This window comes from Canis aureus, chromosome 32 (genome assembly GCF_053574225.1).
Source record: "Canis aureus isolate CA01 chromosome 32, VMU_Caureus_v.1.0, whole genome shotgun sequence".
In the NCBI taxonomy this organism is placed as follows: Eukaryota; Metazoa; Chordata; class Mammalia; order Carnivora; family Canidae; genus Canis; species Canis aureus.
The window spans coordinates 21096709-21215729 of NC_135642.1; the positions used below are offsets into that span (position 1 = coordinate 21096709).

General features: G+C 37.5%; 2 protein-coding genes and 1 non-coding gene across 4 annotated transcripts; 2 read left to right on the top strand and 1 right to left on the bottom strand.

The window, feature by feature from the left end:
- The first annotated feature begins 3475 nt into the window (after positions 1–3475).
- Positions 3476–69715, top strand: USP8 (ubiquitin specific peptidase 8). Of its 2 annotated transcripts, XM_077881068.1 has the most exons (20): positions 3476–3634; positions 20300–20468; positions 23392–23536; positions 28202–28287; positions 29744–29906; positions 32340–32382; positions 35029–35173; positions 38950–39112; positions 42655–42799; positions 43096–43319; positions 56621–57199; positions 59540–59626; positions 60612–60689; positions 61081–61343; positions 63154–63366; positions 63773–63983; positions 65257–65493; positions 66113–66255; positions 68545–68677; positions 68831–69715. In XM_077881068.1, exons 2-20 carry the CDS (start codon positions 20365–20367, stop codon positions 69014–69016), a joined length of 3348 nt encoding a protein of 1115 aa, XP_077737194.1. In that variant the 5' UTR covers positions 3476–3634; positions 20300–20364; the 3' UTR covers positions 69017–69715. The 2 variants fall into 2 exon arrangements, with proteins under 2 accessions (XP_077737194.1, XP_077737195.1); XM_077881069.1 differs by lacking the exon at positions 56621–57199.
- Positions 69716–70766: 1051 nt separating this feature from the next.
- Positions 70767–115998, bottom strand: USP50 (ubiquitin specific peptidase 50). Its single transcript, XM_077881071.1, has 7 exons — positions 115774–115998; positions 114390–114584; positions 113916–114111; positions 111095–111304; positions 109874–110016; positions 105527–105659; positions 70767–71026 (listed from the first exon to the last, which is right to left on the bottom strand). The coding sequence occupies exons 1-7, from the start codon at positions 115824–115826 to the stop codon at positions 70835–70837; spliced, it is 1122 nt and encodes a 373-aa protein (XP_077737197.1). The 5' UTR covers positions 115827–115998; the 3' UTR covers positions 70767–70834.
- Positions 79241–79342, top strand: LOC144303708 (U6 spliceosomal RNA). Its single transcript, XR_013370684.1, has one exon. It is a non-coding gene; the product is annotated as a U6 spliceosomal RNA (small nuclear RNA).
- Positions 115999–119021: the final 3023 nt, after the last annotated feature.

The window sequence follows — 119021 nt, forward strand, 5'->3', positions numbered from 1 at the left end:
ACCGAGGTGGCAGGAAGTCAGGATCCTTCTTCCAGAACATTTCCCAAAGTGCATCCAGGTGTGCCAGCCCAGGCACAGCTCTCCATGAGTTGGTGAGTGGTTGAGGGATCCTGTGCATTTGGTTAGCTCTGAGTCTGTAAATTTTTGTTTGGGGCCTGTACTCTGTGTGTGTGTGTGTGTGTGTGTGTGTTTTAAAGATTTTATTTATTTATGCATGAGAGACTCAGAGAGAGACAGGCAAAGACACAGGCAGAGGGAGAAGCAGGCTCCATGCAGGGAGCCTGATGTGGGACTCAATCCCAGGACTCCAGGATCGTCCTGGACGAAGGGACGTGCTCAACAGCTGAGCCACCCAGGCATCGCTGTACTGTGTGTTTTTTTGTGATTATTCAGGCCACATGTTGTTTGATAATGCCAAAGTTTGAAAAATACTGTGTATGTATTATATATTTACCTATGATTTGGAGGAAGTAAACAGGCTATCAGAAATCATACCCTTACTCCCATAAATGACTTATATTAGATAGTTCGGAATCATATGAATGAAATAAGTTGCATATAAATGAATACATTGCAGAAATATTTTTGAAAGTTTTACTTAAAGAAATATGTACTTTAAATTAGGTGTTTCCTTAAGCTAAAACTATTAAGTTGCTTTCTGGAAAAATGCAGAAAAGACTTAAGCATATGTGTTGATTCTATGATCTTGATTCAATACATTTATAGCGCAACAGTTCCTGTGTCTATTGAATAAGATTTTGCTTTTGCCAATTAATGTTAGCATGACAAAATTGCAGAGACAATTCTTAAGAAGTTTAAGTAACTCTTTGATGACCTCTGTCAAGTAGGTGAACATTTTGTGATAGTGTCAACAGACTGAAAACGATCTTTTGTTGAGATAAAACCACACATGTCACCATTTGTAGTATTGTGTTCGGAGTACTACATCTGTAAGGAAAATCTAATGTTCTATAGAAATGTTATTTATCAGAAAGATCTTCCCTGACTATCCCATCAAAACTACCACTGTCTTTGCTGGTCCTTTACCCTTGACATGGTATATATGTATTTGCTTATTATGTCTCTTCCACTAGAATGTTAAGTCAGCTCTGTGTTGAGGAGGAATTTTATATCCCAAGTCCAAAACAATGTTTGGCATAGAACATGCATTCAGTAAATACTTGTTGAATGGATGGAAGGTGAACCAGGTTCAGTAAATTTTGGACTACTGCTTATTCTGGATGGCAAAGAAATTAACGCTATGACCAAATACAAGCCATCCCTTCTAAACAACTAGTGACTCATTACTTAGATTCTGGGTAGCATAGATACTGTTGCTTGGTTTGTTACAACAGAAATGTGAAAAAGAGCTAGGGTTTATGATTCAATTCAATAAACAGTTTCATCAAGCTAACTCTGCTCCATAAGCACCCTCATCTGCTAATACTGAAAAGTCCAAAGCCCATCCCCTGGTTTCTGTGACTTTCCTAGAAAAGTTTTGTTTTTTCCTGCTTTCATCACCGTAGTTCAGTTTTGGAATCATCTTCTCATCTTGTGCCTGGTTTTTCTTCTGCACCTGTTGAATCACATGTGGAACTTCTCCTTCATTTTGAAGAAAAACTCAAGCAAATTTGACTGACACTTTAAGGAAGTGGGGGAAATTTCACTTATGGGGGGAACTAGAGCAGTTAGAGTAACAAAAATAACTTTAGGTGAATGTTAAAGAGTCCTATTTATCAATCTCTTTCTGCTACTCCACCATAAGAGTCCTCTTTCTTTCTTTCTTTTCTTTCTTTCTTTCTTTCTTTCTTTCTTTCTTTCTTTCTTTCTTTTCTTTCTTTCTCTTTCTTTCTTTCTTTCTTTCTTTCTTTCTTTCTTTCTTCTTTCTTTCTTTCTTTCTTTCTTTCTTTCTTTCTTTCTTTCTTTCTTTCTTTCTTTTTTCTTCTTTCTTTTTTAAGGTTTTATTTGACAGAGAGAGCACAAGGGGGGGGGGGGAGAAGGGAGGCAGAGGGAGAGGAAGCAGACTCCTCTCAGAGCAAGGAGCCTAGTGAGGGGTTCCATCCCAGGACCCTGGGATTATGACCTGAGCCGAAGCTTAACTGACTGACCCACCCAGGTGCCCCAAGAGACTCTTTTCATTGGTTATTTCATTCTTATGGTTTCTCTTTTCCTGTCACCTCACATTCCTGGTGTCCTCCCTCTGAGATGGCCTTCAGAGAACTTCACATTCTTCTCCCTGTCTTTGGTTCCTACTCCCAGACTCAGCTCTGGATTGGTGTTTTTGTTTGCTTGTTAATACTTAAATTCATCAAGGTGCTCAGCAGAAAAAAAGCAAAACACACAATAAATTCCAACAACCAACTTCCTTTCCTAAGATCCATTTTCAAAAGAGATGCAATTGTTTTAGTTACGAAAAATGTGCTAAGGCTAGCTAGTTCTAGGGAATACAGTGCACTTCATGTTAGACCAGCCTGAAGTCTTTGGAGAAAACAGTGGACAGCTTAGGTGTAAAAGAGCTACCATATTTTTGCTGGTATTCCATTGTAATAGAAAGGAAATTAACATTCATTAAAGGATTGCTATATGTGGAGCACTATATTTCTTCCTTACAAATTTATTGAACCCCGGGATCCCTGGGTGGCGCTGCGGTTTGGCGCCTGCCTTTGGCCCAGGGCACGATCCTGGAGACCCGGGATCGAATCCCACATCGGGCTCCCGGTGCATGGAGCCTGCTTCTCTCTCTGCCTGTGTGTCTGCCTCTCTCTCTCTCTGTCTGTGACTTAAATAAATAAATAATAAATAAAATATTAAAAAAAAAAACAAATTTATTGAACCCCTAACATACACCTTGACTTGAAGGCACTTACTAGACCTCCCCCTCTTGTTTTCCCACCCATGAGACACCTGGACTGTCCCTGGGGACTTAGTGACCAACGGCCAGCGACTCCACCCACGCAACTTTACATAGAATTGGAACATCCACTCACTTTTCTCTGGGAGAGTACAAAGATCACCTTGTGAGAAAGTTCAGACCTCTTGTGTTTGAAAGACCGGGCCTTTAACTGCTGTTAAACGTGTGTACGTATAATGTGTTTTAGGACCGTGTTCCTTCTTTGACCAGAGGCGAGCTTCGGAGGACGGTAAACTTTCAGCCAGAATTTGAGGGGATCCCAATCCCTTTTCTAGTCCCAAATCTCCAATCTGAAGAGTAAAATACGTAGGAAGAGGCACAGAAGCTGCTTCCTCCTCGGCAAAGGCCCGGATTCGAGCAACAGCACGCTGGCGGAACAAGGCCGGACAGATGCTGGGGACGCGGGCGGGCGGGCGGGCTCGCTCGCGGAAGCTCAATCTAGCCTGGGCCCGCCCTCGCCGCCCACCCCAAACACCCTCCTGAGCGCTCCCACCTCCCTAGCTCGAGCAGGACTGCGGAAGAGGAAGCAGTCACCGGCGCGCGCGCACAGCCCCTCCCCTCCGTGACGTCGAAGACGCGACGCGTCGCAACGCAGTGCAAACTGGGAAAAAGGGATGAGCTGGGCTGGTTTCCGTCGGACTAGCGAAGGCGAATTCTTCGAGTTGCTGGAAGATGGGCCTTTGGAGGGGAGGCCGGCGTTAGTCAAGCGCTCCCGGCGCCACGGTGAGTGTGGGTCTGGGTCCTGGCCTTTGTTTCTCGGGAAGCCGTCTGCATTGAGACCCCTTTCCTTTCACAAGCTGCTGGTCACCCGGGAGACAGTCCTGTCCGCGGATAGGGGCGGGACAACCCTGAACATGGAATCGGCTTTCAGAGGAAGGGCCCAACCTCGAGTCCTTCCCGCTGCCTGCCTAGGGTTGTCCACGGAGTTTCGTGCAGTTTTTTTCAGGGTTTCCGGTCTTAGAAAGTGGCACTGACCATTCCTCCTTCTTCTACGACACTTAGACCCGACTTTGACCTCCTTCCTCTGGCCTCCGTTTTCTAAATTTCTGCTACCGAGCTACAATCCCAGGCCTTTAATACAACCCCTCAGAGTGTTTCCCAGCCCCTTTTCCGTCCCAGTCAAACTTAGTTTTAGAGAAGTCCGAGTATGAGATTAAAGAACCTATACGCTCATCAATTAAAACCATGACTTCCCCAAATAGAAGCTTTAATTTGCTAAAAATGTGACCTCTCCTAGAGCTGTGGGAAAAGTTAATTTCACCTCCACTCCACCTTGGAAATATCAGCACCCAATCGCAGTGATGTTCACTTATACATAAAGCTGCAGACTACACTTTAGGGTTTAATTCTTTCTCCAGTTCATTCTGTGACCTTGAAGCAAGTCATTTAATCACTAACAAAATATTTAGCTGAAGGAATTTAATATTTGTTAAGCACCCCGAGGGGTTCAGATGAAAGGAATGTTACTGTTTCTGAATCAAGCAGTTTTAGTTTGGTATATCTTCTTGTGCAGCCATTACAGATGTCAAGTGGTAGTAGTTAAGGAACTGTACCAAATCTAGGCTTGCTCTGCCGCTTTGCTATGTAAGCAGATTTTGCATTTCAACAGATTCTGCTTAAGGTTCATTGTTGAATGTCTTTCCTGATGGATTTGGATAATTTGTCATGACTTTACAGTACTGGGCCATTTTATCTGAAAGGTGGTGTAGGTTGTGCTATGCCTTTATCCTATTGCTGTGACTGCCTTGAAATGTGTATTCATTTTCTTGTGACACACTGGGTGCATCTTTAAAATTAGATAGTAAGAACACTCTAATAGTAAAAAAACAAAAAACAAAAAAAAAAACACTTGTTATTAATCACATAAATATGCATTCATTGCACAAAAGTATGTAGGATTGTATCGTATTCTTTGAGAACAACTAACAAAAACATTTTAAAGATGTCTTTCTAGCATTTATCTTTATTTACTTGACCTTTGTTAATTATTATGGCTATTTGTTTATTAATATGAACACTTTGGGAAAGATCATGAATGCCTTTTGTAAAGTAAGACAGTTGGAAAATAAAAACAGCACATCATATTTTTTCCATAGAATGTCTAGCATTATATTTTCATTTTGAATTTTTCTACATGAAGATAGTTATTTTTGTAGAGATTAAAGAAAAAATATGCCCATCAAGTATGAGTTGCTAATAAAGTTGGATATACTTAAGGAAAATTTTTTTTTTAAAGATTCTATTTATTTATTCATGAAAGACACACAGAGAGAGACACAGGCAGAGATACAGGCAGAGGGAGAAGCAGGCTCCATGCAAGGAGCCCGATGTGGGACTCGATCCGGGGTCTCCAGGATCACACCTCGGGCTGCAGGCGGCGCTAAACCTCTGCGCCACCGGGGCTGCCCCAGGAAACATTTTTTTAAAAAAAATTTTGGTTATTGTCCCTATTACCTATTGCTATATAACAAATCACTCTTAAAAAGTAGCTACAAGCTATTATGCTTTGTCTTTTATATTTCTCTGGGCTAACTGGAATCAGTTGGTTGGGCCTCACTTAGAGTTTCATGCATTTGTGGTTAGATAGGTAGCTAGGGTTGGAGTCATCTGAAAGCTTAACTGAGCTGGATTTTCAAGATGGCTCATTTGCATGGATCGCAGTTGATGTTGGCTGGGAGTGTAGCTGGGGATGTTATGTGGAGCACCTGCTCATGGCCTCTTCATGGGGCTTGGACTTCTCATAGGATGAATTTGAGTTTCAAGAGCAAGTATTTGAAGAGACAGAGTGGAAGCTCTCTCTTTTGCTTGGACCCAGAAAATTGGCACGGGATTACTTCCAATATTTTCTATTAGAGCAGTCAGAGGCCTCTGCCCCACCAGATGATAGTTCTTTTTGGAGAGAAGAACATCAAAGAATTTTTGGCCATCTTTAAACTACTGTAATTTTATTGATAAAGTTGTATTTATAATGTTTGGATTTAATAGTAGATGCAGAATAAGGTACACTTCTGATTTCTTTAACCGTAATACTTTGTATCTTCATAGCGCATTATACTTTTTAAAGAGCATTTTTCTCTGTGGGCTTCTTCATTTGATACCTGTGAGAACTCTGCAGAAGCAGACAAATTGTTCCCATTTTGCAGATGAAAGTAAACTGAAGAGTGGCAGTGGTGGTGTCCAGGATTTAAGGAATTTGCCCAAAGTCATGTGATAATAAATGGAGAATGAGACTAAGTCCTGCAATGCTTTCATAATATAAAGCTTAAGAATACAAATAATGATGTGAATCTGCATGTCTTTCTAATATAGTGAAATGAAATTGTTACACATTGTAATACCAATTACAAAACAAATTAAATAGTTCTTTAAAAAGTTATGGGTCTAGGGGCACCTGGGTAGCTTGTTTGGTTAAGTGTCTGCCTTTAGCTCAGGTCTTGATCTGAGGGTCCTGGGATCAAGCCCCAGAGCCAGCTCTCTGCTCAGCAAGGAGTCTGCTTCTACCTCTCTCTCAAATAAATAAATAAAATCTTAAAAAAAAAAAAAAAAAAAAAAAAAAGGTTATCGGCCTAAGAATCTTGAAGGTTTTATTTTAATTTTCCAGTTACAGAATTTTAAAAATGATAATGATTTCTCATAACTTTGATATATTGGAAATTATATGACTTAAAAGGTTGATTTCAGTTAGAACCTAATTGTCATCTTCATACTGTTTCACTACTTCTAGTAATATATTTTTATCCATTTTTTATGTCCATGGATTTCTGTCTAGACTGCTTGTTAGAATTTACCCAAGGAGCTTTCAAAAAAATACCTGTGTGCAAGTCCCATTCTGTGAGATTCTGGTTTAATTATTTAGAAGTGGGTTCTGGGCATCAGTATTTTGTAGTTCTGTAGCTGATACTAATGTATGGCTAGGAATGAGAACCATGTCTTTTTTTTTTTTTTTTCCTTATGTACTGTGTTCTGGCTCCTTACTCATCTATTTTGCATATGCTTAAAAAATTGAGACAAAGAGGGAGAGAATATATGAAATGGATTAAGGTTATAAATGTTAAGTAGACACCTATTATGGAAAAGTTACCCTTCTTTTTTTTTCCTTGGAATAGTCTTAATAAAAGCTATAGATTTTGGCATAGTTTGTTAGTACCTATATGATGGTACTTTGCTTTGTATTAACATTGTGTATTTATCCTACATCTTAAGAGGTAGAAACTTCGTTAGGAAGTATATTCCTTTTTCTTCTTTTCTCTTTTCTTTTCTTTTTTAAAGTAGGCTCCACACCCAGCATGGAACCCCACACACACAGGGCTTGAAATCACAACCCTGAGATCAAGACCTGAGCTGAGGGGAATCCCTGGGTGGCTCAGCGGTTTAGTGCCTGCCTTTGGCCCAGGGCGTGGTCCTGGAGTCCCCAGGATCAAGCCCCACATCAGGCTCCCTGCATGGAGCCTGCTTCTCCCTCTGCCTGTGTCTCTGCCTCTCTCACTCTCTCTCTCTCTCTCTGTCTCTCGTGAATAAATAAATAAAATCTTAAAAAAAAAAAAAAAAGACCTGAGCTGAGATCAAATGATACACTTTACTGACTGAGCCACCTGGGTGCCCCAGAAGGTATATTCTTTATATTCCCTATAGCTCTTGACACTGTATCTTGAATAGATATAGGTACTCTAAATGAAGAAGATAGTTTATAAGGTCAATCTTCAAAACTAGGACTAGTTGTTTTACTTCTCTTTTTTTAAAAAAACATTATAAGAACTTTTTAAAATTCTTTGAAGTTTTCTATGATTTCTGTGATAATTGCACTTTCTTAGTTTTTCTTCAGTCTGTTTCTTTTCTCTTTTGGGAACATTCCCCTTCATCTTCCACCCCACCAAGCCCTTCAAGTGTCTTGTCAATTGTAGAGAAATGATATCATTTCCTTGTTGATCCATTCTCTTGGTTTTAGTTACTAGTATAAATAATGTCTGTGTTTTAAAAACTATTATAGAAGTTTTAAGGCATACATAAAAGTCAAAAAAATCAGATGGTTTTAAATCATATCCTGGATAATATATCATTTAAGAAAAAAATATATCATTTAAGTGTCAGTACTTTGTTACCTCCCAAAACAATAGGGATTATCAAAATTAACATTAATGTCTCAATAGTTGATTTAATATTTGTTTGATCTCTCTTTGGACCTAATCTCTAATTACATATTTACATTTCTATCAGGGCATCTTTAGATGTTGCTTTTTTTGCATACATATTCAAAATTTCCTATAAATCAGTGATTCTTATTCGGGAGTAATTTTACCCACCAGGGGACATTTTCAGCAATGTCTGGAGACATTTTGTTGTCACAGCTTGAGGGAGATGAATACTACTGGCATCTAGTGAGTAGAGACCAGGGATGCTGCTAAATATTAGCTACAATGCACAGGGCAGCCTCCTACAACAAAGTTTTATCTGGTTCAAAATAGGAGTAGTGCTCAGGTTGAGGAATGCTGCTGTAAACTGATCAGTTTTTTAAACTACAGTATTTTTTGTTGTTGTTGATAGCACCACCAATCTTTGTATACTGTGTACACAAGAGAAAATTTTGTTTCAGGTGATCTGTCACAAAAGAATATTTCTGCCTTTTTGTGTTCTCTTTTGCAACGGTCTGCTAATTATTCTTATCCAGAGTATTCCTTGTTGCTATTTCTTTCAAATCCATCTTGCATATCCCCACTTTGACCTGCCTGGAGATACCATTTTTCCCTTCAAGAACTGGCTTATTGCCTGCTGAATAAAATATAAACAATTCTTGATGGCTTCAAAGGTCTTCCATAATAGGACTCCATCTCCCTACCTAATAATATAGTTTGTTGTTAGCCAAGAGTTATTAAGTGTTTACTGTAAGGACTGAGGTAGGTGCTAGGGATCTAGCATGTCAGAGTATTGACATGTAAAGAAAATATGTATGTACTTGTAATCCCTTGATCTAATTGATTATTTCCCTGTACTGATGGTCTCCAACTTAAAATGGTTTGACCTAGGATTTTTCAATTTTATAATGTTGTTAGAATGATAATGTTGTTAAAATGAAGTACAGTAGAAACTGTACTAAAGATTTTGAATTTTGATCTTTTCCCAGGCAGCAATATGTGTTACTATATTCTCTTGTGATGCTGGGCAGTGGCAGTGAGCAACAGTGCCCAGTCAGCTTGTGATGGTGAGAGTAAACAACTGATACAATTCCAATATTGTCTTTCAGTTTCAGTATTTAATAAAGTGCATGAGATGTTTAACACTTTATTATAAAATAGGCTTTGTGATGATTTTGCCCAACTATTGGCTAATGAAGTGCTTTGAGCATGTTTAAGTTAGGCTAGACTAAGCTACGATGTTTATTAGATTGGGTGTATTACATGTATTTTTGACTGAGCAGTATTTTCAACTTCTGATGGACTTATTGAGACATAACCCCCATCATAAATTGAGAAGGATTTGTAATCCCTGTAATATTCCTTATTTTTCTCATTGTCTTCTCATACTACTTCATTTTGTGTCATTGCTCTTACTGATTTCCTTTTCTGGAATGCCCTCCTTTCTCACTTAATCATAGCTAAATCTTATCCTTTGGGATAGTTTCTGTCTGCCTCATCATGTCATCATGAGCACTTCATACTTATGAGGTATGAGGGTCTTAAAATCTAGTTATAATTGTCATTTGGTCAAAATACTATATTTTATGTATAGTAATGACATAGATTACACATACTATACAATTGAGACCAAGAAATGGACTCCCCAAAACTGGGGCAATTAAAGATGGAAGAAGTGGAACTTAAGTTGATCTTTGAAGGAAGAGAGATCAAAAAGAGTGTGCACTGTAGGCTGGAAAAAGCTACATCGAATTTTCTCCTCCTTTTGACTTCGCAGTGACTGGAGTCACATATTAACATACAGTATAGCAATTAATTGTTGGCTTATTATTTAAGAAGTATTAGTTTGATCTTCGTAACTAAACTAAGAGATTTGGGTCAGAAACCCTGTGGTATCTCTTTATCCCCTATAGCAGTGTCACTCAAAGTAGCTAGTCTATGTTATAGGTTCGAAGCTTGAACCAGAGTATAAGTCAGTGGACTGCTTTCTTCTCAGAGAAAGTCTTGCTACTATAAAAAGTTCATCTTAACTGATTTACCTCTGTCATAAATTTCTTATTTTATCACACACTGGTAACAATTCCCCAACTATCACTGGTCTGTGGACCACACTTGAAGTAGCATTGCTCTGCAGAACTTTTATACTTTTTTAGTTGTAACCTATAGTAAAAACTACATTTTACATTTCAACCCAGTGATATATGCATACACATACACAACCAAAAACTAAAGTTTCATGAAACAATATTTAATCTTGCTATATGTGGCATGCTCTGATATTTTCTCTTCCTTTTTTTTTTTTTTTCTGTGACCTTTTCATGGATTTGAAAACACTGCCCTCAGGGCACTTGGGTGGCTCAGTCAGTTAAGCACGCAACTCTTGATTTCAGCTCAGGTCATGATCCTCAGGGTGGTGGGATTGAGCCCCACATTGGCTCTGTGCTCAGTGGAGAGTCAGCTTGGGATGCTCTCTCTTCCTCTCTATCTGCCCCTCCTTCCCTCTCTCTCTCTCCTCTCTCTCAAATAAATAAATCTTAAAACAACAACAACAAAAAACACTGCTCTCACAGTTATTAGCTCAATGCTAGACATGTAGATGCTCAGAAAATACCAGAAGTTTTAGCAGTGACTAATTCTTGAAAGGGTCAAGCCTTCTTAATACTTAAGGATTACTTTAAAACACATCATGAATACTTACTTGTCTGTGGCATTTAAACTAGAATGATTATAGAACAGATTATATGAAATGTAAGGTAGTCAGAAGATATAATGAGTGCTGTTGCTCTCTGAAGGGCACAAGTGGAGTGAGATGATAGATTTCCAACAGAGACAAACTTTGCTTTCCTTTCAGCATTGCCAAGGACCTAGGCAGTGTCTGGTGTGAAGCCCTAGTTAAGATATCAGGACCAGTTTGAATGATAACAGACCTCAGTCTTCACCTTTTTACTTTTTAGTCTTCACTCCATGGAAGACTATCTATCTCTACTCTTTCTCTTTGGAAGAATCAGAAGGATGTCATAAAGAGAATGGGGGAATACTATGCCATCCCCCCCATTGTTAACTTATTGTCAATACTGTCTAGATTTCACTTCTGGAGCATTGCTGTGTCACTAAAGCTTAAGTATTTCATCTTATCAGATTTACACATCTTAAGAAAATTAATTTCTTAGAAGAACTTTAATTTTTCTCACCTATACTTTTTTTGTGTTATTTATTTTAACTTACAATCCTTTTTGAAGCATGACATAGTTTAATAGGTTATATGTTATATTTAGTGCTAGATCTAAACAAGTAGATTCTACAAATTGAGTTCTGTACTTATTGAACATTCTTTTATAAGTATCAGTGGGATTATTGTAACAACAAAAAACTGCTGCTGCTCTTTTCCTTGTTTTTACTGTTGTAGCCAAAATAAATTGTGAATTCATTCAGTCATACTGGCCTTAATTTATTTTATGTCAGTCTCTTGAGATCTCTTAAAAGGCTATATGCAGGGGATCCCTGGGTGGCGCAGCGGTTTGGCGCCTGCCTTTGGCCCAGGGCGCGATCCTAGAGACCCGGGATCAAATCCCACGTCGGGCTCCCGGTGCATGGAGCCTGTTTCTCTCTCTGCCTGTGTCTCTGCCTCTCTCTCTCTCTCTCTCTCTCTCTGTGACTATCATAAATAAATAAAAATTTTTAAAAAAACCTTAAAAAAAAAGGCTATATGCAGCAGAATGACTTCTCAAGAATTTAACACATTAAATTTCACATAGATTTAAATTGCATGTATATCCTTCTTTGCTTTCTCATTTGATTAGGGAAAAATACTCTTTACACTGTACTTTGACTTCTGCAGAAATCTGTGATTGTAGAAGCTGAAATGGCAATTAAGGCAATGCTGTAAGTATTTTTAACACTAAGCATCTTATTTGACAGTAACTTCTATAATTTTGTGAATGAAAATGAAAACAACTGTGGTACTTTGATGACATTATCAGAGAAAATTTTATTTATTTCAGCTAGTCTCAGAATTACATAAGGACAGAGGTGCCTGGCTCGCTCAAGTCAGTAGAACATGCTGCTCTGGATATCGGGTTGTCAGATTGAGCCTCACACTGGATATAGAGATTACTTAAGAATAAAATCTTAGGGGCATCCGGGTGGCTCAGTCAGTTGAATATCCAACTCTTGATTTTGGCTTAGGTCACAATCTCAGCTGTGAGATCAAGCCCTGGTTGGGGTCCATGCTCAGCGTGGAGTCTGCTTGTCCCCCCCCCCCCGCCCCCCGCGTCCCCCACTCCCCTGCTCGTGTGTGCGCTCGCTTGCTCGCTCTCTCTCAAATAAATAAATAAATATATTTTTAAAAAATAAATAAAAATAAAATCTTAAAAAATCCACTAATGTTAGAAAAATTAACTTTTAAAAAGGATAGTCTTTCAGAAACCGTCAATATAAACTTTGTCATGATAATCATCCCTGTACTTTCCCTCCATGTGTCTAATCGTTAGCTAAGTCCTCTACCTTTCAGCGTCTCTTGTGTCTGCCTCCTCCATTCCATCTCTTCTGTCCTAGTTCTGACCTTCATCATCTTTCCTTAGGATCATTATCATAGATTGCTGGTGTCTTCTTTATCTCTTAAAGTCTAACTCTGTAGTGTTGTCAGTTTGGATCATATAACCCTCTTCAGAACCTTATGGCTCTCTATTACCTTTAGAAAACAAAGTAACTGCTTTATTGTGACATTCAAGGCCTTCTACTTTTTGTTCCCAGGCTATTTTTTCAATCTTTTCTGTCTAGTAGATCCTTGTTTTTTGTCTGTATTGCCTAGTTCCCAAAGATGTTCTTTACTTTCTTTTTTTCCCCCTCATACAGTACCTCTTCTCTATCAAAAGCCTTCTATCAAGATTAACATAAATGCTGTCTTTTCCAAGAACCCTCTGGTCATATTTAATCTTCCTTAATTTTTCTTATTGTACATTATTTGTAACTCTTTATAGTTGGCTACCTTACTGTGTTTTATTACCACTGCTTACAACTTTTTCTTTCACAGTAGTTTTTTTTAACTTTTTGGGTAAGGGGATCACATCTAATCTTTGAGTTCCTGGAAACACAATGTCTTTTATACAGCAGGGTATATGTGAATGTTTGAATTTAACCTTGAGATAGCTAATAGTTTACTATTTTAAGTTACCTAGGTAGCATATGTAGTTTTTAAATGACCTGTTTTCCAAAGATCCAAGCTTTAAAGGTAATCATGAGATATAGATTCACCTGAACATATATATTCTAGACCTTCATTTTAGGAGGTTAAAATCAATAGCTTTCTTTTCCCAGCTGATAAATTTTTCTTTTCCCAGCCGATAAAAATGACATAAATTGTCATGAATCAACAAAATAGACTCTGAATTTTGAACATATATCCTTTGGTTAGACCAATAGCACTTGTGACCCAAATGAAGGGTAGAATTGGAAAAACAGATACTATCTGACTGGTACCTGGCTAATCTACCTAATTCTGGCTTTAGTCCCTTTCTTAGTACACTTGGTAGTATCCCCATCAAAAAGTGGTTGGGCTTTTGGGGAATTACATTTCAAGAGGTAGCCTGAACCAGGAGCAAATGTTGGCTTTCGATCAATGAAGTAAGCTTCAGATCTTGCTGAACTAGTTGAGGGCAGAAGAGTCAAAAGTAGCTCTTGTAACTGTTAATCTTACTGTCTTCTGGCCCTCATTAATAGTCCCAACTCCAGTGTCCCCTGCCTCTACCACATATCTCCTTAAACACCTTCCCAAAGAGTTAGTTTCTTGACCTTACTGTGCTTTACCTTAGTATGTATTTCTCCTCAACTGTTGCTTCTTCTATTCCAGTAGAAATCATGTTCCTGGAGCAACATCCCAATGTATCTCAACATTCTCTTTTTTATTGCCAGGTTGTTGTTTTTTTTAAGTTGTTTGCAGTATGTTTACAATTCTTTATTCCTTAGTGCTCTGCTCTTGGTTCCATTTATATCACTGTACGGAAGCTGTCTGTATTCAAGAAGTTTTATGTATGAGGCTCTTCCAATATTCCACATATATTTTAAATTTTTTTTAATTTTTATTTTTCTTAAAGATTTTATTTATTTATCAGAGAAAGAGAAAGCACAGGCAGGGGGAGGAGTAGAGGGAGAAGTAGGCACCCCACTGAGCTGGGAGTCTGATTCAGGGCCCCATCCCAGGATCCTGGGACCATGACCCAAGCTGAAGCCAGTATAGTTAATAGTTTTCTTTAAAATTTTTATGAAGGGACGCCTGGGTAGCTCAGCGGTTGAGCATCTGCTTTTAGCTTAGGGCGTGATCCCAGGATCCAGTCGAGTCCCACATCAGGCTCCCTGTATGGAGCCTACTTCTCCCTCTTCTCCCTCTGACTATGTCTCTGCCTCTCTGTGTGTGTGTCTCTCATGAATACATAAAAATCTTTAAAAAAATAAAATTTTTATGAAATACGTTAAGTATGTTACTTATATTCTTTTATATGTTAGAAAGCAGTATAATAAAATGATTACCATGTGATCACCTTTGAAAATGCCACCCAACTTGAGGATTAAAACCTTACTGATATCCCTAAAGCTCCTTGCATGTGCCTCCTGATTACATCTTCTGGCTCCCCAGAAATAGAATTTTATGTTTATCATTTTCTATCTGTCTTTATAGGTTTACCTCATTTGTATCCTTAGGGAACTGTTCATTTTAGTTTGTTTTTAAACTTTATACAACTGGTGTTATATGTATTCCTGCTTTTTCACTCAGAGTTGGGGGGAATAGGCAGGGAGTGAGAATGTGGTAGGTATGGAATGAGAGGTGGTCTGTGGTTAAACTGTTTATCCTGAGAGTCAAAGACCATGTCTTATAAACCCATTATATCTTTAACACATAGTGTAGTGTTTTTTGCAAGTTAAGATACTCAGATGATGCTCTTGTTTCTATAATTGTGAGGAAGTCCAATGGATTCCTGTTATACTCTTTACTTAGTGGGTGCTTTTAGCTGGTTTGGAGATGAATTGTTGATGAATTAGTTATCTAACTAGAAGGACATATTTAACATTTGTTGATCCTTTTGGGAGTGATGGTGTGATCCAGAAGTTTTTTTCCTTTGCTATCACTATTAGCTTTAGACACAGAACACAGAGTGGAGGGAAAAGTGTAGAAGGTATTTATATATGAGATCACTGTCTCTAAACGCATAGATATGCAACTGCTAAATAAAGTGGTTAAACGTAGTTTGTAGATACATAGAGCAACTATAGATGGAAAAAATTGAATGTTAACTAAATGTAACATTTAGAGAAAAATAGCTAGGTTTGGTGACTAAGACAGTGAGTTAATTTCATGGAGTTAGAAGGGATGAGTTTCAAGAAATCACAAAGTATTCGTATTTAATACAAAACGTGACTTGAATCAAAGCAAATCAGAGCACCTTTCAATTTTCACAAAAGTGAACAGATGCCTTTTCTCCATAAGTTGTACCTTGCTCAGCTTTTCAGGATTAGATATTTATTGATGACCATTCATCTAATAAAAGTGTACTAGTAAAATCAAGAGCATTAAGATAGTGAAGTGATAGGGGAAAAAAGTGATAATTTCTTAAACACATTAACGTAACTACAGGCATACCTTGGAGGCATTATGAGTTCAGTTCCAGACCACTGCACTAAAATGTATCACAAGAAAAAGAATCAAATGAATTGTTTTGTTTCCTGGTGCATATAAAAGTTATGCTTATTATGCTGTACTATAAGACCTAACCAAAATGGATCTCAGTAATATGCCTGATAGAGAATTTAAAGTAATGGTCACAGAGATACTCACTGGATTTGGACATCAGTGAGACCCTTAACAAAGAAAGAAAAGAACCAATCAGATACCAATAACACAATAAATGAATTAAAAATACGCTTGACGGAATAAGTAGCAGGATAGATTAAACAGAGGATGAATTAATGACCTGGAAGCAGAGTAATGGAAAATAAGCTGAGCAAAATAGAGGAAAGAAAATTTTGTAAATTGAGAATAGTCTTAGGAACTCCTTGACTCCATCAAGTGTAATAACATTCATGTTATAGGGATCCGAGAAGAAGAAGAGACAGGGGACAGAAAAATTTATTTGAAGAAATATTGGCTGGAAACTTCCCTAACTTAGGGAAGAAGACAGATATTCACATTTAGGAGGCACAGAGATTCTCCCCCAAAAATTCAATGCAAGGAGATCCACACCAAGACACATGGTAATTAAAATGACAAAACGTAGTAATAAAAGAAAATTTTAAATCATCAAAGAAGAGAATAAAGGAAAACCCCATAAAGCTATCAGCATATTTTGCGGCAGAAACTTTGCAGCTCAGGAGAGAGTGGTAGGATACAGTCAAAGTGCTGAAAAGAAAAATCTGTAGCCAAGAATACTCTATCCATCAAGACTACCATTCAGACAAGAAGGAACAATAAAGACTTTCTCAGATGATCAAAACTGAAAGGAGTTCATGACTACTAAACTAGCCCTACAAGAAATAAAGGGAACTCATTGAGTGGAAAACAAAAGACCGTGAAAGTATGAAAAGTAAACACAAAAGCAGTAAAAATAAATATTTCTGTAAAAATCAGTTAAGGGATTCATAAAATATAAAAATATGTAAAATGTAACACCATATACCTAAAATATGGGATAGAAGAGGAGTAAAGAATAGGTTCAAACTTAAGCGATCATCAACTTGATATGGACTGCTATGCAGAAGATGGCATATATAAACCTAATGGTAACCAAAAATCAAAAACCAGTAATAGATATGCAAAGAACAAAGAAAAAGGAACTCAAGTATATCACTAAAGAAAGCCAACAAACCATGAAAGAGAGCAAGAAAAGAAAGGATAAGAGAAAAATCTATAAAAATTAACCATAAAATAAGTAACAAAATGGCAGTAAATACATATCTATAATTACATTGAATGTAAATGAAGCAAACACTCCAATAAAGACATAGGTGGCAGATTAGATTAAAAAACAAGACCTGGGATGCCTGGGTGGCTCAGTGGTTGAGCGTCTGCCTTTGGCTCGGGGCGTGATCCTCAGTCCGGGGATCGAGTCCCGCATCAGGCTCCCTGAAAGGAGCCCGCTTCTCCCTCTGCCTGTGTCTCTGCCTCTCTCTGTTTCTCATGAATAAAAAACAAAACAAAACAAAACAAAACAAGACCTTTCTATATGCTGCCTATAGGAGACTCATTTCAGACTGAAAGAGGTTAAAGTGAGGGATGGAGAAACATTTACCATGCAAATGGAATGCCAAAAGAAAGCCAGGGCAGCAATTCTTTATGTTGGACAAAAAGCAGATTTTAAGACAAGTCTATAACAGAGACAAAGACATTAAATAATCACAAAGGGGACTATCTGACAAGAAGATAAAACAATTGTAAATATGCACCCAACAAGGAGCTCCCAAATACATAAAACAGTTAATAGCAAGCATAAAGGAAATAATCAATACTAATACAATAACAGTAGGGGACTTTAATACCCCATTTACATAGGCGGACAGATCATCCAAGCAAAATCAACAAGAAAACCGCTTTATTTTACTTTTTTTTTTAACTGTTTAAGTAATTTCTACACCCAGCTTGGGTATAGAAAACTCATGACCCCGAGATCAAGAATCACATCCTCTTCCAACTGAGCCAGCCAGGCACCCTGGAAACAGTAGCTTTAAATGACCACTGGACCAGATCGATTTACCAGATGTATTCAGAACATTCCATCCTAGAACATCAGGCTACACATTCTCCACAATAGATCACATATTAGGCCACAAAGCAAGTCTCAACAAATTCAAGATCAAAATCATACCATGCATATTTTCTGACAACACTGTGAAATTAGAAACCAATCACAAAAATCTGGAAAGAGCACAAATATATGGAGGTTAAATAATATGCTACTGAATAATCAGTGAATCATCCAAGAAATCAAAGAAGAAATCAGAAATTACATGGAGACAAATGAAAATGAAAACACAATGGTCTAAAATCTTTGAGATGCAGCAAAAGCAGTTCAAAGGGGAAGTGTTTCGCAATACAGGGCTACTAAAAAAAAAAAGAGAGGACCCAAATACACAAAAATTACAAATGAAAGAGGAGAAATAACAACCATCACCACAGAAATACCAACAGTTGTAGAGAATATTATAAAAAATTATATGCCAACAAATTAGACAACTTAGATAAATTCCTAGAAGTATATAACTTATCAAAACTAAAGCAAGAAGACCAATTACCAACAAGGAAATTGAGTCAGTGATCAAAAACTCCCAACAAACAGAAGTCCAGGACCAGACGACTTCGTAGGTGAATTCTGTCAAACATTTAAGGAAAAATTAATACCATTCTTCTCAAACTATTCCAAAAAATAGAAGAGAAAGAAAAACTTCAAAATTTATTCTGTGAAACCAGTATCACCCTGATACCAAAAACAGATAAAGACATAAAAAAAAAAGAGAACTACAGGCCAGTATCTCTGATGAACATAGATGCAAAAATCCTAAACAAAATACTGGCAAACCAAATCCAACAACACATTAAAAAAAAAATCATACACCACAATCAGATGGATTTATTCCCAGGATGCAAGGGTGGTTCATTATTCCAATCCATCAACATGATACATTACATCAGTAAGAAAAAATAGAAAACATTTGATCATTTCAATAGACATAGAAAAAGCATTTGAAAAAGTACAACATCCATTCTTAATGCTCTCAACGGAGTAGGTTTAGAGGAAACATACTTCAACATAATAAAGGCCATCTATGGAACACCCACAGGACAAAGATGTCCACTCTCACCACTTTTATTCAACATAATATTGGAAGTCTAGCCACAGAAGTTAGACAACAAAATAAATTATTTAAGACATTCTAATTGGTAAGGAAGAAGTAAAACTTTCTCTATTTGCAGATAACATGATACTATATATAGAATACACTAAAGATTTTACTCGTATGTGGAATTTAAGACATGAAGGGGAAAAAAGAGACAAACCAAGAAACACACTTTTAGCTATAGAAAATAAGCTGATGGTTACTATGGGGAGGTGGTGGAATGGGTGAAATATGTAATATGGAGTAAAGAGTACATTTATCAGAAAGAGCACTAATGTATAGAATTGTTAATCGTTATATTGTACACCTGAAACTAATATAACACTATGTTAGCTAAACTGGAATCAAAGTTGAAAAATTAAATGAAAGTACCTTATTTCTAAAAAATATTGACCATGACCTGAGCTTTTAGCAAGTCATTCATAATCATTAATCAGAGATCACTATAACAAATATAGTAAACAAGTTTAAAATATTGTGAGCTTTATCAAAATGTAACACAGAGACAAGAAGTAAGCAAATGTTGGAAAATGACACCGAGAGACTTTGTGCACTGTTGCTACAAGTCTTCAGTTTATTAAAAATGCAGTATCTTGCAAAGAACCGTAAAATGGAACACAATAAAATGAGGTATGCCTATATTTATTTGAATTGTAATTAGTTCTTCAAAGCAGGAGACAATGGTATAAATTTAATTGAGTTCCTCTAAAGTTTTCATTTGTGACACTTAATGATTTTGCCAGGACTCCTCATTGATGTCTGCTCCTGATCTGCCCTATGTGCATTCCTGCACATGTACACAGCTTAATTGATACATACTCAGCTTTTCTTCCTCTTCTTTATTTTGTTTACTACTTTCTCCATCTTCTTAGAACTTAGCAGAGCATAAGAGGAACAAAGGATGTAATGAAGCATCAAAGAACTTTTTAGAGTAAACCAAACTACTTGGGTATATTCTGTTCATATATCTCTGGCTCCATGTAAAGTGGCCCTGCCTACTCCCCATCCTCCACCAACTTGTTTCTTTTTATTAACTGGTATTATCAATGAGAAAGGGAAATATTTCTTAATGAAACTTCTGTTTGTGATCTATATATTAATGCAGATTTACCAGTAGAAAATGTAAAAGCTCTTACTCTGTTAATTCCTTTAACAAGAAAGATTCTTAATACTTAAGGCGAAGTGATAAAATAATTCATTTAGTTAAATGAATATTTGAAAAAAATAATTGATACCCTGAATATCTTGAATTTCCAAAATGAATACGTAAGATAACTTAAAATTAACTCTTTTAACAAAGGATATGGTGTAGAACTTTTATGTTTTTTACTGTTCACTTATTTTGTTGTTAATTGAAATTATGTTCATTTTGTTTCAGAAAAGAACTACTTTTAATAAGGTACACCATCCATTGTCAAAGTGGAAAAGTAAAGATTATTCATCATGCCTGCTGTGGCTTCAGTTCCTAAAGAACTCTACCTCAGTTCTTCACTAAAAGACCTCAATAAGAAGACAGAAGTTAAACCAGAGAAAATAAGCACAAAGAAGTATGTATTCTTTGCTAGTTTCACTGAATCATAAGTTTTTAGTTCATTCCCATATTAAATGAGTTAGATAAGTAGTCAGTTTGAAGTTTATTTGAAAAATGGCATCATCACAAGTATAAAGTAAGACCTCCTTAGAGAAATTCTTTTTTTTTTCCTTAGAGAAATTCTTAACCATATATATATGTTCTGCTAATATACATATTTTCTGTTCTCCAGACAGTATATCCGATTATAAGTTTAAGAGGTAAAGGCAGGGGTTCTACAGAAATTATTTAGCCACAGTTAATGTCTTTTTATAAAATTGTATAGATACACTTATTTAAAGATCCTTTTTATTCTTGTATATTTCACATGTAAGATATGACCCTAGCATAGTCTTTCTTTGATTGAAAGAGGAGAAACATTTTTTTGTCTAATACTTAGCAAAGTATTAATTTGTGCCAATTTGACATGAACTTTCAATCTAGAGATTTATGTATTTTTATTTTTGAAGACATGGTCCATCTGCCTGCTGAGTAAGGTAGAGGCTAGAGATGATATGTTACTAGTAATGACTACAAGATCCGTCCTGAGCTAAAATATAATAGTGAGAAATCTAGGTATTTTGGTATTTACTGGAAGTAATTTTGCTAAAAACGAGGTATTAGTAAAATTGTTAACTTGTTGATAGTTCTATCTCTGTTAAGGGACAAAAGGCAATAGCAGAACTTTTCCTCTGAATTAATTTTGACTGACAAAGAAGATTTGGAGAAAAACAAGTAAATACATTATGAATAAGGTTGGAAATAAGGGTTTCAGAAAGAAAGGTGGATTTAGCCAGCCATGGCTTGGGTCAGGCAGATTTTAGAAATCAGAGAAAAGAGGTATTCCTTGATTCCTCCATAAATGGGAGGCTCTAAAAAACAATATGTATGATCCCAAATGAACCTGTGAAGAGGCATCTAAAGAGACCTATGAATGCACAGGGACATCTTTATGAGTCATTTTCTAAAGGAAATAGAAAGTGGAAAGAAAGAAAACAAAACATCAGGGATGAAGAGGAGACAATAGTAGGAACTTTAAAGAAGGTCAGAAAAGAAAATCCCAAAATGAACTGATATTTCTAACCATTACAAGTAGGCAAAATGGGCTGTTAGAAAAGAGATCTTTTTCAGGGACAGAAAGAATGAGAAGCATTGGCCTACTTCTTGAGCTAAATTGGTAATACTGATGGGATAACAGAGAAAGCAGCTCTGTTTAACTCCTGTTGGTAGGGTGCTTGGGTGGCTCAGTCCATTAAGTGTCTGACTCTTGATTTTGGCTCAAGTTGTGATCTCAGAGTCGTGAGATTGAGCCCTGTGTTGGACCCCACAAGGAGTTGGCTCCCCCTATGGAGCCTGCTTTAAGACTCTCTCGCTCTCTCCCTCTCCTGCTTTCCACTCCCACCTTCTCAAACACGCTCTCTAAAAATAAATAAAAATCTAAGAATAAAAACTTTTGTTGAATGACTTTTAAATAGGAAGCAATGGGAAATATAAATTATTATTTTATTTAAAATAAGTTATTGATAAAGCACATTATATATAAGCACTGGTACTATAGCCAAGTTGCTAAAACTTTAGTCTTCAGTGATTGAATTCCTTTTGCAGAAATGCCTATTTTATTAATTTGATTTTTAAAGACTGTTAGGCAGGCAAATGACTTTAGAATGAATGCCACAGCTTCTTCAAATATTTTACCAAAGTGGAATTTTAAGATGACTTATTTTTAGGCTTTCAGTCTCATTTTTGGGGTGCCTGGGTGGCTCAGTTGGTTAAACATCTGCCTTTGGCTTGGGTCATGATCCCAGGGTCCTGGGATTGATCCCTGCATTGGGCTCCCCACTTGGTGGGAAGCTTCCTTCTCACTCTCCCTCTACCTACTTGTGCACTCTCTGTCAAATAATAAATAATAAAATCTTAAAAAAAAAATCTCTCTTCCTTTCAGGACCAGTGAATCAGAGTACAGTTTGGTCATTTTGTAGAAAACTTTAACCAAGTAAAAAGATCAAATTCCTTTCCCTTTCCCTGTCCCTTGTTTTTTGGATTTTTAGGTGGGGAGATTTTTACAACATAGTAAGGGGTGAGGAGATTTGAAAAGTATTTTAACATTAAAATAATAAAGATTTTTAGCTCCCCTACTTCAGTATAAATGGTATGGAGTTATGATTTTTAATGGTAGACTATGAAAGGGGCGCCTGGATGGCTCATGTGGTTAAACATCTGCCTTTGGCTCAGGTCATGATCTCAGGGTCCTAGGATTGAGCCCCCAGTCGGGCTCCCTCCTCAGTGAGGAATTGACTGCTCCCTCTCTCTCTCTGCCCTTTCCCGCTGCTCATTTTCTCTCTCTCTCAAATAAATAAATCTTTTTTTAAAAAAAATCATACAGTATAACTATTATATGGCTGCCCAAGGACCACTTGTCTCAGGATTATGCATCATAGCAAATCTTTTAAAACTGGGCTCAATGCATTTTAACTGTTTGTTTTTGTTTTTAAAGATTTTATTTTATTTACTCATGAGAGATACAGAGCGAGAGAGAGAGAGGCAGACACAGGCAGAAGGAGAAGCAGGCTCCATGCAGGGAGCCCGACATGAGACTCGATCCCGGGTCTCCAGGATCACGCTGTGGGTTGCAGGCGGCACTAAACCGCTGCGCCACCGAGGCTGCCCACGTTTTGAACAGTTTGATGTTATATAAACAACTATTCGGAAGCAGGAGTATTTATTTGTAGGCTAGGGGAATTTGCAGGTGCATCCAGATGCGTATCTAACTTTGTATCGGTTACAAAGTAATGCGAATCTAAATTATGAAATTCATGTTACCAAGATTCTCTGTAGACCTTAAACATGATTTCCCTCCACCATGTGTCAAGTATTTTAATTATTTTTTTCTCTAATTAAAGTTATGTACAGAGTGCCCTGAAGATTTTCAAGACAGCAGAAGAAAGCAGATTAGATCGTGATGAGGAAAGGGCCTACGTACTATATATGAAATATGTGACCGTTTATAATCTTATCAAAAAAAGGCCTGATTTCAAGCAACAGCAGGTACCTTTTATTTTTGCATTTTTATTTTCTAAGTTAATTTTGCATAGTAGAGCTATTGATTTTCTCTAAAAGTTTTAACTACTACTGAAATTTAGATCACATTATGCAGCATCAAGTTCAAACTCTTATGTGGATAGAAAAAGCAAACTAAACATTTAGTTTATTTGTAAATGTATATATGTGCATACAACCACACTATCTACATATACCTAATTTGCCTTTAATTAGTACAAGTTTATAGCAATGTACAGATGCCTAAATTTTCTGTTACAATAAATAATTGCCAAGTCAAGTGGAAGGATTCAGTTTACTCATGCATTAAATTAGAAAAATTTGACTGCAGTCATACTTTCTCAGGATTCAAGATTTAGTCACCTATTTTGTGTATGTGTTTGTTTTTATTACGGTTTATTTGAGTGTAGTTGACATGCAGTGTTACATTAGTTTCAGGTATACAATATACGGATTAGACAGATTTATAGACTGTGCTCTGCTCACCATAATGTAGCTACCATCTGTCACCGTACAACATTATTATAATATCATTGGCTGCATTCCCTATGCTATGCCTTTAATTCCTGTAACTTATCCATTCTGTAACTGGAAGCCTATCTCCCACCTTCCTTTACCCATTTTCTCCATCCCCAACCGCCCCCCACCCGGACCACCATCAGTTCTTTGTGTTTACAGGTATGATTCTATTTTTTGTTTGTTTATTCATTTGGGGGTTTTTTTGTTTTTGTTTTTTAGATTCTATATGTGAGTGAAATCATACAGTATTTGCCTTTCTCATCTGACTTATTTCATTTAGCATAATACCCTATAGGTCCATCCATGTTGTCACATTACACAATCTTATCTTTTTTATAGCTGTGTAATACCGTGTGTGTGTGTGTTCATGTGTACACACTCCCATCTTCCTGTTTCATTTGTCAGTCTCAGGTTAGTCAGTCACTTGTTTTTATGTGACAGGTTTTATATTTGAGTGACATTGTAACCACGTTAAAGACTTCAGTTAATACTGATTGCTTCTATTATTATTATTATTATTACTACTACTACTTTTCCTTTTAATCCTTTGAGCAGGTTCCTTTCCTCCACTTTGCTGAAGCCATGGAGAGGGAGGGAAGGTGGGAGAGCTGTAAATGGATAAAGAGAACTAATGACTAGGGTAGGTGTTGCTAGAGAAAATGGTTGCATTTCAGTTGCAGTAGAAATAGGCAAAAGAAGAACATAGCAAGTAGGTTAAAGAAATTGGAGGAATATTGTGTTGGTGGTTCTGTCTTTACTTAGGAGCAATCTTGCTACCAGACAATAGTACCAGAATACTGCTTATAGGTTTCCTACCTGGTTGAGAAGCCTTTTTCTTTTTTTAAAGATTTTTTATTTATTCATGAGACAGAGAGAGAGCCAGAGGGAGAAGCAGGCTCCATGCAGAGAGCCCTATGTGGGATTCGATCCCAAGTCCCCAGGATCATGCCCTGGCTGAAGGCGGCGCTAAACCGCTAAGCCACCCAGGCTGTCCCAAGAAGCCATTCTTGAATTAATATTGAGGGGTTTTTTGTTGTTCCCTGGTGAACAGTTGACTTACAGAAATGAAAAATGTTCTTTTATTCTTTGAAATAACTTTTTTTTTCAGAGTAATGTGACCAAATGATTTCTTTTGGTTGTTAAGGGATGACTTTAATGTTTTACTTAATAATGATAAATCACTGCTGGAATTTCCTCTCACCAGCAAAGTTATGTTAATAATAGTCACAGGGATTTAGATCTAGCTTTGAAAAGGTGACCTTTGCATTTGGAGGTTCATCCTCCTGACCACAGAGGACTAGATTGGTCGTATACTTAGAACATTCTTGGGCATACCTATCTGTAGATACAAAGACCTGCCAAATTCAAACAAGCTTCTGCATGCTTTGATGGTTTTTATAGTATCTATTAAAGTGGAATTGCTTTAAAAAGAAGTGCAAAGTGTTTAGTAAATATTTTTGAAAGATTTGCAGCTTTGAATAATTCACTAGTTTTGATGTATGCTGTTTATGGTGGTAGGGGCAATTTTTTATGTATTTACTTTTTGCTGTATTTTTCTAGTTAGTAGTTTTTTTCCTTTGAGAAGATTGAGAATGTCTTTGTAGCTACTTTTTTTTTTAAACTTAAGATTAGGAATGAAGTTTAATCGATAAGAATTTTTTTCCATTTCCACAGAGTATCTATTGCATTTCCAAAGGGAGTAGTTGAAAGTTGCAGGAGTTGGTCAGCTTAGGAAGCTCCGTGCAAAGGCTCAGGTAACTCAGGCTGTTACTTCATACACTCAAGTTGTTTATTTGCTCTGTCTAGGGTACACTTCTGCTTCTACCTTAGAATTTTTTGTTTTGTTTTGTTTTGTTTTATTTAGCCCAACATCTCCAGTGCACTTCAAGTTTGTAAAGTGTTAAATTTACTAACTAGATATTATTTAAGGCAGAATATAATGTCAGATAGGGGCAGAATGTAATGCCACCAGTCTTCTTCAGAAACTTGTATCTTTCACTCCTGTTTTACTTGAGGGAATATTTAAGATTTAGATAAAATGTTAATTTAGCAAGCTCACTACTAAAGGACACATTATATTTCTTACTCATTGAAAAATCAGTTTATAATTTTTTCAGGATTATCTGAAAAGGGAGAGGAAGGCAAATAATAATGAAAATACTAGTGTAGCAAAGTCCTGGTAAAATTAGAATTACATTTTCAAATCTGTATGGCATACATGATCACTCATCCTAATTATTATTGGTAAGCCTTCTTATTTGTGAAATCTTAATACTTATTTGAATTTTTATGTTTAGAAATAAGAAAGTTCTACTTGGGTAAACTTGAGAAACATTTTTGGTTGTGTAAGAATTGGATGTTATTTTTCTATTCTGCCAATTGTCAGTACTTTTGAAAATATTAATTGTGCTCCTTTAAGAACAAAGAGATAATATTGACAAGAAACCTCACTAATATTAGGGGAGTGTCTTCTAAGTTTGTAACAGCAATGCCTAAATGCCAAACAGTTTTTTCAGGATTTAAACAGGGTTAAGCTGAGCTTACAGGCCAGCTTTTTAATAAGTTCATGTCAAAAAAATTAATAAAACAAGTCATGGTACTTTTTGCTTTTGTGTTTTATTTTTATGAGAGAAATCTTACAATAGTGATTAAATTTTGTTTTCTATTAAAAGCATATTGCATCAAAAGTCTAGACATTGTGGCAACTGAAGTTTTCAGTTGATACAATTTTGAAAAAACTGTATACTTTTATTGAAATTACATAGTGAAGAGCCTTTTAATATATTTAGTCTTTATTTAGAATAATAAGCCTAATCAAAACATGATGCACTTTTATTTACTTAAGTATTCTCTACACCCAACATGGGGCTCAAACTCAAGACCCTGACCTTTAGAACAAGAGTTGCACACTCTACCAACTGAGCCAGCCAGGCGCCACAAAACATGATCTTCTTTTAAGCTAGATAAAATAGCTGTTGTCAAAAGATTTACCCTACCAGCATCTAGTGACTGCATCTCAGAGAGCCAAAGATGGATAACTGGCTTCTTGGCTTTTTTATTATTAAATCATTTGTGATAAACTGTGCTACTAAGCTCTATTTCAGAGTCACACTGTCTGGTTGTACCCAATTTGATAATTAGATCCAAAAATCAGGTAGCTGGGTCTCACTGTGTTACTGTCATGTCAAACCAATCTTGACTTGAAAATATCTTTGATTGCAGGATCTAATGAATGACCTCTTAGAGAAATGATTTTTTTTAACTTTATTATGCTTTGTTAGTAAGTTATGTGCCAAACCTTTTAGGTTTTTATTAAGATTACATTATTAATTATTTATTTCTACCATTTGACTTTTACTCAAAGTTTCCTCAAGTGTGAAACTTGTTAAATGTCAAAAAAGTTTTGACTCCAGTTGAGAGGAGGTCACTATTATAAGATAAAGGTGGAGGCAAAAATATCTCAGTTTAAAACAAGTAAAACAAAATAAATCCCATGCTGTAGGTCAATATACAATTTGTTTTATGGCTTCTGAGACTAGAGAAAAAAAACTGAGTAACATACTTAAAATAGGAAAGTATATTTTGCTCCTAAAAGCTTTGCTTTTGGGCACTTATTCATAAATAGCAGGAATACGATTTATACTTCTTTTTTTTTTTTTTTCAATTTTTTTATTTATTTATGATAGTCACAGAGAGAGAGAGAGAGAGAGAGAGGCAGAGACATAGGCAGAGGGAGAAGCAGGCTCCATGCACCGGGAGCCTGATGTGGGATTCGATCCCGGGTCTCCAGGATCGCGCCCTGGGCCAAAGGCAGGCGCCAAACCGCTGCGCCACCCAGGGATCCCCGATTTATACTTCTTAAAGCTGTCTTCCAATTATCAAAATTATTACCTTTTGCGGTTTTTTTTGTTTGTTTTTACAAACTAATGGTATGAAGAGATACTTTTGAAACATTTGGAGAATAAGTTGTGTGTTTATGTAGGATAAAAGTTTAAAAAAATACTTCATTCAATCATAATAATGTTTTCATCCAACCTTTCCTTTACATAGCACCATGATTTTAATGTTTTTAGCAATAGTGCTGTGTACAATGGCCAGTACTAAAAGTATGGGATGATTTTCTTGTAATTTTAGGACTACTTTCATTCAATACTTGGACTCGCAAACATCAAAAAAGCTATTGAAGAAGCTGAAAGACTCTCTGAAAGCCTTAAACTCAGGTACAGACTTTATTATAAAATCTTTAAAAGAACATAAATTTAGAAAATAAAAATAGTATTTAGAACTTAATCTGACCATGCATATGAATCCCAATTCCTAGAAATAAATCTTATGTTAACTGGAGCAGAGAAATTAGAATCTTTTGCCATACTACCTTTACTATGTTCATGTGTTACCATTCATATTTTTTACTGAAAATCTAAAAGTATTTAGAATGACAGATTAAGGTAAACATTCATGCAGTAGATTGGAGCTCAGATCCAGTTTTTTCTAACTCTCTGACAGGATTCTTCATAAAAAATATAATTCCTTATTTACCCCAGGTTGTAAGGTGCTCTGGACATTGGTATTATGGGAATGAAGTATTTACTATTAGTTTAGGACTGACTACTTTGCAGTAGTTATGTGTGTTTAAAAACAGACCTAATTCTAATATTTACTGTGACTGACTTACCAGGTTTATGAAGTAATTAGATATTTAAAACAGTATGCTTCAATTTTTAGTTATTAGTCATTCCTTAACGAAATGAAAGGGAACGTTTTTCTTTTTCTTTTTTTTAAATTTATTTATTCATGAGAATACACAGAGAGGAGAGAGAGAGAGAGGCAGAGACACAGGCTCCATGCAGGGAGCCCGACGTGGGACTCGATCCCAGGTCTCCAGGATCACACCCTGGGCTGAAGGTGGCGCTAAACCACTGAGCCACCCAGGCTGCCCAGGGAACATTTTTCTAAATGATTTTTCGTGCTTAGATCAATGAATTATATACATCATAGTCTTTACTTAGAAATTGTTTGACTTAATGTATTCCCTTTATCCCTGAGAAATTACTAATCTTGGGACTGGAATATGTTAAGGTGGTTGATACAATTTAGAATCACCATTCTCTTTCTCCTTTAGCCAGTTAATCACCTAAGTAAAAAAGAATTTCTCCTAATCTTTGGGTTACCACATTATTGATGTTTCTCTTGGATTTCCTAGTTTTTCCCTACTTGTACTATTACCAAAGATATCCCTTTATCTTCTAAGTATTAAGGCCGTTTTCTCACTTATTTGTTATCTTTAATTTTTTTATATTCTGAATTACTTTGTAAGTAGATGAGTCTTTAGAATTAATTTCAAGAGTATAAATCCTTTGAAAGAGAAATTGCAGCAGATTTGAATTATTAAAAGGTTGAAATTAGTGGGAGGGTAAGAACAAAAAGCAGTAAATAGCTTTAACCTGAGAGCATAGTGTTTCTTCAAGATTTTGGGTAATTTGAAATCTACATAGGGTGAATTTATAAGTTGTGGTTTGTAATAGAACACCAGCAGAGTCAAGTATCAGTGGGAGGGACAAAGTATGCTGCCATAAAATACCCCAAGGTAGGGAGACTAATTTTATGGAACTGGAACTCCTTGACTTTTCATGATCATAAGCCAAGGAACACATCTTGACTTCTTTTGTCAACTAGATATGAAGAAGCCGAAGTTCGGAAAAAACTTGAAGAAAAGGACAGACAGGAGGAAGAACAGCTGCAGAAACAGAAAAGGCAAGAAGCAGGAAGAGAGGATGGTGGCACATCAACTAAAAGTTCCTTGGAAAATGTAATGGATTCCAGAGACAAAACCCAAAAGGTATTTCAAATTTATTCTGTGAAGTAAAAGACTGGTTCTTTTTTTCAGGTGATTTGCCTAAGGCGAGTGACATAACCACTACAACACACTTTTAGGCCACAAGGGTAAAATTTAATGTGTTTTTATTAGAAATTGAATTAAATATTCTAGCTTCATTTGATTCCAGGTTCTTTTGAAGCTTCTACAGAACTCTATTCTGTGTGTTATTTGTTTTTTTGCAGTCATTATATACTTGATTAGAGCAGTAGAAAGAGCATTTCAGTGTGACTCAGTATATGTGAGTTCTGGTCCCATGTCAAGTCATGCTTAACCATTCTAGGACTTCGTTTCCTCATTGCCAAGTGAAGATCTTGAAATAGGTGATCGTTAAGGTCTCTTCTTTCTAATAAATGTAATTTACATAGAAAAAGACTTGGTATATTACTTATTTGGTATACAACCTTATCTGTTTCCAGGGTCTCATACTGTCCCCTTTGCTTTTTCTTCCTTTCTGCCCCTTTCCCTTTCCTCTTCCTCTTTTGTTCCATTTTATTCAGTGACTACTTAGTAATCAATCTAGTGACAGCATTTGTTTGCCAAGAACTGTCAGTGACTCAATCTGTACCTGCCAGCTACCCCTGTATCTCCTTCCCTTTACCTTCTGAGAAACCATTCTTCTTAAAATATAATTTCTTTCTTTTCTTGTGTGTGTTTTTCCTAAAATATAATTTCTTATGCGCTTTTGAAATTCATGGAAAGATTTCTGCTTTACTTTTTCTTAAGGATCTTGTATCTTTCAGCTATCATTTGTATGTGAATCACCGTTGGTTTCGTTAAGAAATAGTTGTTCGGGGCAGCCCCATGGCTCAGCAGTTTAGCACCACCTTCAGTCCAGGGTGTGATCCTGGAGACCCAGGATCGAGTCCCACACAAGGCTCCCTGCATGGAGCCTGCTTCTCCTTCTGCCTGTGTCTCTGCCTCTCTCTCTGTCTCTCATGAATAAATAAATAAAATCTTTAAAAAAAAAAAAGAAAAGAAAAATAGTTGTTCTATTACTTGTGACATTGTAGACACTATGTAAAAAGAAGTAAGGAAGTATGGCTTGTTGATTTTAGGAACTCATAAGATAAATAACACTGCCTTAGGAGATATTCTTTTGTAGGTCAAGTGGTTGATGCAGATAAATAACAAGATTTCAAATAACATAAGAAAGGGAGTTGTAAATCTTGCCTTTCCAACAGGAGAGCCAACTCCTTTTTATTATTTTTACTTTGTTTAGCCTTTTTATACTGAAAAGGGAATACTATTAGACACATTACCTAGTTGCCAATAATCAACTAACATTTGTCAACATTCTGTATCTGCACCTCTCCCCTTTTGCTGGATTATTTCATAGTAAGTTCCAGATGACATATCATTTTACTCCTAAATATTTCAGTGTGCATCTCAAAGAAAAGGGACATTTTTGTAATAATGACAATGCTGTTTTTTTACCTCACAAAATTAACTGTAATTCCCTGATATAATCTAATACCTAGTCTTTATTCACATTTACCCACTGTCTTATGATGATAGTTTAGAGTTGATTTGTTTGAATTAGGATCCAGACAAGATCCACTCAAAGTCTTCTGATTGGTATGTCTCTTAAATTACGTCTCTGTAGTAGTCTCTGCTTGAGTCCCCCCCCCTTTCATTTTTTTTATTTCGTGAATTTGACTTTTTGATATGGATCAGTTCTGTGAAATGAACCAGCTACATTCTGGTTTTAACTGATTGTTTCCTCCTTGTGTCATTTAATCTCTACTTCTATCTTCCATATTTCTTGGAAGTTCAGCCTAGAAGCTTCATAGGATTCAGGTTCAGTTTTTGCTTTTGGCAAGAATGCTTCATAGGTGATACTGTGCACTTCATACTGTATTATATAAGCAGGCATATAATATACATTTCTTTTTTAATTTTAGTGATGCTAAAATTGATCACTAGGCTCAAGTGGGTCCTCTGTAAAATGAATTAGTACCTTGGAATCATGTGGTCTTGGTTAGAAAAATACAAATTTGTAAAACTTTGATTACTTTATTTTTCTTTAATAATGTAATACAGAACTCTGAAATGAATAACTAGAATTTTTATTTTATTATAAGAAATATTGTCATTAAATTAAATATTAAGTTTCTATAACAGTCTGCTTTTATATTCTATTTAGCCTTTAACTGAAGAAAATTTCAAGGAAACATTACATGATTCTGATTTGCTGCTAGTTATTTCAGCTGTTTTTTGCTGCCAGATAACCTGATGCAGCCATGACTGTCCCGTCTGTATTTTAATAAAATGCCAGTATTCCACACACTTCATTTTCTAGGCTTTCAGTTTCGATGAAGTAATAGAGTTGAACTTTCTGTTTCTATGAATATGTTTACTTCTATTAAAGTTGAAACTTTTTTTTCTATGAAATAGATAAATGGTGAAAAGAGTGAAAAAAATGAGACCACAGAGAAAGGTAAGCGTGTACAGAAAGAGAGTCCTTTCGGGTTATTGAGATCTTCTTTTAATCAGAATAAGCTTCAGATTTTACATTGTGTTTAGTTTGTATGTAAGCTTTATCATTTTTTTAAGTCTGTACAATTATATTGAAAATGTGTTTATATTCTACGTATATCATGGGGAATATTTATGGTAATATGTAATTAAAAACATCAAAGCCACAGTTTATACTTTTCAGGTTATTTGTTTTTTCCCCCAAGATGTAGTTTATCATAGCAGTTAAGAGCACAGACTCTCTGAAGTCACACTGCCTGGATTTTGAATACTGGCTTCTCCTTTGAATTTCCATGTGATTTTAAGCATGTTACCTACCCTCTCTACCTTAACTTCCCCATCTGTAAAGTGAGGATAATAGTAGTATCTATTTTATAGATTTATTGTAAGTATTGAATAAGTTAACATATGTGAAACTGTTAGTAACTTTATAGAAGTAAACTTTATAAAAGGATTCATGTATTAGGTATTACAACTTATGATTCTAGTTTGTAGACCTAATTTTTTTTAACAGTCTTCTCCACTTCCCTCAAAAAAATCTAAACCAGGGGAATCCCTGGGTGGCTCAGCGGTTTGGTGTCTGCCTTTGGCCCAGGGCGTGGTCCTGGAGTCCTGGGATCGAGTCCCACGTCAGGCTCCCTGCATGGAGCTTGCTTCTCCCTCTGCCTGTGTCTCTGCCTCTCTCTCTCTGTGTCTCTCATGAATAAATAAATAAAATCTTAAAAAAAAAATCTAAACCAGTAATTTGGATGTTAATACGTAGATGGTATTGGTATTCTAGTCACAAATAGTGACCTAAACAGAAAGACTCAGACAGTTGCATAAGTTTTCCTCTCTCAGAAAAGGTTCAACTTAGGGGCACCTGGGTGGCTCTGTAGTTGAAGGTCTGCCTTTGGCTCAGGTCATAATCCTGGGGTCCTAGGATCAAGACCCACCTCAGGCTTCCTATAGGGAGCCTGCCTCTCCCTCTGCCTATGTCTCTGCCTCTCTCTCTGTGTCTCTCATGAGTAAATAAATAAGATCTTAAAAAAGGGGGGGTTCAACTTAAATATTAATTTTATGTAACACTAAAATAAATTCTCTATTTAAAATACTTCTGTATAGGGATGCCTACGTGGCTCAGCAGTTGAGCATCTGCCTTTGGCTCAAGGCGTGATCCCAGAGTCCCCGGATCGAGTCACACATTGGGCTCCCTACATGGAGCCTGCTTCTCCCTCTGTCCATGTCTCTGCCTCTCTCTCTCTGTCTCTCATGAATAAATAAATAAAATCTTTAAAATAAATAAACAGACCAACTACTGTACAACAGGGGCGTCTGGGTAGCTCAGTCAGTTGAGTGTCCGACTCTTGATTTTGGCTCAGGGTTATGAGATTGAGCCCCGTGTTGGGCTCTGTGCTCAGCAGGGCATCTGCTTGAGATTCTGTCTTTCACTTTTCCTCTGCTCCTCCCCACCAAATAATAAATCGTTAAAAAATAAAATATTACTATACAGAAATTTTAAATATAATATAGTAAAATACCTTCATAAAAGTTAACAATTCATTCCAAGATTTGTTTTTATCTATGTTTTTTGTATCTCATCCTGCTTAGGTATTACTTTTCTAAGTGTTTTTTTCCCAACTTAGACAGTTTTGTCATCAAAATGATCTTGATGGTTAGAGAGGGAAGTAGGATGGTTATTAGGTGGGTATTTTAGCTTAGGAGATGCTGTGATTACGTTCTTCTCACATCTCACTCCCAAAATAGTTCTTTACATTTTAAGCTCCCTTGTAGTAACTTTTTATTTTTTTTAAATAGTTTCTTGTTTATTTATCTTTAAAGTTTTTATTATTGAAATATAGTTGACCTTGTGCTTTTTAATCTTCCATTTCAAGTGGTAGAAGCTGGAAGAAGATAGCAGCTAACAAATATTTATTTTGGCTAAATATTAAACGGCTAGAAAGTAAACATTTTAGGCTTGGGGGCAAGGGGTGCTGTCGTTCTTGCTATCACAGCAAAAAAACAGCCATAGACAACATGTAAACACATTTGTGTAGCTGTGTTCCAGTAAAAACAGGTAGCCATAGTTTGTCAACCCTTGATAAGAACACAAATAACAAGCTTTTGGTTTATTCTCTAGGAATACTTGAAAATCTAAATGTTTTTCAAATTTATCCCTCATAAGACCACCTCAGAGATTTTTTTGAAAAGAATTTAGGACTTGTCGAGAATTTTTGAACCATAGATGTTTCTTCTGATTGACTTTTGTCAAATGATTTAATTATTAAAAAGAGAGTAACAGTATTTTCATGAGATACATATATTAATTTCCTTTACTTTGTACCAACAACAGAGCCAGCACCAGATGTGGTTGTAACCTCGAGCATGTTTTCGTATTTAAGCCTTCAGAAACAACATTGAATAGTTTCTTGATAAATGTCAAAAACACAAATTATTTTTAATGTTAGTTTAAAAAATAATAAGTAGTATGATGGGATAGCAGGTATATGACACCTAGTACACTTCAGTCTTCTAGAGAAGAAATGATTAATGTCCTGTGTTTACTGATATGACAGCATGCAAAACTAGGTGTTTCTTAATTGCTTATATTGTCTCTTTTGATTCCAAGGGACAATCACAGCAAAGGAGCTGTATACAATGATGATGGATGAAAACATCAGCTTGATTATAATGGATGCACGAAGAATGCAGGATTATCAGGATTCTCATATTTCAAATTCTCTCTGTGTTCCTGAAGAAGCCATCAGTCCAGGGTGGGTCATTGTGTATTTAGATAAAATGGTAAACTGTGGACAGTAGTAAATGTTATTAACATCCAAACTACGTATGATAGAGTCAGTTGTTTTCCTCCTGTTGCTCCTTAATGGCACACTTTATCCTTTGTCTGAAGGGTAGTGTAAAGGACACTCTGGTTTGGCTGTTTTCTTCTGTTTGTATCATTTGTGGTCTTAAAAGAGAAACGATGCTGCCTTTGTGTGCCTTCTCTCTTGAGGTTTTGGTTGACTGATTTCTTATTTTCTGTTTATGAGCTTATGAAGCATATGCACCAAATTGACTAAAATTGTGAACTAATTGAATTGCTTTTTCTTTTGAAATGCCCCATGTTATTATCTGTGTTAAAAGAGTACACAGATACTTTTGGAAAAAAAAAAAAAAAGTAGCCGAGTGATTCAGTAAGTGGATAGACTCTAAAGTCAGGCTATATTCAGATCGTAACTGTCTCTTATCAACTACATTGCTTCTGCCTGTGACCTCGCCTGTCTAAGACTATGTTTCTTATCTGCAAAACAGGGGTAGTAATATTACCTGTTTTAGAAGTTTTAAGAAGTTTAAGTGAGAAATTTCATGCACACACACTTAGCACAGTGCCTAGTACTAATAAGGACTTCCTAAAAAGATTTTTCTTTTTCTGATAAGGCTTTAGACTATAAAATAATTTAAAGTTACTTGCATGGATATATTCTGTATTAAAAACTATCATAATAATAACAGAGCTAAAACTCCATATCCAGAGCCATTTTTACTGTTTTGAGTGTTATATAAATTATATAACCTCTTTGGGTCTTAGTTTATGGATTGGATTAGTTAAAATCTATTATCTATCATTTTAAGACCTAACTTAAACAACATTGAGAAGATACACGTTTAAATTAGATAATAAAATTTGCATAGTTTTTGGCATATTGTTGATGCTTGACAAATGTTTGACCTAAAGAATAGGGCGCTTTGTAAATACGCTGTTTAAAAGCAAAACTGGAGTGTTTAGTCTAATCAAGTAGGTGGGAATATATTCCAGGATTTGAAAAGACAGAACTGTAATTAATTAATCTTTCGATGGTCTAATCTGTAGTAACAGAAAGCTGGTGGTTTTTGTTGAGCTTAAGTGTTTCCCAAAATATGAGAAATTTGACTACTATGAAACTCATGATGAGTTTAGGTTGAAGATTAAGGAACAATGAACTATATGCCAAGAAAATTATTCCCCTTTAATTTTTGTTTCAGTTTTTCAGGAGGAGTTGTAGGAAGTCTCAGTTTGGTGCTAGCATTCCTCTTTAATATTTGCTAATCTCCTTCCTTAGAGAAAGAGCTAGCTGATTATAATTATTCTTTCATTGTTTTTTTTTTAACATTTTAAAACAGTATGGTACACATACAAAAGCACCCCTTTCCTAAGTATTTAGCCCTGTGAATTTTCAAAAACTGAATGTACCCATTTTGCTAACATTGAGACCAGAAATAGAGTATTACCATCACTCCAAAAGCCCTTCCTACACCCTTTGTTAGTTACTACTACTCCTCCCACCAAAGGGAACACTCAACTTCTAACAGAATAGATTTATTTTTGTCTGTTTTTATATTTTATATAAAAAGAAATACACAATCTGTAGTCTTTTGTGTCTGGCTGCTGCTTTTTTTTTTTTTTTTTTTTTTTTAAGATTTTATTTATTTAATTCATAAGAGACACAGAGAGAGAGAGAGAGGCAGAGACACAGGCAGAGGGAGAAGCAGGCTCCCCACAAGGAGCCTGATGTGGGACTTGACCTGGACTCTAGGATCATGTCCTGAGCCAAAGGCAGACACTCAACCGCTGAGCCACCTAGGCGTCTCGTGTCTAGCTTCTTGTACTCAACTTTGGGTTTGTGAGAGTCATCTATATTGTGTATAGTTGTGGCTCATTTATTCCCATTGCTATATGCTGATTATTGTGTGAATATAGCATAATTTAATTATCTATTTTTATGACTTGTTAGATACAATGCTGTTTTTCCACAGTTATAGGAATATAATTTTCCTATTAAATTTAAATAAAGGGTCACTTTAAGTAATTAAATTAATAATTAAGTTAAAATATTAAATAGGCAAAGTAGAGCAAAATTGCACTAGCTTGTGAAGATGATACACAAAAGACTGAAGTTTGGTATGTATTGGTTAATACTATTATTTTCTAAAGTGTTTTAATAGAATACTAATCTTGAGTTTTTAGACAAAGAGTATTTAGGCAAATATATATTCCCAGAGTCAGAAATAGTCCTTAAGAATATGACATTTCAATATTTTCCATTCTTTGTTGACCAAACATCCTTTTGATCACTGTCTATCAGGTAAGAATATTATGAGACAGGATTATATATTTTTTCTTTATTTCCAAGAAGATATAGTAGCCAACATTGTTATATAGGAACAAGGTTTCTTTTAAATAATCTAAACCATTTTGTCTTATGAATATTGAGTGCACCGGTCTTAACTTGCCAGTAGCATTACATGCTCCTTGCCAGCAAGCATTAAGATGCTTATGTGCTTTACTAGGAATAATAAGGAGTTCCTTACCTGGAGGAGTCTGTATTATTTATTCAGTCATTCAGTAGATAATTTACTGAGCACTCATTTACCATGGGCTGGATTGCTATGGTTAACAGGGAGGTGAGGTAGTAAAACTTGATATGTATGCCTACTGTTAATAAGTGCTGTGGACATGGGTGTGTCAAGTGTGTACACTGGGTATAGGTATTAAAATTTTAATCCAGAAAGGCTTCACAGAGAAGTTATAACTGAGCAGATCTTGAGGGGATAAGGGAAATGAGTGATGCGGTTATCTGAGGGAAAAGAATTCCAGAAAGAAGGACAACAGAAGCAGAGGCCCCTAGGCTGGAGTATACCTTGATAACCAGGAACTATGAGGGAACCCAGTGGCTTGCGTGGAGTGGAAGAAGGGGGCAAGTAGTTAGTGATGAGTAGTTGATATACTAGGATTGGAAGGAAGGCCCATGCTGTAGGTCCATTCTAAGGATTTTAGGTAAGAACTTTTAACTTTTATGTGAGCAAAAGAGGACATGAACAGCATGCTTTAATATAGAGCTGATATTATTCACAGTTAAGAGGCAGCACAGCAAAGCAGCTAAGAGCAAGGACATGAACCAGATGGCCTGAGTTTGAATTTTGACTTCACTTAGCAGCTGTAATCTTGGGCAGGTTACTTAACATCTTTGTGCCTCAGTTTCTCCATTTGTAAAATGAAGATAGTAATGCCTACTTCATAAGATTTATTGTGAGGATTCAGTGAGATTCTATGAGAACAAAGCATTTAGAAGAGTACCTGGCACATAATTAGTGCTCTGTGTGTTAAATAAATGTTTTGGCATTTGTCTAACAATTATATAGGTGTAAGAGAGCTGAAATATAAATAATGTTTCTCAAGCAATTCCCCCAGTTATATATGGCTGAGTGAGGTGCTCAGATGACTTCCTCTGTTTTCACTTTTGGCTCTTTTTGTGAAGGGTCAGAATTGAGTCTATTTCTTTTAGTTTCTAATGGTGACTAAAATATATCCCAGTGTTATACAAAGGTGATGTTGTTAAACATTATGGGATATTTAATATCCTGAAATAATAGTTTGACCTTAGGACAAGATGTTTCTTAAAGTTTGCTATGGTGTGATACAGACTAGAAGAAAACTCATTGTCTTATATTAGTATATTAGGACCTCTTGTCTACCTCTGCCCCAATACAAAATATTAATAATACATTTCAGAGTCACTGCTAGTTGGATTGAAGCAAAACTCCCAGATGATTCTAAAGACACATGGAAGAAGAGGGGGAGTGTGGAATATGTGGTACTTCTTGACTGGTTTAGTTCTACAAAAGATTTACAACTTGGAACAACTCTACGGAGTCTGAAAGATGCACTTTTCAAGGTTAGCAAGTTTCCTTGTTAGTTTACTATAATTGTAAGCCTTCTTTGGTTGTTAGAAAGGTGTATTGAATAGCTATTTATCTTAAGGATAAAATCCATCACCTTTGGTTGTAGATTTTTTTTTTTATTCAAACCCAAAAGACTATACTAAATGACCAACTAACAATAAACTGATCTATATAAAGGAGAATTAGAATTTACAGGAACATAAATTATCTGAAAAAAGCATTTTTTTTGTTTTAAGAATAGACTGTGAAACATAAAAGCAAAGGAAGAAGTCACTAAGTAGAAAAAGCTTGATAGATTTGACTTGATAAAATAAAAATTTTAAGTGTGAAAAAATACTATAGGATTAGAACACAGAAGACAAACAGGAAAATATTTGCAACAAATATGGCAGTGCAGTTGGTCTTTGAACAATGTAGGGGTTTGGAGTGCTGACACCCTGCCACAACTTTTAACTTCTTGCAACTTTTACTACTAATAGCCTACTGTTGGCTAGAAGCCTTACTGATAAGATAAACAGTTGATTAACACGTATTTTCTATATTACATGTATTATAAATTGTATTCTTACAGTAAAGTAAGCTAGAGAAAAGAAAATGTTAATCATAAGGACAAGAAATACATTTATAGTACTGTACATATATTTATTATACATAAACTTACCCACCCATATAGGTGGATGGGCAGTGTCAGACAAGGATTGTGGCAACAGTGGGTCTGTTCCTGGGATGGCGATGTTCTACAGCCTAGTGTCCTCTGCTCAACAGTGGCAGCTTCTGGGTAGGCCTGCAGGTAGCAACAGCACTCTGGAGCACAGTACCATTGCCCTGTGTGCCTAGAGGTGTACCACCAGCCTGTGGCTTTGGGCAACTACTGCTACATATGTGTGTTCTGGCTTCCAGGAGCTACTAGAGGGAGCGATCTGCCCCTGACTGGGGCGGGGGGCGGGGGGGGTCCTAGACCCAAGGAGGCTGAAGGCACAGAGTGGGGAATGCTAGAGATGCTGGGCTTCCTGGGCAGCCTCTGGGTGCATTCCTCCATTTCAGCCCAGCCTCCTGCCCAGCAGCCCAGGGCATTCAACCTAACCACTCTGTTGGCACACAGTGACCTGTAGCCCTGTCCAGTTTGGAGCAGCTGGGGATTGTTGAGGGCTGCTGACAGCCTCAGCAGATTTGCCCAGGTACTCAGTGGGCCACAGGCACTACCTCTACACCAATTGCTTTCAATATGGTTCTGTGGAGACTGGGATGGGCAGTTATAAATAAATGCCTGTGGCTTTTGCTGTCGACTCAAAGAGAAAAAAGTGTGTAAGTAGACTTGCGTAATTCAAACCCATGTTGCTCAACAGTCAACTATAGTTTAGAACACCTAAAATATGAAGAGCTTTTGCAAATAAGAAAATTATTTAAGATAAAATAGTAAAATAAGTAGTGAACACAGACCTGAGCAAGTGACAGAACATAAGAATTATCATCTTTACTAGTAGAAATGCAAATTGAAATGATCACTGTTTTGTTAATTAAATTAACAAAGGTAAAAAATAACACTCAGTTTAATTTGCTAAATTATTAAACTGATAGCACTGAATGCTGGTAAGATTAAACTTAATGTGCTAGTAGGAAGGTCAGTTGATGGAACATTACCCTTCAGGAGGGCAATGATAAAGCCTTAAGACAATTCATGCTTTAAAATAGGGAATCTAGAAATATACCCAAGTATAGATTGATATATGAAACTGCTAATATTCAACTAGTTTTGACCTATAAAAGGGCAGTTTCATAAAGTACAACCTAAGATACATGGAACCTTAGTGTATGATAAAGATGACATAATAAATCAGTGTAGAAAAGATCAATTGAAATGAATGGTTTGGAGACAACTGGCTAACCACTAAGAAAGGGGACCCCTACCTTACTTCTTAGATCACAATATATTCTTTTTTTTTTTTTTTTTAAGATTTTATTTATTTATTTATGACAGACACAGAGAGGGAGGCACAGACACAGGCAGAGGGAGAGGCAGGCTCCTTGCAGGGATACCAATGCAGGACTCAATCCCGGACCCCAGGATCAGGCCCTGAGCCGAAGGCAGACACTCAATCACTGAGCCACTCAGGCACCCCATCTTAGATCACAATATATTCTAAATCGGTCAATGATATAAATATGTCAATTGAAACAGGAAATACTAGCAAAAGCACTTGTAGGTGGTTTTTTTCTTATGTTGATCCTAAATCAAGATACTGTAAAGGAAAATCTATATATTTGATTCTGTTAAAATCCCATAAATAAAGTAAATTAGGAAAAATAGCTTTAGCATATATGACAAAGAGCTGTTTTTCTTAATACTCAGAGTACCTTCACTCTTTACTAAGAAAATAGCAAACTCTGCCAAAAAAGGACAAGGGATTGGTGATTAATTAGGTCCTAGAATATTAATGGTTAATAAACATACTAACAGATGTGCAGCTTCACTAATAAAAGCTAATTAAAACATATCATTTTATGTATACCAGTTGGTAAAAATTACAAAGATTTATCATAGGCATTCTCATTCACTGTTGGCAAGTGTATAAACTGGTATTTTCTTTTTGAAGGGCAATTTGGCAGCATCTACCAAACTTTTTATCCAGCAGTTTTAGTTCTAGCAAATTACTCTAAAGAAATACACAGATTTATATTTTTAAAGATCATTTAAAGATTAGCAATATATATTAAAAATCTTAAAATGTTCATGTGCCTTGGCTCAGCAATTCCACTTCTGGGGATTTTCCCTAATAGAATTGATTGGGTGTGTGCATATATAAGGATCTAAAGTGCTTATCTCAGCATCATTTATAATTAAATGGGAAAAATAACCATAAGTATTACAGTGATTGATTCAGTTTAGGAGTGGTGTGTGTGTATGTATGTTTAAAATAGAATATTATCTGGTCATTACAAATGGTGATACAACTTTTAATAAAAGAAGTTCATATAAGAGAAAAGCAGCAGTGTAGAAGTTCTACTGTTTTATAAAAATAAAAATTTAAGAGTATAAATCTGCATAGAAAACTCTAAGAATGAGGCCTAAAATGTTGAAGTTGTATCTCTGGGTGGTCAGATGATGGATGATTTTTATTGTAAAAGTTCATATAAACTTCTTTTCCAAGGATCATGAATTATTTGTGTTGTAAAAACTCGATCTATCCATTTTTTTATTTAATGCTGAATTTTTAATTCAGCTCTCATTTTTTATCATTTGAATCTTTTTTTTTTTTTTTTTTTTTAAGATTTTATTTATTCATAGAGACACAGCTAGAGAGAGAGACAGAGACACAGGCAGTGGGAGAAGCAGGCTCCATGCAGGGAGCCCGATGTGGGACTCGATCCCGGGGTCTCCAGGATCATACCCTGGGCTGCAGGCGGCGCTAAACCGCTGCGCCACTGGGGCTGCCCTCATTTGAATCTTTTAAGAGCAGTTTTAAAATTCAGTTTTATGTTTTTAGCTGTGAAGAGACCGCTGACATATTAAAAATACTATTTCCTTTTTTTATAGTGGGAAAGTAAAACTGTCCTGCGCAATGAGCCTTTGGTTTTAGCAGGAGGCTATGAAAACTGGCTCCTTTGTTACCCCCAGTATACTACAAATGCTAAAGTCACTCCACCCCCACGAGGCAAGAATGAAGAGGTGTCTATCTCATGTATGTATGTGAAAATTTTTGTTTAAAATTGCCTTGGTAAAATGAACTTTAAATTATTAATGTTCTTGGTTGTATGTGTACTTGTCCTGTTGGATAGCAGATTGTTTTCAGGCATAAAAAATACAAGATGTCCATCCATAGCTTGGAAGTTAATATTTTTAATTCTTTAAGATTGTTGTGGTTGTCACCTCATTTACTTTATATTGAACTATCACATGTAACATGCATGACATATATAAGTACTATTGATGGGGTTTGCTGTTCTTTCAAAAATATTATTCTTTTGGGGATTTTAGTGGATTTTACTTATCCTTCACTGGAAGAATCAGTTCCTTCTAAACCTACTGCCCAGATGCCACTTCCTTCTGTAGAAATAAATGAAAATATAGAATTGATAAATGATCAAGATGAGAGAGTGGCACCACTGAACATATCAACTCCAGTGGAACCAATTGCTGCTTCTAAATCTGATGTTTTACCTATAATTCAACCAGTGCCTGTTGTAAAGAATGTTCCACAGGTATGTTCTTTATTTCTTTTAACTTTATTATTTCTCTTTTTTTAATATTATATTAAATGCATAGTATACAAATGAAGTTTTATATATAACCTTTTATATTTAAGAAAGGAAAATACCAATGAAGAGAATTTATGTGTTTTGGTGTCTTTTGGCTATAAAAGTTTTTCATTTTATATTTCAGTCCTGTTACCAAAGCAGTATTAGAATAAATAATTCAAAAGATTTCAAAGCCAATTAGCAGTCTATTTACTACAGGCAGTACCAGCAAAAGATTGTAGACATGAACATATTCTGGGTTTTCTTGTATTATAATTTAACCTATAGTATTTTCCCAAATAGTTTGGCGTGAAGATGATAGTTACATGATGTCAATATTTTGTTTTCAAAATAATACTGTAGTTCCATTTACCTGGAATTTGACATATAAATAACATGCATGGTTTTCGTCGTTGTTATTTCTTTTGTTATTATTGAAGTATAGTTGCCATACAATATATTAGTTTCAGACGTACAAAATAGTGATTAGACATTTATATACATTATGAAATCATCACCATACGTCTAGATACCATCTGTCATCAAAAAGTTATTACAATATTGACTATATTTTCTGTACTATATATCCCTGTGACTTATTTCTTAACTATAAGTTTGTACTTCTTAATCCCCTTCACCCATTTCACCCAGCCTCCCCAAACTCCTCCCCACTGGGCAACCACCAGTTTGTTCTCTTATTTATGGGTCTGTTGCTCTTCGGTTTTGTTTATCTTGCCCCCTTTTTTTTTAATCTTGCTTTTTAGATTACATGTATAAGTGAAATCATACAGTATCTGTCTTTCTCTGACTTCACTTATCATAATACACATAATACATAATGGTCTTGCCATGTACTACAAATGGTAAGATTTTATTTTTTTTATGGATGCCTAATATATATATATCACATGTTCTTTATCCATTCATCTATTGATAAACACAAGTTTCCATAATTAACATGGGATGCATATATCTTTTTGAATTAGTGTTTTCATTTTCTTCAGATGAATAGAAATATCAGAAGTGGAATTGCTAGATCATATGGTAGATCCTCATTTTTTGAGGATCAGTTTCTGTACTATTTTCTCTTGTGGCTACATTAATTTACATTCCAAACAAGAGTGTACCAGGATTCCTTTTTTCATCACATCCTCACCAACACTTACTATTTCTGCTCTTTTTGATTTTACCCATTCTGACAGGTATAAAGTGATACTTGGGGCACCTGAGTAGCTCAGCTGGTTAAGCCTCCAGCTCTTGGTTTTGGCTCAGGTCGTGATCTCAGGGTCATGGGATTGAGCCCCACATTGGGCTCCACACTCAGTGCGGAGTCAACTTAAGATTCTCCCCTCTACCCTTGCACACCCCATGTTCACTTTCTCTCTCAAGATTTATTTATTTAATAAATCTTTTTAGAAAAAAGTGATACCTCATTGTGGTTTTAATTTGCATTTGTTGAGCATCTTTCATGTGTTTCTTGGCTACTGTATGTCTTCTTTGGAAAATTCTCTATTTGAGTTCTCTGCCCATTTTTAAATCAGATTGTTTGGGTTTTTTAGTGTTGAGTTGAAGGAATTCTTTATATATTTTGGATATTAACTCATTATCAGATATGTCATTTGCAAATATATACTCCCATTCAGTAGGATGCCTTTTCACTTTGTTGATGGTTTCCTTCACTGTGCAAAAGATTTTTAGTGTGATGAATGAGTCCTGTTTGTTTATTTTTGCCTTTGTTGCCCTTGGCTGAGGAGACAGATAAAAATATATTGATAGAATCAGTGTCTCAAGAATTTAGTACCTGTATTTTTAGTTTTATGGCTTTAGGTCTTACCTCTAGATCTTTAATCCATTTTGAGGTTTGTTTTTTTTTTTTTTTTTTCTTTTTTTGGATAGATATAAGAAAATGTGGTCCAGTTTCATTCTTTTGCCTGTTGCTGTTAAGTCTTCCTAACACCATTTATTGAAGACACTGTCTTGGTTTTCAGTACTGGTACCATACTGTTTCAATTACTATTAGCTTTGTAGTATATCATGAAATCTGGAACTGCAACACTCCAGTTTTGTTCTTCTTTTCAGGATTATTTTGGCTATTGGGGATCTTTATGTGGTTCCATACAAATTTTAGGATTTTTTGTTGCAGCTCTGTGAAAAACGGTATTAGTATTTCAATGGGGATTGCATTAAATCTGTAGATTGCTGTGGGTAGCATTGACATTTTAACAATATTAATTCTTACCATCCACGAACATGATATATCTTTCCAGTTATCTCATTTTCAGTTTCTTTCAGCAGTGCCTTAAAAGTTTTTACAGAGTATAGGATTTTATTCATAAATATTTTATTCTTTTTGAGGCAGCTGAAAACAGAATGGTTTCTTAATTTCTCTTTGTTACATTTTATTATTAGTGTATAGAAGAGAACAAATTGTGGTATAATGATTTTGTATCCTGCAACTTTACTGAATCAATTTATTAGTTCCAATAGGTTTTCTGGTGGAGTATAGGGTTTTCTAAATATAGTGTCAGTGTGATCTATAGATAGTACCAGTTTCACTTCTTTACAAATTTGGACACCTCTATTTCTTTTTCCTAACTGATTGCTGTGCTATGTTGAATAAAAGTAGCAAGAGTGAGCATCCTTCTCACTCTTAAGAGGAAAATATTTTAGCATTTCACTATTGAGATGTTAGGTGTGGGTTTGTCATATACTTCCTTATTATGTTGAGGTATGTTTGCTGTATACTCAGTCTGTTGAGAGTTTTTAGCATAAATGAATAATACATCTTTTCAGATGCTTATTCTGCATCTACTGAGTTGCTCATATGGTTTTTATTCTTCATTTGTTAATTGATATGCCAATATTGAACCATCCTTGAATCCCTGGAATAAATCCCTTTTGATTGTGGTGCATGATCCTTTTAATGTATTGTTGAATTCAGCTTGCTAATACTTTGTTGAAGAGTCTTACAACTCAGTTCATCAGGGCTGTTGGCCAGTAGTTTTCTTTTTTGTAGTGTCTTTGTCTGCTGTTGGTATGAGGGTAATGCTGGCCTTGTACAATGAATTTGGAAGCATAACTTCCTCTTTATAAATTTCTTGTAATAATTTGAGAAGAATAGGTATTAACTCTTCTTTGGTAGAAGTCACATGTGAAGCCTTCTGTTCCTAGACTTATGGTTGTTGGGAGTTACTGATGACTGACTCAGTTTCATTACTAGTACAGGTGTACAACAGAGATAATTGTGGGTTAAGTTCCAGACCACCACAGTAAAGCAAATATCATGATAAAGCAAGTCCAGTGAATTTTTTGGTTTGGTTTTCTAGTGCACGTAAAAGTTATCTTTACAATGTATTGTAGTCTGGTAAATATGCAATAAATAGCATTATGACTAAAAAAAAAAAAACAATGTACATCTCTTAATTAAGAAATAGGTCACTGCTAGGCACCTGAGTGGTTCAGTTGATTAAGCATCTGCCCTTGGATCAGGTCATGATCTCAGGGTCCTGAGATCAAGTTCCACATTGGGCTCCCTGCTCAATGTCAAGTCTGCTTCTCTTTCTACACCTCCCCCCTGCTTGTGATCTCTTTCTCTTTTATGTTCTCTCTCAAATAAATAAGTAAAATCTTTTTTAAAAATACTGCTAAAAAATGCTAGCTATCATTTGAGATTTCAGCAACATGTATTCTTTTTGCTGATGGAGGGAGGGTCTTGCCTCAATGTTGGCTGTTGATTGATAAGGGGCAGTTGCTAAAGTTTGGGATAGCTGTGGAAATTTCTTAAAATAAAACAACTGTGAAATTTGCTGTATCTGTTAACTCTTTCTTTCACAAATTATTCCTTTGCAGTATGCAGTACTATTTGATAGCATTTTCCCCACAGTAAAACTGCTTTCAAAATTGGAGTCCATCCTCTCAAGCCCTGCCACTCCTTTATCAACTAAGTTTATTTTATATTCTAAATCCTTTGTTGTCATTTCAGCAATATTTACAGCATCTTCACTAGTAGATTCCATTTCAGGAAACCACATTCTTCATTCATCCAAAAGAAGCTACTGTTCATCCATTCAGGTTTTTCATGAGATAGCAGAAATTTAGTCATATCTTCAGGTTCTCCTTGTAATTCTAGTTCTCTTGCTATTTCTACCACATTTCAGGTAGTCTACCACAAGACTACCAGTCTTGAACTCCTCATAGTCATCCATGATTCTTGGAATCAGCTTCTTCCAAATTCCTTTTAATGTTGACATTTTGACATCTTTCTAGGAATTACTAATGTCCTTAATTTAATGTGGAATGGTGTAGCCTTTCCAGGTTTTCAGTAGACCTTGCCTACATCCACTGTAGGAATCACTACTATCTATGCAGTTCTAGCCTCACCAAATGAATTTCTTAATTAAGACTTGAAAGTTATCATGACTTCTTGATCAGTGCGCTGCAGAATGGATTTTATGTTAACAGGCATGAAAACATTAATCTTTTTATAATCTCAATCAGAACTCTTGGGTTACCAGGTACATTGTCAATGAGCAGGAATTTTTTAAAAGGAGTCTCTTCTGAAGAGTAGGTCTTTTTGTGTGCTTAAAATATTCAGTAGGGATCCCTGGGTGGGGCAGCGGTTTAGCGCCTGCCTTTGGCCCAGGGCGCGATCCTGGAGACCCAGGATCGAATCCCACGTCGGGCTCCTGGTGCATGGAGCCTGCTTCTCCCTCTGCCTGTGTCTCTGCCTCTCTCTCTCTGTGACTATCATAAATAAATAAATAAAAATTAAAATTAAAAATTAAAATATTCAGTAAACCATGGTGTAAACAGATGTGCTGTCATCCACACTTTGTTGTTCCATTGATAGAGCACAGGCAGAGTAGATGTAGCATAATTCCTAATGCCCCTAGGATTTTCAGAATGGTCAGTGAGCACTAGATTTAACCGAAAGTCACCAGCTGCATTAGCCTCTAAAGAGAGTCAACCTGTCCTCTGAAGTCTTGAAGCTAGACATTCACTTCTCTTCTCCAGCTATCAAAGTCCTAGACAACCTCTTGTCCAATATAAGACTGTTTCATATATATTAATTATCTTAGCTAAATCTCGTAGATAACTTGCTGGAGCTTTTACATCAGCACCTGCTGCTTCACCTTGAACTTTTATGTTAGGCATCTGCTTTCCTTAAACCTCATGACCTAAGCTTTGCTGAAATCAATTTTTTTTTTTTTCACCCAGCTTCTTCACCTCTTTCAGCCTTCATAGAGCTGAAGAAAGTCAAGGCCTTACTCTGGATTAGGCTTTGGTTTGTGGGAATGTGGTTGATTTGTCCCTCTATCCAGACCATTACAACTTTCTTTTCTTTTTTTTTTTTTTTTTTAAATATTTTATTTATTTATTCATAATAGTCACACAGAGAGAGACAGAGAGGCAGAGACACAGGCAGAGGGAGAAGCAGGCTCCATGCAGGGAGCCCAACGTGGGATTCGATCCCGGGTCTCCAGGATCACGCCCCGGGCCAAAGGCAGGTGCCAAACCGCTGCGCCACCCAGGGATCCCCCATTACAACTTTCTTATATAAGCATTCAGGCTGTTTCACTTTCTTATTCTTGTGTTCACTGGAATAACACTTAAAATATTTTTCAAGAATTTCTTTGTATTTTCAGTTTGGTTTTTTGACACAAGGCCTAGCTTTTGGCCTATCTCGGCTTTTGACATGCTTTCCTCATTAAGTTTAATTGTTTCTAGCTTTTGATTTAAATTGCTAGATGTCAGGGTACCTGGGTGGCTCAGTCAGTTAAGCATCTGTCTGACTCTTGATTTTGGCTCAGGTCATAATCTCAGGATTGTAAGATCAAGCCCCACATCAGGTTTCACACTCAGGATGGCGTCTGGTTGGGATTCTCTTTCTCCCTCTTCCTCTGCCCCTCTCCCTGCCTCTTTCCCCTTCATGCTTTCTCTCTAAAATTAAAAAGAATATATATATATATATTCACAAAAAATCAAAGTGATGACTTTTCCTTTCACTTGAACACTTAAGAAATCATTGCAGGGTTTTTCACTTATCTAATTTCAATATCGTGTCTTGTGGAATAAAGAGGCCCAAGGACAGGGAGAGAGACTGGGGAACACCTGGTCCATGGAGCAATCAGAATATATGCAGTAGTTTTTAAATCATATGGATGTGCTTCATGGCACTGGAAAAAAAGTAACATTAAAGATCATTGATCATAAATTACCATGACATAAAGTAACAATAAAATGTTTGAAATATTGTGAGAATTACAAAAATGTAACACAGACATGGAGTAAATGCTATTGGAGGAATGACACTAATAGACCTACTTGACTCAGGGTTGCCAAAACCTTTAGTTTTTAAAAAACATAATGTCTGTGAAGTGCAGTAAAACAAAGTATGCCTGTAATCAGTCTATTCAGATTTTCTGTTGTTCCTGATTGGAAGATTATATTTTTTCAAAGAATTTACCCATTTTTCCTAGTCCAGTGAGTGTGTTGGCATGTAATTTTTTACAATCTTCTATAATCTTTTGTATTTCTGTGATATCAGTTGATATTTCTTCTCCTTTATTGCTGATTTTGAGTCCACTTTGGTTTTCTTGATGAGCTTGGCTAAGGATTTATCAGTTTTGTTCATCTCTTCAAAGAACCAGCTCTTGATTTCATCGATCTTTTCTATTTTACTATTTCATTTATTTCTGCTCTATTTTATTCCCTTTCTTCTGCTATTTTTGGGCTTTGTTCTCTTTCTTGTGTATTTAGGTACAAAGTTAGAGTTTTCTATTTGAGATTTTTTCTTGTTTCTTGAGGTAGGCATATATTTCCATAGACTTACCTCTTAGAACTATTTTTGCTGTATCCCAAAGATTTGAACCATCGTGTTTTCATATTCATTTGTTTCTGTGAATTTTTTAATTTCCTTGAACCATTTGCTCTGTTTGTTTTCTTTCCTAATTTTTTCTTGTAATTCTAGTTTCATACTGTTATGGTTGGGAAAGATGCTTGATACGATTTCAGTCATCTTAAATGTATTGAGACTTGTTTTGTGGCCTAACATGTGATCAGTCCTGGAGAAGGTTTCATGTGCACTTGAAAAGAATATATTCTGCGATTTGGACATGGAATGTACTGTGTATGTCTGTTAGATTAATGTGGTCTAATGTGTCCTTCAAAGCTACTGTTTCCCTCGTTTATTTTCTGTTCTGGATGATCTGTCCATTGATGTAATAAGTATGGTGTTAAAATCCCTTGCAATTATTGTATTAAGATCAATTTCTTTCTTTATATCTGTTAATATTTGCTTTATATATTTAAGTGCTCCTAAGTTGGGTGCATAGATATTTATAATTGTTACATCTCCTTACTGGATTGATCTATCATCATAGAATGACCCTCTTTGTTTTAAAAAATATTTTGCTTGATAAAAATGTTGCTACCCCAGGTTTTGGGGTTCTTGTGTGTTTTGCTTCCATTTGCATGGACTTTCTTTTTCCATCCTTTCGCTTTTAGTCTGTTACGTGTCTTTAGGTCTGAAGTCTCTTGTAGGCAGCGTATTAGATGGGCCTTATTCTTTTATCCATTCTGCCACCCTGTGCATTTTGATTATAGCACTTAGTTCACTTACATTCAAACTGATTATTGTACTTACTGTACAGTATGTACTTACTGCCATTTTGTTAATTTCTTCTGATTGTTTTTGTAGCTCTTTTCTGTTCCTTTTTTCTTCTCTTGCTCTCTTCCCTTGTGATTTGGTGACTTTCTCTAATGTTTTATTTAGATTCCTTTCTCTTTATTTTTTCTTGTATCTACTACAGGGTTTTGGGTTTTGGTAGCATTAGGTTCATATATAACATCTTACATATGTATATAAACACACACACACAACCAATATATATTAGGTTGATGGTCACTTAACTACAAACACATTAAAACCAGGGCATTTTAATCCATCCCACCCATATTTTATATTCCTACTCCCCCCCCCCTGTTTAAGATATTTATTTTGGGTGAGAAGAGAGCATATGCTAGAGTGGGAGGAGGGGCAGAGGGAGGAAATCTTCAGGCAGACTCCCTGTTGAGTATGAAGCTCAGTCTCACCACCCTTGAGATCACAAGCTGAGTTGAAACCAAGAAACTGAGCCATCAAGGTGCTCCTCCACATTTTATATTTCTGACATACTTTATATGTTTTATTTTTATAATTCTTTATTAAAAGTATACTTGATTTTATTACTTTTGTCATAATCTCCATGGTAGCTTTAGAATTTATTCCCTACCTTTACTATGTTTGATTTTACCCAGTGAGTTTTGTTTTGTTTTGTTTAATTTTACTTCTAGTTATGGCCTTTTCTATTTAGAGTTCATTTAACCTTTCTTGTGTGGCTGGTTTAGTGATGGTGAACTCCTTTAACTTTTGTTTGTCTGGGAAACTCTTTATCTCATATTTAATTCTGAATGATAACCTTGCCAAGTAGAGTATTCTTGGTTTTAGGCTTTTCCTTTCAGCTGTTGAATACATTATGACAGTCCTTTCTGGCCCGCAAAGTTTCTGCTGAAAAATCAGCTGATAGCCTTAGAGAGTTTCCCTAATAGGTAACTTTTTGTGTCTCTCTTGCTTTAAAAATTCTCTATCTTTAATCTTTGACATGTTAATTATTATATCTTGATGTAGATCTCTTTGTTTCATTTTGTTTTGGGTTCTCTGCTTCCTAAACCTGGATTATCTGCTTTCTTCTCTAGGTTAGGAAGATTTCAGTTATATTTTTTCAAATAAGTTTTCTGCCCTTTTCTCTTTCCCTTTACCTTCTGATAGCCCTGTAATGCAAATATTAGTACACTTGATATTGTCCCAATCATCCCTTAAACTGCCCTCTTTTAAGTTTTTTTTGTTGTTTAACTTGAGTGATTTCTACCACTCTGTCTTCCAGATCACTGATCTGTTTTTCTGCATTTTTTAATCTGTTTTTGATTCCTTCTAGTGAATTTTTCATTTCAGTTACTTTCATTCTTCAGCTCTGATTGGTTCTGTTTTATATTTTCTACTTGTTAAAGTTCTACTTGTTTATTAAAGTTCTTAGTGCATTCATCCATTTCTTCTGATTTTGGTGAATATCATTATGAACATTACTTTGAACTCTTTTATCAGGTAGATTGCTTATCTCTGGTTCTTTTTCTGAGGTTTTATCTTGTTTTTGTTTTGAACATATAGCTCTGTCTCCTCACTTTGCTTGACTCTCTGTGTTTTTCTGTTAGGTAGGTCAACTGCATCTCCCGGTCTTGAAGGAGTGGCCTCAGGTAGAAGATGCCCTATGGGCCCAGATGTGCAGTCTCCCCCTAGTCACTAGAACCAGGCACTCCAGGGGTATCCTCTCTGTGGGCTGTGTGTGCCCCTCTGATGTGGCTAGGTTGAGACTGCTGCAGGAATACTTAGTGAGCAGGACTGGTCTCTTGTGGGTGGCTGAGAGGCCCAATCACAGCTGTTTTGGGCATGCTGCTGAGTAGAACTGACACCTCTCCCACGCCAGTAGGAGTTGCTTTAGGGGACTACTGTCTTTGGCTGCCTACCAGGTGTGGATGAGCAGGAACTGCTTTGGATGGGCACCTACCAGTGTATGCACATTGGGCAGGGCTGATCCATAGAAGAATACAAGTAGGATGAACGGTGGTAGCAGGGCATATGGAAAGAGTGTTAGAGTGGTGCCTGTAAGCACTTCCATTCTTGGAGGGAGTCCCTATAGATCCATGCCCCTACTGCACATACCCTAAAATTAGTTAATATATTTCCTTCATGTATGGCCCAGGTGCTTTTCAAACTCTTAGCTTTCTGTTTGGTCTGGGAACAAGTGAATCTGTGGCCTGGCACTTTTAAGAGCAGAGTCTCAGTGTTCTCTGGCCCTTGTGCTATCCTGGAGATAAGCCCCATTGATTTTCATAGCCAGATGTTATAGTGGCTCATCTTTCCTGTACAGATCCCTTGGGTAAGGGTGCCTAATGTAGGGTGTAAACCCCTCCTCAGGGAGGACCTCCACATTTGTGATTATTCCTACCATTTGTATACTGCCGTAACAGGTGTGTAGGTGTTGACTGCCTCTGCCTGCCCCTCTTACCTTTCTGAATGTGGCTTTTAATTTATATTTTTAGTTGTGGAAGAGCTGTTTTGCTAGTATTCGGGTCATTCTCAGAGAGTTTGTCTATATTTATTTATTTTTTTTTTAATTTTTATTTATTTATGATAGAGAGAGAGAGAGGCAGAGACACAGGCAGAGGGAGAAGCAGGCTCCATGCACCGGGAGCCCGATGTGGGATTCGATCCCGGGTCTCCAGGATCGCGCCCTGGGCCAAAGGCAGGCGCCAAACCGCTGCGCCACCCAGGGATCCCGAGTTTGTCTATATTTAGTTGTATTTTTGGTGTGTCTGTGGAAGGAGGTGAGCTCAGGATCTTCCTACTCCACCATCTTGATCCCTGCTCCAACAGTCACATTTTAACAATAATTATTTAAATGATTTTAAATAACCAGTGTGTCACTATAAAAATGCAGCTTTTTTCCCCTCTGCATTTTACTCAAAAGAAGGTAAACTCATTCTCCCCTATGAATTTTCCAATAAGATTTTTTTTATAGCATTCACTTTTAAATTTCTTTTCAGGGGGATCCCTGGGTGGCTCAGTGGTTTTAGCGTCGCCTTCAGCCCCAGGGCACAATCCTGGAGTCCGGGGATCGAGTCCCACATCGGGCTCCCTGCGTGGAGCCTGCTTCTCCTTCTGCCTGTATGTCTGCCTCTCTCTCTCTGTCTCTCTGTCTCTCATGAATAAATAAATAAAATCTTTAAAAAAAAATAAATTTTTTTCAGATGTATTTCAACAGTATTTCACATTTGAAGTGGATTCCATTTGATTTGTGCAACAGGCTATGAATAGAAAACTTTTTGTCGTGAAATGAGATAGTTCATTTTTTCATTTTTTTAAAGGTCTTCTGCTTTTAATATTTCAGACTAAATCTTCAGATAAATAAATCTTTTTTAAAAAGTAAAAACAAAAAAAGCAAATCTCAAGACTAAACAGTATTTGTTTGGGCAACTCTTCTAAAAACATGAATTTAAGAAATTGAAAAAAGAGCTTATGTTATTGCACTTCCTTTAAACTTGATCAGCATGTTATTTGAACCATAATCCTCCTGTGACTTTCTGAGATATGTGCAAATTTACCTAATATATTTTGAGGTTTTTCTATGTGAAAGACAACATAAATGTTTATAAATATGATTAAGCTATGGATTCTATCTGATGTTTAGAAGGAGAGACTTCTACAAAGACAGCAAAAATATAAGGCAGAATGTCATAATTGCTCAAGTAGTCACTGGAGCACAGAGCAAGGAAAGAACTTTTGACTGAGGGTATCAGGTCTTCATGGAAAAGGCAGTATTTTTATCTGGGCTGCTATAAGAGTACAATAGGATTTGAGGATTAAAGAGACAAGTAGAAGATTTTGTGACTAAAGGAACAAAGCATGCTCTGGAACCAGTGAGTAGTTTTGACATGCTTAGACACAGCTCTCTGTTGGAGACAGACAAATGTGATAGTAGATAAGATTGGAAGATGGACAAGAGTCATCAAGAGATATGCTATCAAATTGGAATTTTATCCTGTAGGCACAAGGAAACTTGCAGAATTTTAAAGTTGAAAGTAACATGATAATAGTTATGCTTTTAAAATGAGAGTGAAATAGATTGAGTTAAAATGTATATGGAAATATTTATTTTGGTTCCTGTCCACTTTTTATTATCCTTATCCTCATAGTGGTTCTTCCCACTTCATTCTCAAATGTAGAAAAGAAGAGGAGGAAATAGATTTTTAAAGAGGCAAAAAGAGAAATGAGGAACAAAGGAATGATTTCACTATATTCTTCACTATATTGCAGTCTGTACAATATGTTTTATAAGAACACCATGCAGGTTGTTACTGGCAGATATTCTTATAAATTTTTATACTTGTTTCAGTAAATTGCATTTTCAAAAAAATGATCTTAGGATCACTTCTAACAATTTTATAGGGTTAGTATGCTATTAAAGTGAGATAATAAACATTTAACTCATTAATTTAGGAATTCAGATGGTTTTTTACCTAACTTGTAATTAGTAACTTACCTAAGTTATGAAAGTTGTTATGGAATATTTTATTCATTCCCTTGGCAACATATTTATTTGCTCTGTGTCAGACACAGTCTTTACCCTCCTGGAGCTTTTATGCTAAGAGGGAAGAAAGATTTTAAACAAGTAATTATAATATTTATTAAGATCCCAATAATATTATGAGGGAAAAGAAGAGGGTATTAAGAGACCATACATTAGGGGACTGGGCTATTTTGGGGATTTCGGAAATCTTTCCTAAGGGAGAGATATTTCAGCCATGACCTAAAGTTGTAATAGTCATTATCTAGATGAATAGCTGGTACAAAGGCCTGAGTTGGGAAGGAGCATGCATCTTTGAAGAATTAAAAAGGCAGAGGTAGGCGTGGGAATGTGATATACTTGATGTATAGAGTGGTCTATGAGATTAGAGAAATAGGTAGAAGTGGGACCACACAGGGCCATCCTATGCATGGTAAAGATTTTAGATGTAAACTGAGTACAGTGAGTAGCTGTTTACATTCATGAGGAACATAGTCATATTTCTTTTAAAATGATTACTCTGGCTACAGTGTGGAGATTAGAAGGGAGGTAAGAAAAGAGGTGGGACAACTAATTGGAAACAATGTAGAGAGTATGTTGGCATGGACTTGTTTGGTGGACAGGTAGAGGAAGAAAATCATCAGACTGCATAAGGGCAGGCGGAGGACATAAACTCAATTTTCTGGTATGAGCTACGATTTGGATAGGGGTTACATCATGAGATAAGGACCATGTTTGTAGGGGAATTATTACGTAATCAGTTTTGACCATGTTAGATTGGTGGTGTGTATGTGAGACACTGACATGCAGATGTTGAGTAAGCAATTGGATATGTGGAAATGGAACTTAAATCTAGGTATGGCCAGGTTTTATGTTTTAGATGAACTCTTCCATGTACAGAACATATCATGGTGTATTGAAAGTATGGAATCAAGAAGAAGTAAGTACCAGGTGCCTTATGAGAAATCTTGACAGACACAGATATTCTGGCATATGTTGCCTCCATAAAGTGACTATTCTTTCAGAACAACTTGATTTCAAGAACTGAGGTTACATTCCTGGACTTTGACAAAAAGAGGTTTTGCTCTGTTTTTGTTGATGTAGATTGATCGTACTAAAAAACCAGCAGTCAAATTGCCTGAAGATAAAATAAAATCTGAAAATAAAGATCACGAGCAACAGTCTCCTCAGGATGGAAAAGTAGTTCCTGATCGTTCCACAAAGCCAGTATTTCCCCCTCCGACTGCCATGTTAACAGATGAAGAAAAGGCTCGTATTCATGCAGAAACTGCTCTTCTAATGGAGAAAAACAAACAAGAAAAAGAACTTCGAGAAAGGCAGCAAGAAGAACAGAAAGAGAAACTGAGGAGAGAAGAACAAGAACAAAAAGCCAGAAAGAAACAAGAAGCTGAAGAAAATGAAATCACTGAGAAGCAACAGAAAGCAAAAGAAGAAATGGAAAAGAGAGAAAGTGAACAGGTTAAGAAAGAAGATAAAGAAACTTCAAAGAGGAGCAGAGAAATAACAGGAGTAAAAAGACAAAGTAAAAGTGAACATGAAACTACTGATGCCAAGAAATCTGCAGAAGATAGGGGCAAAAGGTGTCCCACCCCAGAACTGCAGAAGAAAGCAGTGGGAGATGTGCCCCATGCCTCTGTGGCAGGAGATGCAAATTCAGGCAAGGTGAGCAGAAACAAACAGTACAAACTGCCAAGTAAGTGAAATAAATTGTGTTATAAAAAGATGACACCAGTGGCATTCCACAAATAGGACAGATCTTTTAAGTAATTTTCTAGTGGGCGATTTGTACTGATCCATCTACATTTGCTCTTCTACTCTCCTTTGGTTGACTGGGAGTAGGGTTGCTTTTTTTTTGTCTATGAAATGCAGTATTTTTTAGCAATTGAGGTAACTACACTCTTCATTTTTATATGTGCTGTATGTTCATCAGAAGATTTGAGTGAAATACAATCTTCCTCTCAATGTGGAGGATTTAGGTGCCAAATACGTATATGATAGAGCTTCTGTCTACTTAAAATATGTCCAAAATCAATGACATCTAAATGGTCCAACATTTATCTTTGTGTATAGTGGTTTTTGTGGTCACGTCTATTGTCAGTTTGTTTGCTGCTTCATCTAATCAATAATATTGACAATGATCCCATTAATGTTGCCTTTTTCTACCCTTGGTTATTTCCCAAAATTCATTCCCCTAATTTTGGGGAACATTTTTTTGTTCTTTAACCTAATAATAACATATATGTTTTTTATTTTGTTTCCTGTATTATACAATTAACAATGCCTTTCCCTTTAAAATAGCAAGAACAGTTATAGCTTCTGTTTATAGTTCTGAAGCAGCAGTTCAGGCATAAACCAATATTAACAATTCATATTAATGGTGTACTTATCTGGGGAACACTTACCTAGTTAACCTTAACTATCAAAAATATAGCCCTTTGGGCACCTGGGTGGCTCAGTTGGTTGAGCAGCCAACTCTTGGTTTTGGCCCAGGTCATGATCTCAGGGTCATTAGATTGAGCCCCTGTGTTAGGCTCTGCACTGGGCATGGAGCCTATATAAGATCCTCTCTCCCTCTGCCCCTCCGCCACCCCATTCACATGCATGCTCTTTCATAAAAAATGTATAGATCACAAACAAAAACCTTCCAAACACCTAAAGTTAGGGAAATGAAGCCCATGTACTAAATGTTCTCACTTTATTCATGGGAGGCTCAGAATTGAGCTATTACAATTTAATTATTGTCCATTGAGTAGCTGTTATACACCAAGTATTTTTCCTGTATTACTTTATACTTCTAATGATAAGGTCATGAGGTATTCAATTCAGAAATAAAGTTGAAACTTAGAAGTTAAGTAATTAGCCTCAGGGCCTATGTGCAGTAAGATTCCAAAGCCACTTCCTTTCTATCTTGGTTCACTTAGGGGCAGGCAGTCGTAAGAAGTAAAAGCATTTATGCCAGATAGCCCTACAAATCTAAATAGCCCTGTGATTATCACATTAGTTTTTGATGTTACTTATTATATATAACACATTGAAAAAATTGTGTGTGTGTGTATATATATGTATATATATGTGTGTGTATGTATATATATATGTATATATATACATACACACACACACACACACACGGTATGCTTTTAAAAGTAGGCAAAATATTGGGCAGCCCAGGCGGCTCAGTGGTTTGGCGCCGACTTCAGCCCAGGGCCTGATCCTGCAGTCCCGGGATGGAGTCCTGTGTCGCACTCCCTGCATGGAGCCTGCTTCTCCCTCTGCCTGTGTCTCTGCCTGCCTATCTCTTTCTCTCTCTCTCTCTCTCTCTCTCTCTCTCAAATAAATAATTAAGATCTTTAAAAAATAAATAACAGTAGTCAAAAATACATAATTTATTCTGGAATAAAATTTATTAAAATTATCACAAATATTTAGAAGTTTTTACTTTAGTTATTTTTAAAATAAACTATAAAATCAAAGTGAATTCTTTGAAGGCACCTATGATAGGTTCCAAGAGGATATAAAATGGATTTTGTACTTTTGAATATTTTTCTGTATGAATATCTTATAATCTCTCCATTCTCTTCAGTATGTTCATTTTAGGAGAACATGACCACTTTGAAGGCAACCAAATCATGTGAAATTAAAATAAAAGAACAGTGTTCCAAAGAGGTCATGGTGAATATACACTGATGACCAGCAACTTATAGTTGGCCTTGTATCATGAGTCAGTGCTTCCCTATCCACCATGATATGCACACTCCCCACCATTGATCATCAGTTTCTTTTCTTTTTTATCTTTAGTGTTAGGAAATCCCACAGGGGCTCTATCACCTTTAGCTAAAAATATCTACTTTGACAGTAAAACTAAATAAACTCTTCAGGTCTTTTTTTTTTTTCTTTTATATTTTCAGTCTGATGGATTTACTTGTATTAGCTAGTGATTGATAGGCAAGTTCATATTGGAGGACAGTTAAAGTTTTCATTTCTGAAATTTTAATAATTTTACAGCCTGTTAAGATTAAAGGACAACCAGAAAGTGGAATTCTAAAGACTGGAACTTTTAGAGAGAATACAGAAGACCTCGAAAGAAATAAAGTAAGTAGTAGTAGTTCATTGGGTTGGGGGAAACACATGGTTTATAATCACATGGTTGTCTTTACTGTATTTTCATCCTCCATCTGAAAATCTACTTTCTGAAGAAATCTTTCCTTTCATAGCTGGTTTTTTGTTTTTACATGATTGATCCATTTATATGCTAAAAAGGAATAGATGTTTGTCTTCCTATTTAAAGTGTAATAATATATTCTACTCATTTTATGAAATTAGAAAATATCTAGGTCTTACTACATGATCCAGCAGTTCTACTTCTAGGTATATACCCAAAAGAATTGAAAGCAGTTCATAGCAGTGTTATTTGCAATAGCCAAATAGCCAAAAGATAGAAGCAACCCAAATATCCATCCACAGATGAATTATATAAACAGATGTGACATATACATACAATGGTATATTCAGCCTTTTTAAAAATTTAGGAAGTCACCCAGGTGTCCTCACTAGTATAATTTTTTGAGATTCATCCATGTTGTAACATGTATCAGTAGTTATTCTTTTATATTTACTGAATAGTATTCCCTTGTGTGAATATACCACATACATTTTATTCATTCACCAGATAATGAATATTTGGATTGCTTCTGCTTCTTTTGGGCTATTATCAATAATGTTGCTGTGAACATTTGCAAACAAGTCCTTGTGTGGAAATATGTTTTCATTTCTTTTGGGTGAAATTGTCTTTGTGTTTTTATTTTTTTAAAAGAAACTTTAAAAACTGCCATCATTGTGGGCTTGTATGTACACATATTCCTTTTCTCTTTGCTGCAGTATTTGGACTTTGAGACCACATACAGTTCTTAATTTTTAAAGTTGATTTTAAAACTATTAAAGGAAAAAAAATAAAATAAAAATAAAAATATTAAAGGGCAGCCAACACAAGGCTTTTTGGTTTTTTGGACAAGTAGCTTAAGTTTGTATATGGCAAAATTTAACCTTTTTTTGTTGTTTTGTTTTGTTTTTAATCTAGGCTAGAGAACCTTTAACAAGAGCACGAAGTGAAGAAATGGGGAGGATCGTACCAGGACTGCCTTCTGGGTGGGCCAAGGTAAAACTCAAAATAAGCACATAAATAAATAACATGTGTTCTTTTCTAAAAAGCTTTTTTTTGTTGTTGTTTATTCTGCATCTTCTCTAATGCAGAGTCAATTCTGTTTCTTCATTATGGAGGACATAGATTATTTCCCTAATTACAGCAGGGTTAGATTTCTCAGTATATCCAATCTGAGATGATGGCTACGATAGATGAGCATTTTTGGCATTTGTTACTTAGAAACAGTTAATTTTTCCAATACCCAGAGTTCTTTGGAAGTTGAATTATGGAAGTGATTATTACCATTTTATTCAAATTATTTTAATCCAAAAGTAAATTTAGCAGTGGAATACTTTTGAGTGATTTTTTTTTTTTGACCTGTTGTTTTGTTTCTTTTCCATCTAAGTTTCTTGACCCAATCACTGGAACTTTTCGTTATTATCATTCACCTACCAACACTGTTCATATGTATCCACCGGAAATGGCTCCTTCATCTGCACCTCCTTCCACCCCTCCAACTCATAAAGCCAAGCCACAGATTCCTGCTGAGCGGGATAGGGAACCGTCCAAACTGAAGCGCTCCTACTCCTCCCCAGATATAACCCAGGCTATTCAAGAGGAAGAGAAGAGGAAGCCAACAGTAACTCCAACAGTTAATCGGGAAAACAAGTGAGTTTATCCTAATTCTTAGAACTAAAGTAATCTGCTATATTTGAAAACTTCTACTCTAAACATACTAGTTTATTAATACCAGGGAGTCAGAAATTTCTGAGGATGGTTATACCAGCCATTGTTATTTAGCACAGAGGAAAATATGAATGGATTAAATTCCTTGGTTTTTATCCCAAGTGCTAACTTAAATATATCAGGGAAAATGATCATAATAAGTATTAGTGTAGATATACATTAATATAGAATGTACATTATTATATTTTAGGGCAGCATAGTATAGAACTACCTAGAAGTTTTCCATAAACCTCCATGGTCCCTAAATTTCTCTTCAGGGACCATAATCTCTGGGATTGTTGAGTTTATCTTGTTGCAGCTCTCAAATTCCAAACTTTTTTTTTTTTTTAACTCCACCTCTACTATAGAAGCAAACTTAAATAGTATTAAAATGACAAGTATTGTGTGTATCAGCTCCTAATCTTATTCTGTTCCCTTTTTCTTCATTGCATTTCTGCTGTTTTCTTCACAAGTAGTGAATGATCAGTAGGTTCAGTTAATTTTCCCAAACCAGATTTCATTTAGATGTATTCCTGGTGTGGTCCCTCTAATGCTCCTAGTTTATGATTGATAGGATTGTGAGGAGGTAATTGTCAGATCTACTTATCACTTCTAATCTTTACTTTTTGAGGGAGGGGTATAGATGGAAGTATACATAAATGGGTTTATATTAGGGCTCACTATTAAAACTGGTAAGATTTCTTTCTTGAATCATCATTCTTATTAAAGTTTATTAATTTGAAGACGAGGGGTTTTTTTAAGACAATCACACATGCAGTTATGTATTTTTATATGCATTTAACAGAGGAGTACATGAACGTATACACCTGAGCACATATAAAGAAATGCTGATTGAAACATAGTTTAATCAGTTTAATCTGTTCTTAAATTCCTTTCAGGGTGGAAGCATGTTTAGGATCAATAATAAAAGAAAGATTAAGATTTTTCTTAATGCTATAGCCATTCTAGAAGTTCTGCATATAAATCAAATACACTAAATAACAAAAGCCTTCTCTAGTCCAAAGCTGTTTAGTAGACATGTTGGTAGAAACATTCTGTATCTGTGCTATTCAGTATGGTAGTAGCTACTTAGAATTGTAGGACGTGGAACTGAGGAGCTGAATTTTTAAATAATTAATAAATAATTGTATTTATTTGAGAGAGAAAGAAGCAGCAGGAGCAGGAGGGCAGAGGGAGAAAAGCAGGTTCCCCACTGAGCAGGGAGCCCAGCACTTAAGGACTGAGCCACTCAGGTGCCCCCTTTTAAATTTAAATAGCTACCTGTGGCCAGTGGCTACTGTATGTGTCAGCACACCTCTGCATTTTGGGTAATAGTACCCAAATAATCTCTGCCTCTTTTGATATCTGTCCACAGTAATAAATTTTTTATTCTTTGTTTGGCATTCTGGTTGAGTTCAACATTTAGTAATGCTAAACTTTAAAAGAATTTGAAAGAGTCTTCTCTTCCAGAAGACCGTACGTGTTCATGAGAAGCAGGGAATCTATCTCAGGGTATAAGAACCATAGACCCACATAAGAGGTTAAGGATACTTGTTTCTTGGGAGGGTCACAAAATAACCAGTGTTACCTAGATAATAAATGTCTTGTAAGACCCAGTACCTTATGACTTATTAACTGTTTACAAGATTACTGTGTACTGTGATACCAGTGCGGGAGTTTGCTATTTGTAGTCTGAACCTTAATTTTAGATACTGTGCATTTTAAGACCTTGTGTACGTTTTTTCTTCCTCAGGCCAACATGCTACCCTAAAGCTGAGATCACAAGGCTTTCTGCTTCTCAGATTCGGAACCTCAATCCTGTCTTTGGAGGATCTGGACCAGCTCTCACTGGACTTCGTAATTTGGGAAATACTTGTTATATGAACTCCATACTGCAGTGCCTATGTAATGCTCCACATTTGGCTGATTATTTCAACCGAAACTGTTACCAGGATGATATTAATAGGTAAAGAAATTTCATACTTACTACAATATAGTATTAAAAGGGTGATATAACCATACTTCCTTACCACTCAGCTCCAGAGAAGACAAATTAGGAAAGGGGAAAAACATCTTTATTCTTAAGGAAAATATGAGTAAAGCCTCCTCTCCTCTCACTGACAGAAGAGGAGCAGTGCAAAAAGGTAGGGACATCAGTTAATTAACTGGAGGTTCGCAGCCCAGAAGCAGCATGCTGGTGGGGTATAAGCAAAGTAAGATTCAGAGGAGTGTTTGGGAATAAACCTGTGAATAAATACTTGTGTTGGGTTACAGTATGTAAAGAGTTTAATGTTGACCTTGTCAACCCACTGTACCTTGACTTTTTAAAAATTCCTTTATTTATTTATTTATTGGTAATTATATTTGCAAAGGTCAAATCTCTTGGGGCATAAAGGTGAAGTGGCTGAAGAATTTGGCATAATTATGAAAGCCCTGTGGACAGGACAATACAGGTACATCAGTCCAAAGGACTTTAAAATCACCATTGGGAAGATCAATGACCAGTTTGCAGGATATAGCCAGCAAGATTCACAAGAACTGCTTCTGTTCCTAATGGATGGTCTCCATGAAGATCTAAATAAAGTAAGAAATTTGATTTTTCTAAGTTGCAAAGGCTCTTTAGGGTTGCTCAACACTAATTTTTATAGCAATTTAAATAGGTGATTGTTCAGTGCAAGTTTATTCAAATCTAGTGACTTTGTACTAAGGCAGGGAACTATAAAACATATCTGATAGATCTAATATTTTAAAAGAAATATATAATTTATATTTGTTTACTAAAAGGATAGATCGTATTGTGAGAAATTGTAAATTTTGAAATAGTTGTTAGAGGTACTATGTGACCACATGTATGTGAAAGTAAATCATAAACACAAATTTTCTAAAAGATTAGCTATAGACTACCTGAACATCTTTATTATTATATATTTATATATATCATTTTCGTCCTTGTTTATAAAATAAGAATTACCTTATATAACCAAAGGACTAATGTGAAAAGTTACTCAGGCACATATCTCTCAGATACCTTTGGTATCACTGTTACCACTGAACATATATATACACACACCAAAAAAATACATCGTATTTTACACACATGTATGTGTGTGTATATATAGGTGAATATAAATACATGTGTGTATCTATCCATGAGCCTAGGACAACAAATAAATCCTGTCTAGTTGTAGCCCTAACTCCCAGCTATGTGTGAAATGTCTTCTTTTCAAAATCAAAATTTTCAACATAAAGTTAAAACAAAAATTTTAAAAATGTATTTTATGAATTCTAGTTAGTTAACATACAATGTACTATTAGTTTCAGGTGTACAATATAGTGATTCAGTACTTCCATACAATAGCCATTGCTCATCACAAGTGTACTCCTTAATCCCGATCCCTTAAGAAAATGTATTTTATTAATTTCTATTTAATAAAATAAGTCATATAGGGTGCCTGGGTGGCTCAGTCATTTAAGTGTCCAACTCTTAGTTTCAACTCAGGTCATGATCTCATGGTTGTGAGATTGAGCCCCAAGGTGGGCTCTGTGCAGAGCCTGCTACAGATTCTCTCTCCCTCTCCCTCACACACTTTCTCTCTCAAATAAGTAAGATCTTTAATAAATAAAAAATAAGTCATACTTTCCTGATAAAGTGGGATTTAGAGGAAGATTTTTGGCTACAACTTTTTTATAGCACTTAATGAGATTAGAACTCTTTCATGAAAGGAACAAAAATGTTTCTAAATCTGCAAAGTATATTCCATATATTCTTTCAATTTTATATTTAAATGTCAACTTTAAGAAATAAATGTCAACTTTGAGATATTAATATAAATTTTAATATTAATCTTATTTCCAGGCTGATAATCGGAAGAGACATAAAGAAGAAAACAATGATCACCTTGATGACTTTAAAGCTGCAGAACATGCCTGGCAGAAACACAAGCAGCTCAATGAATCTATTATTGTCGCACTTTTTCAGGGTCAGTTCAAATCCACAGTACAGTGCCTCACCTGTCACAAAAAGTCTAGGACATTTGAGGCCTTCATGTATTTGTCTCTACCCTTAGCTTCTACAAGTAAATGTACATTACAGGTAAGCTCAAGAATAAATGATTTGTAGAATAAATGCTGTTTATATGCATACAAATATACTTTTTTAGATGAAACTTACACATAAATTTTGTTTTAATTATGTCTATGTATATTATTTTTTGTCTATGTATATTAGAAAAAGATTTTTTTTTAAGTTTTTAAAAGATATTTTCCTATAAAATACTTTAAGAATTGATGTTTTTTAAAGTTTGCATTTTGAAGAAGTTTTAAAAGTTACAAGAATTTGCTTCACAGGGGGATCAAATAAGTAGCCTGTTTTCCTCACAACAAGAGTGTGATTTAGCTAGCTTGTTGATATTTTTGTGTTTGCTTCCTTGAGAATGTCATTTCTTCCAGCAAGACTTCCTGAGACACCAGGTAGAGTGCAGACACGCAGGACTGCTTCCCTCCACCGTAGGCAGCACTCACCACGCTCTGCACTCTTGTTATGGTCGGCTCTCTCATCTGGGTTCCCCACTAGGTCATAAAGTTTGTGAGGGGATTGTTTTCTTCTAGTTCTCTGTTATATCCCTCATGCCTGGCAGAGTAACTTATTGAGTAGACATTCAGTGATACTGTGAAGACAGGAATAAGTAACTGCTACTTGTTTCTGCCTCCAGGATTGCCTTAGATTATTTTCCAAAGAAGAGAAGCTCACAGATAACAACAGGTTTTACTGCAGTCATTGCAGAACTCGACGGGATTCTTTAAAAAAGATAGAAATCTGGAAGTTGCCACCTGTGCTTTTAGTGCATCTGAAACGGTAAACAATTTTTTCTGCCATTTAGATGAAGGAATTCTAAGTCCTTCATTCTAAGTCATTTTGTTGTACTGCCTGCTAAGGATGCATTGCAAAGGAAAATATCTGATTAGGGAAATAAGGCAGAAATGAGGAGACTCTAGTTCCTTACCTTAGTGTTTGCAGTAACAGCAAAATGACTACATGACTCTTTCATGTAATGTCATCTTTTTTTTTTTTTTTTTTTTTAAAGGAAATTTAATTATTACATTTCAAATACAAAATTTGGGGCAGCCCGGGTGGCTCAGCGGTTTAGCACCACCTTCAGCCCAGGGTGTGATCCTGGAGACCTGGGATCGAGTCCCACTTCCACTTCAGGCTCCCTGCATGGAGCCTGCTTCTCCCTCTGCCTGTGTCTGTGCCTGTCTCTCTCTCTGTCTCTCATGAATAAATAAATAAAATCTTAAAAATATATTTAATATATATTTATGTTTATTATTTATAATATTTATATATAATTTTATATTATAAAACATCAAATGAAAATGTATTTATACAGTATAATACAAATGATTAGCCAATAAAATTTATCAAACAGTAAACTAAAAAAGGATTTAATACTAGGCTGAAAGTGAAATAAAGAATTTTTTAAAGATTTATTTAGATAGTGAATGCTCATGTACAGAGGAGAAGTCTGAGAAGTTTGAGACAGAGTCTTAGATTCCACACTGAGCATGGAGCCCAAAGTGGGGCTCGACCTCATGACCCTGAGATCACGACCTGAGCTAAAACGAAGAGTCAGGCACTTGCCCAGCTGTGCCTTGACTCTTTCTCAGGGGTGCCCTAGGCGTCCCTGAAATACAGGATTTAAGTGTAGTCTTAAAGATGTTAAGGATGCCATTGTTGGGTGCAGACATTTTTGTCCAGATTTCTCCAGCCAGTGAAAAAGATCTGGTCCTCTAATAGAGAGTTATAAAACATGTCCTAAGTGTTTTGATTTTTTTTTTTTTCTGGTCTTTGTATATAATCTATCCATGGAGTGATAACAGTGGGTCTTGTTTGATCTTTTTATTGAGCTGTAATTTTAGTTTCAAGAAAGCACTTCTATTTTAATTATTTGCTTCATTGTATTACTGGAGATTCTTTGGCAGTTATATTTTCAACATTGACGTGTTCAAATTTCTCATGTAAAATTTTTAACAGCAGGCTGTGAATCAGTTTTTGTCTTCTTGAGGATTGTGGAGGTATAAACATTCTATAAATGATTACACATTTGTTCAGTTAAAATTTTTAATGCTGCTTACTCTTTGCAGAATATCTGAAAATATAAATGGTTCAGAATTCAGTTTTTGAAAATTCTGATATAATAGTTCACCAACATACCAGTATTTTGATGTTTAAAGGAGCAGAATATGTCAGGATCATGGAATGCCATTATAGTTCACCTTGCTACCTGAGAGTAGAGTATTCCTGTGAAATCTTTCATAAAGCAAAACGGTGAAAAGCAGAGAAGCAGTTACCATTAATTTATATGGAAAATCTTGAGCATTCCTAAACCCCAAAAATAACCTTCTCTTGGGCCTTTCTGATGCCTTAGGACACATCTTGCAAAGAGATGCACAAAATACGTCAAGGTAAAACACAGATGCCGACAGCTTGATGCTGAGTATTCCGGGAAAGACTTGGTGGTGCCACTCTTGCTGCTTGGCAAGGTGCCTGCTGCCTCTACCAGCTTACTGCAGAACAAATACTGCCAAATGCTATTTTCACTGTTCACCTTTTTTCTTAAAAGCAGAAATCCTCTTGGATTTCTTTTGGTTAGCAAAAACAAGGACTAACGTAAGTCTTCTATTAAAGCAGCGTAATGTCAACTTTTGAAAAGGAGGGGATACCTGTGTAGTCTGTGTGCTTACAGTTTCCAGCTCCAGCTTCCCCAGCAGTAGTCTGTCCTCTGGACATGTGTGGGGACTAACATTATAAACATGGGTCTTTGTAGGTTTTTGGCTTTGTAGAAAACTCCTCTCACAGTTCTGGCTGGCCTAGGGGTCCGGGGACCACGGTAAGATTCGTCTCTACCCCCTTAGCTGTTTGACTTAGGGCAAGTCATTTCATATCTGTGTGCCTCTGTTTTCTTGTTTGTAAAGAGGAAATGAAGCCAGATGTCTTTATAGGTCCTTTCACTACTGAAATTCTGAGTATTTGAAATGGGGTTTATGGTCCTGGCTAAAAGTTTAGACTATCGAGGAATGAACTAGAGTCATTCTGATATTTTTGGTCTGTCAGTATTAATTAATGTCACGTTTTGCTCCGCAGTTTTTCCTATGATGGCAGGTGGAAACAGAAATTACAGACCTCTGTGGACTTCCCGTTAGAAAATCTTGACTTGTCACAGTATGTTATTGGCCCAAAGAACAATTTGAAGAAATATAATTTGTTTTCTGTTTCAGTAAGTATCTTGTGAACTAAATATTTTCATATTTTGTTTAGAAAGAAAGAGTTGCAAGTGGTTCCTTCATAGGAAAATAACAGAAAGCTTTGAATTATTTAAAATATGTCAGTAATCTCAATATGAACTGATTGTCCATCTCGTTTGACACAGAATCACTACGGTGGGCTGGATGGAGGCCACTACACTGCCTATTGTAAAAATGCGGCAAGACAGCGGTGGTTTAAATTTGATGATCATGAAGTTTCTGATATCTCTGTTTCTTCTGTGAAGTCTTCGGCAGCTTATATCCTCTTTTATACTTCACTGGGACCACGAGCAGCTGATGTAGCCACATAAGGAGAAGTAGGTTATAAGCTAGTTATCTTTTAAGACGCTGAGCGAAACAACTCGACATACTTATACTGGATAGCTATAGCTGGCCCTTTAGAGGAATTCTAGGACAGTGGGAGCTATGTTATTATCACCATATATTTTAGGTCAGTGCTATTATCAAAAAACTGACTAATAATATTTAACAACTATTGCAGTAAGCACTCCTTACAGGTACCATTTATTTCAAAACCTTTATAGTTTGCTCCAAAGTTAAAGTAATTAACTAGCTAAGCATTATTATTCTACCGGTCTAAAAACCATTCTATCCTTTTTTTCCTTTTTCACTGTTATGGCCTTTTCACATTTCTAAATCCCAGCTTGATCTATGAATACTCTAGAATGATGTAAAGCAGATAGGAATGTATGTGTATATATTTATTGCACACTTGCACATCAAATCAATGTACATAGTATAATATGTGGTCCTTTTGTGAAGCCTAGAACTCAGAGGATTGTTTGTTTTTCTTTTGGCCTATTCTGAGTAACTGCAGTGCTTTCTTAGGGAAATGACAGGGCAAAGCTATTTTTTTGTTGGCTTTGGGCTGTATTTGTGCACTAAATCTTTATTCTAAAAAAATAAATGGAAACTTTCTTTAATTTTTTAAAATGAATTTTCATTTACACCTACATTAAAATCTTAATGAGAAAAATAATTTAAAACCCTTTAAGTGTACTGTCTTTAATTTTATATTATCAAACTATTTAATATACACACACACTTTATCCTACTACATTGACTTAAAATTTAGTTCATTTACCCTGTTCTATTAGGACCAGATTTTACTCTTCCTTCAACTTGATCTAGAACTGCATATAGCACTTAGGATTCTCAGAGTTGGGAGTCCGGATTAGAATAGAAAGGCATAGGAGTCAAATATGATTGCAAAGTGAACTGCATTAAGAACCGTATCTTTACAAAATGATATATTAAAAGACAGAGAGGAGCTTAGAATTTATTATTTACCTCACGGACTCAATTGCTATAGATGAAGTGAATAAAAACTCTCCATGTAAAAATAAGATTGTAAAAGGTGCTCCTGAAAGATAATCACCATTAGGGGATCCCTGGGTGGCGCAGCGGTTTGGCGCCTGCCTTTGGCCCAGGGCGCGATCCTGGAGACCCGGGATCAAGTCCCACGTCGGGCTCCCAGTGCAAGGAGCCTGCTTCTCCCTCTGCCTGTGTCTCTGCCTCTCTCTCTCTCTGTGTGACTATCATAAATAAATAAAGAAAAAATATTTTAAAAAAAAGAAAGATAATCACCATTAGTGGACTGTCAGGGAGAGGATGAAAGGACGAATTTTGAATTGTGAGGTTGGCAATTTTTCATGTTCTGCAGTTGGTCTAAGTGACTTATTAGAGTTATTGGCTAAATTGTTTGATTAACTGAATATTTTCAAATCATATTCTTAAGGTCACAGAGCCACTTGAAGAAAACTTACTTTGGTTTAGCTCCATGAAGTATCTTTGGGAAATAATTTCTTGGAAATATATAATTGAGAGGTTCTGTGATAAATTCATCTTAATAAACATTGAATTTTGAACCCTGAAATTAATACATAATTTGCAGTGCTTTGAAGGCCCCCATCAATTAGCATTTCATCATTTACATGCTGCCTTTTTCAGTAGGCCAGGACCTATCTTCTTTGGTAGAGCCTTATCATGTAAAAGGGTGAACAATATACCAGAAAGACTTAAAAATGTGAGTGATGCAAGTAAGTTGCAAGAGTTTAATGACAAAGCAAAACTTGGCTTTTTTGCAGTTTTCAGGAAACCCCATTTTCCTAGCTCTTGCATTTTTTTATAGGTATTGAAAAGGGCTGGCAGCTGTAGAACAGGAGATAGGCTGTAGCAGTTTGAACTGAAGTATCTGGAATCTCACTGACTCGTGTGTCATCAAAGCTATACCAGGCTTGGGTCACTGAGTTCTTGCAGAAAGCAGTGTAGTGGCCACCATCCAGATCACCAAAATGGTTCTAGGAGAAGAAGGAATGTCAGACTTACTTAGTATTCACAGGCAAATAGCTACTGGAACTAAAAAAGGTAGGGCCAAGAAATATTTTCCATAGTTGTCCCTTACACTAATTGTCCCTTTTTTGTGGTTTCATAGTAACTACAGAAAAATGATAATATTGTTAAATCCTGCATATGGCCTAACTGCTATTACTATTTTTCATTTGTTGAACTACTTCTATATTGGGCCCACTGACTATTTAAACAGTGTGAATGAGATAGGATAGTATTTGGCAGCATCAAATATTTATCACTGAATAGTGAGCACCTACTATGCATAGACTATTAAACATTAAAGGAAATTATAAGATAGTCCTCTTTCCTAAATGAGCTTACGGTTTAATTTGGAAGATGGGCTAAGGAGAGACATGAAAAAAAGACTTTTAACGTTGGGGTAAGACATTTAAACAACTCCACATTGCTACTACATAATTTGAGGAGCTTGGGCAGGAACAACCCCCTCAGTCACGTAGCATCCAGAGAAGAACCTATTCCATTCTCTTTTTCCCATGTCTTTCCTAACCTGGTAAAGGAATGTTTGAAGCAGACACTGGAGAACCTCACTTCTCAGAAGGCAGTATGGTTTAGATCAGGGGTCAACAAACAGTTGCCCATGGGCCAAATGCAGCCCACAGCCTGCTTTTGTGTGGCCTGTGAGTTAAGAATGCATTTCATATTTTGTATAGTTGAAAAAAATTAATATTTTGTGACGTGAAAATTATATGAAACCCAAATTTCAGTAAATAGTTTTATGGGATACACAGCGATGCTCATTCATTTTACATTTCTCAGTGGCTGCTTTCACACTACAACAGTAAAGGCTGAATAGTTGCAAAAGAGACCACATGGCCCACAAAGCCTAAAATATTTACTGTCTGGCCTTTTACAGAGTAAGTTTGCTGACCCCTGGTATAGAAGGAAGATGATGAATTTTTATAGTCCATTCTGAGAATTCAGCTCTAATACTACACAATGACCTTAAGTAAATTAACCTCTCTGAGCTTTAATTCCCCCATCTATGAAAATGGGGTAATAAGATATCTCTTATACAGCAGTTATTGGGTATCTTTGATATTAAGAACATATAGGAGGTACTTAATGTTCCCTTAAACCTTCATTTTCCCTACCTCTGACTTACATGTTATGGAAGTATCCCAAAGCTGACACTTAAAAGATCCAAGCTCTAGTCCTGCTCCTATGACCTTAAGCTGACATGCTTCAGCTTCATTATTTATAAAATGGTACCCATGACAGTGTGATACAATTTGAGAAAGAAATCTGGTGGATATGTAGTGTCCAGATGATGAAGTATTGTTTTGAATGGATCATCAGACTGATCACAGCTGGAATATGATGTTCAGTTTTGATAATTTAATGTAAAAAAATGTTTTTTGACATAATAGAAGGTAAAGCATCTTTCTAGATTTAAATTTCCAGCAGTTATGGCTGACAGCTAACGTGAAAGCCTTAGTTACAAAACCTTAACAAAAGTTGGATAAACTTGGTAAACACTTTGAAATGCATAGCTGATACTAAAGATTTTACAGTAAGAGTAATCCCCAATGGCCAAAAACAGGAACTAAAAACCAGGTACGTGGTTGATATTGTGACTGCCTGGGAGTAAGGACAGTTCCAGGTCTCTGGAACCAGGGTGCCTGGATTTTAAAGATTATACATGCACAGGAGGTAAAGTCTTAGGTCTCTGCAAGGTAAGGCATTGGATTGAGAGCCACACACATAGCCAGGAGTCTTAGACACTCACCTTCAATAAAGGATAAATCAGTTCTTGTCTTAGCTTAGGCTATTGATACAGAGAGTGAGTCATTCCTGGAATTTGTTACCACAGATCTGTCTTACTTGGGATTCAAAATTACACTACCTAAATGTTCTTAGAAGCCTGTGAATTTATTTTGGGGGTTATTTTGAGAATTATTTGGGTGGCACTTGGCAAAAGTATCTTTTTCTGGATAGGTGTGCCTTAATTCAGGGTGTCCAGGATACACACATACAAAATCACAATGATGCTGAGCTCACAGTTCAGAATTACAGAACACATGTAGAAACTACATCCCCATGAGTAAGTCAGAAGGCAGTAAGTGGCATGATTAACTCCCCTTCCCAAGGACTTTAGATAATAGATTTACCAAACAGAGACTACAAAAACATGTTTAAAGCGATAGACATTTAAGAGAAAGAAGCTAACAAAAAAGAGGACTTCCAGAAATGAGAAATACTTTAATATTTAGTATAAAAAGACTGACGTAGCAATTAAATAGTACATAGAATTGAAGAGACAATGAATATAAAGATAAAACTAGGGACGCCTGGGTGGCTCAGAGGTTGAGTGTCTACCTTCAGCTCAGGTCATGATCCCGGGGTCCTGGGATTGAGTCCTGCATCAGGCTCCCCACAGGGATTCTGCTCCTGCCTTTTTCTTGCCTCTGTCTCTCATGAATAATTAAATAAAATCTTAAAAAAAAAAAAAAAAAAACCTAAGGAAATTACCCTGAATGTAGTAGTGATGGAAAAACTAGATGAGAAGATTCAGTATATACCTAGAAGTTCTAAAAGGGGGGCACCTGGATGGTTCAGTAAGTTAAGCCTCTGCCTTCCGGCTCAGGTCATGATCCTGGGCTCCCGGCTCAGCAGGGAGTCTGCTTCTCCCTCTCCCTCTCCTTCTTCTCCCTCTGTGCTCCCTTTCTCTCAAATAAATAAAATCTTAAAAAAAAAAAAAAAAAAAGTTCTAGAAGAGTGTATTTTAGGAGCAAGACCATATTAAAAGTGATAATGACTGGGGCACCTGGGTGGTTCAGTGGTTGGGCATCTGCCCTTTGGCTAGGGGGTCATGATCCCAGGTTCTTGGGATCACGTCCTACATTGGGCTCCCATGGGGAGCCTGCTTCTCCCTCTGCCTCTCTGTCTCTCATGAATAGATAAAATCTTAAAAGTGATAATGACAAAACTATTAATAAAAGTCATGAATCTTCAAATTTGGGAAATATAAGACAGGAAGAACAGACCCTCCACAGTTAATCTAGGGAGAGGGCCACATAAAAGGGTAGGACGAATGGAGGCGACCATGCCCCTGGTCCACAAACAGGAGGGGCACCACCAGCCCCAAGGAGGGAGAGGATCAGACCCCACACCAGGCACCCCCAGCCCTGGGGACCTGCACTGGGAAGAGGAGTTCCTAACACCTGGCTTTGAAAACCAGTGGGGATTATCTTCAGCAGCTTCAAAAATCAGTGGGGCTTCATGCTAGGAGAGCCAGATGGAAAGAGGAAAGGGAGTCCTCGCCCTTAAAGAGCATAAAAAACAATTCAGCCAGGCGAGGTCCAGTCCCCAGATGGTGATATAGGAAGACCCTGAATTCACTGTCCCCACGGACCACACCAAGTTACATCTATTTATAGAGCGGCTCTTCCTGAAGAACTGAGGGCCAACTGAACAACGAAAGAGAACAGCAAGAAAAACGGAGACCCAGTAATTAAGGGTCTATGGGAAGGGATAATACTAAGGGACCAGGAACAGATTCCTCCGTCCTCGGGCACAGAAAAAAACCCAGTGGCTTAAAAGAGCAACCAGCACATAGAAGAGCCAGGCCTAGAACTCTGCTAAACGGCAGGGCTGCTGCTAGAACACTCTCTGGGCGGGAGGGGCTGATGGGCGCAGTGTGTGCTGCCCTTCCACCCTGACAGCAAGGCCAGTGCACCATCCAGATGCCCTAACCGGCCTGCCCCCAGACCCCCAGCACATACCACCCCGCCAGTCCCACCAAGGTGGCCACAGGGCAGTGCATGGGAACCCCCCTGGTTAGCCCTCACAATAGCTCTGGCATTTATGCCAAGGAGACACAGGCGCAAAGCATGCTGGGAGACTCCAGGCCCACCCACTTCAGCTTCAGATGGCTTATCAGGGCACCTGCGGTGCAGACCACTGTGAAACCTGCCAACTGATGTCTCCTTCAGATCCAGCTATCCTGCCGGAGGTGCTCCCTGCATCAAGTGCCCCCGGGGAGCCCCCAGCTCATGTCTGCATCGGTCCTGGCCACCCTGCCAGGTCACCTACTGCACTGGACACCCCGGAATCCTCCTGCCACACCGGCCTTGGCTCCAGTCATTCAGCCAAGGCATGCACCGAACATTCCAGGAAACCCTAGCCTGAACCTAATTTGGCTTCAGCTGTCCCATCAGTGTGAAGAGCCTTGGACAATCCACCTTGCAACCCCTTCACAGTTCCAGAGCTGTCCTGCCAGGGCACATTGTGTGTGGACATCCCAGGGACTACATACTGGCCAGTGACCATTTTAGCTTCAGCTGTGCCTCTTCTGTGCAGAGTGGCCCAAGACCTCTCAGCCTGTAGCCCACCTAGGCCCCAGCTGTCCCTCCAAGGCACCCTATGTGCGCAGACTCCTGGGACACCACAGGCTGACCCTCTGGCTTCATCTGTCCTACCAAGGTGCTCTCTGTGTGTAGAGCCCCAGCACCCTCTCCCCTGCTTGCTCCCACATAGTTTTACCTATCTCACCAGGGCACCCCCCGTAGGGACCTCCCATCCTACACAATATCTCAGCTCCAGCTACCCTGCCTGGGTGCCCCAGCACAGACTGCCCCAGGACACCTCAGCTCTCACCTATTTCGGTTTCTGTGGTCCTGCCAGGGTGCCCTCAGCACCCAGAACCCCAGGACACCATGTCCTGTGTCTGCTTCAGCTTTGGCTATCCTGACAGGGGCCTACTGCCTGGAGAGCCATGGGATCCCTGTGTTGTACCCACTTCAGCTTCAGCTGACCTGCCAGGGTGCCTGCTATGGCAGAAGCCCCAGGGCCTCTTGGCCCATACTGCACCTCTGTCCCTGTCACCTATCGAGGCACCATCTGTGCAGAGAGCCCTGGGACACCCTGGATAACATCCCACCTTAACTTTAGCTGCCTTGCTAAGGTCCCTTCTATGTGTAGAGCCTCAGCATATCCCGGCTTGCACCCACTTTAGCCTCAGCTGTCCAGTCAGGGGGACCCACTGTGTGGAGAAACCAGAGACCAAACAGTCTGCCCTTACTTCACTGTTAGCTGGGTCCTGCCAGGGCTCCCACTACATGGAGAGCCCCAGAACCCTCAGGCTACGCCATCCACAGCTCTAGCCAGCCAGTAAAAGTCACCAAGCACACAAAGTCTACATAAGGGATGACAAACACAAGATCATTCCCTCAAGTTGAGAAGGAGCCATTCCAGCTAATGCATACAAGGAAATGCAGAAAGTCAAGAAAAATGGAGACAGTGGAATATGCTCCAAAAGAAAGAACAAGACAAAACCACAGAAAAAGAACTAAATGAAATGGAGATAATATGAAAAAAAGAACCAAAAATAATGATTGTAAAGATGCTCATTGGGCTGGAAAGAAGTGTGCAAGACGTTAGTGAGACCTTCAGTAGATGGAAATATAAAAAAGAATTAATCAGAGTTGGAGAATACAATACTGAAATGAAAAAATACACTAGAGGGAATCAACAGATTAGCAGGTGAAGAAGAACATATCAACAGTCTTTAAGACAAGGCAATGGAAAGCACCCAAGCTAAGAAAGGAATCTTTAAAATGAGGATAGGTTAAGGGATCTCTTGGATAACATCAAGAGAACATTTGCATTATAGGGATCCCCAGAAGAAGTGAAAGGGGCAGAAAATTTGTTTGAGGAGGAGTGCCTGGCTCGCTCAGCCAGTAGAGCATGCAACTCTTGATCTTAGGGTTGTGGGTTCAAGCCCCATATTGGGAGGCAGAGATTTCTTTTTTAAAAAAGATCTTATGTTTAAGAAAAGAAATTTCTTCATTTGAAGAAATAACAGCTGAAAACTTCCCATACTAACCAGGGAAGGAAATAGACATCTAGCTTCCAGAACACAAAATTTAAAGAGAAAGAAAGCCAAACCTAACACTACCAAAACTTGTCAATCACAATAAAGGAAAGAGAATAAAGGACCAGAACAAAACTACAAAAACAACCAGAAAACAACAAAATGGCAGTAAGTATACCTATTAATAATTAAATGGAAATGGCCTAATTGTTCCAACCAAAACACATAAGGTGGTGGAACTGATTTAAAAAAACAAAACAAAACAAAACAAAAACAAAAACAAAAAAACCACCACCACAAACCATCTATATGCTGCCTACAAGAGACACTTCACACCTAAAGACAGACTGAAAGTGAAGGAATGGAAAAACATTTACCAAGAAAATAGAAAAGAAAAAAGCCAAGTACTAATACTTATCTCAGAGAAAATAGACTTTAAAACAAAGACTGTAAGAAGAGACAAAGAAGGGCATTACATAACAATAAAGGGATCAATTCAACAAGAGGACATAACAGTTGTAAATATCTATTCACCCAATATTGGAGTACCTAAATATATACAGCAAATATTAACATAGAGAAGTAAGTTGATAATACAATAATAGTAAAGAGTTTTAAAACCCCACTTACATCAATGGACAGATCATCCAGGGCAGGGGGAATCAATAAGGAAAGCATGTCTTTGAATGAAACACTGGACCAGATGGATGTAACAGATATATATGAACATCCCATACAAAAACAACAGAATACACATTTGAGTACATACAGAACATTCTCCAGAACATGATAGGCCACGAAAAAAGTGGCAGTAAATTTAAGAAGACTGAAACCATACCATGCATCTTTTCTGACCACAACAGTATGAAAAATAGAAATCAATCACAAGAAAAAAACTGGAAAAAAACACAAAACATGAGGAGGCTAGAAAACATTATACTAAGCAACCAATAGGAGCAATCATATAAGTTATTTTAATTTTTTTTTCATTTTGTATCTCCATTTTTGTTTTTTTTTTAATTTTTTATTGGTGTTCAATTTACTAACATACAGAATAACCCCCAGTGCCCGTCACCCATTCACTCCCACCCCCTGCCCTCCTCCCCTTCTACCACCCTAGTTCGTTTCCCAGAGTTAGCAGTCTTTACGTTCTGTCTCCCTTTCTGATATTTCCCACACATTTCTTCTCCCTTCCCTTATATTCCCTTTCACTATTATTTATATTCCCCAAATGAATGAGAACATATAATGTTTGTCCTTCTCCGACTGACTTACTTCACTCAGCATAATACCCTCCAGAAGTTATTTTAAAGAAATACATGAAAACACAAATGATCCAAAATCTTTGGGATGCAAAAGCAGTTCTAAGAGGGAAATTTATAGTAATGCAGGCCTGTCTCAAGGAACAAGGAAAATCTCAAATAACCTAAACCATACACCTAAAGGAACTAAAAAAAGAAAAAAAAAGAACAAATCAAGCCCAAGATTAGTAGAAGGAAGAAAATAATAAAGATCAGAGCAGAAATAAAGTTATAGACACACACACAAAAAAGAAAAAAGAAAAAAAAAATAATGAAACCAAGAGCTAGTTCCTTGAAAAAATAAAATTGATTTACTCCCAGCCAGACTCACCAAGAAAAAAGAGGAAGGATGCAAATAAATAAAATGAGAAATGAAAGAAGAGTAACAATCAACACCACAGAAATACAAAGGGTTATAAGAAAATATTATAAAAAGTCATTCGCTAACAAATTGGACAATCCAGAAGAAATGGATAAATTCCTAGAAACATACAATCTTCCAAAACTGAATCAGGAGGAAATAGAAAATCTGGAGAGACCGATTACTAGTAACAAAAGTGAACTGACGGGACACCTGGGTGATTCAGCGGTTTAGTGTCTGCCTTCGGCCCTGGGTGTGACCCTGGAGTCCCACATCGGGCTCCCTGCATGGAGCCTGCTTCTCCCTCTGCCTGTGTCTCTGCTTCTCTCTGTGTGTCTCTCATGAATAAATAAAATCTTTTAAAAAAAGTGAACTGGTATTCAAAAAAACTACCAAAAATAAAAGTCCAGGACCAGAAGGCTTCACAGGTGAATTATGCCAAACATTTACAGAAGAGTTAATACCCATTCTTCTCAAACTATTCCAAAAGATAGAAGAGGAACCAAAGCTTCCAAATTTATTCTATGAGGCCAGGATCACCCTGATACTAAAACCAAAGAAATCACAAAAATACTATAGGCCAATATCCCTGATGAGCATAGATGCAAAAATCCTCCACAAAATATTAACAAACTGCATTCAACTATACATTAAAGGCTCATTCACCATGCTCACTCCATCAGCACATACACTAAAATTGGAATAATATAGATTAGCATGGCCCCTGTGTGAGAATGACATTCCAATTTGCTCCAATTCCTGCTTCTTCCTCTGCCTGTGTCTCTGCCTCTCTGTGTCTCTTATGAATAAATAAAATCTTTTAAAACAACATAATACTAGAAGTCCTACCTATAGCTAGCAGACAACAAAATTTAAAAAGAGGTATCCATGTTAGTAAAGAAGTTAAACTGTCACTATTTGCAGATGACATATTAGACGTAGACAATCCTAAAGACTCCACCAAACAACTACTAGAATAAATGGATTCAGTAAAGTTGCAGGATATAAAATTAGTACCCAGAGGCCTGGGAAGATGATGGCCATAAGATGTTTGCCACATCTCACAGATCCATCTAGATAACACCCAGATCAGCATAAATAACCCAGACTGCCAGAACAAATGTCACAACTAAAGACAGGGAAGAAGCCACAGTGAAGAAGATAGAAAGGGGAAGATGCCGTAAGGGAGCGGGAACAGACCATGGCGGTCAGTGGGGGAGCGGGAGCACATGGCACCCACAAAGGCGGAAAACAGACTTTCCCACCAGGGAGGGAGCCCATAAATGGGGAGGATGAGTTTCTGTAATATTTGCCTTTGATAGGGAGAGGGGCTAAATTTCATGAGTTCTTAATACCAGCGGGGCTAAGCCTGGAATTTTAAAACTCAGTGGGCTTGGCTCTGGGAGAGACTGGAGGGCATTAGGAAGCAGCGTCCCCGCAGGACAGTCTGTGCAGGTACTGCGTAGAACCAACAGCTTGCAAAAGCACCTGGGGCGGACAGGAGGGAGAGTGATTTGCTCATCTCCGAGTGTGGCCAGGAGAGCTAGCAAGCACAGGGAGAGGCCTCAGGAACAGAGGAGCTGGCAGGTGCCATTCCCCCAACCCCAACCCCAGCATCAACAACCGCCACCTGTGGGAAAGAGCACAGCAGACTCTCCTCTAACAACTTGCCAGCACCAAGGCCCAACCCCCCGCCCCCCAAGCTTTGGCGGATCTGTCCTTCCCAGGCAGACTCAGGTCAGTCCTGGTCCCGTGGGCCCCATCCCCCAACACCAGCGCAAACTGTTAACCACATCTCCTGGACTGTGCATCTTGCAGGACATCACTTCCAGTAGCGGTGGGGGCAGGTCTCCTTTTGCGAGCAGACTACCACACAACTCAGGGCCCACAACAGGCAAAGGCAGCCTCTGCACACAACCAGACTGAAGGGAAACAAGGCCATGATTCAACAGTGGAGCATATACAACATACATAGGAGAGCCTCACAGGAACACCAGGTCCTGGGGACAGGGGACACTGTGTGGCAGGCCACTACAGGACCTCTTCTTCACAAAGCAAGAGAAGTATCTGACTTTCCTAACGCAGAGAAATAAACAGTCACAGAGAGTTAGACAAAATGAGAGACAAAGAAACATTTTCTAAATAAAAGATCAGGACCAAACCACAGATAGAGACCAAAGTGAAATGGATACAAGTAATGTGCCTGATAGAGAGTTTTCACAAAGATACTCACTGGACTTAAGAGTAGAGGACATCAGTGAGATCCTTAACAAAGAGATAAAAAAAAAAAAAAAAAACAAAGAATATCAGCTAGTTGTTTTCATTCAAAAAGCACATTGCTTAAAGTCCGTGTCTTCTGTGAGCAAAACTTTTTAGTATGTGTGGTTATCTCTTTAGTATTATAATATGTTAGGGTTAGGGATTCCCTACTTCATTTTCTTATAGGTTTGAAATTTCCAACCTTTTTTTTTTATTCTTTTTTTTTTAATTTTTTAAAATTTATTTATGATAGTCATACAGAGAGAGAGAGAGAGGCAGAGACATAGGCAGAGGGAGAAGCAGGCTCCATGCACCAGGAGCCTGACGTGAGACTCGATCCCGGGACTCCAGGATCGCGCCCTGGGCCAAAGCCAGGCACCAAACCACTGCGCCACCCAGGGATCCCGAAATTTCCAACCTTTAAGTGAATTTGTAGACCAAATTCCAAAGGAACTTTTTGTGTAAACCGTTCTTACAAAATGTGTTTGGTAAACAAACTCCTAAAATGAATTCCTAGAAGTGCTTTAGTATTTATCAAATAAATGACCGTTTCCCATAGGAAGTAAGAAAACTAAGGCTTCGTTTTATTACAACTTATAGGAAGTTGTGTGACAGGGCATCTTCTTTGCTTCCAGGGAGTGGGATGGGTCACTGGGGGCTCGGGGCTTAGTAGAATTGTCAGCTTTACTCTGATATAACTCTGAGGGTAAGGGGCAAGAACTACATTTAAGGACATGTGTTCCTGTGCTCTATTATATGGCGTTATTAATGATTAAACTGGTCTTCACAAAATTCCTAGCAGTGAAATCTTGAAGTGCATGTACTAGGCTTATGGTAAAATTATTTGGTTAGTGTTTTAGTAACATGTCATTCAAAGTGTTTTTGTTTGTTTTCCAGACAAATTGTAAGGTTGGTATGAAATAAAAATATCTAATGGTTAATTTCCCATTTTTGTTTTATGTTCTTGAGTCCTTTTCTGGTTATTTAAGGAGATTTAAAATCATTGCACTTTGGTCAGAAAAATAATATATATTTTTTAAAAAGAACCAATCAGAGATGAAGAACACAATAAGTGAAATTAAAAATACACCTGATGACATAAATAGCAGACTAGATGAAGCAGAAGAATGAATGAATAACGTGAGAGGCAGAGTATGGAAACTAACCAAGCTGAGCAAAGCAGAGGACAGAAAATTATGTAAATTGAGCATAGTCTTAGGGAACTCAGTGACTCCATTAAGCATAATAACATCCACATTATAGGGATCTCAGAAAAAGAAGAGAGAGGTAAGAGGGCAGAAAATTTACATGAAGAAATAATAGTTGAAAATTTCCTTACTCTGGGGAACACCACAGATATCCAGATCCAGATCCAAGAAGCACAGAGATTCCCACAAAAATTCAATGCAAGGAAGTCTACACAATACACATAATTAAAATGGCAAAGAGTAGTGAATAAAAGGTTTTTTAAAGCAGCAAGAAAGGGATGCCTGGGTGGTTCAGTGGCATCTGCCTTTGGCTCAGGTTGTGATCCTGGGGTCCTGGGATCATGTGGGTCGAGTTCCACATCAGGCTCCCTACAGGGAGCCTGCTTCTCCCCCTGCCTATGTATCTCATAAGTGAATAAACAAATAAATAAAAATATAAAAAAATAACACAGCCAGAAAAAGAAGACAGTTATATACAAGTGAAACCCCATAATGCTGTAAGTGGATTTTTCAGCAGGAACTTTGAATATGTCATGTCATTCCCTTCTGGCCTGCAAAATGCTGAAAGAGAAAAATCTACAGCCAAGAATACTCTATCCAGCAAGGCAAAAAAAAAAAGAAGATAGTTTCTCAGACAAAACTGAAGGAGTTCAGGACCACTAAACTAGTACTACAAGAAATATTCAAGGGAAACTTTGACTGGAAATTAAGACCATAAGTGGGATCCCTGGGCGGCGCAGCGGTTTAGCGCCTGCCTTTGGCCCAGGGCGCGATCCTGGAGACCCGGGATCGAATCCCACGTCGGGCTCCCAGTGCATGGAGCCTGCTTCTCCCTCTGCCTGTGTCTCTGCCTCTCTCTCTCTCTCTGTGACTATCATAAAAAAAAAAAAAGACCATAAGTGAGATTATGAAAAGTAAAAAATACAAAAGCAGTAAAAATAAGTATTTCTATAAATCAGTCAAGGGACTCATAAAATAAAAGGATGCAAAATAGGACACCATATACCTAAAACATGGGCAGAGGAGTAAAGAATGGTATTAAACTTAAATGACCATCAACTTAATACAGATTGCTATATGCAGAAGATGTTATATAGAAACCTAATGGTAAACATAAATAAAAAACAATGATATATATGCAAGGAATACAGAGTAAGGAATCTAAGTATATCAAAGAAAGTCAACAAAACATGAAAAAGAGAAAGAAAGGATCAGAGAATATAGAAACAACCAAAATCAAGTAACAAAATAGCAATAAATACATATTTATCAATATTACTTTGAGTGTAAATGGACTGAATGCTCCAGTCAAAAGACACAGGATGACAGAGTGGATAAAAAACAAAAACAAAAACACGAAAAACAAGACCCATCTATATGCTGCTTACAAGAGACTCATTTCAGACCAAGAGAGACCTGCAGATTGAAAGTGAAGGGATGCAGAAACATTTATCATTCAAACAGATGCCAAAAGAAAGCTGGGGTAGCAATATTTACATCGGACAAAACAGACTTTAAAACAAAGACCAGGGATCCCTGGATGGTGCAGCGGTTTGGCCCCTGCCTTTGGCCCAGGGCGCGATCCTGGAGACCCTGGATCGAATCCCACATTGGGCTCCCGGTGCATGGAGCCTGCTTCTCCCTCTGCCTGTGTCTCTGCCTCTCTCTCTCTCTCTCTCTCTGACTATCATAAATAAATAAAAATTAAAAAAAAATAAAAAATAAATAAAATCTAAAAACAAACAAACAAACAAAAAAAACAAAAAACAAAGACCAGGGCAGCCCCAGTGGCTCAGTGGTTTAGCGCCACCTTCAGCCCAGGGTGTGATCCTGGAGACCCAGGATCGAGTCCCACATTGGGCTCCCTGCATGGAGCCTGCTTCTCTCTCTGTGTCTCTCATTAATTAATTAATTAATTAATTAATTAATTAATTAAATAAAATATAAAATAAAATCTTAAAAAAAGACCATAACAGGAGACAAAGAAGGACACTATATAATAAGAAAAGGGATGATCCAACAAGAGGCTGTAACAATTGTACATATTTGTGCACCCAACATAGAAGCTCCCCAAATACATTAAGTGGTTAATAACAAACATAAAGGAACCAATCAATAATAATATAATAATAGTAGGGGACTTTAACACCCCTCTTACATCAGTGGACACATTATGTAAACAGAAAATTAACAAGAAAATAATGGCTTTGAATGATGACACGATGGACCACATGGATTCACCAGATATATTCAAACATTCCACCCTAAAACATTAGAATACACATTCTTTCAAGTGCACAAAGAACATTCTCCAGAATAGATCACGTTAGGCCACAAAACAAGTCTTGACAAATTCAAGATGATCAAAATCATACCATGCATCTTTTCTGACCACAATGCTATGAAACTGGAAATCAACAAGATTTGTGCTCTTTCCAGAGCACAAATATATAGAGGTTAAATAACATGCTACTAAACAATGAGTGGGTCAACAAAGAAATCAAAGAAGAAATTAAAAATTACATGGAAACAAATGAGAATGAAAACACAATGGTCCAAAATCTTGGGATGCAGCAAATGTGTTCTAAGAGGGAAGTTTATAGCAATACAGGCCTACCCCAAGAAGAAAGAAAAGACTCAAACAACCTAATCTTATGCCTTAAAGGCATAAGCTAGAAAAAGAACAAACATAACCCCAAAACACAGAAGGAAGGAAATAATAAAGATTAGAGCAGAAAGAAATGACAAACTAAAAAAAAAAAAAAAAAAAATGAAACCAGGAGCTGATTCTTTGAAAAGATAACAAAATGGATAAACCTCTAACAAGACTCATTAAAAAAAGAAATAGAACCCAAATAATGAAAATTGCTAATAAAAAAGAAATAACACCACAAAAATCAAACAACTGTAACAGAATATTATGAAAAGCTATATGCCAACAAACTAGACAGCACAGGAAAAATGGATAAATATCTAGAGACATATAACCAACCAAACTAAAACAGGAAGAAATAGGAAATTTGAATGCATCAGTCACCAGCAATGAAATTGAAGCAGTGACCAAAAACCTCTCAACAAACAAAAGTCCAGGACCAGATGGCTTCACAGGTGAATTCTACCAAACAGTTAAAGAAGAGTTAATACCATTCTTCTCAAACTATTCCAAAAAGTTCAAGAGGAAGGAAAACCTCCAAATTCATTCTATGAAGCCAGTATCATCCTGATACCAAATTCAGATAAAGAACCACCAAAAAAAGGGACACCTGGGTGGCTCAGCAGTTAAGCATCTGCCTTCCAGCTCATGTTGTGACCCTGGAGTCCCAGGATTGAGTCCCACAATGGGCTCCCTGCATGGAGCCTACTTCTCCCTCTGTCTATGTCTCTGCTTCTCTGTGTCTCTCATGAATAAATAAATTTTTTAAAAACACAAACACAAAAAAGAGAAGTGCAGGCCAGGATCTCTCATGAATATAAATCCAAAAGTCCTCAACAAAATATTAGCAAACCAAATCAAACAGTATATTTAAAAAATCATACCACAAGCAAGTGGAATTTAATACTGGGAAGCAATGGTAGTTCAATATTTGCAAACAATCAATGTGATATATTTCATCAATAAGAGAAATTATAAAAAAACATATGATCATTTCAATAGATACAGAAAAAGCATTTGACAAAGTACAACATTCATTCATGATAAAAATACTCTGCAAAGTAGGTCTCGAAGGAACAATATATTTCAACATAATAAAGGCCTTCTATGAAATACCCACAGCCAACATCATACTCCTTGGGGAAAACCTGAGAGCTTTCCCCATAAGTACAGGAATAAGACAAAGATGTCCACTCACCACTTTTATTCAACATAGTACTGGAAAGTGCTAGCCACAGAAATTAGATAACATAAAGAAATAAAAAGCATCCAAATTTGTAGGAAAGAAGGAAAACTATTTGCAGATGACATAATGCTGTATGTAGAAAACTTTAAAAATTCCACCAAAAAAACTACTGAAATCACTCATCACTTCTGGTAAAGTTGCAGGATATAAAATCAATGTACAGAAATCTGTTGCATTCCCATACACTAATAATGAGGCAACAGAAAGTAAAATTAAGAAAACAATTCCATTTAATAATTACACCAGAACAATATTTAGGAATAAACTAAAAGGATAAATGACCTGTACGCTGAAAATTACAAAACACTAATAAATTAAAGATGACACAAAGAAATGGAAAGACATATCCTTACGGGTTGGAAAAATAAATAATGTTAAAATGTCTGTACTACCCAAAGTAATCTACAGATTTAATGCAATCCTATCAAAATAGAAAACATCCTATGCAAAATAGGATTGTTGCATCCTATTTTGCAACAATCCTATGCAAAATAGAAACAGCATTTTTCACAGAACTAGAACCCTAAAATTTGCATGGAACTACAAAAAATCTCAAATATCTAAAGCAACCTTGAAAAAGAAAAACACACACACAAAAAAAAAAGAAAAAGAAAAAGAAAAACACCACCAAAAACAAAACAAAACAAAACAAAACAAAAAAACCCCAGAGATATCAAATTCCAGATTTCAAGTTATTATCACAAAGCAATAGTAATCAAAACAGTAGGGTACTGTCATAAAAATACACACATAGATCAATGATAAAAAAAAAAAAGAAAACCTAGAAATCAATCCACAATTATATATTAGACAAAGAAGAAATGGATATACAATAAGAAAAAGAAAGTCTCTCCTACAAATACTGTTGGGAAACCTAGACCACCACATGCAAAAGAATGAAACTGGACCACTTTCTTTCACCATATACAAAAATAAATTCAAAGTGGATTAAAAATCTAAATGTGGGGATCCCTGGGTGGCTCAGAGGTTTGGCGCCTGCCTTTGGCCAGGGTGTGATCCTGGAGTCCCGAGGTCGAGTCCCACGTCAGGCTCCCAGCATGGAGCCTGCTTCTCCCTCTCTCTCTCTCTCTCTCTCTCTCTCTCTCTCTCTCTATCATAAATAAATAAATCTTGAAAAAAAATAAAAAATAAAAATATAAAAATATAAATATAAGACCTCAAGCCATAAAAATCCTTGAAGCACTCACAGGCAGTAGGTCTCTGACATCAGCCACAGCACCATTTTCCTAGATAGGTCTCTTCGGGTAAGGGAAATAAAAGCCAAAATAAACTATTGAGACTACATCAAAATACGAAATTTCTGCACAGGAAGGAAACGATCAACAAAACTAATAGCCAATGTATGAGTGGGAGAAGACATTTGCAAATGACATATCTGATAAAGGATTAGAATCCAAAATATATAAAGAATCGATCAATACCCAAAAAACAAAAAATCCAATTTAAAAATGGGCAGAAGGGGATCCACCCTGGGTGGCGCAGCGGTTTGGCGCCTGTCTTTGGCCCAAGGCACGATCCTGGAGACTCGGGATTGAGTCCCACGTCGGGCTCCCGGTGCATGGAGCCTGCTTCACCCTCTGCCTGTGTCTCTGCCTCTCTCTCTCTCTCTCTCTCTCTCTCTCTGTGTGTGTGACTATCATAAATAAATAAAAAATTTTTTTAAATTTAAATTTAAATTTAAATAAATAAAAATAAATAAATAAATAAGTAAGTAAATAAATAAATAAATAAATAAAATGGGCAGAAGGGGTGCCTGGGTGGCTCAGTCAGTTGGGAGTCTCCCTTCCGCTCAGGTCATGGTTCCAGGGTGTCTGGGACCAAGCCCCACATCAAGCTCCCTGCTCAGCAGCAAGCCTGCCTCTTCCTCTACTGCTCTGCCTGCCTGTGCTCTCTTGCTGTCAAAAAAATATATAAAATATTTTGAATGAATGAATAAATAAATAAATAAAAATGGGCAAAAGACATGAACAGACATTTCTCCAAAGAAGACATCCAGATAGCCAACAGACACATGAAAAGATGTTCAACATCACTCATTGACAGAGAAATGCAAATGAAAACTACAATGAGACATTGCTTCACACCTTTCAGAATGGTTAAAATAAAAAACAGAAGAAACAACAAGAGCACGGATGTGGAGAAAGAGGAGTTCTTGTACACTGTTGGTAGGAATGCATATTGGTGCAGCCCTTGTAGAAAACAGTATGGAGGTTCCTCAAAAAAAGATAATAGAATTACCTTATGAACCAGGAACTGCACTACTAAGTATTTGCCTCCAAAATACAAAAACACTAATTTAAAGGATACATGCAACCTTATGTTTTTTGCAGCATTATTTACAATAGGCAAACCATGGAAGCAGCATAAATGTCCATCGATAGGGGATCCCTGGGTGGCTCAGCGGTTTAGCGCCTGCCTTTGGCCCAGGGCGCGATCCTGGAGTCCCGGGATCGAGTCCCACGTCAGGCTCCTAGCATGGAGCCTGCTTCTCCCTCCTGTGTCTCTGCCTCTCTCTCTGTCTATGATAAATAAATAAATAAATCTTTTTAAAAAAATGTCCATCGATAGAGGAAAGGATAAAGATGGATTATATATATATATATATATGGGTAAACACACACATTTTCTTTATCCAATGTAAATATTCCAAAATAAATAATTTTGTACAACAAAGGAAATATATATATATATAATGAGGAAATATATATATATAAAATGAGGAAATATATATATATATAATGGAGTATTATTCAGCCATATAACAGAATGAAATCTTGTTGTTTACAATGACATGGATGGAGCTAGAGAGTATAATGCTAAGCAAAATAAGTCAGAGAAAGCAAATATCATATGTTCTCACTTCCATGTGGAATTGAAAAAACAAAACAAAGGAAAATAGAGAAGGAAACAGATTCTAACTATGGATAACAAAGTGATAGTTACCACAGAAGAGGTGGGTAAGTGAATGGGGAGAAAAGGGAATGGAGATTAAAGAGTATACTTATCATGATGAAAAAAATTAAAAATGATAAAAATATTTTTAAAAATAAAAAATATGTTAAAATATAAATTGGTTGTATTTCTACACAGTAATAATAAGGCAGGAGAAACAGAAATTAAGAATCTCATTTACAACTGTACCAAAAAGAATAAAACACCTAGGAATAAATTTAATCCAATGATGTTAAAGACTTGTACTCTGAAAACCATAAAATATTGATGAAACATATAAAAAGGATACAAACAGAAGGGAAAATATTCCAGGCTCATGAACTTGCAGAATATTATTAAAATTTCTAAAGGACCCAAAGCAATCTATAGATTCATTGCAATCCCTATCAAAATACCAACAGTATTTTTCACAAAACTAGGACAAATACTACCAAAATTTGCACGGGACCACAAAAGACCCCAAATAGCCAAAGCAATCTTAAGAAAAACAAAACTCAGGTTTCATAATCCCACACTTCAAAATACATTTCAGAGCCATAGTAATCCAGACAGTATGGTAGTGGCACACAAACACACAGGTCAACAAAATAGAAGGTCCAGAAATAAACTCATGCCTATATGGTCAATTAACATAGGACAAAGGAGGCAAGAATGTGCAATGGGATAAAAGACAGTCTTTTCAATAAATGGTGCTGGAAAAACTTGACAGCTACATGTAAAAGAATGAAACTCAACCACTTTTAAATACCATACACAAAATAAACTAAAAATAGACTAAAGACCACCATGTGAGACCTGAAACCATAAAAGTCATTAAAGGGAACACAGGCAGTAATTTAGGTGACATTGTCCATAGAAACACTTTTCTATACCTCCTTGGGCAAGGGAAATGAAAGTAAAAGTAAACTATTGGGACTACATCAAAATAAAAAGGCTTTGAAATCAAAACGACATGGTAACCAATTGAATGGGAGAAGATATTTGCAATTTGCAAATCTGATAGAGGGTTAATATCCAAAATATATAAAGAACTTAATGCAACTCAACACCAAAAATACAATGATTTAAAAATGGCCAGATGACCTGAATAGACATTTATACAAGAAGGCAGAGAGATGGCTAACACATAGGAAAAGATGCCCAACATTGCTTATCATCAGGGAAATGCAAATCAAAACCACAATGAGGTATCACTTCACACATGTCAGAGTGGCCAAAATCAAAACACAAGAAACAAGTATTGGTAAGGATGTGGAGTAAAAGAACTCTTGTGTGTTGTTGGTGGGAATGTAGGCTGGTAAAGCCATTGTAAAAACAGTATGGAGGTTCTCCAAAAAATTAAAAATGGAACTACCATATGATCCAGTAAAACACTGCTGGGTGTTTACCCAAAGAAAATGAAAACACCAATTCAAACAAATACATGCACCCCGTTTCTTGGTTGAGGGGAGTGAGAGGGGAGGAGAGAGGAGGGAGAGAGAGAATCCCAAGCAGGCTCCATGCCCAGCAAGGAGTCCAACATGGGGCTCAATCTCACAACTATGAAATCATGACCTGAGCCAAAATTAAGAGTCAGTTGCTTAACCGACTGAGTCACCCAGGTGCCCCTGCACCCTTATGTTTATTGCAGTATTATTTACTATAGCCAAGATACAGAAGCCACCTAAGTGTCCTTCCATAGATGGACGGATAAAGAAGAAGTGGCATATATACAGAATGGAATGATATGCAGCCATTAAAAAGGATGAGGTCATGCCATTCGTGTCAGCATGGATAAAACTGGAGGGTATTATGTGAAGTGAAATAAGTCAGAATGAGTAAGAAATCCATAGGATTTTACTCATATGTAGAATCTTTAAAAAGTGAACCAACAAACAAAAGCAGAATCATACATAAACACAGAGAACAATCTGATGTTTGCCAGAGTGGGGGAAGGAGGAGATGGGGAAAATGGATGTGGATGAGTGGGAGATACAGGATTCCGGTTATGGACTAAGAATAATAAAAGGCACAACATAAGGACAAAGGAGGCAACAATATACAACAGAGAAAGAAAAGTCTGCAATAAATGGTGCGAGGAAAATGGGACAGCTGCATTGGAAAAGAATGAAAAGACCACTTTCTTTCACCATACACAAAAATAAACTCAAAACAGATTTAAAACTCCTATAAGAAAACAGGCAGTAATCTCTTGACCTTAGCTACATATTTATGAATAGGTCTCCTAAGGCAAGGGAAACAAAAGCAAAATAAACTATTTTGACTATACCAAAAAGCTTTTGCACAGCAAAGGAAACCATCAACAAAACAAAAATCAACCTACAGAATGGGATAAAACATTTGCAAATCATGTATCTAATAAGGGGTTAATATAAAAAATATACAAAAAACTTATGCAACTCAACACCAAAAGAACAATCTGATTTTAAAATGGGCAGATGACATGAATAGACCTTTATCTAAAGACATACAAGTGGCCAAGAGACACACGCAAAGATGCTCAACATTACTAATCATCAGGAAAATGCAAATCAAAACCACAGTCAGATATCACCTTACACCAGTCAGAATGTCAACTATCGTTCAACTTCAAAAAAAAAAAAAAAAAAAGGTATCCAAAAAAATGACAACCTGATGATAGACTTCTCCATGGCAGCCACAGGAATCAGAAATAATAAAATGCTTCCAAATGATCAAAGAAAACTGTTGCTCTTGCATCTGGTTTCTAGCTAAATTTTTCAAGAATTGAGAGCACCTGGGTGGTACAGTCAGTTAAGCATCTGACTCTTCGTTTCAGCTCAAGTCGTGATCTCAGGGTTATGAGACTGGGCCCTGCATTGGGCTCTGCACTCAGCATAGAGTCTGCTTAAGATTCTCCCTCTCCCCACCCACCTCCCCCCTCCCCATACCTCTCTTCCCCATACTCATACTGTCTAATAAATAAATAAATCTTAAAAAAAATTATTCAAGAATTGAACTAAAGACTTTTTCTAGGCCAAAGAGTGGGGGACTTTGGGGTAACAAACCCTTTATGAAAAGTCTACTAAAATATATCCCACATGAATAAATGAACCTGAATACAGATGGAAGAAGTGATATATACATGAGAGAGAATGGTTAGCAAAAAATTGGTAAAGAGCCTGGTAAATCTAAGTGAACATGAACTGTATAAAACCATGATAAATAATGTCTACTTTGGAGGTACATATTAAAAAGTTAAAACATGTCAGAAAATAATAATAGTAATAGGGCCATCAGAATTATAGTGTTTCAAGATCCTTGCATTTGTTTGAGAGTGTAGGAATCTTAACTTTGGGCATGAAGTCAAACATGAAAACTGAACTTTTAAGGTTAATTGCAAAAGAATCCAAAGAAAATATATGAACTCCAAAGTTGTAGAGGGAAAATAAACCAAAGAAAATTATCAATTTAGTAATATACAAGAAAAAAGAGGAAAATGACTGAAGAAATCAGATTAACATAAAACATACAAGATGACAACAGAAACAAATCAAAGTTTTTTACTAGTTGAAATATATGGTATGAACTAAACTTACTGGAAAGATTGGGTTTTTTTTTTTTAAGTTTTTTTTTTAATTTTTATTTATTTATGATAGTCACAGAGAGAGAGAGAGAGAGAGCAGAGACACAGGCAGAGGGAGAAGCAGGCTCCATGCACCGGGAGCCCGACGTGGGATTCGATCCGGGGTCTCCAGGATCGCGCCCTGGGCCAAAGGCAGGCGCCAAACCGCTGCGCCACCCAGGGATCCCAGATTGGGGTTTTTTAAATCCAGTTCTGTATGCTACACTACATTCAGAATTCAAAAGGGTTGAATTTAAAGAGATATGAAGTACAGTGACCAAAGGAAGCTGGGGTAGCCATATAAATACCAGTTAAAATGGACTTAAAAACAAAAGCATTATAATTGAGTCACTTAACGAGAAAAGATTTAAGACACCAGAAGATGATTTTAAACTGCTATGCACCTAATAAAATTGATTTGTTTTAAAAAGAAATGAACTCTAGGAAAATTTTGACAAATCTAACATAATAATGGTATATGTTTATCACATACTATTACATATGTTTATTATGTTTTATTAGATATTTATATCTAAGATAATAATGACTAAATAGTATTTATCCCAGTAACACAAATGTAGTAAAATTAGAAAGTCTATAAATGTAACAGACTATATTAACAGATTATAAAGGATTCAAGAAAGCCATAATATCTCAATTATTGTGGAAAAAAAGTTTAATAAAATTCAGTACCTTTACAAATATGCACAAAATATTAGCAAAACCAGAAATAGAAGGAACAATTCATACCCTGATAAAGAGTAGCTACTAAAAAGTTACAAGCTTCATTCTTGATTATTCTCTTTAAAATGAAAAACAAAAAGATTTCAAACATACTTCTTTCAACTATCAACTAGTTAAACAGAAAAACAGTAAAGATAGCTTTGAATAACACAAGGTTAACTTCCATGACATAAGGAAGCTGGATCCTAATAAATAGAAATACATAAGTCTCAACACATGTAAAAGAATTCATTTCATACAGATCATAATCTTTTAACATAATACAATAAAACTAGCAGTAAATGCAAAAATATATATAATAGAAAAATAATATAGTTCAGGGAGCAGAGTGGGTCAGGTATTTTTTTGGGGGGGGGGGTCAGGTTTTTTTTTTTTTAATTTTTATTTATTTATGATAGTCACACAGAGAGAGAGAGGCAGAGACACAGGCAGACGGAGAAGCAGGCTCCATGCACTGGGAGCCCGACGTGGGATTCGATCCCGGGTCTCCAGGATCGCGCCCTGGGCCAAAGGCAGGCGCCAAACCGCTGCACCACCCAGGGATCCCAGGGGGGGTCAGGTATTATGCATGAGTCGATAGCTCATCTATAAAGTTGGGTAATGGATGCATTAGGTTCCTTATAATGTTTTATTTTGTATGTGTTCGAAGGGTTCTATAATTTAACAGGTGGTAGGCAGTGAAAGTACTATCCAGAGAAACATTTGTAGTTTTTTTTTTCTTTTTTTTTTAATTTATTTATTTATTTTTTATTGGTGTTCAATTTACTAACATAGAGAATAACACCCAGTGCCCGTCACCCATTCACTCCCACCCCCCGCCCTCCTCCCCTTCTACCACCCCTAGTTCGTTTCCCAGAGTTAGCAGTCTTTACGTTCTGTCTCCCTTTCTGATATTTCCCACACATTTTTTCTCCCTTCCCTTATTTTCCCTTTCACTATTATTTATATTCCCCAAATGAATGAGAACATATAATGTTTGTCCTTCTCCGACTGACTTACTTCACTCAGCATAATACCCTCCAGTTCCATCCACGTTGAAGCAAATGGTGGGTATTTGTCATTTCTAATAGCTGAGTAATATTCCATTGTATACATAAACCACATCTTCTTTATCCATTCATCTTTCGTTGGACACCGAGGCTCCTTCCACAGTTTGGCTATCGTGGCCATTGCTGCTAGAAACATCAGGGTGCAGGTGTCCCGGCGTTTCATTGCATTTGTATCTTTGGGGTAAATCCCCAACAGTGCAATTGCTGGGTCGTAGGGCAGGTATATTTTTAACTGTTTGAGGAACCTCCACACAGTTTTCCAGAGTGGCTGCACCAGTTCACATTCCCACCAACAGTGTATGAGGGTTCCCTTTTCTCCGCATCCTCTCCAACATTTGTTGTTTCCTGCCTTGTTAATTTTCCCCATTCTCACTGGTGTGAGGTGGTATCTCATTGTAGTTTTGATTTGTATTTCCCTGATGGCAAGTGATGCAGAGCATTTTCTCATATGCATGTTGGCCATGTCTATGTCTTCCTCTGTGAGATTTCTGTTCATGTCTTTTGCCCATTTCATGATTGGATTGTTTGTAGTTTTAAATGCTTATATTATATATGAAAGAACAGGCTAAATGTTAATGAACTAAGCTCCCAATTTAAAACAGTAAGAAAGATAATAAACCCAAGAAGAGTGGAAAGAGATAATAAAATTAGAAGATTTATGAACCAGAAAAAAAAGATATAATAAGGAGGATCAAAAATCAAGTTAGTCCTTTGAAAAGACTTCAACAATACAGACTTCAACAAGATTGATTAAGAAAAAAAATAAAGGCAATGATAAGTACATAAAATTAGAAATTAAAAATGGTACAGATATCTACAGATCCTGCAGAAGTTTTAAAACATTTTAATACCCTAAAAAAGTTATGCCAGAAAACTGAACACTGTGATGAAATAGATAAATATTCAGAAAATTATAACTTATCAGACCAACGGAAAAAGAATATACAATGCCTGAAAAGACCTACAGTATTAAATAAATTATACAAGGAGCTAACAATCTTCCCTTAAAGGTGAATGCATGCCCAGGTTACAGGTGAGTTCTATCAATCCTTCAAGAAACTTATCGTAGCCTTACACAAACTTCTGTACAAGAGGAAGAAAAGTTCCTCTAACTCATGAGGTCAATTTAACCATGATACCTATACTAGACAAAGGGTGTAAGAAAGAAAACCAGGGGTAACTCTCATCCAAGAGATTATTGCATAATCTTAAATTGTGGTAAACCAAATCAAGCAAAATATATCTCAGATAATAATGATCAAACAGTATTTAAACCAGCAACGCAAGGTTAGTAATAAGGTAGTAAGTTAGAAAATCTATAAACGTAATTCAACAGATTAACAGATTAAAAAGCATTCAGGAGGGCCATTTCTCAATTATTGTAGAGATAAAAATTTAACAAAATTCTCACTTTTACAAACACACACAAAAAGTGTTAACAAAACCAGAATAGAAGGAAGTATCCATAACCTGATAAAGTATAGCACTAAAACATAGCAAGCATTATCCTTGATTATTCCCTTTAAAAATCAAGAAAAAAAGGGTACTTAGAGTCCTGGGCTCACCTCCTCCCAGGGACACACCAAAAACCAACAGGGCTTGCATCCATGAGACCTACAAGGCTATAACAAGCTATAACGGTTCTTAAAGAGCTCAAACTCACTTGTCCCAGAGTGCAACACAGAGGCAGCCAACTGAGAGGTGCCTGGGCTTTATGTGAATGAAGCTCATTTGCTTTTTTTTTTTTTTAAGATTTTATTTATTCATGAGAGACACAGAGACAGAGGCAGAGACACAGAGAGAGGGAGAAGCAGGCTTCTCACAAGGAGCCCGATGCAGGACTCAGATCCCCAGACCCAGGATCATGCCCTGAGCGGAAGGCAGATGCTCAACCAAGAAGCCACCCAGGTGTCCCTCATTTGCTCATTTTAAAGCACTGGCCTGAAGGGCAGGCATCTAATTAGCACACATGGAGAGCCCTGTAGGCCAGTGGGAGCCATCTTCACATTCCCCCTGTGCCATGCTCCAGAGTGCTAACGTCTCCCAGAGTAGAGCTTTACATGTCTGGTGCCCTGTTTTTTTATGAATGCCATCCAGGGGATTCCCCATAATTGCCTAGCTCTGGTGACCAGGGGGGCTTGTGTTCTGAGGTACTATGGGATTATAACAATCAGAGACAGTTCTTAGCAGGTTATCATCCCCAGGGTGCTGGACAGACAGTGGAATGAAACACCCCCCAGTCTTTCTATGAAGGAGGCCTATTTGCTTGTCCTGGGGCTTCATGAAGCCTGGGGAGAACACTTTAGGTTTGGCACACAACCGGAGGCCAACAGGGGTGCTGTGGAGGCTCTAGGCCAGTGGACGCCATCTTTGTGTTCTTCCTCTGCTTTGCTATGACTTACTGGTATCTCCCAGAAGGGAGCTTTTACATTCATCTGGAGCCCTATTTTTTCCAGTTGCTGCCCAGGGACAACACCTCTAGATTGCCTTGGCTTTGGTGACCAGCAAGCCTTTATCCATGTGGTCCCACAGAACTGTATGCATATATTTGCATACTTTAAAAGCTGCTGTCTGAGGATCTGGCTTCCAGTATGCCTGAATCTAGCTACTGACCAAGATCCTTCCCTTTTGGAAATGAAAAACACCCTCAACTAATGGGAACCATAAAAATAAAATAGGCTGTTTGGACAATCACAAAAGGTTGAAAGAAAATCAAAAGCTTGTGGGCATGGTTGAACATAAGGATCATTTCCTATTCAAAGCCATTCCTTCAAGGCTGCAAGAGGTGGCTGTTTTATCTAATTTACAGAAACCAACACAAGGAGTTCAGAAAAATAAATAGAGAAATATGTGTTAAAAGAATGAGATAACCTTAGAAAAGGCCTTAATGAAAAAATAAAATTGTTTAAAACAGAAAAAAAAAAGATCTTAATGAAATAGAGGTTAAGTAATTTACCTTATGAAGAGTTTAAAGTATTGGTCATAAAAATGCTCACCAAACTCAGGAAATGAATGAATGAGCACAGTGAGAACTTCAACAAAGAGGAAATATAAGAAAGTAGCAAATAGAAGTCATAGAGTTGAAGAACACCATGACTGAACTGAAAAATATACTAGAGAGGTTCAACAGCAGCCTAGATGAAGCAGAAAATAGCATCCTTTAACTTAAGGACAGGGCAGTGGTATTCACCTAATCAGAGCAACAACAACAAAAATAAATAGATAAAAATTTTAAAAATGAAGATAGCTTAAGGGACATATAGATTAACATCAAACAGACTAACATTTGCAGTATAGGGGTCCCAAAAGGAGGTGAGAGATAAAGGGGGAAAAAAACTTAAAGAAATAATGACTGAAATTTTTCTAACTTGGGGAAGGAAACAGACAAACTAGGTCCAGAGAGTTCCAAAGAGACCCACACCAAGACATGTTACCATTAAAATGTCAAAAGTGGGGGCACCTGGGTGTCTTGCTCAGTTGGTTAAAAGTCTGACACTTGATTTCAGCTCAGGTCATGGTCTCAGGATTGTGAGATCTAGCCCTTTGTTGGGCTGTACGCCTGCTTAGTATTCTCTCTTTCCCTCTCCCTTTGCCCATCCCCCCTTCCCAATAAAATTTTAAAAATTAAATTAAATGTCAAAAGTGAAAGACAAGGGGAGAATCTTAAAAGCAACATGAGAAAAAACAACTTGCTGTGTAGAAAGGGACCCCAATAAGACTAACAGCTGTTTCCAGCAGAAATTTTTACAGGCCAGATGAGAATGGCATGATATATTCAACACATACAGGAGGTCATAGCTAGAGAAGTAAGACAAGAAAATAAATTAACAGAGACAAACCAAAAAACAGACTCTTATTATAGAGAACAAACTGAAGGTCACTGTAGGGGAGGAGAGAAGGGGATGGGCTAAACCGGTAATGGGGATTAAGGAGGGCACTTGTTGGGATAAGTACTGGTTGTTACATGTAAGTGATGAATCAATTAAATTCTACTCCTGAAACTACTACACTATATTGTAACTAACTAGAATATATATATATATGTATATATATATATATATATATATATAATATATACATGAATGACACAGAGAAAGAGGCAGATACATAGGCAGAGAGAGAAGCAGACTCCCTGCAGGGAACCTAATGTGGGACTTGACCCACTGAGCCACCCAGGTGACCCTAGAATTTAAATGAAAACTTAAAACAACAAAAAATATATAATAATTGGAAATTAAACAAAACTGACATTTGCAAAGGAGATGTAGACAGATTATTAGAAATAATGAGAATTCAACGAGATGACTGGATATGGTAAAATGAAAAAATCATTTCTACACACCAGCTGTAAACTTTTTAAAGATTTATTTATTTATTAATGAGACACACACAGAGAGAGAGAGAGAGAGAGAGAGAGGCAGAGACACAGAGGGAGAAGCAGGCTCCATGCAGGGAGCCTGACGTGGGACTTGATCCCAGGTCTCCAGGATCAGGCCCTGGGCTAAAGGCGGCGCTAAACCGCTGAGCCACCCGGGCCACCCCATTAGCAGTTTTTAAAAAGTTTTAACACAGTATCATTTATCAATTTATCACTTAGGAACAAAAGTAACAAAAACTAACTATTTAGGAATAAATATAAGGAAATAGGTGTAAGAAATCCATGGAGAGGAACCCTGGGTGGCTCAGTGGTTGAGCATCTGCCTTTGGCTCAGGCGGTGATCCCACAGTCCTGAGATCAAGTCCCACATCAGGCTCCCCACAGGAAGTCTGCTTCTCCCTCTGCCTATGTCTCTGCCTCTCTGTGTGTCTCTTACGAATAAATAAAATCTTAAGAAAAAAGAAATCTATGGAGAGAATTATAAACCCTTACTGAATGATACTAGATAAATGGAAAGATGTAATAGTCTTCATGGATTGGAAGATTAAATTCTCTCCCAATAGCCAATGCACTGAACATATCATAGACTGTTCTTTTTAAAGGAAACTGACAAGGGCCATGGATAGCCAAAATAAAATTTGTGATGGTAATGGTTTAGGGGAGGTGGTTTAGGTAGTGAAGGTTCTTGCTCTACCAGATACCAAGATTTATTTTATTTATTTATTATTTTTAATGATTTTATTTGTGAAAGAGGCAGAGACATATGCAGAGAGAGAAGCAGGCTCCATGCAGGGAGCCCGATGTGGGACTTGATCCCAGGACTCCAGGATCACACCCTGCGCCAAAGGCAGGTGCTCAACCATTGAGCCACCCAGGCATCCCCCAAGATTTATTTTAGAGCTATGCTAATTAAGACAGTGTAGCATTAGCTTAAGGGTAAACCGAATGACCACTAAACACATGGTTTAGGAAAGGTAGCATTGTAAATTACTGAAGAAAAGAGGATGCTAGGACATTCAGTTATTCATATGGAAAAAAATGAAACTGCCTCTCTACCAAGCACCACAAATTGTAAAAAGTACAAGACAAAAAAAATCAAAGCTTTTAGAAAACATAGGAAAATATCTTTGTGACAGTGGAATTGAAAAGGATTTTTTAAGTGAGGAAGTTCACAGAAAAGAACTAGAAAAGATAGATAATAATGTTTCAACTAAAATTAAAACTTAGTTTGTTAGAAGTTACTACAAGACATCAGCACCAAATGCAGTTTGCAAATTTTGAATGGATTTTGGTCTTCCAAAAAAAAAAGGCTATATGAAAACACTGGAGCAACTGGGGACATTTGAACATGGGCATATGAATGTAAGTGATGGAATTTTTAATTTTTTTATATATAATACTAGTATTATGTGTATGTAGGAGAAGGTGATTAAGAGATGAATGATTTATTTATGGATAAACTGTTGTGATACATGCAATTAACATACAAATTTAGCATAACCTATAAAAGTTTATATATATATGTTTATATATATAGAGAGAGACAGCAATATATATTAAAATGTACATGGCAAAATATTCATTGTTGGATCTAGATGAAGTATATACCTATGTTCTTTGTACCATTATTTCAGATTTTGTGAATGTTTGCAATTTTTTATTTTATTTATCTTTTTAAAGATTTATTTACTTATTTGAGAGAGAATAAGTGGAGGAGGCGCAGAGGGAGAGGCAGAAAGAGAATCCTCAAGCAGACTCTCCAATGAGCACAGAGCCCAACACAGAGATCAACGTCCCTGAGATCATGACCTGAGCCAAAATCAAGAGTCAGATACTCAACCGGGTCATTTATGCACCCTGCAAATTTTAATTAAAAAAAAATTTTAGGGGGCTCCTGGATGGCTCAGTGGTTGAGCGTCTGCGTTTTGTTGAAGAGACTTTGTTTTTCTCATTATATATTCTTGTCTCCTATGGTGTAGTGAAGGAAATTATCAACAAAACAAAAAGATAAACTATTGAATAGGTGAAGATATTTGCAAATGATCTACCTGATAGGGGTTATATATACTTAATATATAAAGTATATCAAGAACGTATACAACTCAATACCAAAAAACCCCCCAGCAGTCCAATTTAAAAATGGGCATAAGATGTGAATATACATTTATCCAAAGAAGACATACAGATGGCCAACAGACACATGAAAAGATGCTCAGCATCACTCATCATCAGGGAAATGCAAATCAAAACCATAATGAAGTATCACCTCACACCTGTCAGAATGGCCAAAATCAAACCACTAGAAATAACAAGTGTTGACAAGGATGTAAGAAAAGGGAACCATTATGTACTGCTGATGGGAATGCAAACTGGTGCAGCCACTGTGGAAAACAGTTTGGAGATTCTTCAAAACTAAAAATAGAACTACCATATGATCCAGAAATTCTACAACTGGATATTTACCCAAAGAAAATGAAAATACTAATTTGAAAAGATACATGCATCCCTATGGTTACTGCAGTATTATTTACAATAGCTAAGATATGAAAGCAACTAAAGTGTATATCCATACATAGATCAATACATAAAAATGGTGTAGTATGTAACTTATGTGTATATATATATATGCACACACACATACACACTAAGCCATATTACTCAGCTATAAAAAAGAGTGAAATCTTGCCATTTGCAACAACATGGATGGATCTAGAGAGTTTAATTCTAAGTGAACGAAGTCAGAGAAAGAAAATGCCATATGGGGATGCCTGGGTGGTTCAGTGGTTGAGCATCTGCCCTGGGCTCAGGTCGTGATTGTGGGGTCCTGGGATCAAGTCCCTTCATCAGGCTGTCCGCAGGGAGCCTGCTTCTCCCTCTGCCTATGTCTCTGCCTCTTTCTCTGTGTCTCTCATTAATAAATAAATAAAACCTTTTAAAAAAAGAAAATACCATATGATTTCACTCATATGTGGAATTTAAGAAACAAAACAAATAAATGAAGAAAAAAGAAGAAAGCAAACAAACAAAAAAACCCTGACTCCTAAAAACAGAGAATAAACTCAGTCTGATTACTAGAGGGGAAGGGCAGAGGGGTGAAATAGGTGATGGAGATTAAGGAGTGCACTTGTCATGATTAGCACTGAGTAATGTATAGAACTGTTCAATCACTATATTGTACACCTGAAAGTAATATAACACTGTATGTTTACTGGATTTAAAATTTTAAAACTTAATAAAAATATGTTTAGAATTTTAAAAATGCACCTCTAAATGACCAGTGCACACACACACTCCATGTATGTGTGTATATGTGTGTATTCATTGGACCCCATAAATTTGAAAATACAGAAACTGCACTTTTAAAATTTAAATTCCAGTTAGTTAACACATGCGTACTATTAGTTTCAAGTACAATTTAATGACTCAACACCTACATATGACACCCAGTGGTCATCACAAGTGTCCTCTTTAATCTCTATCACCTATTTCACCCATCCTCCCACCCCCACCCTTCCAGGAACCCTCAGTTTGTTCTCTATAGTTCAGAGTCTGTTTCTTGATTTGCCTCTCTCTCTTCCCTGCCCCCCCCATAATCATTTGCTTTGTTTCTTAAATTCCACAAATGGTATTTGTCTTTCTGTGACTAGCTTAGTTTGCTTAGCATGATGCTCTCTAGCTCCATCCACATCATTGCACATGGTAAGATTTCATTCTTTTTGATATATACTTTATATATTCTGAGAATATTTCATTGTGTAATATATATACACCACATCTTCTTTATCTCCTCATCAGTCGATGGATACCTGGGCTGCTTCCACAATTTGGCTATCGTTGATAATGCTGCTATAAACAATGGGGTGCATGTATCCCTTCAAATTAGTATTTTTGTATCCTTTGGGTAAATACCTAGTAGCACAATTGTTAGATTGTAGGGTAGTTCTATTTTCAATTTTTTGAGGAATCTTCGTACTGTTTTCCACAAAGGCTGATGGCTGCACTGATTTGCATTCCCACCAATAGTGAAAAATGGACAATTTTAAATATAACCTTAAAAACTGTGTTAAGGTAATACTGTGATTTTGTAAGATAATATAGGTGAATGTCATCATGATCTTTGGACAGAGGAATTTGTAGTATTTTCACAGAATGGAATACTCTACAGCAAGTAGAACGAACAAACTACAATGCATGGAACAATATGAATGAATGTTGCATAATTCTGAGTGATAAGAGCTAGACACAAAAGAGTACACACTGTGTGATCCTATTTCTATAAAGCACAAAAGCTGGCAAAATCTATCCTGTCAGCAGTTAGTGGTTTCCCAGACTAGAATTGGGTACAAGGCCAGTTAGGGTGTTAGTGATAGCCTACTTCTGGTTACATGGGCAGGTCCACTTTTTGAAAATTCACTGAATTTTACAGTTATGATATGGATTTTTCTATATATGTATGTTTTACTCCAATAAAGGTTTATTTTTGAAAAAAATGAAGATACAGATATCCTGAATAGATCTATAATAGCTAAAGCAAATTGAGCTAGTATTTGAAAATCCACCTATTAAGGACAAACATTCCAGTAGCAGAAGGTCTTTCTGTTTAATTCTAACAGACCTTCAAGAAACAAGTTATTAGTATAGTAATACAAACTGCCAGAGAGTGATCCCTGGGTGGCGCAGCGGTTTGGCGCCTGCCTTTGGCCCAGGGCGCAATCCTGGAGACCCGGGATCGAATCCCACATCGGGCTCCCGGTGCATGGAGCCTGCTTCTCCCTCTGCCTGTGTCTCTGCCTCTCTCTCTCTCTCTGTGACTATCATAAATAAATAAAAATTAAAAAAAAAAAAACTGCCAGAGAAGAGCATTTAACTGTAAAGCCATATATGTACTGTTATTACTGTATATTATACTGTACATTGTTATAACTGTATATTATTATATAAGTTATTACTATATAATACCATTACTGTTATTACTACAAAGGACAGAATGAGGATAAACAGAAGAAATTATAAGGAGAAAAGCAGATTTACATTATCAGAGGCAGCATAATGTAGTAGTGAGAGTGAGACTCTGAGGGCCAGCCTGCCTAACCTCAGACCATGGCTCTGCCCTCTGTAGGCGATATGATTGAATCAGATTATTTAACCCCTGTGTGTTGTTCTCCATTCTGTAAAATGGGGGTAATACTAGTGCTTACCTCACAGGGCTATATAAAGATTATATGATCGATTATTTGCAAAGCGCTTAGAATGGTAGCCGGTACGTAACAAACACTATACATTTGTATAGCAAATCAAACAAATCTGGTGGGTTAAAGAGCCTGCCTTGTAAAGCAGTAAGCTTTTCAGGGGCTCATGCAAAGGCTGGAAAAATACCAGTTTGGGGTCTAGCAATCTTCTCAAACTTCAGTATGCATTCGGATCACATGGAAATCTTGCTAAAGTGCATGTTCTGAGTCAAAACCCTGGGTGGAATCTGAAATTCTTTATTTCTAAGAGAGGGTGCCGGTGCTGTGGGGCTCCTGTGGACTACAGCTTGAGGAGTAGAGATCTAGGCCTTTCCATATGGCTATATATACATCATGGCTTCAAAGATGCTTAGTTCTTATTTCTGATTATCAACTGGCAGTTGATTCTAAATTCTAAATATATTTCTCTTTCAAAACCAACTTTCGTCACCTCAATTAACTAATAATAATTTAAACACTAAAAGGATTATAAATTTATAGGAAGCTTGGGATGACTCTTTACACAAATGTGAATCTTCTCATAATGTAGTAATTATATGTGCTCTGTCTCTCTCTCTTTTTTAAATTCAGCTATCTTTTGGCTTTTCTTAAAGAAAAAACACTTATCACAAGAAATGTGAACAGTGAAATACAGCAGAGGCAGTTCCTGTGTCACTTTGGAATTCACAGTAGAGTCTATATTTGATATGATAAAGAAGATGTCACTTTAGATCTCCAGTAGGGAAGTGACAGAAGGAAAAGCTCCTGTGAGGGCAGGATAAATGACAAAGAAGGAAATGTCAGGCTTGAAGTAAAAAGAAAAAATAAAGAACAATCATTTTTTTAAACTTTGAAGGTATGGTTCTGAGATGTGAAAGAGGTTAAAGAGTAGGACTAACATTGAGCAACATATTAATTCAACATGCTGAATAGGCAAATGAGACTTTGATGTATCAGAGAACCTGGTGAAGCATACTTCTGTGCATCCCCCTGGACCTCAGGTTCTAAAGACTGTTAACATGTGATCCAGAATGGAAACCTGAAGAATGGCTTGGTGCTTGGGGCTTTTTGACATTGTGGGAAATTCTGGATGATTTGGTCTGAGTTATATCCCATGCTTTCTTTCCTTTAGGGAATCCTCAGTAATGATGATTGACTTAAAGCCAAAGGGAACCCGCAGAGTTTCCTGGGGACTGGATGCACATAGGCAGCAACTCTGGGATTGTCCTGTGCAGAGTGTCTAAGGGCTTTGGCCATAGAGTGGCTCATGAACATACAACATAAAGCTGGGACTGTCCTGTACAGAGTATCTGAGGGCTTTGGCCATAGAGTGGCTCATGAACATACAACACAAAGCTATTGACACTAATTTCTGCTGTTTCTGTGGCCCACTTTGCAAATGCTCCCAGATCTGATAGAGCCAATGAGTAAGGAGGCAGTGGATAGGACATTTTATTTTTCTATTATTCTACTGTTTGAAGTCAACACGGAAAGTTCCAGACTATATATTTTGCTTTAAAAAGAAGAATATAGGAGAAGTGAGGGAAAGATGAGACTAGGCATTCAAAGTATATAATGCTACAGTTTTCTTTAAACTTGTGCTATTTTAAATAGTTTTAGTATTTTACTCACCACCACTGCACAGAGGTTGTATTTAGGGTGTTTCCGAAAAACTGGACAAATATAAGGAGTAAGGTCTAAGTTGGTGAGTGGGTAGTGAATATCTGTTCTCAGTTTCCTTTTCATTGTACCCAGAATGTCAAATCTGGAGAGAGAATAAATGTACGAAACATAAAGTAAGTTTGTAAACCATTCATGAATGAAGTCTACATACCTTGGTAAATTCCAATATAGTTAAAAATAATTTCTTGGAAAAATAATTTGGCACAGACCTGTACATAAATTTTTTTCTTATCTATGTGTATTTATAATCTCCACATCCACATGTGTCAGCTGAACTGAGACTGGTTATGCCAGAGGTGTGAGTCAGGAGGTGAGACAGTACAAAGTCAATCCAGGGAGAGGAGAAGATGGGGACAAAGCCAGGTTTGGCATCAAGGAGTAGAAAACACATTGATTGACTCAGCTTTTCCTTATCTTGACTTTAGCATGTGTCGTTTCAGCAGTGTCTCATTTTCCAACTCTCAGGTTTTTATATATCTTTAAAAAGATAAAATTTTCCAAAAATCTTGTCCCATTCTCTATTTGTTTAGATCAACAATTCCAAAATCTGAATTCCTATCAGAATCACCCTGGAGCTTTTTAAAAAATAAATTATGGTGCCTGGGTGGCTCAGTTAGGCACCCAACTCTTGGATTTCTGCTCAGATGGTGATCTCAGGGTCAGGAGATCAAGCCCTACATTGGGCTCTGAGCTGGGCATGGAACCTGTGTAAGATTCTCGATCTCTCCCTCTGCTCCTCTCGTCCCCCTCTAAATAAATAAATTAAGTAAAAAAGTTCATTTTGGAAAAATGGCTGAATGGCTGATTTAGGTCTGGGGCAGGGAAATTACTGTGTGAACCTGAGATATCCTCATGCTTTCAGCAAGACACCTTGTTTGCAAAAACTAAGGGAGTACCTACTATCTGACCCAACAATCCTGTGCCTACATATCATAGCAGAAGAAATGAAGATTTATACCCACATAAAAACCTATATTCTAATGTTTATAGCAGCTGAATTCATATCCGCCACAAATTGGAATCAACCCAAATATTCATCAACTCATGAATGGATAAACAATTGTGGTATAAGGAGTGCCTGGCTGGCTCAGTTGGTAATCCATGCAACCTCTGATGCCAGGGTCATGAGTTCAAGCCTCACAATGGGTGTGGAGCCTACTTAATTAAAAAAAAAAAAAAAACACCCATAAGAGTGGTATATTCATGAAAGGGAATACTACATAGCAATAAAAAGGAAAGAACCACTAACTCACTAACAACATGAATTAATTTCAGAAACACTATGCTAAGTGAAAGAAGCCAAACTAAAAACAAAACAAAACAAAAAAAAACTGCACATGGCATACATAACATAGGATATTCTGGGAAAGGCAGAACTATAAAGACAGGAAATCAGATCAAACCTTTCCAGGGACTGAGTGTGGGAGAAGAGGTGGATTATGAGAAAGCATGAGAAAACTTTTTGGGGTGATGGACAGAGTTCTATGTTGGCTCTGCTGGCTACATGACCATGCATTTGTCAAAAATTCATAGGACTACACACTTTTAAAAAAGTATACATTTTATACTTGCAATTATACTTTAATAAGTCTGCATTAACTAACTAATGAGCTCAGAGAAGCAGGCTTAAAGGGGTTCCCACTGGCCAATTTTGAGCAATTTAAGCATAAAGAAGGATGATGATAGTAATGGATTTTAGGCACATTAATTTTTAAAATATCCATGAGTTCGGGCACCTGGGTGGCTCAGTGGTTGAGCATCATTGGCTCAGGTCATGATCCTGTGGTCCTGGGATTGAGTCCTGAATAAGGTTCCTCACAGGGAGCCTGCGTCTCTCTCTGCCTCTGTCTCTGCCTCTCTGTCTCTCATGAATAAATAAATATTTTTTTTAAAAATCCAGATTCATGTTAATTACAGAGGGGAAACTATACTTATAAATGGTGGGGGGATCCCTGGGTGGTGCAGCGGTTTGGCGCCTGCCTTTGGCCCAGGGCGCGATCCTGGAGACCCGGGATCGAATCCCACATCGGGCTCCCGGTGCATGGAGCCTGCTTCTCCCTCTGCCTGTGTCTCTGCCTCTCTCTCTCTCTATCATAAATAAACAAAAAAATTTAAAAATAAATAAATAAATAAATAAATAAATAAATAAATAAATGGTGGGATCTTCTAGTCACTATCTTAACTATGGCATCAAACTTAACATCACCAAGAGTGGGACAAACTTTTATGATGTGCCTCCTGATATAATGTGTGTGACAAATACAGAACATCACCTAGTCTGCATTTCCACTAAAAAAAAAGTTTATCCTGAATCTCACCATGGGGAAGCAATTAGATAAATACAGAATGGGGCATATAATATAAACAATGGACTCCCCAAGGACTTTTTTAAAAAGATTTTATTTATTTACTCATGAAAGAGAGAGAGAGAGGCAGAGACACAGGCAGAGGGAGAAGCAGGCTCCATGCCGGGAGCCCGATGCGGGACTTGATCCTGGGACTGCAGGACCATGCCCCGGGCCAAAGGCAGGCGCTGAACCGCTGAGCCACCCAGGGATCCCCACCAAGGACTTTTTTAATGAGAAAAAAAAAGTTTAAATGTATAAAAAGGTGGAAGGATTATCCTAGATTAAGAGACTAAAGAAACAGCCAGGAGCACCTGGCTGACTCTGTTGGTTAAGTGTCTGCCTTCAGCTCAGGTCATGATCCCAGAGTCCTGGGATCAAGCCCCACATAGGGCTCCCTGCTGAGTAGGGAACCTGCTTCTCCCTCTCCCTCTGCCCCTGCTTGTGCTCTTTCTCTCAAATAAATAAAATCTTTAGAAAAAATAAAGAGACAGCCACGTGCAGTATATGACCCTGGACTGGATGCTGGATTAGAAGTTACAAAAGGCATTTTGGAGATGAAAAATTTAGATATAGATTGTATGTTAGGTGATGGGAAATCACTGTTACATTTCTTGAGCATGATAATGGTGTTGTGATTATGTCAAAGAATGTCCTTGTTCTCAGGTGATATGCGCTGAAGTACTTAAGCAGGAAATGCCATGGTGTTTGCTTCTTATTTCAGAATTCAGCTAATAAAACCGAAGGGATGAAGGAAAGAAGAGGGAGGAGGAAGGGAGGAGGAAGGAAGGAAGGAAGGAAGGAAGGAAGGAAGGAAGGAAGGAAGGAAGGAAGGAAGGAAGGAGAAAAGAAAGAAAAGAGGAAATGGGGCAATGTTACCAATATTAATGAAGATCCTAGGGCATATTCATTATATATTCTTAGAATTTTTCTGTAGATTTGAAACTTTTTATAATAAAAATGAGGTGGAATTAAAAAATTAAAATCATGATGTTTAGAATCAACCTCAGACCTGTGGAATAAGAATTCCCAAAGGTGAGGCCAGGGAATTTATTTTTTTAAAAGTCCTCATTGTAAAAAAAAAAAAAAAGTCCTCATTGTGAGTGCCAAATGTCTATCAATAGACAAGCAAAATATGATGCAGACACAATGGGATATTATTCAGCTATAGAAAGAAATGAACTTCCAGTACATACCACAACATGGATGAACCTTGAAAACATATTCTAAGTGAAATAGGTCAGCAAAAAGGACATTGTATGATTCCATGTACATGAAGTACCTAGAACAGGCGAGTTTATAGGCACAGAAAGCAGAATTGTTGAATCACTATATTGTACACCTGGACCTAATCTAACACTGTTAGAGTTCAATAAAAAGGTTAAAAGCATGGATTTTATGTTACCTGTGTTTTATCACAAATTTTTAAAAACTAATGTAATATACTGAATTCCATTGAAGTGTACACTGTACTTTTATGTCTTTCCTTTAGAGAGAGCATGTGCACAAGCAGCAGGGGCAGAAGGAGAGGGAGAGAGACTCTCAAGCAGACTCCTCAGTGAGCTCAGAGCCCGAAACAAGAGCTCAGTCTCACAATCCTGACATCAAGACCTGAGTGGAAACCAAGAATCGGACGCTTACCCAACTGAGTCACCCCGGCGCCCCTGAATTGTACACTTTAAATGGGTTAATTGCACGATCTGTGAATTATATCTCAAGAAAGCCATTAAAAAAATCTCAGGGGATCCCTGGGTGGCGCAGTGGTTTGGCGCCTGCCTTTGGCCCAGGGTGCGATCCTGGAGACCCGGGATCGAATCCCACGTCGGGCTCCCGGTGCATGGAGCCTGCTTCTCCCTCTGCATGTGTCTCTGCCTCTCTCTCTCTCTCTCTGTGACTATCATAATTAAATAAAAAATTAAAAAAAAATCTCAGAAAACATCAAAATCCATACCTTTTTAAATGAAAGATAATTATTTTTGGTGCTTTGGAAATACTGGCCCTTACAGCTGTTTCTTGCTTGGTTTCACAGAAAGAACAGTGAATTTGGTTATTCCAGGTCAGTGTGTCTTGTTGAAAAAAACACTGGAGACAGTCCTATGGAGGTAAAAAAGCATTTGGTGACTACTCTGGATCAACTGCAGCCCAGCCTGTTTACAGTAGCACTTTGCAACAGCTGTGGAAATGTGATCTTCAGTGCTTTCCCCAAAGTCAACACATCCAGGAGGCCCTGTGTCACGAGCTGTTGCCTGGACAGGTTTAAAACCTACCTGACAAAAGGAGGTGCGTCTCTCTCACTTAGTTACTGAAATGGATCCAAGTGCCCATCTCACTTCCAATCTCTGGATCAGCATTTTAACATTTCTGGTTTATTTCAGAATAATACTGACTGTGCAGTTTCGACTAACCAAGTCAGGCAGCTGTCTTAGGTTATTTGTCTCATCAGAAAAGTGATCCAAAAACTGAAAATGACCGTGTCCCGTGTTTTGAGGTGACCCAAAATGAAGACGGCAGAACAGAACTTGATCCCATGCCCCCAGAAGCCATCCTGAATGTAGCCAGCCCCCCACTCTGCAAACCATTAACCTGAAGAGAAAGATGAGAGCAGACTGTGTTTCAGTACACATGCCAGTGCCTCATTTAGTGTCTTTGGATTTTGTTTCCAATCATCTTCAGCAATTCCATCTGAGAATTAAGCCTACTTCTACATAAGTAGTAGGATTCTGTTCTCCAATTCTGGTATGGGAAAACTTATAGCAGCAGATGTGTCTTCACAATTTAGTTAGAAAAATATAAATATGTATTATTCTTCAAGGATACGTATTGCTCCCTGCCTTCTAGCTGTCCCCTGCCTTCTACTGCTACCTGGATTTACAGATTAATTTTTGGTATTATGGTGAGGAAAATTCAAGAGGTAAATTCCCTGTATGTACCAGGCCATCTTAAATAGAATGAACAAATCCCACCAGTCATTTCAATTTTACAGTGAGGCTGTTTTAATGATTACATTTAGAAATACAACTGAATTCACAGTAACTTTTGACTATACGTTGCTTTTCTACAAAATATAGTCATCATGGGCTTCCAATTTGTTTTAAGTTATAGAGCAGCCCCCCTCATAATAGACAATGTAGGAAGCAGCCCTGAGATGGTATCCAGGAGCAAGAATCCCTACCTGAAGAGAGCACTCATATTCGGATGGAATGGGGAGAGAGAGGACGGTGAAGACTTCATTCTTGTAAGTACAGTTCTCACACTTCAAACACATGATGCTGTAGTTGAGCTGCCCTTCAAACAGCTGTGTGATGATGGAGGACTCACTGGCAATCACCTTCCTGCAGCATCTGAGAACAGATCCTTTTTCGTGTGATCTTTTTCGATGGTACTGAATCAAGGAACAAATTGGCCCCGAATCAACTATTGGTTATCAAAAGAAAGCTTTTAACAGAATGACTTGATTTTTTTTTTCGATCAGAATGATACACTGCTACCAGAAACCAATTAATTTTGGATTCAGACAATACATAGGTAAGATCTTCTTAAGTGTACATGTTATGTGGGGCAACTGGGTGGCTCAGTCAGTTGAGTGTTGGGCTCTTGATTTCGGCTCAGGTCATGATCCCAGGGCTTTGAAATCGAGCCCCGTGTGGAGCTCCAGTGAGGCTCCCCAGCCAGCCTTGCATAGAGCTCTGAGCCCATCAGGGAGTCAGCTTAAGATTCTCTGCCCTCCTTGTGCTCTCTCTCTCTAAATAAGTAAATCCCTTTTTAAGAAAAGTATATATTAGGATTGATTTCTGATAATTCAGTTATTTTCCTCCTTAAGCAAAGCTGAGGAATGATGACACACTAAGGCTGGTAAAACACATGTCCGTGCCCAGAAGCAGAGAGCTTATGATCATATGATACAGGGTCCTAGAGACAGTTCTTCTTGGGAAGAGGACAAGTAAGCTTTTGAACTAGCTTTCAGTCATGCAAACTGATGGAGGAGATAAATGAAATCTGTCCTCCCTCCAGCCCCTTCAGATTTAGCATCTTCTACTTCTATTGTTAGAAAACACTTTTTGGGGGCACCTCAGTGGCTCAGTGGTTGGGCGTCTGCCTTTGACTCGGGTTGTGGTCCCGGGGTCCTGGGATTGAGTCCCACATTGGGCTCCCCGCAGGGAGCCTGCTTCTCCCTCTGCCTATGTCTCTGCCCTCTCTGTGTATCTCTCATGAATAAATAAATAAAATCTTTAAAAAAAAACTTCTTTAAAAGAGCAAACCTTAAATTGCTAAGGCAGCTCAATTTAGCCTTGTAGCCTGATTTGATCTAGCTCATATTGAGGAATACCCTTTCTGGGAGCAGTTTGGTGCTTTTCAGTGGTTGAACGGCCTCACTAGACATTCAAAAGACAGCTCCACAGACAGCTCCACTTTGGAGCTGTGCTCACTGCTACCCTTCGCCTTGCTTCTTTCGTCATGCCCTACTACCGAGGTTTTCCACCTGATGGTAACTTGATGGCCCTAATGCCAACTTTAGTCTTGGGAATGAGAATGCTGTTTATTTCAGATTGGGTGCATATGAAGACCTAAGTGATTTTACTGGCCACCACCCTAACTTCCGGCTTAAAAAAAAAAAGTGCTGCCATGAATATCTTTCTATCAGTAAAAATGAAAAATGGAATCACAGGAATGGAAAATGAAATCTGAGGATCAGGGATGAGAGTCATCAATGCCTCTCATCTGCATCATTTACTGAAATATTTCCTGATGGTAAGTATAAGGTAAGCTAACGTCAGCACAGCGACACTACATAAAACCACGCATCTCTTTTTCGTGAGTATGTGTCTCAGATCAAGACTGAAGGCAACGAGTCTTACAAAGAAAAGTAACACCTTCCTAAATGGCAATCTCATGTTTTATTAAGTGTTATGTCCTGATCCAGTGAAGAACTCAAGTTCAGAATGTTTAGCACAAAGATGAAACTTTGCAGTATTGAGGTCTGTCCTTTAACCCGGAGCTTCCTATTTTCTTGGGTCTGTAGTTGCCATGAACATGTATTTTAGGTTGTAAAGTTCTATATGTTATTATCTCATGAGGAGTATATTTTTATTTAAAAATATGTGATTATCACTTAAAAAACAACTAGTCTGTGCAGATGTTATTTGCAAAGGGAACAGATTAGTGTTTCCCACGCCTGTTGATCACTGAAACACCACGTGAGCTTTCCCAAGGGACAGCCCAGGACATTCTAGTTCAGTAACACGGGAGTGAGGGTCTTAGAATTAGTGTTGTAAAACTCTTCTCGGGTGATTCTGAAGATGAGCTAAGCTTGGTAAATACAGACCAATTCAAATAGTGACTTGAGGGACACCTGGGTGGCTCAGCGGTTGAGTGTTTGCCTTCAGCCCAGGGCATGACCCTGGAGTCTCGGGATCGAGTCCTGCATCGGACTCCCTGCATGGAGCCTGCTTCTCCCTCTGCTCATGAATAAATAAATAAAATCTTTATAACAAAAACAAATAGTGACTTGAATGTGCCCTGCACAGAGTGGGCAATACTAACAGAACAGATGAAAGAATGAAAAGTAAAAGTTGGGGCAGCCCTGGTGGCTCCGTAGTTTAGCACTGCCTTCTGCCCAGGGCCTGATCCTGGAGACCCGGGATCGAGTCCCACGTCGGGCTCCTTGCATGGAGCCTGCTTCTCCCTCTGCCTCTGACTCTCTCTCGAATAAATAAATAAAATCTTTAAAAAAAAAAGAAGAAGAAAGAAGAAAGAAAGAAAGAAAGGAAGAAAGGAAGGAAGGAAGGAAGGAAGGAAGGAAGGAAGGAAGGAAGGAAGGAAGGAAAGGAAAGGAAGAAAGAAAAGAAAGAAAAAAGGAAAGGAAAGGAAAGGAAAGGAAAAGACAAGACAAGACAAGACAAGAAAAGAAAAGAAAAGAAAAAAAAAGAAAAAAAGAAAAAATTGCTGACAGAGCCGAAGGTCTATCTTATTTCAAGGCCATTAATCCTACTCACTTTTTTCAGAGCTTCATGAAGTTCATTCAGGACATAAATCAAGAATTCCTGAGCATCCTGTTGTGTCTTTTTCATAAACGCTGGGTAGAGGCTGCCAAGAGCTGACCGAAATACTTCTGGGGAGACACATTCTGAGTCTCCAAGCCACATGTCTGTCATCACATAGGCGAAAGCAGTGGCCACCTCACGGCAATCCCTTGGAAGAGGGGCAGAGAATGTTTCCGGCCGACTTCACCGAAAGGAAGGCACCTCCAAGCTGGGGCAGGTGGCAGCACACCAAAACCCACGCCCGTCTGTCGGCCGAGCTCCCCGCGGGGTTCTTCACTCTGGAAGTGGCGCCCGGGGCTCTGGGGCTCTCGCTGGGCCTGAGCGGGGGCTCGAGAGGGCTCCCTCCCGAAGCTCACCTGGGAGGTCGGGGCGGGGGTGGGGGGCTAGGCAGTGGGGGCTGGGCCGCAGGGAACACAGCGGCCTTACCTTTGAAGAGCCGTGATGTACTTCCCGGAGACGAAGTACTCCACCAGCGGCGAAACGCTGCACAGACACTGCAAGATGGCGTTCATGTAGCACGTGTTGCCCAGGTTGCGCAGGCCCGTCACCCCCTGGCGGCGCGGCGGGCTCGCACGCAGCTCGGCCAGCGCAGGGGCGTCTGGGGGATCCGTGCACTCTGCGCTGCGCAGGCGCGGCGGGCCAAGAAGGGAAAGCGTTCTGAGGGGCCCGCCGAGGGCCGAGGGCGCCCGCCCGCCCGCCCGCCCCGGGCCTGACCCGCACGACTTATTCCCGAACTCCGAATGGCGCCTGCGGCCCACTAAGCAGAAGTCAAAGTTTCTTCCCGAAACCACAGTAAGGGGACTGAGAATACTGGCCTTGCAGAGACCTAGAATCGCATTGGCTAAACATGCGAACTTTCCCTCAGAGTTCCAAAGTTTTAGGCACCTGGGTGGCTCAGTCGGTCAAGTATCCGACCCTTGATGTCGACTCAGGTCACCCTTTGGGGTCGTGAGATGAATATAGACGCGTGGATACACATGTATATAGCCGTCTGTTGGAGGCTGGTGGTCACTTCCAACACACTTTAACACCACCACGTCTTAGTTCATTCCTTCCACATTTTATATTCCCTTTTTTTTTTTTTTTTTGGTTTGGTTTTGTTTATTTATTTTGGGTGAGAGCATGTGCCAGAGTAGAGGGAGGGGCCGAGGGGCAGAGAGAGAGAGAATCTTCCAGCAGCTTCCCGGCTGAGTGTGAAGCTTGGGCAAAGCTCCATCTCACATCCCCATTTAATTCTTTCAACAAGGGACACCTGAGTGACTCGGTGGTTGAGCGGCTGCCTTTGGCTCAGGTTGTGATCCCGGGGTCCTAGGATCGAGGCCTGCGTGAGGCTCCCTGCAAGGAGCCTGCTTCTCCCTCTGCCTATGTCTCTGCCTCTCTCTCTCTGTCTCTCATGAATAAATAAATTAAATCTTAAAATAATTCTTTCAACAATTCTATGGGGTAGGTATAATTATTTTTAAATTTTGTTTTACAGAGGAACTATTACATTTAAATGGTTTTGTTGTTTGCCTATTATATATATATAATATGTACATATATATGTACAGTGGAATGTGGAGAGAAGGAATATCTACCTACGTACCTACCTACTGAGTTATTTGGATTTATATATCAGGTAATAACTAACAGTGTGTGTGTATACACACACACATATATATGGCATCTTCCCTTCTCTTTGGGCGACCCCCACTGGGTCAAATCTGAGGGAACCCTTCCAAATGTGGCATGTAACCCCCACTCCTTTGATATGGTATCCTCCACCGCCCAACTGAACTTCTTATGAAAGCTATAGTAGAGAGTGGCTCACAGGACGTAGTAGATGCTGAAGTCATCTGCAGGGAGGGGCCGCTGCGAAGTCATTTTAGTGAAACCACGTTGGACTTCTACTCAGGAGCTACATTTAATCCTTTTAACTTCATTTCTCAAAGCCTGTTACCTTGGCTCTTTTTGTTTGTAATAAACAATTTATATGGTTCTCTCCCCTTTCAGTAGCTGCAAACTGATTTTTAAATATACTTCAGGTACATTCCAACTTGGATTTCCCATGCATCATAATCATTTCCATTCATCCTCAAGATTCTAGCATGTTGCCATGAGATACCATAACTTGGCTGCTTAAAAACCATAAAAGTATTAGATTTCAGGGGTGCCTGGGTGGCTCAGTCATTTAAGTATCTGACTCTTGGTTTCAGCTCCGGTCATGATCTCAGGGTTGTGAGATCCAGCCCTGCATTGCTTGGACATGAGGCTGCTTAAGATTCTCTCTCTCCCTCTCCCTCTGTTCCTCTCCAACCCCCTTCTAAAAAAAACATTAGATTTCACAGAATGAACTGAACATATAACCTCTCTTCCTCCTTCACTCAGTTTCTCTTGAATATAAATATGTATATATATCACATATATATATTATACATGTCACATATATATATCATATATATATGTGTGTGTGTGTGTGAATCACACACCTACACAGAATATTTACCTCCGCATAGTCCACTATGGCAACCCTGCCCCCTTTGGGCACCCATCCCCACTCCCAGGGACTATCCAACTCTTAGGATCCCAAGGGAATATTTCTCACTCCGGGATGGGAGGCAGTTGGATTTTGCTGCTTTGAAAAATGCATAGCATTGGAATAGACTGTAGTCTTTCTCTTCATGGTCACCAACTATAGTTCAAAGAGAGTGTAGACACACACACACACACACACACACACACACACACACACACCATTAGAGCCAATCCAATTTCTCTTTTCCCAGCTCTGCAGTAAGTAAAATAAACGAGGTTATAAAAGAAGAAACTCTTCAAAAATGTAAATATCAGGAAAGATAAAGAAGGCTGAGAATCATTTCAGATTAAAAGATAAACTGGAGGGGTGCCTGGGTGGTTCAGTTGACTGAGTATCTGGCTCAAGTCACTATCTCAGGGTCCTGAGATTGAGCCCTGCATCAGGCTCTATGCTGAGCGTGAAGCCTGCTTGAGATTCTCTCTTTCCCTCTCCCTCTGCCTCTCCCCATCCCACACTTGTGTGAACACTTGCATGCTCTCACTCTCTCCGTCTCTCAAGAAAAAAACAAACTGGAGAAACAAGACACTTAAAATACCCAATCCTGGCTAGGATCCTGGATCAGGAAAGAAATTGCTATAAAAGGACATTATTGGAACAATAGATAAAATCTGAATAGGATTATATGTGAATAGTTTTGTATCAATGTTGAATCTTCTGAATTTTATAAGATGATATCTTGTTTATGAAAGAAAATGTCCTTGTTCCTAGGAAATACACACTGAGGGATTTTAGGGATAAAGAGGCCTGATATGTGCAAACTGCTCTGAAATGGTTCAGAGAAACGCACAGAGACACAGATACACATGAGGAAAGGAGGGAAGGGGATAAAGTGACAAAGCAAAGATGAAGCAAATGCAGCCAGATGGCAGCAATGGGTGAATCTGGGTGATGGTAAACTGGAGCCCTTTGTACAATTCTTGCAATTCTTCTCTAAGTTTGAAATTATCTCAAACCAAAACTTTCAAAAAAACAAGAATGTAAAAAATATGATTTTAATATGGATTTATCTCCAAGATATATTACTGGTGAGCCAAAAAAGCAAGGTTCTGAAGAGTCCATCTACGGCGTGCACCCCGTTTATTTCCAAATGTATTTATGTTAATGTTCCACAAAAACATTAAGAAAGATCATTCTTTGATGCCTGTATGAGGGATCCTGGCAACTAGAGGTGCTAGTCTTACAGCTATTTTATATTTGTGGTCTATTTACAAAGGGGCTTCATGAAGTCCCCTCAGTGGTGATTCTGCTCAGTCAGTGAACTTCTCCCAAATACTTCAGTTCTTCTTCATCAGTAGAGTCTTGCTAAAATTTCATTTTATGATTGATGCTCATCAGTAAAAACAGGACTCATATTCATATGTTGATATTATATCCAGGGACCTTTCTAAACTCAAATTCTAATTTTTATAAAGATTCTTTGGATTTTCTACACACATTCAACTCATCTGCAAAAAAAAAATCACTTATTATTTTCCTTTCCAATCCTTATGCTTTTTATTTCTTACCCCTTGAACTAGTTAGCACCTCCAGTAAAATGTTGAACAGAAGTGAGGATAGTAGTCTTCCTAGCTCATTCCTGAACTAAGAGGGAAAGCTTTGAATAATTCACCAGTAAGGCACACCTGGGTGGCTCAGTGGTTGAGCATCTCCCTTCAGCTCAGGGTGTGATCCTGGGGTCCTGGGATCCTGGGATTGAGTCCCACATCTGGCTCCCCACAGGGAGGCTGCTTCTCCCTCTGCCTGTGTCTCTGCCTCTCTCTGTGTGTCCCTCATGAATAAATAAATAAAATCTTTTTGTAAACAAAATTCTCCAGTAAGTATGATGTTTGCTAAAGGCATAGTTTTGTTGTTGTTGTTGTTGCTATTCTTGAGGGGGGAGGGGCAGAGAGAGTGAAGGGGGGAGAGGCAGAGAGAGAAAGAATTTTAAGCAGGCTCCACACACATAGCACAGAGCCTGATGTGTAGGTTGAGATCACGACCTGAATGGAAAGCACAAGTTGAGGGGATCCCTGAGTGGCTCAGCGGTTTAGTGCCTGCCTTTGGCCCAGGGCGCGATCCTAGAGTCCCAGGATTGAGTCCCTCTCCAGCTCCCTGCATGGAGCCTGCTTCTCCCTCTGCCTAAGTCTCTGCCTCTCTCTCTCTCTCATAAATAAATAAATTAATTAATTAATTAATTAATTAATTAAATAAAAAGAAATCACAGGGATCCCTGGGTGGCGCAGCGGTTTGGCGCCTGCCTTTGGCCCAGGGTGCGATCCTGGAGACCTGGGATCGAATCCCACATTGGGCTCCTGGTGCATGGAGCCTGCTTCTCCCTCTGCCTGTGTCTCTGCCTCTCTCTCTCTCTCTCTCTCTCTCTCTCTCTCTGTGACTATCATAATTTTTAAAAAAATTTAAAAAAAAAAAGAAATCACAAGTTGAACACTTAGCCGATTGAGCCACCCAGGGGCCCCTAAAGGCATAGTTTTTGTTCCTTGTGTTTC

Coding starts and splice junctions, on each gene's coding strand:
- USP8 (XM_077881068.1), top strand. CDS start 20,365: ATGCCTGCTGTGGCTTCAGTTCCTAAAGAACTCTACCTCAGTTCTTCA. Junction 29,907..32,339: donor CCAGAGACAAAACCCAAAAG/GTATTTCAAATT, acceptor TCTATGAAATAG/ATAAATGGTGAAAAGAGTGA. Junction 68,678..68,830: donor ATAATTTGTTTTCTGTTTCA/GTAAGTATCTTG, acceptor CGTTTGACACAG/AATCACTACGGTGGGCTGGA.
- USP50 (XM_077881071.1), bottom strand. CDS start 115,826: ATGACTTCGCAGCGGCCCCTCCCTGCAGATGACTTCAGCATCTACTAC. Junction 114,112..114,389: donor TACATCACGGCTCTTCAAAG/GTAAGGCCGCTG, acceptor CCCTCTTCCAAG/GGATTGCCGTGAGGTGGCCA. Junction 71,027..105,526: donor ACAACCTCTGTGCAGTGGTG/GTGAGTAAAATA, acceptor TTCTTCTCCTAG/AACCATTTTGGTGATCTGGA.